The 132905-nt window shown below is 39.4% G+C and overlaps 9 protein-coding genes across 13 annotated transcripts; 2 read left to right on the top strand and 7 right to left on the bottom strand.

Annotated features, from left to right (window-relative positions):
* Positions 1-22450: 22450 nt before the first annotated feature.
* Positions 22451-38935, bottom strand: LOC105041316 (oxysterol-binding protein-related protein 1C). Of its 3 annotated transcripts, none has more exons than XM_010918239.3 (10): positions 38181-38935; positions 37698-38054; positions 35597-35696; positions 32765-33213; positions 30725-30880; positions 27296-27463; positions 27078-27218; positions 23828-24058; positions 23601-23714; positions 22451-22917 (listed from the first exon to the last, which is right to left on the bottom strand). In XM_010918239.3, exons 1-10 carry the CDS (start codon positions 38715-38717, stop codon positions 22750-22752), a joined length of 2421 nt encoding a protein of 806 aa, XP_010916541.1. In that variant the 5' UTR covers positions 38718-38935; the 3' UTR covers positions 22451-22749. The 3 variants fall into 3 exon arrangements, with proteins under 3 accessions (XP_010916541.1, XP_010916540.1, XP_029119298.1); XM_010918238.3 differs by having other exon boundaries at positions 35585-35696; positions 38181-38932; XM_029263465.2 differs by lacking the exon at positions 38181-38935 and having other exon boundaries at positions 35585-35692; positions 37698-37720.
* A 2586-nt stretch (positions 38936-41521) lies between these two features.
* Positions 41522-50936, bottom strand: LOC105041318 (serine/threonine-protein kinase MPS1). Its single transcript, XM_010918242.4, has 6 exons — positions 48871-50936; positions 48154-48597; positions 47150-47934; positions 43559-43759; positions 42237-42398; positions 41522-42151 (listed from the first exon to the last, which is right to left on the bottom strand). The coding sequence occupies exons 1-6, from the start codon at positions 49040-49042 to the stop codon at positions 41645-41647; spliced, it is 2271 nt and encodes a 756-aa protein (XP_010916544.1). The 5' UTR covers positions 49043-50936; the 3' UTR covers positions 41522-41644.
* Positions 50937-51112: 176 nt separating this feature from the next.
* On the bottom strand, positions 51113-52253 carry LOC105041319 (small ribosomal subunit protein uS13c). The gene is made up of 3 exons (XM_010918243.3): positions 52038-52253; positions 51742-51966; positions 51113-51478 (listed from the first exon to the last, which is right to left on the bottom strand). Exons 1-3 carry the CDS (start codon positions 52161-52163, stop codon positions 51314-51316), a joined length of 516 nt encoding a protein of 171 aa, XP_010916545.1. The 5' UTR covers positions 52164-52253; the 3' UTR covers positions 51113-51313.
* A 998-nt stretch (positions 52254-53251) lies between these two features.
* Positions 53252-54298, bottom strand: LOC109505590 (uncharacterized). The gene has a single exon (XM_019849070.3). It carries the CDS (start codon positions 53805-53807, stop codon positions 53367-53369), a length of 441 nt encoding a protein of 146 aa, XP_019704629.1. The 5' UTR covers positions 53808-54298; the 3' UTR covers positions 53252-53366.
* Positions 54299-55033: 735 nt separating this feature from the next.
* LOC105041321 (uncharacterized membrane protein At4g09580) lies at positions 55034-63039 on the bottom strand. The gene is made up of 4 exons (XM_010918247.3): positions 62382-63039; positions 60205-60475; positions 59857-60027; positions 55034-55498 (listed from the first exon to the last, which is right to left on the bottom strand). Exons 1-4 carry the CDS (start codon positions 62702-62704, stop codon positions 55367-55369), a joined length of 897 nt encoding a protein of 298 aa, XP_010916549.1. The 5' UTR covers positions 62705-63039; the 3' UTR covers positions 55034-55366.
* A 2003-nt stretch (positions 63040-65042) lies between these two features.
* Positions 65043-75464, top strand: LOC105041320 (uncharacterized). 2 transcript variants are annotated; one of them, XM_010918246.4, is made up of 7 exons: positions 65043-65700; positions 66871-67014; positions 71531-71603; positions 72152-72257; positions 72338-72434; positions 74676-74771; positions 74863-75464. In XM_010918246.4, the coding sequence occupies exons 1-7, from the start codon at positions 65230-65232 to the stop codon at positions 75106-75108; spliced, it is 1233 nt and encodes a 410-aa protein (XP_010916548.1). In that variant the 5' UTR covers positions 65043-65229; the 3' UTR covers positions 75109-75464. The 2 variants fall into 2 exon arrangements, with proteins under 2 accessions (XP_010916548.1, XP_010916546.1); XM_010918244.4 differs by having other exon boundaries at positions 65044-65796.
* A 1185-nt stretch (positions 75465-76649) lies between these two features.
* On the bottom strand, positions 76650-86392 carry LOC105041322 (uncharacterized). Its single transcript, XM_010918248.4, has 5 exons — positions 86018-86392; positions 83202-84138; positions 82953-83048; positions 77183-77319; positions 76650-77110 (listed from the first exon to the last, which is right to left on the bottom strand). The coding sequence occupies exons 1-5, from the start codon at positions 86236-86238 to the stop codon at positions 76936-76938; spliced, it is 1566 nt and encodes a 521-aa protein (XP_010916550.1). The 5' UTR covers positions 86239-86392; the 3' UTR covers positions 76650-76935.
* A 6149-nt stretch (positions 86393-92541) lies between these two features.
* LOC105041323 (partner of Y14 and mago) lies at positions 92542-102899 on the top strand. Of its 2 annotated transcripts, XR_003800320.2 has the most exons (5): positions 92542-92872; positions 92968-93081; positions 101154-101414; positions 102342-102529; positions 102730-102899. XR_003800320.2 is itself a non-coding variant. In XM_010918249.4 (4 exons), the coding sequence occupies exons 1-4, from the start codon at positions 92690-92692 to the stop codon at positions 102477-102479; spliced, it is 696 nt and encodes a 231-aa protein (XP_010916551.1). In that variant the 5' UTR covers positions 92543-92689; the 3' UTR covers positions 102480-102899. The 2 variants fall into 2 exon arrangements, 1 of the variants encoding a protein (XP_010916551.1); XM_010918249.4 differs by having other exon boundaries at positions 92543-92872; positions 102342-102899.
* Positions 102900-106364: 3465 nt separating this feature from the next.
* Positions 106365-113191, bottom strand: LOC105041324 (uncharacterized). Its single transcript, XM_010918250.4, has 2 exons — positions 112979-113191; positions 106365-107595 (listed from the first exon to the last, which is right to left on the bottom strand). Exon 2 carries the CDS (start codon positions 107581-107583, stop codon positions 106564-106566), a length of 1020 nt encoding a protein of 339 aa, XP_010916552.1. The 5' UTR covers positions 107584-107595; positions 112979-113191; the 3' UTR covers positions 106365-106563.
* Positions 113192-132905: the final 19714 nt, after the last annotated feature.

Below are 132905 nucleotides of genomic sequence, written 5' to 3'. Positions count from 1 at the left end.
TTAGAGTTTGTGTTTATTATTTAGAATTTATGTTTATTATTTAGAGTTTATATTTATTCTCTAATAGTTTGTATTTATTTCTGCAGGATTTGATAATTATCCTCCTTCCTCTCTTGTTGTTTATCGTGGTGGACCAGGACCACTTGATGAATTTGTGTTCATCCTGAAGAGTTTTTGTTTATCGGTACAGAGTTTATATTTATTATTTGAAGTTTGTATTTATTATTCGAAGTTTATGTTTATTATTTAAAGTTTATATTTATTATTTGGAGTTTGTGTTTATCTTTAAGTAGTTTATATTTATTTGGGTAGGACTTAGTGTTTATCATCCTTTCTTGTGTTTTATCTTGGATGGGCCATTGGATCATTCAACTTTTGAACTTCGAATTTGTATTTTTTCTAAAAGGTTTCTGTGTTTATCGGCATGAAATTTGCATTTATTATTCATAGTTTCAGTTTCTACGCAAAGGCCCAAATTATGATCTAGCCGAAAAAGCATGCGTTGTGATCCTAATGAGATTTTTTGTGAGGTCTGTGATGTTTATCTTAGAAAGTTTCTGTTTATCAAAACTTTATTATGTAAACTACTATCATCTATCACCATGACGGATTTCGGATAGCTTTCAAAGTTGTGCATGGGCACCTTTAGCCTTCATAAATATTTTTTTTTATCTCCACAGAACGAAGGACCCGTATCCTCTTCTTCCTCCTTTTTCATTCACGGAACATGATTAATAAATCAACAAAATTTAAATCTAAAATCAGAGAGATTGACAAAAGAAGCTGGAAGGATATATGAAGGCACCTTCAGATGCCTCCTCTCTTCATTGTATGTAGGCACCTACATGTAAATTGTAGGCACCTACAATTCACATGTAGGTACCTAGAATTCATGTAGGTGCCTACATGCGAAGGAGGCCGCCGGTGGGGTGGCGGAGGCCAGCAGTGGTATAGTCAGGTTCGGTAGATGTGCGAGCGCCTCGTTTAGGAGCATGTAGTGCTTACATGTGAATTGTAAGCGCCTACATGTGAATTATAGGCACCTACAATTCACATGTAGGCGTCTACATACGGAGGCCACCGATGAAGCAGTCAAGTCCAATGGACACGTGAGCGCCTCGTCTAGGAGTATGTAGTGCCTATAAGTGAATTGCAGGCGCCTACAATTCATACAATTCATGTAGGCACTTACATGCGGAGACCTCCGTCGGCGGCGGCGTAGCCACGCCCGACAAACGCGCGAGCTCCTCACCTAGGAGCATGTGGGCATCTACATGCGGAAAAGACTGCCGGTGGAATGACGGAGGTCGATGTTGGACCAACAGAGGCCGGCAGCGGTGCAGCCAAGCTCGATGGATGCGCGAGCACCTTGTCTAGGAGTATGTAGTGCCTATATGTGAATTGTAGGTGCCTACAATTCACATGTAGGTGCCTACATGCTCCATATAGGTGAGGCGCGCACGTCCGTCGGGCCTAGTTGCACCTCCATCAGCCCATGGGGCACCACTTGCTTCGGGCTTCTCTCGCACGTTTCTTCACCGTTTGAACTTTGTTTGGGATGTTCTTGGCTCATTGGATCGGAAGGGGTGGGTGCAAAACGGCCGCATCTCTCCAAAGAGGGTGGATGCATGGCGGCCGCATCTATCCGTTGCATTTTTTTTATGGTGAATGAAGGCGCCTACAGCACTGTAGCATAACAGGAGGGGGGAGGGTGTCATCGCATCATAGTCAATGCACACTTTCTCCATCGCATCTCTTTTTTTTTTTTGTTAAACAATGCCGGCTAACGGACGAGAGAAGTCCTCCATTTGCTTTTTAGGAAAATCTTGGAGATGCGTGTCTATCCAATGGCTGGAGAGTCGGCCGGATATAGGCTGAAATCCAATCGACCGGAGCCTAGTCTACTACTATATATATATATATATATATATATATATATATATATATATATATATATATATGCCCCTAATAAATTTTATAATATCTTTTTAGAGAAAATTACAAAGATCCCCTTCATATTTGGATGATTTATATTTAAATCCTAAAATTTTTTAAAAATATCAATTAGCCACAAAAATTTTAAATCTGTTGTAACATGACTTGGCTGTCTATCTCCATTATAAAAAGATATCATGTAAAGATTGTACAGTAAGTAATTTTTTGTAAAATTTTAGAGCCGCCCTTTTCACAACCTAGCAAAAGGCTCTTGTTATAACGAAACTAAAAGAAAGGAAAAAAAGTGGCACTTCGAGATCTATGCCAGCAGGTGAATGACAAAGCATGACATGCTTTAAGATCTATATAAATAGATGGATGATAAATAATAGAGCACTTTAACATTTCTGTACAAAAGGATAAATGATAGAGGATAGAATGCTTCTAGCTTTATGTAAGTAAATGAATGATAAAGGATGGAGTACTTTAAGATCTGTACAGCTAAATGAATGATAATATATAAATGATAGCATATAGAATATTTTGAGATTTGTGCAGATAGATAGATTACAATAGATGGATGGATGATGAATAACAGACCATTTTGAGAATTATGCAAGCATATAAATGATAAAGGATGGAGTACTTCGAAATCCATATAGATGGATGAATAATAGACGATGGAGTGTTTTGAGATCTATGCAGGCGGATGGATGATAGAGGATGAAGTACTTTGAGATTTGTACAAGTGAATGGATGATAGAAGATTAAAAGATGAAATACTTTGAGATTTGTGCAAGTAAATGATAATAGAGGATATAGTACTTTAAGATTTGTGCAGACTAATGGATGACCGAGGATATAACACTTTAATATCTATACCAACAAATAGATGATAAAGGATAGAGCCTTTTAAGATTTGTGTGAATGAATATATAGCAGAGCATAGAGCATTTTAAAACATGTGCATGTGAATAGATTATAGACAAAATGCTTTCAGATCTATGCAAACAAATATATTATAGATGGAGTGCTTTGAGATCTGTATAAATAGATGGATGATAAAAAAATGAAGTCCTTTGAAATTTGTGCATGCAAATGGATGATTAAAGCTGAAATTCTTTAAGATACATGCTAGCAAATGAATAACAAAGGATATAGCTCTTTAAGATCTATGTAGGTTGAGATTTGTGTAGATGGATGAATGATAGATAATGAAATATTTTATGATCTATACAAGTGGATGGATTATAAATAATAATGTGCTTTAAGATTTATACTAGTTAATTAATGATAAAGGATAATCTTTTTGAATTAAGGATATTTTTATTTTTTTGACTCTATTAACGGTATTAAGATCCAGATAAATGGTTGGGCTATATTACAATAAATTTAAAATTTTGATTACTAAATATCATTTTATAAACTTTTGGAATATAAGTGTAAATGATTCAAATTTGAAAAGATATTTTTATAATTTTATTCTATCTTTTTAACGTATCATCCGCGGATGCTGATTATAGAAAAGTAAGTTTCACGCATCCTCTTAATGGGTTTTCATTTTTCAAATGAACTCTTTTATTTTAATCATTTACATGAGACTAGAAGTCTGGTACTAATGATATGTTTAGAGTAGACAGATATAATCATTTTCGTCAAGTAAATGAAACAAAACAAGGTATATTTTTATAGATTAAAATGACTACTATTATACATAGTTTTAAAAGTGCCAACCAGTATCAGCCGGTGTTGGGGAATACCCACCGACCGACTTACGGTCGAAGGGGCCGACTGGCCGACCGACCGACTGGCCGACTCCGACGGCCGACCGACTCCGACTGGCCGACCCCGACGGCCGACCCCGATGGACGACTCCGACTGGCCGACCCCGACGGCCGACCCCGACGGACGACTCCGACTGGCCGACCCCGACGGGCCGACCGACCGACTGGCCGACCCCGACGGACGACTCCGACTGGCCGACCCCGACGGACGACTCCGACTGGCCGACCCCGACGGGCCGACCGACCAACTGGCCGACTCCGACTGGCCGACCCCGACGGACGACTCCGACTGGCCGACCCCGACGGACGACTCCGACTGGCCGACCCCGACGGGCCGACCGACCGACTGGCCGACTCCGACTGGCCGACTCCGACGGGCCGACCGACCGACCGGCCGACTCCGGCCGACCGACCGACTGGCCGACCGACCGAGAAGTCTGATGGCCGACTCACTCGCCGACCAATGGAGGGGCCCGACGCCACTCAGCTGGCCACCGACCTAGGGTCGGTCGACTCCTCTGATCGCCGTACAGCCGCCAGACCTTGTCAGCTCTGACACGGACATCCGGCGCGGTTATCTAGGGGCATTGTCCCGCCGAGGGCATTGTCAACCCTGGTGATTGGACAGCCACACGGCGACATGACATTTTCACGGCGACCCTGACAGTCCACAGTGAGTTGACAGTTCCTCACTTGTCCGCGCCATTAATGACGGCGCCATACCGTGCTCCACTATATAAATCGGGGAAGGCAACAGTGCAAGGGATCGATCCGCTCCGTCTCTCCCAAAAACGCAGGCTCGCTCCTCCCTCTCTCTCTCTCTCTCTCGAGCTCTCCGTCTGTATTTCACTGTTGCCCAGTCACCTCTCTGACTTGACCGTCGGAGGGTCCCCGTCGGAGCCGCCTCCGGTCAGTGCGGACTTCCTTTTGCAGGTGCACGCTTCCCGACGATCGGGCGACGAGGCGATTGGCCGCAACAGATTGGCGCGCCAGGTAGGGGGACAGCATGACAAAGACAAGAGCTCAACGATCGAGAGTCACTGGGTCGGCTAGGCGCTCTTCCCGTCGGGAAGAGGCCTCCCCGCCCTCGCCAGCGGCGGAGCCTAGCCCTCCGCGCCCTGCAGTGACCACGGAGGCCCAGATCGCGGCCATCGTACGGCAGATGACCGTACTGACCGACGCAGTCAAAAGCCTCCAGCAGCAACCTGCGGCCCGACCTATGCCTTCCAGGAGCAGCCGCCGACGGCCGCGCCGATCCCTGTCGCCTCCATGCGAGCACTCCCAACAGCGCTCCCACGGAGAGGAGGAGGGACGACCACGGCGCGACGACCGACGGTCCCAGCGGCCCTCTCCCTCCCCGTTGGAACGGGCAAGGAAGGAGAAGCGGCCGCGCACACCGTCGGCCTCCTTTTCAGAATCTTCCGGAGGCTCCACCCCTGGGGTCTCCCAGCATCGACGAGCGGACGACTACGAGCGACAGTTCGAGGAAATCGACCGCCGACTCGCCCAACTGCAGATGGACGGTCAGAGGTCTTCGAATGACGTCGACTTCCAGACCGCCCAACCTCTCTCCCGACTGGTCCTCGACGAACCGATTCCCAGTCGGTTCAAGATGCCGCACGTGGAGCCATACGACGGCTCCACCGACCCAGTCGACCACCTCGAGAGCTATAAAGCTCTCATGACGATTCAAGGGGCAACCGACGCTCTTTTCTGCATCGGCTTCCCCGCCACGCTCCGCAAGGCTGCCAGGGCTTGGTACTCCGGTCTTCGATCGGGCAGTATCCATTCCTTCGGGCAGCTCGAGCACTCGTTCGTGGCCCATTTCAGCACCAGTCGAAAGCCGCCGCGAACGTCGGACAGTCTTTTCTCCCTCAAGCAGGGGGAAAACGAGACGCTCCGACACTTCGTGGCGCGATTCAACGCGGCCACGCTCGAGGTCCGGGACCTCAACGAAGACATGGCTGTCTCAGCCATGAAGCGGGGCTTGAGGGCGTCCCGATTCACTTACTCCCTGGACAAAACCCTCCCCCGAACATACGTCGAGCTACTGGAGCGCGCATATAAGTATATGCGCGCGGATGAAGGGGCATCCGACCGACGTTTGGCCGAACCCAGAGACCCGAAGGAGAAGCGGAGGAAAGGTCGGGGACCCGCCGAACTAAGCAGGCTCCCGACCGATAGTCGGGTCTCGCCACCCCGACGAATCCAAAAGTCACCCTGACGATGGAGTCCGAGACCGACGCATCGCAGGTATGACTCCTACGCCCCTCTCCCCGCTCCTCGTGCGCAGATCCTGATAGAGATCGAAGGAGCGGAGAATCTACGACGGCCTCGGCCTCTGAAGGCAAAAGGCTTCGACCAACATGGCCGATCGTCGATCGCCGAATCAACGGCTCGATCATCGATCGTCGAAACCGACGGCCTCGGCCTTTGAAGGCAAAAGGCTCCGACCAACATGGTCGATCGTCGATCGCCGAATCAACGGCTCGATCATCGATCGCCGAAACCGACGGCCTCGGCCTTTGAAGGCAAAAGGCTCCGACCAACATGGCCGATCGTCGATCGCCGAATCAACGGCTCGATCATCGATCGCCGAAACCGACGGCCTCGACCTTTGAAGGCAAAAGGCTTCGACCAACATGGCCGATCGTCGATCGCCGAATCAACGGCTCGATCATCGATCGCCGAAACCAACGGCCTCGGCCTTTGAAGGCAAAAGGCTCCGACCAACATGGCCGATCGTCGATCGCCGAATCAACGGCTCGATCATCGATCGCCGAAACCGACGGCCTCGGCCTTTGAAGGCAAAAGGCTTCGACCAACATGGCCGATCGTCGATCGCCGAATCAACGACTCGATCATCGATCGCCGAAACCGACGGCCTCGGCCTTTGAAGGCAAAAGGCTCCGACCAACATGGCCGATCGTCGATCGCCGAATCAACGGCTCGATCATCGATCGCCGAAACCGACGGCCTCGGCCTTTGAAGGCAAAAGGCTCCGACCAACATGGCCGATCGTCGATCGCCGAATCAACGGCTCGATCACCAATCGCCGAAATCGACGGCCTCGGCCTCTGAAGGCAAAGGGCTTCGACTAATGCGGCTGGCTAACTTGCCGACTTAGCTTCAACTAAGAAGGGCAAAACGCCAAGACGACCGCAGTCGCATTCGCGACATACCGATCTGGTCACGACCGATCGAAGGATATTCGGCTTGCCACCGTTTATCATACATCCCGACCAAGGGGTGGACAATGGATATTCGACTTGCCATCGTTATCCTATCCGAATACGTCGGATGCTACTCGACAACAGATTCTGCGGAATGATCGTGTCGACGAGCAACGTTCGAGGTTGGCCGACCTCCGACCCGACGTGCATGCTCGACCTACAGTCGGGACGACCGATATTGGATCGTTCGTTGATGTGATCGCCAGAGTCGGGGCAAGAAAAGATGGAAAACCACTCCTTTCGTCCGAAGCCGTCGCCCACGTGTTCACGCGAGCCAACACGACATCGGGCTCAGGAGTGGAGGGGGGCAACTGTTGGGGAATACCCACCGACCGACTTACGGTCGAAGGGCCGACTGGCCGACCGACCGACTGGCCGACTCCGACGGCCGACCGACTCCGACTGGCCGACCCCGACGGCCGACCCCGATGGACGACTCCGACTGGCCGACCCCGACGGCCGACCCCGACGGACGACTCCGACTGGCCGACCCCGACGGGCCGACCGACCGACTGGCCGACTCCGACTGGCCGACCCCGACGGACGACTCCGACTGGCCGACCCCGACGGACGACTCCGACTGGCCGACTCCGACGGCCGACCCCGACGGACGACTCCGACTGGCCGACCCCGACGGACGACTCCGACTGGCCGACCCCGACGGACGACTCCGACTGGCCGACCGACCGACTGGCCGACTCCGACTGGCCGACCCTGACTGGCCGACTCCGACGGGCCGACCGACCGACCGGCCGACTCCGGCCGATCGACCGACTGGCCGACCGACCGAGAAGTCTGATGGCCGACTCACTCGCCGACCAATGGAGGGGCCCGACGCCACTCAGCTGGCCACCGACCTAGGGTCGGTCGACTCCTCTGATCGCCGTACAGCCGCCAGACCTTGTCAGCTCTGACACGGACATGCGGCGCGGTTATCTAGGGGCATTGTCCCGCCGAGGGCATTGTCAACCCTGGTGATTGGACAGCCACACGGCGACATGACATTTTCACGGCGACCCTGACAGTCCACAGTGAGTTGACAGTTCCTCACTTGTCCGCGCCATTAATGACGGCGCCATACCGTGCTCCACTATATAAATCGGGGAAGGCAACAGTGCAAGGGATCGATCCGCTCCGTCTCTCCCAAAAACGCAGGCTCGCTCCTCCCTCTCTCTCTCTCTCTCGAGCTCTCCGTCTGTATTTCACTGTTGCCCAGTCACCTCTCTGACTTGACCGTCGGAGGGTCCCCGCCGGAGCCGCCTCCGGTCAGTGCGGACTTCCTTTTGCAGGTGCACGCTTCCCGACGATCGGACGATGAGGCGATTGGCCGCAACAGCCGGAATACCTCTTGTCCTTTAAAAAAAAAAAATCTAAAATTGTTTAGCAGCCATTACAGTGGTGTTGGAGTAATGCATATTTGGTATTCACATGGTGGCTATTAGACAGTACAGATAATGCTGTCTATTTTACCATTTCATCACTGACTTCATAGATAATATATTTGAAATTCAAATTTCTTTACGTCAGTTGAGCACATATTTATTTTGCTGCTATCTACTGTCACTTCCTATTATGAGGGACTATGATGGCCATGAAAGCAGCCAGTGCTTCATGCCAAAAACATACCTGACCGGCTAAAAGATGGCCATTATTTCTATTGCCTGATGTATGTACATGTGTATCTTCTAAATCTCACCTTCCTTGAAATGTCTGTACACCATTGTATCACATGGCTAAGGCTATCAGTACTTTTAGGCTTTCCAACGACATATAATCACAGCCCTTGGTCAGTTTCATGCCATCTCAAAATCCACCATCTCTGGAAACCGATCCTTTTGGCGAGATCAGATCCAGATGTGATGCAATCTAAATGGTGTGGTAGGCCCCATGAATATATACCCGCCCTTCTAATGTCTATTTTTTCTTAGTAAAGCTGTAATTATTGACCATCTGGAAGAAAAGATAGCTCTTGCTAGCTTCCTAACAACTTCAACACATTACAAAAGGTCCAATCATTAGTCCAAAAGCTACAATTATTAACATATTAAGCTCCAATTACTCATTAGAACGTACAGAAGAAAGGAAAAGAAAGGAGGAAAACTACAATACATCAACGTGAAGTCTTGGGAAGTGAAGGTTTCTGCATGCGCGTGAGGAGGCCTTTTCTTCCCATCTTTTTGGCAGACCCTCCGTGATTTGGTTAGCTCACTTGGAGATCTCCTCAGTCTCTACGCTGGTAGCCACCCACCTAGCCTTAGCATGCCTTAGCTAGCTATGCTACCCTCATTGGGCCTCGTAGTAGTAGGTCAAAGGCTTTCTCTGAGCGTTGGTACGTAGTATGGAAGAGGCCACGAGAGCTAGGGGGTCGTCGCGGTTTTGAAGCTAAATGATCTGAAGCATTGGTGCCGCAGCTGCAGTAGCTGTTTTTGTTCTTGAATCCTTTGCTCTTTTTAGACCACTGTTCTCAGAGCCACCGCTCTTAGCCTCGAGACTATCAGGGCTCAGAAGAGGTTGCAAGGGAGGGGACCGCTTTGGTGAGACCCATTCAATTGTCAATACAGCAATCAAAAGCTAGATTTGAATGAACGAATTAATAGAACAAGACTGGCTTTGAAAGAAATAATCAATACAGGAAGGCTAGCTTTGAAAGAAATAATGCGATTTAAAAAGTAACAGGAAACCACCGTAATTAATGGGCAAGCACTTGCTCAGGTGTCAACTCTTACAATAAATTTAGGCGAAACTCTCTTTCATTCTTTATTAAATATAAGTTTGTCAACGAATAGATACCAAGAAAATCTTTGATTGGATAAGGATTTATGCCAACATCGGACGTAGTCTGTTCACACGTAAGCTTACTAAGAGACAGAATGCCTCCCCATCAACCAATCAGGAGGGCGCACTCCTTTTTTCCAAGAAAAAAAGCCCCGAAGAATGGAAAAGAGACACCATGCTTCCGGCTTCCCAAGGGGAAGGGGTACTGCGACCAGCGGAGAAGAAGGATGGGAGTGAAGCGTGGCATTGGCCGTCAATGGAGGTCATCTCCTTTCCAGAAACTCAGCGGTGAAGCGTGGGCCATGTCTCCAATATTATTTCCGTTGTTGCCTTCGTTATTAGAAATTAATTCTTTGATTTCTTGGGTCCCATAGAAATTAAGGTCTTGTCTCCATCATTAACCGTGGCAGTGTAAGATAACGGAGGACTGCGAAGAATCCCGTTGGGCACCCACCTTGGACCTCTGGACAATATGAGCCAAAGTTGCTCGAGCAATCTGACAGTGAACAAGTACATGTCCAGCATCTTCTAGGTGGTCAAAACACAGATCGCAAAAGGCGGAGAGAGCATCATTAATTCCTCTTCTACGCATTAAAGATTTACAACGTAACCTGCCCCATTTCTTTACCATCCACCGGAATGGTTTTACCCTGGAAATACTTTGCAGTTTCCAAATTCAAATCTGTTTTTCCTGATGGTAATCATAACTAAGGATCGATTTGGTTCGAATTAATCTGATATAAAAAAAATAAATTTTATATCTAATTATTATATTTGATATAAAAAATTAAAAAAAAAGATCATAAAAAAATTGATAGATTCTAAAATTATTTTTTGAAAAAATAAAATAAAATAAATATCATGAGATATTGATATTTAATAAATTTTTAAAATGGTGATAATCTATATTTGACAAAAATATTCTGATAAATGTAATAAAAAGAGATACGGAATGGTACATTGATGACAATAAAAATTTCGAAAAAGATAAAACTCAAAAAATAGAATATATATATAGTTATTAAATTTATTTTGATGTGTTATCACATTTATTTAATAAGAAGCTACTATAAAAAAAATTAGGATACAGATGGCATCATGTAAAGAGTTATATGATTATAATCATTATATAAAAATTGATAAGAGATGACAGTACTATCTTAGTATTAAAAAAATTATTTTATGTTGATGAACATATTTATAAATTTGATCAAATTCCTAGATAGTATTACTTTCGATCAAAGATAATAATTTTTTTAATACCATTTTTTTGAAGTAATTTTACTAACAATCAAATATAGTAAAAATTATTTTCTTCTACAATCATTTTTTTAGATATATGATTTTTAAAAATCATAAAATTATCCTGTGATCGGCTCAATAAAACAGACTCTAAAAATATTTTATAATTTTCAAACTCAAACATATTTTTCAAGATCGTCAACGTAGTTTCCAAACTCAAATATCTTGATACCATTTGCAACAACATAAATCTTATCTACAAAAAAAGCTAGTTGGAGAATATTATTTATGTACCTCAATCCTATATAAGTAGTATCCAAAATCTTCCTAATGCATAGGATATGCAACTAAATATATCTCATTTGGATCCTTATAACTATGTTTTTCTTATATTTTATTTATTTTTTGGCCTTGCGGGGGCATAACCTAGATGCTGCGTGTCATGCGCCGAGTGATGGGTTTGGAGCGTGAGATCCAAGTATCTAATTCAATATTTGAGTATTCCAGGTCCTGTGAAATGAGGCGGTAAACAAGACGGGATTAATGGACAGAGGCTTCGATTAAAACGAGATTACCACACCGAGAATCATTAAGAAAATTCATATTGATCTCGCTACCAATCTGCCAGCAAAATTTCTTGTCAATAATTTTAGCTGCATCACAAATTAATCTCGCCAAATTGCAAAAGTTCTGTGCCCCCCAACATACAAATGCCATGGAAGTTACATTTTTCGGATACTGCATGTGCCAAGAGAGACTCAGGTTGAAGAACAAGCTAACCTGCAGATTTGGCCATAAAAGGCGGCCAACCTCCTTGTTCTAAGGTCATGCAATGCCAGCTCTCCATTACTCTTCCACTAACAAATCAGATCCAAGAAATGAGATGCAGCTTCCCTTGAGATGAATCATGGCCTCACAGAAAATTTATAAAGATCCTTCCAATCTATCAGTAGCACTGATGGGCACCTCAGAACTAGTGAGCAAGTAGACAGGAATAAATAAAAGGACCCAATGGAGAAGCACAGCTCTGCCCATCTGAGATCGGTTAGTCCACTTCCAGTTAGCGAGCCTACCATTGACCCCTTTTTTAAAAAAAAAAAAATTTAAAAGAAAATCATTAAAATCAGCTAATCGAAGATGAACAGTAGACAAAGGAGTGCCCAAATGTTGCCAAAGTCCCCGTTTGCTTTGAATTCCAAGAGTTCTACACACCTCTTTGGATAGAAGAGGCGTCTGTGGACTAGAAAAGGTGCATGAGATTTAGATATATTGACATTGGCCCGACTCACGACAGTAGAGATTTGTGAGTTGCTTAATTTTAATAGCTTCGCGTTTGGTTGCTCTAGCCACCAACAGAGGAAATTATGAAAAGGGCAGGTGAAAGTGTATGATAGTCCAATACTGGGAGTAAACCATGTAGGAGCTCCATTCATAAGAAAAGAGAATGATGGGTTTCTAATGCGTCCTCTATCCATCTAATAAACTTGGTATTGAAACCAAAATGATCCAGCACCGCAATTAAGTAATTCTACTTAACCCTATCATAAGCACCGTCCATATCGAACCTAGTTACCATTATAGATTTTCTCTTCGAAGCAAACTTAGCTGAATGCATAATCTCCAGGGCTTATTTTACACTCTTCGTTGCCTTTATGCTTGAACAAACACCTGAGTTTAACCATGAATTGGCATCATAGCCCAGTCAAGCTGCATTGAATAATAACCACAAATATAATTATAGGAAACCAAAACACTTCAACTTAAGCAATCATGACAGATTTCTGTTGGTGTTTGCAAAACTTAGTTTTGATTTTTGTGTCTATTTTTTAATTTGGCCTGAGAGAGTGCGGCGACCAAAGGGCCAGAAGATTACTACAAGAAAGTGATTGATACAAACTCTGTTGGACAAATGCACATAAGTGCTGTTCCATGAGTTAGATGTCGAACACTGATTAGAGATTTTCCCATCATGCAGGCACGTTTAGTCAAAGCTTTGCATGTTTGCATCTATCTCCAAAATAAGCCGCATTGCTGTATCTGACCTTTGTCTCAAGTTCGTTCTGTAGCATTACTGTGTAGACTTTACTCTCCTTACCGTGGTCCCTAAGCTACAGTGGCCCGCAGACTAGTCAACCGATTAGATAGGGCCACCCACCAAGGAAACAGAACTCAAATGGCATTGTTAATTTTGAGTAGCTGTTATGAGAAATTTTTTGCACACCGTAGACAGCGCGGAAAATCCATCATAGAGTACATTATCTGGTTTGATTAATTCATATAGTTATTATTTTTTAATATATATTAAATATTTATATATTAATTTTTTTATTTAAAAATTATATATAATAAAAATATTTTTATCTTTCAAAAAAATTATAACATTCTATATCGATATTATGATATCCTGTTTGCATAATATGTACAGAATACTATAATTTTTTTTTAAAAAAAATATTTTTATCATTCAAAATTTTTAAATAAAAAAATCGACCTGCAAGCATTAAATACGTATTGAAAAATAATTGAACAAAAATATCTCTCTCATATTATAATGTCTTAGGTCATATTATGATATCCTGTTTATATTGCGTTACATGATGTCATAATTTTTTTTAAAAAAATAAAAATATTTTTATTTTTTAAAAATATTTTTTTAAAAAAATTATTTTTTAAATATATTTTTATTTATTTATTTTTATTTTTTAATTAAAAATTATCTGAGAAAGAAGAAAGAGAAACAAGTCAGATAAAAATTTAATAAAAAACATGCTATATATCTGGGCTGGGAAACAGAAAGGTGACAGATGTTGGCAGCATGCATGAATAGGAGCTCATATGCCGACATTCAAATTAATGGGAGAGTCCGTTAATTTGAGCACCTATGAGAGAGAGAGAGAGGGGTTAAAAATTATTAGTCAATAGTCATCCATCATAAATCTCTCTTTGGAAGGCTGGTGACAGACTAGTATACGTCATTCTCCAATATCTCTTCAAGGAGGTGATCATATGTTGGTAGCGTAGAGGGCCGGCATGAAAAAATGATATCTTTAATGAAGTGTCTTCGTATGTTATGCTGTATATTTTGCTTGGAGATCTTCCCAACCCCCGTTGTCACCTTTTTGCCCGGTTGCTGCCGCTTAACAACCGACAGAGCCCGGCCATCCGATGGCCGGATCGTCCTCTGTTTTAACTGTTATTAACTTGGGCTTGCTGGCAGCACGCGACATCCCAGGAGTTTCTTTTCTCATTACCATCCATTCCTCTTCTCTAAGTACAACCAGAAGCATGCACCAGCCTCTTTTTTTTTTTTTTTTTTTTTAATATATATATATATATATATATATTTGATAAAATAGAATATTCAAATCATACATTACGAATATAAATACAATAAAAAAAATAAAAAATAAAAAATATCATGAAATATCCATGGCATCTCAGCTAACTCAGTTCATATAATTTTTTTGGAGTGCTCAGCCACAAAAAGGGCACCTTGTTTTTCTTTTCTTGTGCAATAGGCACCACTTGCTTGTGGAAACAGTAAAGCCAAAATCAAAGGGTTGGCCTTTAAATGGTCAATTCCAATTGTAGTATTATTTTTAGATAATCATATACTATTATCATTCTATAAATTATATGTTCTTCACCACCACAATATATGATTAGATTGGCTAATGTCACCGTTATTGATTTTTCTTTTTTGAAAAACTTGATTTAAGAGTAAAGATCTTCCCTACTTTTAAATGGAGATTGAATTTGAGAGCATATACTGCACATCTATTATTATAGAAATTTTTTTATAATTAAAATAATAAAAAAATATTTTTCATTATGTGATGTAGATCTGCATCCAATACAGTAGGTTGATTGGCTTAAATGAGAAAAATTTTATCTAAATCTTTGTTTGGCCTATTTGAAAGCCAACATTCATTATTTATTGGATAATTTTGGTGAGATGAGAAGAAAGGACCGAAAAGAGACTAGGCATGGTCAAAAGACTTACAAGACCTGCATCTATTATCTACAATTTTACCCGTCAAGATTCACGTGATCTATATTTAATGCTGTATTGATTATCCGATAAAAAAATTTCAAATATTTATATAAAATTAATAAATTTGAATAATATTTGAAGACTATTTTTTTTTGGTGATGAGTTTGATTGCTATAATTTATATTTTTTAATAATTATTTTTGATAAAATTTTGAATTATTATAAAAATAAAAATAATTTTAAAATTGGTTGGTTCCATTTGCTCCCACATCGCAGTCCCCTTAACGTCCCCCAACTTTTTGCCAGAGAAGAGATATCCTACGGACATTATGTGCGGACATCCTGGCAAGCCTCTTCTGACTTGTATTAATTCCATGTACCGCCCCTTTTGCACCCCTCAAATAGTAAGCAAAATAGTCGCATGAACTTCTGAAATGAATCTGATTTATCTAAAAATTTTTTTACAATAAAAAAAAAAAGAGATGAAGGGAGAAAGGCTTTGTGCCGAGATGCACCTCTACCGTCCATATATCGCCCTAACTTTGAACTACATAGGGATGAGATGGATGAGCAGTCGGACAGTCTGGTCCGACAGTGATAATAATAATAGAAGTATTGAGAAGTTGGTGATCAGAAAATTCACATTAAAAGAAGTGCCAAAATATGTAGATTTTGCGTCGCTTCCATTATGATGGGATGGTATTGGTAAAGTGGGCATTATAGAAGCAGCACGGGGGGACATAAACAAGAGCAGAGGTGGGGTAGGAAGATCCCAGGTGGGGCAGGAAGGGGGGGAGATCGTGGCCTGAGTTGTTTGTCGGGACTTGATCATTGCGTAGCTGACCACCGAGGCCAACGTCCCTGTCACTCTCTCTGTCTCTTTGTCCCGTCCATTTTGTTGCTGAGGGGAGAGATGTGAGGACCGAGGAGAGCGTTGTTGCTGCGGCAGCTAGTTTCAATCGCTGGTTGGTTGGCTTGTTTCAGAGTATTCTTCTGCGAATCCATGCGGCTGTTGCTGCTGCGAAACTCCCGATGCATCACGAATGGACTTTAAAATCCAACTAACCTCCCACCCGCCAACTCCATCCCCACCCTTCATTATCGTCATCGTCCCCTGTGATGGCCCGGCCCGAGTAAACAATCCCAGCCCAGGATCAGCCAAAGCTCAAAATAAAAAAAAAAAAAAAATAGAGAAGAAGAATTTTCAAAAGAAATCTTCTTCCTCCTCTCGTCGGCTCCCAATCAGAGTCGGAAAGAGCCCCCTCCGGTCCTATTTAAGGAAGAGAACCCTCCTCTCTCTCTCATCAAGAAATCCCGGGGCAAAACGGCAGAGATCGCCGAAAAATTCTTACGGAGATCCATCCTTGTGCCCATCCAATTGCTCGCCGGAAAAGCCTCGCCGGCGTCGGAAGTAAGCCTCCTCCCCTTCCTCTCTTCTCTCCTTTCCTTCCCATACCTGTGTGCACGCTCGCCGGTGATCGGAGTCGTCGGATTTTGTTGCGGAAGAAACCTTTATTTTTGCCGTTTTTCCGACGCTGGTGGTCACCGCCGACCATCAGTTTGGCCCTCCTCTTGTCGTTGGATCACCCTCCTCCTGCCGACGGCCATCCCACACCGGTTGCACCGTCGGTCGGCCAGCCAACAGGAGATTGTGAGATCCCCTGTTTCGGCCCAAAGGAACCCACGGGAAGAAGGAAGGAAAAGAAAAAGAAAAAGAAAAGAAGAAGAAGAAAAAAAAAAGAAAAAAAAAGAAAAAAAAAAAATAATATAATAATAATATAATAATAATAAATAAGATTTTCTCTCCTCTTTCTTTCGTGAAGAAAAAAAAAGAAAGAGTGAAAGAAAGAAAAGAAGAAAAAAAATAAATTAATTAGTAAATAATGATATAAATAATAAAATATGAGAAAGAGAGTTTCTCTCTCTTTTCTCTCTCCCTTCAGCTTGAACTAGTATTTTCTCTCTCTAGAATTGAACTTTCTCTCTTTACTTTCTCTCTCTAAAATTCTCCCTCTAGATTATTTCTCTCTCATAAGATTTTCTAGAATTTTGAGAAGAATGATGATGAATTTAAATGATTCTCGTGATGGATTTTTGATCTATAATCACCGGACGGTACACCGATATCCACTTTGATCAAATTAAATATTTTTAGATTTTAATTTCTATGATTTTATTGAATTATCCACATAATAATCTTAGCATGATTTGATATGATCGATCGGATTTGTTGAATCATATCGTCTGAGGAGTCCAAGATAAATTTTCTCTTTTTAAAATATTCTCTCTCTTGATTGATTCTCTCTCTAAAAAGATTAGTGAATAAAGAAATTTCTTTTAATAGTTCTGATTTGATTCTAATGAAGAACCCTGATCCATGGTTGTCTGACAGCGTACTGACACCCACCTTAATCAGACCATAAATCTTTAGATTTGATCATCCATGATTTCGATCTAGCCATGACTTGATTTAATCATGTTGATTTTACCAATTGAGATATTGGATCAATCATAATGTTGGATTATGTCATCTGATCAATTCGAATTGTACCTCATAAATTCTCTCTCCTCTGATTTTCTCTCTCTACTTGATTTTATGAAATCGATGAAGAAACTTCGGTCCCATCACTTCGAATCCGATTTGATCTGATAGTCAAACTTTGGATCGTTTAGGTCCTAATTAGATTTTGATTAGATGAAATTAGATGATCGGACCCAATCTAAACCATTGAAATATGGTATTCGTATTCTTTCTAATTATTGAAATTGATTCTGTATAGGATTGTGGATGTTTGATCATGGGATATCGCGATATGATCTACGAACAGAATTTTTGAAAGAAAATTTATAGAATTATGTGGATTTATTGAAATGCGTTTGAGGTAAGTAATGTTTCACTTTTTTTAGATTTATCGGTAAATTATAATATATTTTTCTGACATGATTTGTGAAACGATGCATGAATTGGATGAATGATATTTTGTTATGAAAATATCTTATTTGAAATGTTATGATGAAGCATGATTGAACATATTGATTTCATGATGCATTATATTGATTAATTTCGATACTACATGATTATATATTTTATTATCGAAATTAGAATATGAAACATGATTTATGAAGAATTATGATATAAGAAACAATATGAATTAACAATCTGACTATGTAAAGGACCCTGTCAATGGGGGCATATACGTTGGCAATTGATTTATCCTGAGGGTTTACATCGCCAGAGAGACCAGCGACAAACCGTCAGAGAGACCAGCGATTCCGAAGGACTTTGCTGCCAGATGATTCGCAGCTCACCGTAAGAAGATACGCGGTGTTATGACCCTGCCACAGAAAAAATATGGTCATAGCTCATGGTTGACAAAAAGAATTGAAGAACAAAAAAAATTAAAATCTCGAAAGAAACTTGAATTTTCGAAAAAAAAATGAATTTGGTATGAATTATGTTGCATAATTGAAATTGATTTCGAATTGATGAACTCTATATGCTTATTTTCTATAAATAATTATTTACTTAAATACCTGATAAAATCTGTTGAGAAGTGATCATTGCTTACTGGGCTGTCTAGCTCATTACCTCCTATTTTACTGTTTTTACAGATGTTGAGAAATTAAGATGATACAAGATATGAATGGAAGAGTGATCAGAAGCAGAATCTCCATACTTTTATTTTAAATTGAAAGTCTTATTGAATTTGATGTAAGGTCTATAAATCATTGTTGAATTTATTGAGATATTAAAGAAGAAATTTAGATCGTTATATTTTAGATTTAAATTATTATCTAATTATTCTGCTGTTGTTTTAGGATAGCATGATAAGATGTCTTGCATGCTTATGGGAAAAATTTTCTATGAGTATGCGGCGGTTGCCATGACCCTCGATTCACAATCTCGGATCGGGGACGTGACATCGCCAACAACAACAAAAATAATATATTTCAAAATAAAAAATTTATTTTTATTTTTTTATTTAATGAAAATGATGATAATAATAATAACAATAACATTGATAATATGATTAAGATAATAATAACAATGATGATGATACAGTAGAAGTAATTACAATAATAATGGTATCTTGAGTGTCAGTTATATGATAGATAAGATAATACCGATCGTAATCTATTTTGATTCTAATTTGTTTATATTTGACTTGATACGTGAAGATCCATCGGTCAGATCACGTTAAAAATCAGATTTGGATTAAATTTTGAATGAGACCCGGGTCTTTCAATGCAATCTAGTTTGCATATTATCCTGGTCTAATTTTGTAAGCAAAAATAGGACTGGCCTAATCTACTCATTAACCTAAAAATCTAAATCATATAAATCTCATTCTCCACTTTAAATATCTTTTCAGTTCGTTAAATAAAATCTTGTTTAAAATAATCCTTTCTTTTCATCTCGACAACTAGATCTTCTCTTATCTATTGTCATTTAAATTATATTAAACATTCATGTTTTATTATTTCTTTTGATGGATTTTTATTCATGATACTTTCAAGTATTTTACTAGTATATATTTTAAAAATTATAGTTTGTATATTTAAGAATGATTCGTTATTTGGATGAAATTAAAAATTTTTGAATAAAAATTTAAGTTTAAGTTGACTTTTTTTAATTTTCTTTAAATTTTTTTATAAAATTATTTAAATTTTAATAATTTTATATTTAATTATATATTATTATATTTTAACGATAAAAGAATAATCGGATGCTCGACTCGAACTGCAAATCTGATATAATTCAATTCCAACCTGAAACTAAAAACTTGTATCTAATTATACTTGACCCCTATCTGATCTGAATGGTCTGTCAAGTCTAAATTTCTATAGATCTGAATTGACTCAACTTGATTAACTAATGGATTGGGTTTGGCTCCAAAACCATGAGTTGGATCAGAGTCAAGCATGCTCCTCTCCGACCTAATTTGTTTGCAATTCTAAATAGGAGCAAAGATATTGATGATGCTATAAAAGACAGTGATGATGGTTACGATGACGGGGCTAACGATAGTAGTAGGAATAACAAAGATAAGAACTGTGGTAGCGGCAGATGTGACAACAATAATGATGAATATGATGGAGATCGTGATACAAAAGTATAAATTTTTTGATTTTAAAAATAATTTATTATTTTTATTTTTAAAAATAATATTTTTTAAAAAATAATAATAATAATAATAGTATGGAATATATTCTTTTATGTTGATTTCCACAATTTTATTTTTAAAATAAAAATAAGGAATGAAAATGATGCCAAAACAAGTTTTAAATACTTTAGGGGTTGAGGGGGTGCAGGTCACATGTCTTGTCCGGTGCAAAATAAATGAGCTCGATGTGCTGTTTTGTCTAGCTTGCATAAAATTTTGGGCGGACAAGGCAGAGCAGCTGGGTGTGACATGGAGTGCTCTTGAATAATTAGGTATTCGATTTCTGGAACAAAAAAAGGCCGGCTACTCCCGCAATATTTTTTATACACTTTCAAACTCTAAAGGTTGCTAGGGCTGCAAGGGGATTGGGTTGATCTCCGAAATTAGCCCAGTCCAACCTAAAATGAAGTTATTTGAATTAGCCCAGATTTGAAAATATAATCTATTTTTGATATGGACTGAATTTGGATTCTTAAGTTCCAATTAGAATCTGAACTGACTTGAATCGCTTCAAACTTGTATTATATATTTCAAAACCCTTCTTGAATATAAAAAATTAATCTTATTTTCATGACATACAATAATTTGTAATTATATTTTTGGCTTGATTTAGTCAGAAAAATATGATGAATGGACAAAGTTAATATTAAATCCGGTTCTTTCCCATCTGAATGGAATTGGATTAGACTTCGATATATATATATATATATATATATATATATATATATATAGACCTGTTTCAACATCGATTGGGTTTCAACGGATGCCATTCCCCATCGAATGAGAGCTGCTTACAACCCTAAATGTAACCATCATTCTTTGGTATAACAAATGCATTTTCACTTTTAAAATACATAATTTCTTATATTTTTACCTAGAATAAGAATTTGATTAGATGCCATATAATTATCAAAGATGAGCACAATTGTAGCACAGCTACGAGATATATTTTACTTATTTTTTATAAAAAATTGATCAATTTTTTTATTGATCAACTTATCCATATTTTCATATTTTTTAAAATGGATAACTTATTTTACATGGATAGCATTTATCCATAAAATAGGAAGAAAATCTTATTCATCTAAGAGATGGTTAAATCATTTTTCCATCAGTTAGTAAAATAGATATTTAATTTTATTTTTAAAATATTCCATCCTCATTTTCAATACCTCTATCATTCGATACTCAATAACTCAGTCATTCACTTTCTTCGAACCTAAAAAGTATAAAGAGTATTATGAAAAATATGGATAATATTTTTTAGTAATTTATTCAAAAAAGTGGTAATATAGAAGAACATAAATAACAGATTTTGAAACTACTTTTTCACACGTAAAAGAATATGAATAAATTATTTTTTTATCTAATTATTATCTGAAAAAAATTTATATAGAAAAATATAAATTTTTAGATAAATTTTTTATCCACAAAAGAATGAATCCTTGGAGTAAGAACTGAAATAAATGAACCTGTAATTTAAGATAGGTGGATAGCTACGATGGCATAACTTTTTAAGCCATGCTTACGATGAACCTCATCATAGCTTCAAATTGATCACCCATCCTCACAGGAAAAAGATCTATCTATTCTTTTGCAAATCCATCTATCATCAGAGTGCAGTATATGGTCTTACTAAACTCGCATGAAGGCGACAAATCAAAGAATCAACTTTGGCATTTCATGATGGACGCTACCGCGTTTACCCAAAAACATCCCGGAAACAGGTAGAAACCCCGTTTGTTTGGTACCAAACACGGTGGGAAGGTGATTAATGAGGGCAGACATGCCAACTTTGCCACAAGGTTCAGAAAAAAAAAAACCATGAGTTGGGTAGTAGGTCTTCAAGAAGGTTCTGGCGGAGACGAGCATCCTTCCTTTCATTATAGGCAAGTTCCGGCTCACGTGTAGATGAAGGTAAGAAGAGTACCAGGACCATGACTTTTATCAGGCAAAAGAAAATTACTGCCTGAATTCAACAGGAATCTTTACCATGATAAGAACAGGTGTCATGGTACGATGAGATAAAAAATGGAGACACTATCATGCGGTGAAAGAAATAGTTCACTGCATGGCCTCGATGACGTTTGACCGGAAATGATTCAATTCAGCACAAGGAGGAGTGCTGGCAAAATCGGACACAAAAAGAATCCGTCGCCAATTAAACACCCACAGGTAACGTTCGACTCGACTCTGAAAGGCCACCCAGGGAACAAAATGAAATCTTTCTTATCAGACGTGTATGGTAAATTCCAGCATGCAAGACATCAATAGGATATATGTTGATTCTCTATCAAACATAGAAAGCAAGAAGCGGCCGCGTGGAAAAAGCAACACCGGTATATTTCTTGGCTCTTTCAGCGGCCATTTTTTATCTCAATATTTCCCAAATCATTTTGCTGCAAGAGCTGGGGAACAATACAGTTCTTTTATTCTATTCTATATATAAACAATATTGGAAATACCATCTCCCTTGTTTACAAGCCACATGGCACCTTGACTGCTCGAGAATGGCGAGCATGTAGACTGGAATCACGGGATACCACCACAGGGAAAGAGAAGGGGGAAGTGGAGGTGAAGAACGGTAAGAGAGAGAGCCTGCCCCTATTCCAAACCGGCGGTCAGTCAATTATTTGATCACCAGGGATTTGGCCGAAGATATCAGGACACCCATCCCAATTGCCCTTTTCCTTGGCCTCCCAGTAACCGCCGATATAGCGGTATGTGTCGCTTCCTCTATCTTTTGCAAACCACCGAGGCTTCCAGCCCCTTTCCTGCATCTTCCGTGCCTGCATCAAACACGGCATCTTAAGATTTTTGAAAACAGATCGTGCATCGAAAGGAAAAAAGCAGGACATGCTGATGCTAGGCAGTGGAAGGTAGCCACACACAAACCCAACATCAGCCCCTCGAGTTTATGTGCTGATGGACAAGTGCATGCCCAAGCAGGCATGACAGTAAGGACACCAGCCTATCAACTTGCAATACACTGGTATATCTCCTATAAGGTTAGGAGGAAAGAACTCGAGAGGAAAAGCCAGCAAATATCAGGTACTATTTACCTAGTTTGATGAATTGAAGAAACACTAAATGCCATTGATCATCTAACTTTCTTGATCTGGATAGTGTTGCAAGAACCAAATGCATCATATGAGCAACAAACCAATCCAATTACCCTAGATGTGCAATGAATTTAGAAAATTGATCCGGTAAAAGCTGCATGTGGTCGTGCACAAACCACTCATCTTTCATTTTCTTATTTCAATTGCTGCAGAAGACTCATTCATGAGCTAGCAGCACTGATGACACGGGGGACTGTGCCAGCCCTATTGCTGACAATCCTAAAATAGAATTATACAAAGATTAAAGGGCTCGCAGGTTGAGGACTTGTGATGGGCTCCAATTCTACTAGCACTCTGGCTAAGCTCGCCAGGAAAAACAAAGTTTGGTAATGAATTGATATGAAATTAACCTGCCGCTGCCGCTGCTCTAGTCTCAATTTCTCTGCATTTGCCATTTCATACTCCCCATTCTCCAGGCACCTTTGATCAGGTCTTAGCCTTGAATCTGTGGGTGGCAGCTTTTCCTGCTCATCATTTGAGACAACAGCAGATATTGCAACAAGAAAGTTTTTAGTTATAGCTGACACTAGTGAACTTGCAAAAGAGAGATGGGTGGGCAGAAGTTAAAGCTTTTCACCTTTAGTCCAGGGGTGAGTTCATTCACTGTAATTGCAAAGCGTGTGAGGTTGTATCTGGTGGGGTTCTTAGGTGGTTTGCCACATTTCCATAATATGCAGGCCTCAGACAATGGTTCAGATCCCTTGCCCTTACCTGAGCAATCTCCATGTACAAAATGCATGCTCTCATCCCATTTTCCAAAGAGTGTTGCCGCTATTTTCCCATTCCGATCTTGAATTATGCCATGCACCTGAAAATGCAATTGTAGGTTATGTAACAACAGTATGTTTCATTTGTCAAGTGAACACGCTGGATCCACTGGGTCCCAATCAACAACAATCAACAGAAATGTTATAAACACCAGAGTAATTTAGTTAGAAAAATCTTAAAAAATCACATGTACCCCAAGTCTCCAACTGCTTTATTTATTTTTGAGATGCTCCCCAAATATAACAAAAAAGGGAAGTTATTAGAAGAATCAATTTACTACCACAATTAAGTCATAATCACAATCATCTAACCTTTTCCCAACTGATAAAATTATTACAATAAGTCAGAATTAGACCATTGATTGAGAGTCAACTCCTACCAATTAGATTGGCAACAACCAGGCAACAAGAAAAAATTAGTACCTTAACTGGTTCATAATCATGGTAACTCCACAATCTCACAAAAAATAGTTAACATGCCTCTTAGCATTGTTTGGTCATATGATAGAGTTCGACCAAAGGTGAAGAAAACCAAACTTAGGATAGCAAATGCTGCATGTGTATGAAAGTTTAAATACTTTTTTTCAAGTAACTCCGACTGATAAGTAGCAGTCTGCATGATGAAAGTAAAGAGGTCAAACACAGTTTGAAGATTATCTGATGATGCAGTGATAGCATTTACTGATGAAGTTAGCTGACAGGAGTGCTTCATTGTGCTATTGTCGAATGTGTATATGGGTTGATTTCACTGTTGAATAAAATAGTCACTTATGCTCAACCTCGAGCACTCAAACATCAAAACCAAATGACATTATCATCTGAGTTGTCCTTAAACACTTGCCGCTACTGCCTCTCAACCATAAACATCACATGCTGCATACAACTGTGCTCTTAGGTCATGTATTGACAACAAGGTGACACTACAGAATTTATCAGCAATAACTACTAGATTGACTTCATTGTCAGTGATTAGACTTTAGACTTATAAACACCGGGAACATGCGATCAGCAACACTAATGAGAATATAATATGATGATAGATGGAAAACCTTATTATTTTAATCAGAGGACAAAAGGAAACCAGAGGAGGAAAAAAGTTCATAATTTTTGGGTCAAATTTGTTTTCACATTGGAAGTATGTTCATATCTGAATAAAACAAATTTTGCGGAAGAACAAGAGCAAAAAAAAAAAAAGGGAAAAATGAGGGAGAAGAAGATGAGGCAGCAAGAAAGGAGCAAAGGTGAGGGATGAGAAGTAGAATAAAAATAATAAAAATCTGCTATAGGATATGAATATATTTGAGTTTGAAATAAAATAGTGAGAATGTGAGAGTATTTGTGGGAGTGGGAACAGTGTCCTTGCAATCCAAAGCCCTAAACGCATTTTCATTCACAAAATTACCAAATAACACCCAATGTTCACATTCCTCCCTTCAATCGAGTACGGGAAAATCAAACCATCTTAGAGCACCCAAAATACCCCTGAAAGTAACTTGATTAAGTGAGGGTTTGGATTGGATATGAATTACAGTTTTATTGATTTTATTATACATCAGCCATTACTTTTGTGCTGAATTTAGAACGTGTTAATAAAGCTCAAATAGGACTGCTTAAATCATTATAGTTTAAATAATAACTAACAAAAGTTGCTCAAATGATAAGTCATTAAGGATAGATTCTGTGAGAGTTTGTTTGTTTTATTAAGGATAGATTCTGAAGAGAAGGACAAAAGTTTTTGGTTGGGAAAAACCATCCACTTTCTCCTGCCCCCTTTCTTTATTCCTTTTATCTTCTTCCTAGTTCCCCTTTTCAAACTATCTGATGACAAAACTAAACTCTTCTTCTTCTCGTCCTTCTCTTTCCACCTCTCCTAGCGATACTCAAAGCTGAATCCATCTTATGTAAGGTAAGGCCTATACAATCACATACAGAACATACTTCATAGTATGCTATCCACTTCAAACATCTTTTAACAATCACAGAATGATTATTATTAAAATGAAGCCTTCATTGTTTGAATGTCTGAATTCATGTATGTCCTAAGAATGCAACTACTGGTTATATGCACACAGCACCCCTTATATTCAAAGCACATCTTCCTTGTATGCTTCCTATTTACTATTCATGTAAATGAAGTCTTCCAGCTTCGTACCCCAAAAAATGAAAGTCTTCCAGCTATATACTACATTTTTCTTCATTCTCTCTCATGAAAAGTTCCTAAGTAACCTGTAGTTATATTCTTGTCCCAAAACCTGTGCGAGGCTTTATTAATAGATCCTCAACTACAATTCCTAGGAAGAGCAACTTGTAATGTCAGTGCAAGATTTCCATATACTCGATATTATTCCACATATCCATATGGGAAAAGTATAATGCAAGTGATGTGACCAAATTACATTTTCCTTGGCTTACCATTATATGACAGCAACAGACATGCACAACCGATCCGCGCAATATGTTGTCGGTTATGGAAAATAACTCATTCCATATTGTTCTGCAACAAGATTGAGCAGATTGCTGCAACCATCAGTTAGCTTGACGTTCACACATCCATGACTTGTACAAACATCCTGGGTTAAATCTTCTTCGCGAGGAGGTTATTTAAGTGCTACTTGAGTTCCAACAAAACAACCTCAATATCATTCTACCTGACTCTAATTTATGAGATATGCTGGCAAACAACCTAGTCTAAGTATGACTGGTAAAGAAAAAGGGCATCCTAAGCTCCCGTCACTAGAGGTCTAGGGAGGGTTAGATGTACATAGCCTTATCCTTGCATGCATAGAGTCTGTTTACACGTTTTGAACCCATGATACCCACATCCCAATAACGCAATCTTATCATTGCGCCAAGTCCCTCCCTCTTATGATTGGTATAAATGGTTAACAGATGTTGTCTGTACCAAAAAAAGAGTCTAATAAAAGTTATAGACATCGAATTATTAGACCAAATGATATTCAAATAACATAGGTACTGAACAAGGGATGAGACTATATGATGCTTTCATCAATGTAGTTTAATTTCAAGAAGAGTTAAGGCAACGAAAAAGGAGAAAATCACCTGATGGGGGTTGCGGTCTATTATTGACTGCTCCTTGAACTTCAGTTTACAAGAGTATTCACGATTTCCTTGTATGCGCATAGTACCATAATGATCACAATAAAGTTTTCCCAATATAAGGTTGTAGATGGAAGTGGTCACCTGATATAGCACTTCTCAGATTTCAAGGGGAAAAAAAACCAAAAGCAGAGTATAAATCTCATGCATAGATCCAATACCTTGCTCCATTGAAAAATTTCACCATCGTCAAACTCAAGTGTTAGAACACCAACAGGATCAAGCTGTATTGAACGACCCCAAAACTTGCTTTTTAAATTACTATCTCCCCAAAATTTCCATCCATTACCCTCACAGTGACATGCGACAATCATAGGGTGATGACTGACCTGAACAAGTAGCGAAACAAACTACTAACCACCTTGCTGTCTTGCAGCCATTCTCCAGACATGAAAAGGTTCATATAATATGAATACAGTAACAATGCATCAAACTAAAGTGAAAAAAGATAAAGTGGAGAAGGGAAAAGAGTAAACAAAAGAAATGATGATAGAAATTAAAAAGAAGAGAAATGAAAAAAAATAAAAAAAGCAAGTAGAAAATATGATGAATATGCACCCCAGTAAATAAAGATGAATTCACTGCATTAAACTACAGCAAAGAAGGGAAAAAGAAAACAGGAAATGATAATGGTGAATTGGTGATATACGAAGAAGCGGAGAAGTGCAAAAAGCAAACAAAAGAAATTGTGAACATGCACCCCAGTAATTATAGATAAATAGAATAGAGGGTGAAAATACGAGCCTAGCACTGGACCAATTAAGAAACATAACAAATGTGGCATGCTTTATGATGACATAGTAAAACCAGTGCACTAAATAGTGTGAAGTTATGCATCTTGTTGGCATGTAGACTAGAAGGTGAAGCAGTCACACTACCAATAACTTTTAAGTTATAGTACGCAACACCCTTTCTTTGCTATGTAGTTAATTTCAAACATTGGATTTTCTGCCTCATCAGACTACAAATGCAAAAAATCAAAACTAGGATTGACCTGTTGTCGAGGAATAATTTGATGCTTTTCATACTAGTCTGCAACAATCTGGTCAGATCTAATTTCAAGTACCATGTACATCAGATGGTGGGGTTTTTTGCATGCATACTTTCCAAAGCATGCTTACCACATATAAAGCCATTAAAATCTATTTGAACACCAACCCTGTAAAACTGTTGGACTATTTGCATATAGGCCTGATTGTCTTCCATAAACCTAACCACCTTCATGTTGTGAGCTCATCAAAAGGAGCAAATGATCTACACAATTTGAATCAACCATATCTAGGAACACTATCTTCTTGTCCACCAACTATTCTGTGGAATGGTCCCTCTGGACATGTGCTCCTTACCGCCGGGGCTGGACTTGCACCAACCCTGGTTAACACCAAATGATATTCACACATGCAAAATGCATTTATAAGTAAACATAATAGGTTTTAGATGTATATATGCAAAAAAAATATGCTAAGCCCATTCCACAATTTAAGGGTTTTTGTTTGGCATATATCGTAAGTCTTATATTCCTTGTCCACCACCAAGTGGGATAGTCCCTACGACATGTGTTCCTCAACACTATGGGTGGATTTGCACCAACTCTAGTTAATGATATGAAAGTATGTAAAAAGCATTTATAAATAAAAAGCAATGGATTTTAGAGGTGTATATGCAAAAGTATTAACAGATAAACTATATGATGCTAAGCCCATCCAATAACACTATCTTCCTTGCCGCCATCTACTTTGAGGGATGGTCCCTCCTAGCATTTCCTTAACATAGAAGTGGATTTGCACCAACCCTTGCTAACACTGAATGATATGCATATATGCAAAAGGCATTTGCAAGCAGATATAATGGATTTTAGAGGTGTATATGCAAAAATATTAACAGATGATCTATGCAATGCTAAGTTCATTCAATAATTAAAGAGTAATTGTAGGTGCAAGCCACTTCTAGCCTCAAGTCAAGGGGACTTCAAGTAGTGAGCTACTATTAAACTCCCAATAAGTATGCTTTTTTCATCATTCCATCTCCGCTACTTCTTGACAGATAAAATACTAGCTGATAAAATAGTAATTGACATATATGCAAAAATACTAACAAACGATATATGTGATGCAAGTTCATTCAATAACCAAAGGGTATTGCATGTTAGGAGTAAGACACTTCTAGCTGCAATCCCAGGAGCATTTCCAGTTGTAAGCTACTACTACACTATTAGTAAGTATGTTTTTCTCCTCGTTCCATGAATGCGACAACTTGACACATAAAATTTTGTTGATATTGGCTTTTGTTGAAAAAACATTGTCAAAGGTGGTCAGGTGCATGGGCAGTCCATTTGCTCAAGGGACTGCTGCTTTTGGGATCCCAAGCAATGCGGCTGACTAGACAAGCCCAGGGCCACGTTGTAGTCACAAGGCTGTTTTGGCTGTCTAGCTTGGAAATTTTTAAAATATTTTCCTGTACATACATCTTAAAAGATATAAGCAATTCCTCTCCTTGATAGTTGCACTATATTCTAAAGAAAGAGAGATAAGAGTAGTGCAGAAATATATGATGGGAATATATATCAGTGATTCTATGAACACACTCTTCTTTGTAAATTCATCCGTCAAATGCCCTCTATAAGATTTTAAATTGAGAAGCAAGAAAAGAACACAATCTAAAGGTGTGCATACATTTATCTGTATGCTTTACCAGTCAATGAGATACAAACCATCTATCACTTGTCCCCTCTTAAATTGAGTCCAACTACCATTCATCAAATACCCTTTCGGTATCCAGATGTTTGATAAGGAACGGGCAACCAAAAGCACCTTACCATCAGATAATCATGCAACTTTTAGTCATTTTTTTTATTATTCCTCTAAATGTTACTAGTGAAAGTTTCATAATATGTTATTAGAAAACTATTGGATCTATACATGGAACTATCAATTGTCACATCCATAAGAGTCTCATGGATGGTTATTTACAATCTGGAAACCCAAAGGATGTTAAAAGAGAGGCCAGGCCCTACGGGAGCATTCATGGAGGTTACGAGAAAGGATGTGAAAACTTGAAGTGGACTTTGGATGCAGCCATTTCTAGGAATGACTAGTGAAAAATTCATAAAGCAAACCAAAAAGGTATGGATAATACTTCGTGTTTATGGTCATAAAAAAGTAATCATCTTCTTCAATTAATGTAACTAATTGTGGAATTTCAACTGTAGCACTTGAACTAAGATACTGCTTCAATTAATGAGAGCATGGAAAGTAAAACAATAGAAAACTTGCAAAAGGATGCCAGTGAGCTGTGACAACAATATTTGTAAGAAAAAACTGTTATTTATTTAAATCTTATGATAAATATGGTGATAGTGCCACTATCCAAGATGAACTTAGGATCTCTCCACTGAGGATGGGGGGTGCCAACATGCAGAGATAAGTCTGATTGGTTAACTCTCAGTTTTTAAGATTTAAGTTAAAAATTTTAAATATACTGAAAAAAGGAGGATTCCAGATAATAACAACAAAAGTAGGATCACAGAATCCGGATTCCAGGAATAAATAAAAAATTGATATCAACAATGGAAATGCATTAGTTAACCAAACCTTTTCTGAGAAAAACCGGAGGCCTTTGTCTGGATAATGAGCCTCATATGTTTCACCCAAAAGTGGATTGAAAGGCTTGCAATGCCTGCCCTCAGTTGAAGAATATCCAGAAACAGCAAATGCAGCAACATTAAGAATCCTCATAAGACCATTTCCCTAGAAATTACATCAAGATTCAAATATCAAATGAATATGTAAAAGAATCCTGCCAACAACATGAACAGGACACCATCGCATATGACAGTAGACTGTGTGATTCCAAAGCAAAAGTTCGCATGCCATTGACTATGATGGTAATCATTCTAATGATTATTTTTATGCAAAATGGGGTACTCCAAAAAGTTCAAAAGTACCTTGCAATATAATAAGACTAGTAACATTAATTCTACAACATGGAATGCACTCAAAAGTCCAAACTACTATTTACAGAAAGCCCTTTTACATATTCTTGTCAAATCAAAAACATTTAACTTAAAAAAGTTTACATCCATATACAAGCACCCTGTACTGATAATATCTAGCAGACATTGTATTTGCATTAAAAAGTATATCTTACAAGGAAAACTCTTAATAAAACATATTGGCACTTGTGGTCAGAAAGTAGAGAACAATATGAATATTTCTCAATGAAAGCATTCTAGAATATGTTGGAATGGCAACTTTGAGTCAGCACATGGGCACAAACTTCCCACAGTCACGGGAGTTGTGGCTATTTACAACCACAAAATGGATAAATCTGATTCCAACCTACATATCGAATCGTGGATAATCAGGGAAGGTGCATTCATGAAAGTTAGTAACATAAATTTCTTCAAGCATATTCAAATAGATCTTGAATCAAGTTTCTCTTTGAGGTCAACCAAAAAAACATTCTTATGCACTGAATCCAAGTAATTAACTGCAGAAGCACACATATTGCCATAATCCAAGGTAAATAATAATAAATCCAGCCTATTTAAATACAGCATCTACCACAAAATTATTTAACAATGAAATGCCAAAGATTATGGTCCTGTTCCTTCCTCTTTGACCTTGAAACTTCCATGAAAGTTGTCAATAAAAAATTACAAATATTTCTATGTTAGCTTGCCTCTTTAATTAGACTTTGTGACTCCAAAAACTTGAAAATATATGCCCAATGAAAACATAATCCTAAGACCCAAATCAACTGTTAAATCAGACACCATACGTAAAAATTCATGCTCATCATTCTGTTTAGATAATTTAACACGTGATGATATGAAGTTGCTCAGAATAACATAAAAGATTAAGGAACATTGAGACATGAAAATTTCATGTGTTAATATGGAATACAAATTATTGTCGAGAGCAACTATACATGAACAATAGGCAGAAGTGATTAGTTTGAGAGAAATTTCAAAATGGCAAGTCAAGTCAAATGGATACAAGAGCTTCATTCTTATGGAGATCTTCAAAAAATGATGCACGGTAACAAACAATATACTCAATGCATTATGACGTTGTGCAAAACAATCACAATTGCATTTTCAAATATAATCAACAGACCATATCCCATCACAAATCACCACATTCTGCACCATTATTTGGATGCTAATGTTGGAAAAACTAGTACTTAATAGTGAATACAGAAATCCACATGCACGTATAAAGTGAATGTTTGTAAATTATGAAAATGTAGAACAGACAGGACAACTGCACAACAACAATAACACTCATATTTGGGAATCCATAAGCTAAATTGCTTACCCATACCTTGTAACACATATGGCAAGCATACTTGTACGCCATATGCTATGCTAACTTTAATTCCCAAATATCTAGGCAACAGAAACTTTTACGCAAAATCGAATCATTATTTCTGTTTTTTTTTTTTAATCATGAAGGATTTTCATTGCCAGTGTCAGCATTAGAAGAAATAATAAAAAACAAAAATAGGGACAGAAATAACAAAAAAAAAAAGAAAGATTTTTCACTATTTGTGATACCTAAAATTGAATTATCATTCATACATGAATCATGAAAATAAGAAAAAGATTTTCCGTGCATATAAGAACCTACCTTTCTGCCCCACTCATATGCACGGTCAAGAAGGTAAGAGTACTCCAGATCTTCAAAACATTTCTGTAATGATGACAGTGGTTCATTAAAATACACAGGAAGACAAACTTTGGTGAGATCTTTTCCAATGTTATCCTTAATCATCGACCAGAGGCTCACTCCTTTCTCTTTTTCAATTGGATCAGGCAACTTTTTACGTCTCCTAACATATGAGTAGTTAGTTCCCATGGTCCTCATCAACGAGCCAACACCATCAACCTGACCAACTCCGTAAAGTTCCTCATCATCAGAATCAATTTCAGATTTATGAAATTCAGATTCACTGCTTTTAAAAGAACTTGATGAGAGAAAATCTCGTGTATCAAAAAATGCATTTTCTTCATCATCAGTCTCCTCTTCAGCAGCATCATGCCTTTCGTTCTCATCCTCAGTTTCACTGGCACTTCCTTCTGAACAAAGCATGTCCCACAAATAAGTACAATTGAAAAACCAGATGATCAGCTATGGAAAACAAAAACACGCACATATTACATATTCAAGATGGAAGACCAATCTTAATAGGGTGAAAGGCCAAGAAAAGAATCATACACCAATTTTCATAGTACAATAAATTTTCCAGGAAGAGAACCATCCAAGGTCTGCAGTACCGAGTTCACTTAAATATTTCAAAAATGGGGCCTCTGCGTCGAGTGAATTTGGATGTGGGAGTGTGGCAGCATCTAGGAAGTGAGTGAGGGTGTTAGACTTTGAAGAGCACCCTAGCTACAAGATTTTGGCTACTAAATTGAAGACACCACACTCAAATATGGTATTAAAAAATAACACGTAAGAATAATATATGCAGACCCATAAAACAACCACAATTAAACCATATATGGTCCACACTGAACTGCTTTACCTTTTTTCTGGAATTATTATCAATTTCAACTTATAAATGGATCAGTGATTGAGATCCCACTCAGTTTGTTAGGAAGCTTCAGTATATGGGATGAAAGCATGAAAAAGTAATTGTGGATCTTATTTTCTTTATTGCCTCATGAAAAAATGGATTATTTGCTGTCCAAATAACACTGTAATTATCACAGTAAAAGAGCATCCGAGTACTAATCATGATACCCAATTCAGAGATAATGTGATAAAGCCATAGGAACTACACTACAATGTGAAGCACTACATGTCACTTGGCTACACTAGGATCAGAGAGAATGTCTAGCTTCTTAATCTTCTGAATAATGCCAAAGGTCTTGGGGAAACCAATAGTATAATCATAAAGTTAAATGGTTCAATAGGAACATGCATGAACATAAAGCTTTAGCAAGGACAATAAAAGAAAGATAAATTGTATGACCAATACTAAGGAGGGTTTTACATCTTGGCGAGACGGGAGGGCGTCCTGGCGGCTTGGGACTCTGAAACCCACTCTTGTGGGAAGAGAAGAAGAAAGAGGAAAGAAAAAAAGGAACATGAAAAGTAAAAAGTGAAAGGAAAGAAGAAGAAAAATGAAAAAAAGGAAGGGAGAAAAAAAGGAAAGGAAGGAAAGAAAGAAGAAAGAAGAAAGAAGAAGAAAGAGGACAGAAAAAAGAAAGAAAAAGATGAAAACAAGAAAGAAAAGGAAAAGAAAAGGAAGAAAGTTAGAAGAAAAAAAAAGAAAAGAATGAAAGAAAGCAAAAAGAAAAGAAAGGAGAGAGACGGAGGATATCTATTGGGATACATGATCGAGACAATTGCCGTGATAGGATGGCACAAAAGGACATCCCGTTCCATAGAGATACCAGGGCACCTCTATCCCATGGGCTTTAAAATCTTGATACTAAGTATGTAAACAAGGAAAATATCTTGGATACAATACAATATTCAAGATTCAAACAAGTCAAACAAACCAGACAAACCAAATAACTACATGAGGAATTAAGAGGATTCTCTCCATTGATTATTTTGCAATGATTTAGTATTTATTTCATGTATATTTTCTCGGTGATATTGGAATTTTGCACCAGCAATACACATGATTTCTCACTTTTAGAGGGGCACATAACCGAATGAGACATTTTGAAGAGTACTTGTGTAAAAAATTTTTAAGGACTAAATTCTTAAAATATTATGGTATTTTAACTTTTGTTTATAGGATGTCATTCCTCATCAAACCATATGAAAATAAAAAGTTTCAAATCTTTGTAGGAGCATATGCAAGAGCTTCTGATTTTTTGAGGGCACACATGAAAATTTCAATATTTTTGAACAAATATATTTACAATTTTACTTTTTGAGGCACAAATAGGCAAAAAGGCACTTTCTGAATGGTATATATCCCTTTTTAAACCTTTTTTTTTTTTGCAGAAAATGATGTGGGTAAGACCCCTCCAACCACCCAATTTCTTCCCTATTGATGTGAATCAACAAAATAATCCTTTGACTATTTTGCTTCTGCTGTTTCTTGATGTGTAGAAGAATGAAGGTACAAAAACACAAAATAATTGACTCTGTCATTAATTTTATATATGAAAAAAAAAAGAATTGCATGATCCATCCACCAAACATGCCAAGGCTTTTGTCTACACATAGTTAAGTAGATATTAATGGCCCTTCGCATTTCCCATTGAGTATATTCCATTTTAAGTAAAGCATGAGGCAGATTACAGTCAAGAATCAAAGCTTATATTCCAACTAATAGATCACAAAAAAAAAAAAAAAAAAAAAAAAAACTATAACCATTGATGTCTCTCACCCAAAAAAAAAAATCATATGATGAAATCATCAGGCAGGTTACTATACAATTATCACACAAGCAAATAAGCAGTGGGGTATGACAAACCATTCTACCATTCATCATACCACTAGATTTCTCATGTCTTGATCTAGAAGCAGATCCATACTCTTTTGACTGCCTTTGGCTCTCATCGACAAGGGTATTCTCCAAATCAACCTTTTCTGTCTACATAACAAGGCATCAAAGAGTAGTTTTTAAGTAGACAAATATGACATATAAAATAAGATTATCTTGCTAAGCAAAATAAAAATTTCCATATAAATAAGCAGAGACAACATACTTGTCACCACTATATGGAGTATATAAGCATAAGAATAGAAGGGAAATGCTAGTTGCACAGAATGCAGCATAAAAATAGAGGGCAATGCTAATGTATAGAATGCAGTAGTGGACACCATAAAAGAAATCAAATGCTAATAGGTAGCAAATAGTATAAATGAGTACAAATGTTTTAAGTGGTAAGATGGAGAATAATGTCATTTTCTTCATAGCATTTAATCAGTTCATGATATAGCTTCAACAATATTCCTCAAACTTAATGAATAACTAAGCCTTATCAAAAAAAAAAAAAAAAAAAAGTACATCACATATTTAATTTTATAGAAGAAGCCCATAGTCTAACTAGGTACAATTTCAATAAATGAGTTACCTGTTCAGCCTATGCTTTTGTTCTCCTTTTTTTTTCAATGCAAAGCTAAACATAAGTTTTAAGTTGGAACCCATGCACAAGGAGTAACAAGATATATGGAGAACATAAAAAGTTATTTTTCTAAAAATAACAAATTCAACTGAACCCATATCAGTATGTATTATACCAGTATTATATATAATTCTTAACTAATTAGAGGATCAAAATTAAGCTACCACACTCACCCGTTTATGCATGGCTGAAATTCCTCTCTCTCTCCCTCTTGGTTCAGATTGGGGTGGTGGGTGGGGGGTGGGGAGGGGGGAGGGACAATTTCCCAATTTCTCTCATGGACTGTCCACGAATAAATCAACTTTCATCCTCAGCAAATTTCAGCAGATTTTGACCTTTCCAACTTCCTCAAAACAGATGGTACCTTAAACTTAGAACAAAAAAAAAAACTTAAAACACACATTGATTGGTTTCTCCATGAATTCCTTACCTGCACTTGTCCAACATGATCCTAATTGTAATAAAGAAGGTGTAGGAAAGATGATCATGGGATAAGGAGAAAAAAGAGAGTCTTGGATGCAGACAGGTCACTTACATTTTATTAACAGAATTGTGGAGAGAAAAAAAGAGTAGCACCTCCTTAACATGTGTCTTGAACTCTGTGCCATTTTCCTAGAGTCTAGACTAGGGGCACCATATCTTCCTCCAATTTTCAGTTGTTTCCTGACTAAATCACTGAATGCAAAATGAGGTCTGTCATGGGGCGGTCTTTGATGAGGATAGGTTGAACTTGTCGAGAGAAGTCCCAACAAGGTTATGTTGAATATCTAACTGGGTTATGCTGCAACATCTGATGCCACCCAGATCTTTGAACATTATGATAGAATGGATTTGCAAATGTCAAACAAATAAGTAGACTTTCGGTTTGGATTCCTCCATACTCAAAAGTTAGGAAGTATTCAGACTCAGAGAATTTTGTACATACTGAAGTTAGCCTTAAAATTTTCATTCGTTTCAGAGCATTCATTATGCAAAAGCTTGAATTTCGAAAAGAGAATTTACATGAAAACAATAATTAATATAAAATTTGCTGTATACACATCTGGATAAAGCATTCTTGGCATCAAACAGTATCTAGTGGAAAGGAGGTTGGTTTGCACAATCTCGAACAAGTGTGACTGATACTAAACTAATACTGAAATGAATGGCAAATAACCGCATTAGAAGTTTGGTGGGAAATCTAGACGAGTTCACACATTATCACAGAGTACTCATGAAATCAATATGATAATCAATAAATTGAAAACCCATGATTTAAAGAACTTCCTAGATTTTAACATCTTGTCTGGGTTTCTTGATATAATACTTGCTTTCTACAAAATGCATTCAATTAATTCTCTGCAACAACTTACATAAGGCAAGATTAGATACAAAGAATGATCAAGAAAAGATTGCAAATTTCTGTAAAGATCCAATATTGGAGAATGGGAAGAAGCATTGACGAAAAAGAAAGATCCTTTTTATACCTCTAATTGGCGGAGGGTGTCGAGGAGGAGGGACTGCTTCTGTTTAAGGACTACGAGCTGGTTCTGCAGCACAGCAAACTCGGTCCTCATGATATGCTCGCTGTCATGGATGGCGGCCTCGCTGACCCCCTCCTCTTGCAGCCTCTGCCTCAGCTTCTCCGTCGACACTGACACGTTCTCCAACGGCGCCATCAGCTCGCTATTCGACATCCTCGGGAACATCTCCTTCACCGCCTGCAGCGCCTCCATCCATGCCGCCCTGTCCTCCGTCGTCTCCGCCCTCAGGTGCAGCCTCTTCGTTCCCGTAAAGATCGAGAATCTCCTGTCGTCTGATTTGCTCTCTCTAATCGATGAAACCTAAACAAACAAAGATCCATGTAAATTAAGAAAAAAAATCACGAAGAAGAACAAGAAAAGGAACCAAGATGGGATTGGATCCGAAGGGTGGGTAGGGAGAGGAGAAGGGATTGGTTTCTTGCTTGCCTTGAGGTGGACTTCGCCGAAGGGTTTACGGGGGTGATGGGATTGGCCGTTCTTGCTGCGGTACAAGCGGCGCATCGACTCTTCCCCGATGACCTTGGATCCCTTCTCGGTCTCACAGTTGACCTCGATCCGATCCGGCCCGTGGATCTTGTAATAGGAGAGGACGCCATCCTGGAGGACGAACCACCGGGGCCGCCAACCCTTGCCGTAATTGACCCATTTATGGAGGATCCCGGCGATCCCACTGCCGACGATATCATTAATCTTCACCTCTCGGTGGTCCCCGCCGCAAAGGAGGCCTGCCTCGCGTGGCGACGTGGATCGCTGGGGGCCGGCGTCGAAGTCCAACGTCGCCAGCCGGTGGCCGCTACAGCCGGCATGGGCGGGCCAGCGGAACCCGTTGTGGTGATGGTGGGGGGAGGCGGAGTTGGAGCGGACAGGGTGAGGGGGCATGGAAGGTGGGAAGGGGTGCGAGGTAGCGGCCGCGGCGGCAGCGGGGGAGACGGGGACCGTCGGGGCGCAGCAGAAGGGATGCATCCAAAGACGAAGGGGAGGAAAGGAGAGGAAGGAAGGGGGTTCGTGGATCGCGGGGGCGATGGAGGCGGTGATGAGGGCGAGGACGGATCGCCCCCACGTATGGCGACGACGGAGGAGGCGGGGGGCGGGCGATGGTCGCTCGACGTGGCCGCGCAAATCTGCTGCTGTTTTGATTTTGTTTCGGGCGACAGGTCCACCCAACAAACCACCACCGCCCCTCTAAACCAAACCTATATATACTAGCTTATAAATAAAACGAGAGTTATTAATTTATTATTTTTAATCATTTACCCGGTCACTGTTGCTTAATAATAATAATAATAATAACCCATTACCAATGGTGAACTAGAAGCATATTTTCTTTTAGGGGAAAAAATATCGATTGGGGTGAGAGAGGCTAATCCAGAGTTCTATTGTTTATTGTAATATGCTAGGGGCAGGAAAAGATGATTCGAAGGCTGCGAAGCTTCAATTCTTTAGATTGGGTTAGTTAGGATGGAAGCTTCATTTCATGGTTGGACTGCCTTTTCTCTATTTTTTTTTTCTTAAATTTTTACACGTTAATTTTATTAATTAAATGTAAAGTAAACAGTAAGAAGAAAAGTTGTTAATTGTCGGACAAGTTTTTGACGATGGAGGGTTGGTTTGGACTTTCCAACTCCAGGGCCATACCAAGAAGAAACATCGCGGTGCACGATCACATGCCGCGTGGGGAGAGGAGAGTTGGACCACCGGACCCCTTCTCCATCGCTGGCAGAGAGTTCGCTGCCGGCGCTCCGTATCCACACGACAGTTGGGTCAAATACACAACGCGATAGAACACCCCGGATTGGCCGGCCCACCCGATTTTTACTGTACGCCTTCAATTTTTTTTTTTTTTTTTTTTTGATACATTGCGCCTTCCAATTTTGAAATAGTTGTTGCCCCGCTATATATATATATATATATATATATTTTTTTTTTAATTATACCCTAATGCCATCGAGAATGTACTATTATATAGCAATAAATATGGATCGGATAATATCTATCTCAATTTATTTTCATATCAATATAGATAAAAATTTATGTAATCGGCTAATATTTGAATTGCATATCTATCAAATAAAATAGAGATAATTATCAGTTCATATCAAAATATTTAATTATATTTATAATTATATCATTTAATTTTTTTTAAAAATATAAAATTATATTAATATAATATTAAATTGATTTATCGTTTATTTAACTATAAAATTTAATTATCTGATTTATATTTATATTTTCAATATTTGATTTATATATATCTTTATTTAAAATAAATATGAATATAAATTTTATATTTAATTATTATTTATATTTATATTTTTAAATAATATAAATATAAATATAGATCCATGTTAGATCCGACTTCATGCCAACATGGATGCTGTGCGGCTAGTCGCCTAATCTAGCCCCAACAGGAGCGTCACATTGCACCATGAGGACCTTTATAATTATGATCCACCTGTATTAATTATTATAATTATAAAGCCAGTCTGTTGGGAAAATCAAAAAGGGTTTCGAGATGTGATTCGTGATTTCATCAGCACGGACTCGATACCGCGTAGTCTTTTTTTTCCATCCCACTTTAGACCTATATGCATCTACTACAATTGGCAGGTTAGCTTAGCGTAACCATCTCTAAAAGTCCTAGATATTTCGCTGTTAAACTTTGATCAATATGAGCCGTCGCCATTAAACAGCAGACACAGAAATCACATGAACGCCTGGGTGGTAGGCCCCAGATGGTATAAGTTACTGACGCTCATTTTGACGTGGCCCTCATCTGGTCCACTTATCACCGATCGAATGGACTGTTGACGCCTGATTCGGTGTACCTAACTCTAAATATCTTAGATGGCGGGCGGGCGAGCGAGCCTCCTCGTATGCTCCTAAAGATAATGAGGAGCAGGTATTTATATCATAAATCAAGGGAAGGGATCAGCGAAGGGAGATTCGGTCGGGATGCCTTGCTCTGCTTTGACCCGGTTGGCCAACCGTCACGTGGCGGGCGGGACCCGTCCGGGACGGGGTCGCTCTGTCACCTGGTACTTCGGAGTTTGGCCGGCGCGCACCCGCGCGCGAGCCCTTCGCTGTCGGCGGTCTGGCAGTGCACCAGACCGGCCGGGGCCCATGGTCCGGCCGCGTGGGGAGCCACTGGAGCGTTTCGGACCGGAGGAGCGCGAGTTGCTTTGGCACTTGGCAGATGGGCAGGCCAGCTGTGGCGCGTCCAGAGGGGTGGCCACACGGTTCAAGGGCCGTGTTGTGACAACGAAGACACAGATGAGGAGAAAGTTTAAGAAAAGGAAAGAAGAGGCCGATGGCTCTGACGTAGGGTCATCCATCCAATCGATGTCGTCAGGGAGGGCTCGCAGGCAGAGGTCCCCCATAAGTGGGCTACTCAACAAGCCACACGTAGCCCTTTGCAAGTGGGGCCAGACAATATTGGTGGGATGTAAAAGCTCCTACCATGCTGGAGTTACAGTGATGGCCTGGATTATAACAACTTAAGTCCTGTTCTGAATCACATCCATGGGCCTATCTCTTCTCTATTCGAATAGCAGCAGAAAGATTAGGACAGCCTTCAGATCGACAATTTAGCAAGACATCTGTACCATTTTGTCTGTATGTACTGTGGGGACCGCAATGGCACTCTCTGAGAAGCATTAACATATGATCTCTTGCTAAATTCAATTAGTCTAGAGAGTTAAACCAGTTAATAGAAAAAAAAAAAAAAGAGAGTTAAGCCTGCACCATTTTGCCTGCCATTAGGATTCATCTTTCTGCCCAGGATAATACAAGCATTTATGACATTATAAAAAATCGCACACCAATTGATCAAAAATTGTAAACAAGCAGGCTGCGGCTCAAGATAACATTTTCTTATGCAAGTATTATACACGTCAAGAGACATTTGACTCTACATGGGTACTTCGATCCTTCTGTCCTTTCTCCAGCTTAGCTAAAACTTCATGCAGCTCGGACCGTAGCTTAGACACTTCAGGATCATTCCAGTAAGCTTCAAGCCGATCCATAAGCAATTTTGAGGGGTGATCATGGAATGGAGGAAGCTCCGGTGGAATTGGAGGAACAAGAAATGGGTGTCGAAGAAGCTGTGGTATTCTCCACCTCTCATTGCGATCCCAAGCAAGGCATCTCCGCATAAGATCAATAAGCCATGGATTGGAGACTGGTTCATATATGATCTCATGGTTTCTATCTGTAACAACTTTGAACTTGGCCCAAAAGGTCTTGTAATCCGCAAATGGTGTCTTGCCATATACCATCTGGTAAAGAATGCAGCCAAGAGACCAGATGTCTGATGGGCGGCCACACTTAATAGTATTCCCATTTGCATCATGCTCATTGCACATGAATGCTTCTGGAGACATGTAGTTTAGGGTTCCCACCTGCGTTAGAATAGCCAACACTGCATTTTAACCTCTATTGATATAATTTAACTAGGAAAACAATTTGGTTAGTAAAAATATAGACCTGTGCATCACGCTGGATGTTAGTCGTGTCGCTCAGTATCACTTTTGCAATGCCAAAGTCAATAAGCTTCAATAAGCCTCTGACTAACAGAAAGTTGGCAGGCTTCAAATCAGAGTGCACGATACGCTCCTCATGTATCGTATTTACAGCTTCAAGCATTTGCTGCAGAGGCAAAAGAATTTACTCTCTAAGCAAGGTAAAATTTAAAGGGCTGTAGAATGATGAAATTTGTTCAGAATTGACAAAAAAATGGACACATAACTCATGCCACATGATGAACTATCGTGCAGCTATCACTAATGTAACCAACAAAGTTGACACAAACTGCAAATCAGTGGACACCAATAATGATGCAACTTTTTATTCGAAAACAGCACAGGGTTAGGAGAGAAACTAAAAATATGTGGAAATCATTTATTGCACACCAATGCTAATCAGATACTACTTGACTGGAGTCCTGCCTCAATTTTACATAAATGAATCCGTTGTTTATATTGGGGATTGCATTGCATTTATTCTTGCGTATGTTCTGAACTAATATCAGTGCGTGCCAAAGTAGGCAAAATTTCATGCATAATTTATATGAATACCTTACAAAATTTGAAGGATTTGTCACAGAAGATGGTGAACAGCAAAAGAATATTCCTATATAAACTTCGCCTCCTCTTATCCCTATTCTGTTGTCCATTTAAAACATCCATAACCAAGCACTGTCACTATCTTATAACTTTATCAGAATTATCTTATATATTAGTTTTATAACATAATTTTTAGATTTATTTGGATGATGAAGAAAAAATCCACTACCTCCCCTTGTATGTGAGAAGAGATATCTACTACTAAAAGATGACAGATAAAGCGAACCTGACGATAAATGTGTGAACTCCAAAAAATATTTCTAGCATGATTATTCCACATAAATAAATTTTAAAAAGTCAAAATTACCATCCAGTTTGAAAATAATGGTGAATCCAAATTTCTCCAGTCTGCACTTTGTTTCCGTAAAAAGTGATATAGAGATGTCAGTTGAAAAGTGGATGACATTGAAAAATAAGCTCCTAGAATATGTTGAAAATAAAGCCACCAAAGAACCAATGTGGCTTTACAATATCTGAGGATTATACAAGTTCAATTTATTTTTAGAGTTTGCATTTATTTGATGAAAGTGGGTTAGTTTAGCAATTAACTTCTATAGCTCAACAATAAACAGAACTACAATGTCTTGGTACCACTTATGACAGTAACAAGCCCATCTTTGTAGACCCTCAATTCACTTAAATGCTGGAAATACATGAGACAACTCATTAAAAAATGATGAATACCTGCCAATAAAACCTTAGCCAGTTCTCATCCAGTTTCCAACCTGACTTATTCATCTCCTTCCACTTCTGTGAAAGCATGTGAGCCAAATCAATCTCTCCATACTCAAGCACCATGTATATATATTCATCATCTTTGATCCTTCCATCCTTTATGATCGGCGAGCCATTCACGACTTCCTGGAGCAAAGTTTTATCTGTCACCTAGGAAATGAAAGCAAGCATCAGTGCAATAAACTACATCTCATGAGAGCACACAGTCCAAAACTCAAGCGGACGATAATGTTTGTTCTTCCTTTTGCAGATTATTTTTCCAGAAAGTCAGGATGGATTCATAAAGACCAAGAAATGATAATATAACATAAGAATATACACAATTTTTTTCACCTCCTGCATTCTGGCAATACAGGAAAGAATGACTAACTGAGAGGAGATGTGCAAAAAGTCTTAAACAACAAAGTACTTCAGACAAGTGCAATAAGAAAGAGTTGGCAACATATTTTTGCCAGTAATACAATATTTACTAGGAATTTGTGCTGATTGTAACTCGTATGTCAAAGTCACATTAATTTGCTACAAACAAAGTCTACTTCTAGATTCTACTGTCCGGAAATGTGAAACATTTTGTAGTAGAAAAGTTGGTCTTTTCAGCATTTTCACCTGAAAATTTTCTTCAGCAACTTAACCAACAGAATAAAAAACTTGCTTATCTTGTTCGTGGTTTTCAAAAGAAGGCTTCTGTATGCAGGCAGCTGGGGCATGGAACAGTTCATATGCAAAATATGTATGGTATCCATGTGTGCAGACAACACAAGCAGTTGGGATTTTAGAATCTCAAAAAATAAATATGCCATTAAAATAAACAAAAATAAGCAGAAAATTAGCCATAAAAAGTAAAACATTTTCACTCTAATTTAAGGCCCATTTTAGTATTGCAGGACATTCTAACCTAGAAAGGTATCAAAATCTTCCTATGTATTATGCTCAAATTTTTACATCAAAATGCAACAAATAAATCCACAAATGATAAAATGGAGAGAAGAGATAAAATAGAAGAACCATATAAGTCTCTAGCATAGGGTCCAGCCACATGTGTGACCCACTTGCCTATTTCAGCTATCTAACACTACACTATGCAGCCTAGCGGAATATGGAGACAACATTGGACCAATGCGGTGCACACATCTGCATATCCAGCTAAAAAGTTATCTCATTGGGTCGAGGCAAAAATATCTTTAACCAATTAAAAAATCTCAATTAATTAATCCAAATCATCTAATATACCAACCTAGTATTGCAACTTACATCATGACTGCTATCATGCAGACTTGCACCCCAGGTAACAAATAGAAACAGCAAGCATTCTTCAAAACAATCTCAGCATATGAAGAAAGAAGAATTGGTATGTCACCCTCCTAAATTCAATAAGGGCATATATAGTGCATAATACAACACATTTTCTAGGCGGTCATTTAGTGATGATAACAGTTGCTGTCAGCGACACTTCACTAGCATGCACAGAACTTAAGCAATGCCAGTCATCCATAGGAGAAGTTGTGCTGCTTTCTTAATGTATTTATATTATCTATACTACAACATGGTAAATGAAAATGGGCGCACGTATATCAGGGCACATGCAAGTACATGCGGAACAAGTACGATTTAATAACCTCAGATGGACCTTCTGTCCCTTTCTCTCTCTCAAAAAAAGGAAAGAGAGATGTAGATACACAAACAACCAGTATAATTTAATCGGACATAAGGAGAAAGCAATATATTTACTTTCATAAGGCATTGAATACTATTTATTTTCATCGATATTCAGTCCAATGTAGAACACAATAATAGGTTCTTCTGTATATTGTTCGAACACCGAGCACAATCATTTTCAGGTTTTGCAGAAAACAAATCTAATTTGTAACTAGGAATGCAATTTGAAGGAAGTGGGTTAGGCTCAGCAGGACTGTTATTGACTCGATAACTCCCTCTCACTTTCTACTCCCTCTCACTTTCTACTTCCTAATTGTTCTTAATTCACAGTGCCTCATAAAGTCACCAGAAATGTATTCCATTGTTCAGCAAAAAGAAATATTAGAAAAGAAAATTTATGTTATTATGTGAGTTATTTGGTTATCGTTCAACTTAGGAGATAGAGTATTGTGATCCTGTGATGAGACTGAGTTTCTTCCAGCACATGTCACCTTTGAATGTTTCAAATTTTATCCAATGCTGATCATCATTCTCTAAGCTGTAGCTATATCAGGTGCAATGTTCTCATCTTAATTCTTATCGACGATGGAGAAAAGAGAGTATCCTCATCCTAGTTCTTACTTTAACTGTAATAAAGAATGATCTGTGCTCATAATCCTTATTCTTTCGAACATTAAGGAGAGTGATGAGTCATTAATCATAAGTCTAATGAGTTTCATGAGAGATATTGGATTTAAAAGTTTGCCCTAAGAAGAAAAAATAGATAAAGTTTCAGCGATGGTTTCTACTGCCCCATCTAACATACTTCTTTCTCTCATCTTCTCAATCTACAATTAACATAAGTTACCTATTACTGTCTCAAAGAGTAGAAACAGAGATATTTTCTGTCCTACCGACAGATACTATTTCTTTTGTGGTTATTTTTTTGTCATAACCATCAAAGCATTCTCTAGCTCTTCCCAGTCATCTATTTTCATTATGATGCAACTTTCATTGAGGCTAAACTTTATAAACTTAAGAAGGTCATCTGTGGCAGATATACAATAGTCACAGCATGGTCTGGAAGATTTACTGAGGTCATTTGGAAGACTAGATGTAGGCAATATTGAACTTATAAGTATAGCAAGGCCAACATTATCATCCTAATATAAGTGAACAAAACTTGTGGTTATGTAGAACAACTACAAAAGTCAACAGCAAGAAGAATTCTTGCTACAAGAATGAAGAATCATGAACCTTGAGATACTATTTTTGAAAATTATAAGATCCACAATATTTAATCCTGGATAAAAGTTAGTTTTAAACTTGGGATAAGAACTCATTAGTATAGGGTGCAATCAAGGAATGGAGCCTTTTTATAATTTTAGCAGTTTCAGCATCTAGTGGGGAAATTGATAAACTATCATCCCACCGGTCTGTACTTGAGAGGTACTAGACATCTTATGCTTGTAACCAGTTCAACCCATTTTGTGGCAGTTTTTGATTAAACCTCAAGTTGTTTCATTGGCCAAGTCATCTGTTCAGAAGGTTCAAAAATAGAAAAGAAGCCAATCATAGCTCAAAATAGGAAGAGAATTTTGCAAACAACATCAGCTCTAATCCGAGCATCTAACATTGAGAAAATAATGTTCACATATATGATGTGTTCATGCAAAAAAATTGCAGGGGTATTGTGTAGATTCTACTAATCAGCGCACTTGGTCATTATCATATGATATTGGAAGTTAAGTTACATAATGACACTAGATGAATTTATTTCTATATAAGAAAATTTTTGATGCAATTTTGAAGTTCTAATGAATAAGTGTAAAAAGGAAATCCCATTCAACAAAAAGGAACGAAAAAAAATCACACAGCAATCTGATTGGCTTTGCAAGATAGTACCTCGTAATCAATAAGTTGAATAATGTTGTTCTTCCCTTTCAGCCTGTTCAAATACTCAATCTCTTGACAAAATCCATAGGCAGTTGGATAGTCACGGCCTTTGAGTTTGATCTTTTTCAGAGCATATATCGTACAGTCTGATGATATGACTTTGTGAACCTCACTACTTCCTCCACTACCTATTTTACCAAGCTTTTGATAGAGCTTTCCATTAACTTTGAAAAATACATCAGGGTCATACTTCTTTTTGCGAGGAGCCTTCTCTACTTTGCTAGATTGAGAGGGCCCCAAATCCACATTTGATGATGGGTTATTTGTTGCTGGAACATGAGATTGCAAACAGTTGGCATCACCAGACGGCCCAATCTGCTTTAAATTTTCACCCAAATTAAGACCCTGCTTATGGTTCTGAAGCCCATCAGCTTCCTTCCCGGCATTTCCTCGCCCCTCTGGAAGGGCATGGTCCGGAACACCTGACAAGTTCTCTATAGCAGATGATGACGTTTGTGTTGGAAAGGCAGTCTGCCCAGCCAAAGGGGCACGTGTGACAGGAAAGGTCGGACCAGAATGGACTGACATTGTAGTGGCACACGAAGAGCCCATAACTGAAGATCGAGTCATTGGCTCCACATAACACCGATTATTACTCTGTTCAATCCTCTTCTCTAACAAAGTACTCCCACCAAACTTCGCACTGCTCGCAGACACTTCCATGTTCTGAAGAACCTGCTGCTTTGGATCATGATCATTTGTGGCTGCCTGAGTGTCCAAATAGCTTTCCCCATCTGCCAATGCAAAAGAGCACAAATAAGATGAAATGTCATCCATTCAAGTATTACTGTCCATTCGTGTATCAGCTCCTGCATAAGAAGAACCTAAGAGAAACAAAGAGATACAGAACTATACACAGCAGGAAAAAATGATGTCATAACAACAACAACCCCTTTACACACACTCTCAACTCATGACAGCAAACAGTAAGCAATTCCAAAAAATTCGCTTACTCTGAAAAGATGCGTGGGAATTGCCAGCTGAAGCAAACTGGTTCTTTTTCAAATGATCGTTCGCCGACGCATGCAGGGATCCCAAGTGAAAGGAAGAAACTGATAAAGATGACTCTTTTTGGTTGACCTGGAGTTCAGAATTGTCCTTCGGCAAGCCAAATGGGTTCATGTGCTCATCATGCAACGTAGTTATGGATCCGGTAATTGATGGGGGAGTAAGCGATGAATCCCCTTGAGGAGTCGTCACCATTTCAGCCGCACTGTCCTTCCTCTGATCAGATGCCACATTCGGCGTCCTCGTAGCTCCTACAACTGCTCCAGTTTGTGATAGAGTCTTACCGAAACGGTTTCCGCTTATGGAAGAGGCAGAAGCAGTGCTCCTCGAAGGCTCTGTTTGTGAAACCAAGACACGGCTCGCACGGGAGACGTTAGACTGCATTGAACCTGAAAATCCTCTCAAGCAAAACACAAATCGCTCAATCCAGAAACTAACCATGCCACATGGGCTCACTCTTCAGTGTCCAAAACCCTATTTTTTAGTAAATCCACAGATCTAGAGAAAACGAGAACGGAAAAGACAACAAATTTCACAATGCGCCATAAAAAATCGATTTTGGACGAACTAGAACGGAAAAACCTAGATTCCGTTCCAAAGGAGAGGCACGGCGACCTGGTATCGAACAAATGTTCGGGAAAAGAAGAAGAATTGGAGCATACCGAGAGGTCTGTGGCGCTTGAAGACGGCATGAACATGGCGGAGGAAATCCGAGTGGGAGAGAGAGGAGGAGGAGGATGAGGAGGAGGAAGAGTTGAGGTTGGCCTCTCCGGCGATCGGACGGATTTGGCTGCTCGACCCCGAAGGAGGCGGAAGGTCAGCCTTCCTTTCCATTGGCGGCGGAACCCAACGGCATCTCGTCGGAGGTAGGGTGGAGGGCGGCGTCGGAGGAGGAGTGGATCACGGGAGGGTCCACGGTGGCGGAGGCGTCGGGGTGCCGTCCATCGGCGGGGTGCCGAAAGGAACGCCGGCCTCTCCTCTCCTACAAGTCGGTTCTTATTGAGCTCCTAAGAGAGGGGAAGATGAAGAAAGGGGAAGCGGGTGGGGGGGTTGGATTCTTTTCGCCGTCGCCGTGGAAGGGTAAAGGCCGAAGGAAATTTAAATGGCGCTTATTGCCGCTCTGCTGCTGGCCCATAGATCAATCTGACTCTCGTGAGGTTGGGAAGGGTTTTGGGCCGGGGTCCGTCAGAGGCTGCTAGAAGGTTCAAACCTTCTTCTAGGGTTGGGCTTTAGAGGAGCAAATTGACTTTGATTAGGAGATGCGGATTTTTCTTTTTCCTTTTTTTTTTTTGATAGAACTGAACAACCATACAAACCTCAAATGAATACAATTAAACAAAAAAATTAAAAATAAAACATCACGAATAGATAGATAAATATGTCGGATGTCCAAGAAGGAGCACCCCCTTATTGATGTCCAAATGTCCTGCAACAGCGGGCGCACATGATACGTGTTAATTAATGGTTGACCCTGGCTGGTTTGAGATCTTGCTATCGATCACCCACTTAGTTCACAAATCCAATCTAGCAATCAAAGATTGGTGCGATACATTAGAGCAATCTAATTCTGACCCCTTAGGTCCTATCTCTCTCTCTCTCTGCGCATGTGTGGCAACATAAACTCTTCTTACTCCTTCCAAATAATGTGGTACGTGGGGCGCTTACTGTTCAGGCTTTTTGGACACATGTGTTCATTTTGCATGGACCAGGCATTTGCAACATCATCCAAGAGGGACCAATGGATAGATTATCTAAATTATCTCTAATAGACACCAACACATGCAAAGCAGTAACTTGCTCATTCTTGGCGACTACTAGCACCTTCAAAATTGTAATTTGCACATGCAAAACAGTCAGTTTCCCATGTCACATTTGTAGCCTGAATGAGTCAAAAGGGTGACCAACCGAAAATAGTTTGCCCAGAACGCAAGAACCTGTAATATACCATATTTTTGCATTTGACATGATTTTCCATGGTTTTATGTGTTCTCAATAATGCCATTATATTTTCTTATATGTTTTCACAGCATGACTCATTTTATGTGATTTCATTCTCTCTGTCCCTCTTCGAGCGAGACACATTGGTGCCAAAATCCACATATACCAATTAGAAGTTAATGCCCAAGGACATGCTGGTAAGCTACAAGAAGTATTGTCTGCGGAGTTCAATTCTCATATCATCATAAACAAGCAACAACAACAACGATAAGAACAACAAAGGGAAATGAGAAAAATATTAGAAAGTAACTGCAAGCTAAAATGAGCACGCACCATCATGATTGATAGAACCTGCTTCTTGTGATACACAGAAAGAAAGTGACATAACGAACAATAATGCTAAATCATTAATCACACCCCATAGATCGGTCAGGGTATAACTCTTTCCCACATCCTAGTAACTGAAGCACAGCACATCTGAAACTCCCCCAAAAAAGGCATACATAATCTCCTTTGAAGGTCCAAACTAGCATCACTGAATCACTGTTACATTACTCAATTTGCAATTTAAAGCAGTAATAAATCAAAAGTCGTGTTTACCAAGAAAAATGATCAAAGGGTGTCGAACCAACATGCAACTCTATGAAAATGGTATTACTTGCTGGGTACAAACTTAAGGAGAATGAAACAAGAAACAAAACCTCAACCATAAAGCATACATCAAACTTTCTCATATCAGCAAGTCGGTCGAATTTTCGAAGCATAATAATTGCAATTGCCATAGCGCATAAGCGGTAATGAGGTGATAGTGGCCAAAAACCAACCACCATTACCAATTCTCTGGAAACCACCGAGTGCTTGCTGCACACATAGAATTGAAACACCAATTCCACTCAAACTTCATGCCATATTAGCCTAATAACATACAGATGACCTTCAAGCACCACCTTTAAGCATGCTATATAGTTTGCCTCCAATTCAGATCAAGCATCAATTTAACAAGTCCTTTGTAACCATTGTGCAAGTCCAGAAATGCATCAATTTGTCTAGCTACAACCAAATTATGTAGCGAACAGAAACTTAAACTAAACCCATGTCAAAAATGTACAGTAACCTACCAGACATAATGCCAATTCTGAAAACATTGGGGGAAAAAATAGCAGGGAATCACTTGGCCTTCTTCTTGCCAGCAACAGCGACTCTCTTGCCCTTGAGCGTGCGGCAGTTGTTCTTGGTCCTCTGGCCTCTGCAGGGAAGCCCCATCTCGTGCCGAATGCCCCGGTAGCACCTAATCTCCTTCAACCTCTCAATAGCCAGCCTGTTGAAACGTCTCTTTTTCCCAAAACCCAGAAAGAAAACAGGATCAAAAATAAGTCTTGGAAGACAGAATCTAATCAGAATGCCAAGACCCAGAAAGAAAACAACATCAAAAAGAAAAAGAGAATCCAGTATCAATTAAAAATACCTAAACCCCAAAAGAAACATCATCAAAAAGAAAAATTGATACCAAGATCCAATAAGAATCCCAAAATCAAGAAAGAAAACGTCATCAAAATGAATATGAATACGAATCAAGGGAAGGGGAGAAGGCTTACGAGGTCTCCTTCGATCATATACTTGGAGACCTCATCACGGAGAGAGATGAGCTCCTCGTCGGTGAGGTCCTTGGTGATCTTGTTGTCCATTCCGAGGTCGCAGAGGATCTGGCGGGACCTCGAGCGGCCGATGCCATGGATGTACTGGAGGGAGAACTCCACCCTCTTGTTGTTGGGGACCTCCACGCCCCCAACTCGAACGCAACGGATGGTGAGGCCTCCGTGCTGCAGCAGATTGAAGGATTGAGAGAATTGGGGTAGAGAAAGGGGAGTAGAGAAGAGGAGAGGGTTGTTACCTTGGGAGGGGTTGAGGGATTGGGGAAGGATAGAGAGGTAGGGAGAGACGCGGAAGGGTTTCCTCCTCGGCTGACGATGGAGAGGGATGAGGAGAGGGGGAGTGCCGCCATGGATAAGGCCGCCATGTCTCAGAGCTGCCTTCTATTTGATTCTGGAGCTCTGTGGGCTAGCTCGGTTTGGGACTTGGGCGTGAGATAAGGTTTCAGTAACGCCGTTCTGCTATTTAACGGCCTTCCTCCCAAACCGTTGCTGACTGTTTTAACGAAGTTAACGGCTGTTTGTTTTTTCTTTTTTATTTTTTCATAACATGATAATGGTTTTTATTGCAATAAATATTGGTCAATTTAAGGTAGATAGAGGACATTGGTTATTTAGTGTTATTCACAGAGTCAAAATGCTTTTGAATTTCAGGGGAAAAAAAAAAAAGTGAATTTTGGGGGAAAAAATTTACTTATTATTTATCTGGCAAGAAAAATTGACATTAGTCCAGCCGGCGGCCACAAGAATTTTTATTGGGTTGGTGCATGACTACGGAAACATTGGGTTGGGAACCTGTTGCCTGGGATGGCACAGGGTCAACAAAAGCTGCCAACTAGCTTGCTGATGAAGGTAGAATCCACGGATTTATTCTAGAGCTCTAGTATTGCTTTTCGCATTGTACCAGCAAGTGACCAGACTTAAAATTTGAAACCCCGCCGGATCCGACGAGATCGGCCGGGGAAGGGGAGCTGGAGAAGAAGAGACACCGCCCCTATCCTCTCGGTTCTAAGTTGTTCTCTTTTTTAATGCGTGAGACAGAATCTTGAGTGAACTTGGTTTGCCAACAAAATAACAACAATCAGATACATTTGCCTCGAAGCTTAAACTCTGGGCTGGAGTCCGAAACATGCAGGTACAATGAATATGATACCGAAATTTTCCTAGAATATTTCAATAAACATAAAGAAACAACAGAGACCAAATAATTTTGTCCAACCGTATTATGGAAAGAGGGAAAACAAAAAACTTCATTTTATTACATGGTTAAGGACTTCAGTATCAGATTTGATGACGGTGGTGGAGGAATTCATCAGAATACATTCAGCAAAACTAATGGTCAGACTATAGAGTGAAGCAAGACCATACTAGACAAGCACATGATAACACTTCAAGATTATCGAATAAAAACATTAACACAACAGAAAAAAAAAACAGAGAGAGAGAGAGGAGCTAATTGTTTGTATAAAGATCCCTTTATTATAAATATACGTTCCACTTATTTATTATCATACATAACAACATACATAACCATCATCGTGGATCCGTCTCCTTTTCAAATTTCCCTCTCGTTACGCTCCGCCGCCGCCGCGGGGCGGTGGCGGCGGCGGATTGGGGAAGACCGCTCCGCCACCGCGACCCCCAAATCCATACGCCTCGCCGTTCCAACCACCACCTCCGCCTCCTCCACCGCCTCTGCCGAAAGCAAACCCAAAGCCCCCATTTCCGCCTCCGCCGCCACCCCCACCACCACCACCGCGGCCGTTAACGGAGTTAGCGCTCCAGCCGAATCCGTAGGCGCCGTTCCCGGATCGTCCGGCGGAGCCGGCTCCGAAGCCAAAACCAGCGTCGCCCCGGGGTGCGGAGCCGAAGCCCCAGCAGTAGTCCCATCCCCCTCCTCCTCGGCCGCCGCCACCGCCTCCAACATGGCCCGATCCCCATCGGAAGTCCCATCCGCCGGGGTTCTGGCCTGGACCCCAGCCTCCTCCGCCGCCGCTGGCTCTACCCGCCATCTCTGCAGACTTCAAGTCCGTCACCTGTAGTGGTGATGTTGGTGGCTTTGACGAAGAGTGGCTTTGCAAGAAAATGAGAAAAGAAGGGCCCTTTCCATGGTCTTCTTTATTTATTTATGATTTGTAAGGCAAGCCAGGCCAGGGGTTGTATCTTTCGAGCGAAAGAAGATTCACCTTCCTTCGCACGAATCCACCGTGGGATATCGCAATAGCCGCTTCACAATGTGTGCGGCAAGTTTAAGATTGATTTGAGATCTGTGCGTGACCCGATCCAACAGTTGATGTTGTGAAAGAAGATCCCTCACTCTTTCGCACGAAAGATACAACCCGAACCCGGCAGTAGGCTAGAAAGTGGTTGGTGTGGTTGGAGCCGGATGGTGAGTGCAGCTGGATTTCTAAAGCCTAGACCGGGTTGAAGCCTTCGCTGCTAGGAGAATATTGGAAAAGTGGGGAGCAAGGAATCCTGTCCATCTTCTCCTAATATCCGTCAATTTTTTTTTTCAAAATTTTACAAAAATAATCAACACATTAGAATTATTCAATAATTTGAATATAAATTAAATACCTTTCTATTTAAAAACTAAATAAAACAAATATTATGATAATAAGTATATCATGTTATCATGATTTCATGATTAAACTATTCAAAAATCAATCCCCTGAATCTTGTCAACTTCCTGTACTTGATATACACAGTTATAATAATTATCTTATACAATTTTAGTTCAGAAGTTTCCCATTTGAAACCCAAGAAAATTTAAAAACTTTAATAGCGCTCAAGAGCTTCCCTGATATAAGAATATGAAAATGATATTTCTTATCAAGACTTCAACACATCAAAAATTTATGTTCGGGCGTCTAGAACAAAGCAGTCCTGAAGCTGATAGGAGTTGGTATCTACTTGTAGTCAGCTGCAAATCAAGATTTAATATCACCAATCGCAACCACAAAAAAAATATGCGGTCTACAGCCTGGGGCACAGCCACCCCAACTACAGGACTGACAGATGATCCAGACAAGGGACAATCTATACAGATGTGTTCATTAAGAATCAAAATTGTACATAGTTAATGATGATGATGACGATAATAATGATAATCATGACCGAGGCGATACTACTGGTTTGCAATAAGCTCACCAACTAGATTCCTGTATGTTTACTTGCATACAAGACACTACATTTATAGCCAACAAAGTTTATCCATTACAGGAGTGCACCAAAAAAAGAAAAAAATGTTGATTCCTTCATTTATCAGTCAAAATATTGCATTTCAGTTCTAAGCCAACAAAGTTTATCCATTACAGGAGTGCACCAAAAAAAGAAAAAAAGATTGATTCCTTCATTTAACAGTCAAAATATTGCATTTCAGTTCTTGAATATTGCATCCTTTTCTGTTGAAAAATAAATTTCGAGTTCTAATTAAACAAATTATGATGTGTGAACATATGCCAATGCCTGTCAATCCAAGGATATAACCTAAGAAAAGCAAAGAGCTATCACTTTGTGCTCCTTCCTTTCGTGAGAGTACTCATGACTGAGCAACTTGTTCATAGAAGCCTCATTCATATGTCCGCTTCCTCTTGAGGATCGTTGGTAATATGGAGATTGATCCAATTAAAAACAAAACTACCAATGTCTTAAAGTCATAGAGATCTCTGACTGATTTTAAATCCCCAAGAGCAAGGCCAGCCTGCAAGTTGACAGTAGTTGTGCATGGTTAGACTAGGAAATGTTTAAAAGTAACATTCATGTGATTCATGCTGAGGTGACTAAAGGCCAAGAGTCCAATACAAAAAATATTACAACAAGCGGAAAATGCAGTCTGGCCTTCAAAGAACTATTAAAGAAAATCACTAACAAGACCCTTTGTTTATTGGTTAAGGATCTTGGGTCTTTACTGAAACCCAACCTCCCCATAGATTATAATAAAATAAAATATGCAAGATTGCAAGTAATTAAAAAAAACTGACTCCATAATTCCATACAGCAAGCATACGAAGACAGTCAGTCCTGAAATGTTTTTTGGTACATGAACACATCTTCTATGTAGCAGCGTAGCATTGTCAGCATGTCATTACTGAGAGTGCATAATCTCAATTAATGGAGCAATAGAGGCTTACCAAAAATAATAAGAAATCAAACCTAAAACAGTCAAATTTGTATGACCATGGCATTTGGGTAAAGTTTTAAGAGCTCATGAGGGGATTAAACTAACAAAAGGCCTAAATCATGTGAAAGATGCAGTTCCCAGCTCATGTCGTTTGGAATTTCCCCTAAAATTAGCAGTGTAAGAAGAAACTCAAGAATAGGGTTTCACCAATTTCAAAAAGATTGCAATGTAGTTCCAAAAATAGAGGATCTACATGGCTACCTTGACTGTTTATGCCAGGGTGCCCAATCAGTCAAATTAGGCCCTAGCCAAAGCCTAACAAATCTCTCCAAGGTATTTGAAGCTTCCAACATTTTCCAAGATTTTGCGCAAAAAAGAACAATTACAAACCAATAAGCATATAACCAATGCTATTGAGAACGGGATTGAGTTGTAATTTGAAGAGGGGCCTAGATTAGATCAGATTGTAGATTATATGATTTTTTCTAGTTTCTTTTAGAACCAGTTAAATATAAAAGAAATATGAAAATTGACATATGAGTCAACTACAAAGTAAATGAATGGGGCATAGAAAGCCATATATACAACTCTATTTTTCACCAATATAAACCCATACATAGAATGTCCAAATGAAACAAAAGTTTTGTTTGGTTACTCACGAAATTCTTATATTATCTACCAACTTGTTTATGCTTTTCAATAGAATGCTTTAAGAAAGAACATGGACAAATCTCTAACATGTAGCTCTAAAAACACAAATATTTGCAACTTTGTTTGTAACTCTATGACCTCCAAGAATATACTTGCGAACTTCATTTTTCGACACTTACCTGGTGATGGGTAATTTAAAATCCATAATCACATGAATTATAGAAAATAAATCTACCCATGCTTTAATATGTAATTAGCATAATCAAGAAGGATATACGATCCAAACGAATGTATAGTCTAATATATGGACCTAAATCCTGGGATCCGGATCATTCAGGACCAAGATTTTGAATACCAGTTCTGATGGCCATTCCAGCCGGCTAGTGGTACAGTTTGGCACGATCTCGTACCAGACCAGATCAGACCAGCACAAACCGACGAAGGAAGGGACAAACCGGAGAGGAGAAAATGAGAGAAAGAGAGAAAAAGAGAGGAAGAGAAAGAAAGAGGAGGGGAAGGAAGGAGGTTGAGGCGGCACCGATGGCCACCTGAGGGCCCTCAGAGGGCCGCGGTGGCCACCGCGGCTCCACGTTGTCCGCAGGAGAAAAGAGAGAAGAGAGGGGGGAAGAACCTGACTGAGGGGTCCGGTGGAGAGGCCATCAAAGGGCTTCCGACTGGCCGTCGTGGCCGTCGGACGGCGTAAACGGCACCTCCAACTCCGCGACCGTGAAATAGTGAAGCCGTCAAACTGATTGCCGACTTCACTGTTCATCTCTCTTTTTAAAAAAGAGCCGATGCATGAACAGGAGCAGTCGCCCTTGTTCCGCAGCTACTAACTCCATCCGTGCCGCTTTTGCTGCCCGATGGCCACGACGACCGCCCAAAGACCTCCGACAGCTCCTTCGCCGTCCCGTCCTCCCATCTCCAATGGCCTTCCCCTCTCTCTCTATTTGTCACTCGTTGCGGCAATCTTATTGGGTGAATCGAGCCGTGGAGGCTTCCACGGCCCTCCGACGGCCACAGAGGGCCACCACCGGCCTCCGGTAGTTTTTTCCTCTCCTCCTCTCTCTCTATTCCTCTGTTTCCCTCTCTTTCTTCCTCGACACCGGCGTGTACCATTTTTCTTGCCGAAACCATCCCGATTTCCTGTCGGGTCAGGTTCATCATGCCCCATACCGTCCGATTCGGGACGATTTTGAAAACCATGTTCAGAATCATTTTCATCCAGATCGTAAGTTCCAGACCATGAATCTTAAGATTTTAACAACAATGAATATTACAAATAATTTACACATACAACATATTTGTTCATTTTAAATATATAACTAAAACAGAATAAGCATATTGTCTAGAAGATGGCCTTGATACAATACTAAGGTTGCTCCGCTATAACTTAGGAGCCATAGGTTCGAAATATGGAAATAACCTCTCCGCATATGGGGATAAGGCTGCACACATCTGACCCTCCCTGGACCTTGCAATGGTAGGAGCCTCATGCACTAAGACATTGCTTTTAGAATAAGCATATTCTTTAATAATTAGTATATGATTATGATAAAGTTTGATCAAAATACACATCATTTGTATAGTTTCAAAAGACCTCAGACTAAGAAATGACTAATATGAAAGGCACTCTCCTATCTATCCTCTAACCTCCATTTCATGACAAGACCACAATCATAGATCCAAGTAGTCATTGTTTAAAAGGTAAGTCCTAGTTAACTCTATGTAAATCATCATATAGATGCTATTGTGGTCAATATCAACAAGGTAATTGCACAAACAACACACATCTAGTTTGAGATTTTCTTCTGATTTTAATAAGGCAGCTCATTACCTAGTGATCCCCATGAGATTTGAATTACTAATACATCAGAGAAAGAAGAAAGGTGTTTGCTTAGCCTATAATTACTTCAAAAACTTCTCATCACTCCTTCATATATACCTCCACAATTTTTCAATAATATTTTAGCACATTGCCCTTCCCACTTTCCACAGAATTACTTGCCATTGCAATTGATCAAATGCATTAATTTTTATCAAAGAAGACCATATGTAGAGTCATTAGATAATCTCCTCTCTAGACGTTTTCATTAATTTGCCTAAACTAGAAAACAACCTCCATGTTGATAATCTAGCATAAATACATGGTGCTCCTTAAAAATAATTGTTGGCATACCTAAAATACCAGCAAAAGAATTTCCCTACACAATCCATTACCAGAAGAATAAGCACCATAATAATGTCAAAAAATGGCATATTTTCACTTATTACCCCAGTCAAAATGCCTCTAAAACTATTTAATTGTATAACATAACACAGACTGAAATACTGGCTAGTAATGACTAAGCAAGCTATATGTATATTCAAAGAATGTCAAGATTTATGACTAATCTTTGTTGTGTGTAAAAATGAGTCAAAAAAAAAAATCATTAGACCAGACATACATTAGCAGAGATAATAAGCTACTCACTGAAAACAAACAAATGATGCTAATCATTTCTTTTATTTTTCATGATATATAAATGCCAATGCTCTATTGTAGTAAATTCACAATTTCACAAGCTATTTCTCCTTTTATAAGAAGTATGTAGGGTATTACATTTAAATGTGCAACATTAATTAGCCTTAACCAACAAGCTTTATCTTTAAAGCATGCACGATCTGCATGCCTTAGATTAAGAAAGAAACACAAGCGAGTGCACACATGCATGCACAAACATAAGCATGTGCATGAACATTCTTACATGTATACATAAAAAGGATAAAAACACAAAATATTTATGATTAGTTTGAATAGATAATTGCTTTTTGTCATCCTTGACACCAAAGAAAACCATAATCAGCCAAACAATTTGAACAAGGTTTCAGTTGGTCAAGGAAGCAACAAGACAAGCCTCTTGTTCTGGAAATGGATACATTATATAGGAATAACTAAATCCAAATATGAGAAGTCACAAGATCTTGTTTCAGGTTCCCAGGAATTAGCATGATATGGAAGTATTAATATTCCAATTTTAATAACTGGTAGGCAAAACACCAAAAATGAAGCATTGCAACCAGGGCAGACTGCAGCAAATAATTTTTAAAAAGAAAAAAAAAAAGAATTGTGATGCAAAGTGGTATAAAGAATAGAAGCATTCTGAATTTTAATCCAATATTTTGCCATTAAAACTAACAAATCACTATGTAAGGTTTAAAAAAAAAAAAAATCAATGCTATCAAGAAGGATATATAACATAGTGACAGCTGCAAGGATGAGAACATAGTACTTAGAAGAAACTCACTCTGACAGTGATGTAAGATGCTGGAATAAGACCAACCAACGTCGCAAGAAAAAAAACATGGAAAGGTATGTCAACAATTGGGGATGCCATGTTGATAAATGTGTTGGGCAATGATGGAGTAATCCTCAAAAAAAGCATGTAATTTAACAGCTTGTCTCTGCGCTTTGCTATCTGCATTTAAATGAGAAAATATTCTTAGACATAAACTGATGATTAATAGATCGTGGGAATCATAAACCAGGTTTAATAAAATAAAATTCCTTTAAGGAGGTTTCACAGCGATGCCAACATAGACCACATTACGGATAAGTAAATGGTTGCTTAAGGAAAAAAGATTATTATTCATACCTCTGCCTGAAAAAACCTCAACTTTTCAGGCCACAACCAGCTAGCTAGAGGTCTTCCAATCAACTTGGAAAGAAAATAGCAAGAAGATGCACCAGAAGTGGCAGTAAAAACAACCAACAAGACACCCTTGACTACTCCAAAAAGAGCTCCAGCCAGCAATGACATGAATATGGTGCCTGGAATCATAAATGTCTGCATGAAGATGTATGTTGCGCAGTACCCTAGCATAAACTTCGCTTGGTAATCTCTTGCATACACAGCAATATTATCTCTGAAAAATAGATTCACCAAAAAATCAAAGAAGGATCTCATCATTAAATATGTGCTAGTGGAGAACATTACAGAAAGAATCACTGTAGTAGATGATGTAGTGAAAGCGTCTCATGTTCTCATAACAATCTGAAGCAGAGAGATAAATATGAAGAATAATTCAAGAGCGGATCAAGGTACGGATCACTTGTCATGCTTAGCTTCTTAAAAAGAAAAAAAAATGGTATGCCCATTATTTTCATAGTAATTTGGCTTTCAGAGCCTCTGTTATAAACAGAGTGAAGCACAGAGAGGATGAACATAAAGAGTTGCCCAGACTGCAAATTGAACTGTTGCTGCACACATCAGGGCACTTTGCATGACATCTACATAAAATGCCGTTTAGACATGCACCATCAGCTAAGAAGACAAGTACATGTGAGAAACACAGGCAGGTCCTAAATCTAACACTGGTGTCAACTTGTGGTGCATATGATAATAGGAAGCTCAGATCTCTAAGCACAAGATATTTTATGTCAGCAAGCCAATCTCTTGTCACCTTTTACTCTGCTTTCTTTGAAGAATCTTTTGTAAAAATAAAAACTAAAAATAATCCATAAATGGAGGGTTGAAAATAAGTTACTCTTGAAAACATATAATGGTGTAAATACATGGTTTGTCATCATAAACTATCTCACACTTGACAAATCATGCAATAGATCCCTACAGATATCCAAATTCAAAAGACACATCTGCATGCACTAAGAATTAGCCTAATATGATCTCTCCTAATCCGAAAAGACCTCAACACGATAAACATGATACATGCTAAGAAAAAAAAACAAATATGAACAAACTAGCCACAAACTCATAAACTATGTCTAAAATAAACTTCCCATAGTCTCGCACATAAAGACTCAGTATGTTAAATGTGTTCTATGTAGATGATATAGAACCTAATTTATCATACAATTATGGAGGGATCATAGGACTGAATGTGAAAGCACCTATAATTACATAACACATGGAAATTGCTAACTAAATATTATTGGTCATGAAGTGATCTCCCTAAAATGTGCTCCATTGTCTAATGGAACTGGGTTCTATCACTGAAACTCCTTATGGCTGGAAGATAGTTAGTAATTTCATCATAGAGCCTTGACCAGTTGCCCTGTCCTTCAATAAATTTTGCACTACACTCCAAGTAGGCTTCCTATTTTGAAAATTTCCATGATTGTGAAAGGGCAGGTGGAAAACTGCCTCCAATCTCTGATCTGCACAATGGCAGAAATGTTAAAAAAGCATCCGTGTATCCAAGGATAGCACAAAAAGACATCAGGTTTTAACTGTAAATACCAGGCACAAGGTATGCACCCCGGAAGAGTAGACAAAGAAGTCTTGCAAACACCAAACCTTTCGCAGGTCACAAGATATCTGTGCACTAAGATTACCGCAGTCACCTTTGATCGTGACTTTGGAATTTCATGCGTCGATAAGGTTAGAGAAGCTCCCCAGCGAGCTAGTTTCAGGGCAAGCCGGATGCTCCAACTGTATCCTTGTACGAAATGCCACGCACCTAAGCATTTCGTAAGCCCCTAAATTCTGTTAACCAAGCTTGGGGGAAAAAAATCCTTTTTTTTTCTCCACGATAGCTATTTTTAATGTAAATAAAACAAACAATGAATTGTTATAAATCTGAATAGAATGAATCTAGTGACATTTCTGCTGGCAAGGCAACCCATTAACATCCTCAGACATAGGTCGGTTGGTAGAGATTGTGATCCACCATCCGACGACCCAACAGCACCCTGATTTCACTTTTACACAATTATATATTCCGATAGGGGAGGTAAATTTCCAATTAAAGCGAATAAAAACAAACCCACCGACCTACATTCAGCTGAAAAGGGGGGAAAAAGGGAACTCACTTGAGGACGCGAAGCTCCGCCAGGTTGCGCGGAAGCCGGAGGATCTTATCGTAGTCGGCCTCCGGCATGGTGAGGTAGATGCAGAAGAGGCCGACGACGAAGATGGCGAAGACGGAGGAGGCGGCGGCGGCCTCCCATCTGGTGAGGGGGGACCGGGCGTCGCGGGCGCCGGCGGGCTTCTTAGTGGTGGGGGAATCCTCGGAGAGGGCGCTCTCCACGTCCCGGACGGCGGAGAACCGGAGGGGGGCCATGGAGACGAGGGCAGCGGCGCGGACGGCGGAGCAGCAGAAGGCGGCAATGAAGGGGAGAGATCTCAGCCTCATTCTAGGGAGCTAGCGGCATGGGGAACGACGAGATGCCCCCAGGGGATCCCGCGACAGAACAGCGTTCGATCGGGGCGGGGAAGTGGGGTTTCGCATCGGCGGGCGAAGCCCAAAAAAGAGAACGAGAGGGGAAAGGGGCGGATTTGGGGGAGATCGGGAGAGGAGGGAGGCAGTAGGTGAGAGCGGAAAAGGGGAGGAATATGGGGGGCGGCGAGGAAAGGGTCAATATGTGAAGGGGTGGGCGTATGCAGGTGAGTTAAGGAAGACAGCCTGCGCTTGGTTTATTTTCTTGTCCTTAGGAGGGTGGAAAGTGGAGACGGAAGGGGCCGCCTACAGTTCTTGCTCTTGCTTGTCAGTTTATGGTCGCTGAAATTGATGGAGCGTAGTAAATACTGCCACTAATATCCAATCAGGACTTGAGCGACTTCAGGTATACATGGGTCATCACTGATGATTGTTAAATGCTTACAAGGTCAGCTTATTTGATGCTAGATATGTAATTTATAATAAATAACTTTTTTTTAAGTAAAAATAAAATGATGAATTTTGTTTCATTTTACTTTATTTTATTTTGATAGTGATAATGAAAATGTTCTGTTATAAAAGTTATTTTTTGAATTTGATAAAATAATTTCAATCATATGCTGGATGTATGTTAAGTGTAGAAGTCAAATTTGCTTTATTAGTAACGTATATATATATTTTTTTAATTATCTATATATCTCTAGATTGATCTGAATTTATTTTTAAGTTCATGAACTTCTCAAATAGAATAAAATTTCTTTGAACTACTTAAGGAGTTATTTTTAGATCTTCACCGTCCACAGATTTATGTTCAAATTACACAGATTATACAATTTTTTAGTTACCTAATTTCAATAATTGGTTATGAAGATTTATATTCAGATTACGCAGATATATACCTTGGTTACACCGTTATTTTATCTGGTTATATAGTTTTATTATTCGGTTATAACACCTTAAGCAGTTCAAAGAGATTTTATTCCACCTGAGAAGTCCAGAGATTTCAAAGTGAGTCCAGACCGATCTAGAAGCCTATAAATAATTTTTTAAATTTTTTTTATAGATAGAAAGGATTGTATGAGAGCTTTAAAAAAATAAATAAATTTAATTCATATATCTAGTCTATTAGGATAAGGATTGGTGGACTTGAATAATATTTTTTTTTTCTAATATTTAACATATAGACTTGATGGATATAGTCAAAGATAATTGAAAAAAAAAATAATCTTGAATAAACTCTAATTCCTAGAGCCATTTCTCACTTTCTAAGTAGATCATCCAATAAAAGTTAAATGGAAGGAAATATACAATCTCAAAATTACAAAGTATAATTGGAGACAATTGAAACAAGCTCTCGTGCTAACTCTAAATCTCAAACAATTTTTTATTTTTTAATTTGGTCATCCAACGAAAATTAATTAGATGAAATACTCATGCATATGCATATCACATGTGCCTGCATACACACACATTTATTATGTATATAGCATTTAAAAAGTGTAGAAGTTTTAGTTTTATTCTATTAAAATTTATAAATACTAATTCCAAACCAAACTTGAGTAGTTCCATGCTAGTCTTGAAACTAACTAAGATAAACTAATGTGATCAAGGACCCCCCCAATCTCTTTTTTTGGTACAAAGAAGGAGATTATGCTCAAAAGCAAAAGATATTTAGTAAAGTATAGATCATAATCATATGCTTGAAATATAGATCCTAGAGCTGATGGAAGGGATCTTGATTTCTAATAACAAAATCATATTGCCTACCTTTTGATGTTGCCTAGTTCGGCACTTGATTACCTTCACGTGGATTTGCGTGATTCTAAAAGCAAATAACATCCTCTTTCATATTATATTCTTCAAAATTGGAGTTACGAGATCAAGGATTAAATGCATAAGTATATAAGTATCTATGTTGGTATTACCATATAAAATGAATCGTTGCATTTATCTATCATTTGATAAAAATTAACCTACATATACAAGCGGGGCGACAAGAATGCATATGAATATTGACAACCTCTAAAAAGATAGACACTTATTTCCAAACTTTTTAAACTACAACGAATCGTACTCTGGAGCTACATACAGCCTTGTTACGGAGGAGAATAATTCACCCAAGTCAACGCATAAACCCAATAATCGGCATATCAAATCTTAAATATTTATTAATTTTAATTGTAATCGCACGTGAGAAGGGCACATCCATGAAACCGTACCACGACACACTGGTGCATGGTTCTGGTCAGATCGACAAATTTTCCTTCCAGATGTTCGCAAACTGCCAACAGCCCTTTTCTTTTTTTTTTTTCCTCGAAGCCCCCCCTTCGAAAGAAAGAGACGCAAGAAACCACCGTCCCAATCCCTCGTGCTGAGGGCCGGTCACCCCACTCTTTTTCGCTTTCTCGATCCCTGCATACATCGAGTACAGGAACCGGCGCGACGATTCCTCTTTGTATCTAACTTCATTGTTATCGTAACGTTATAAATAAGCGCGGACGATGCTTCCAAAGCGGGTTGCCTCTCCCCGTTCCCTCATGGCGTCGCTCGGCTCCCTCCCCTTCCTCCGTCCCAAACCCCTCTCCTTCTCCTCCCCCTCCCCCTCCACCGGCCCCAACCCCAACCCCAACCATCGCTTCCTTCCCGTCCGCGCTATATTCCGCACCAGGGCCGACGGGGAAAGCAGCCGCAAGTGGCCGCCGCGGCGGTCGCCGGCGGGCGAGAAGAAGTCTCTCGCCGTTGCCACCGGCGAGCTTTTCCTCGGCCTCGCCTCCTTGCTCCTCCGCAGCAGGAGCTCCGCCGCCCCCGTGATGGCGCCGCCGGGCGACCCGGAGGTGTTGCCGGATCGGGAGAAGGCGTGCCTCTCGGGAGAAGGGGAATCGATTGCGTCGGTGGTGAAGGATCCGGTGGACCAGGAGGTGCTCTGGGAACAGAGGTTGAAGGATGTGGAGGCCGAGAAGGAGAGGAAGAAGGTAACCAGTCCTGGGTTCAGCTTCTCGGCCGCTGGCCTTCTTTTTCCTTACCATCTTGGGGTCGCTCAGTTCCTTCTCGAGAAAGGCTACATTAAGGCAATTCTTCGAGCCTCTGTCGGATATTCGAGTTTTTCTTGTGACTGAATTGCATTCTGGGAATGGGAAAATAGATAATCTAAAATCTAGTCTGGTAAATGATATAGGTTAAGGGGAAACAATTTTCAGCAATATAAGCTATGGAAATTAATGATCTCGCGGCCATGAAAATGTTTTGTAGGAAGGACTTTGAGTTGGACTGCTCTGCATATTCTGTCGGGTGCTTTTGTTTAAAGTTTAATGAATCTTTTTTTTCTTGAAAAATGGAAATTAGGCTCCTATGCTGCATAAATTCTTTGAGTTGCAGTACCTCAGGATGCTTATTTACCGGTTCTTTTGTTTGACCTTTCTGATTTTTCCCCCTTTTTGGTTCTTTCCTAGTTTCATCTTTGTCATGTTTATTCAAGAAAAGAAAAAAAGAGGTAGTCGCCCAAGAATTCCACATATCATATGTGGGTGCAAATACTATCATCACCAGTTTAACTTAAGATGCAAAGTTTCTCTTTAAGAAATTATGTAATGGTTATGGATATTGCCTGCAAATTTTAGTGATAATTATTGCAAAAAAGACTGTTCTAGTCTATCTGGAGTACTTTCATATGCCTTTCATTCTTATTGTGCGTATGATGTAGGAAGTAAGGAATACTTTCACTCAGATGCCAGCACATTTTTAATATCTTGAGTATAATATTGAGCTTATCTTACACGTCAAGAAACCTAAAACACCTCTAATGACTAGATTTGCTCCAAGTTTCTGGAATGTAGTTTAGGATTTGTTGCATAACACTCTTTTGACCAAACATCTCATGCGTGTTGCATTTTTTGTTTCATGCAATAATTTCCCTAAGAAATGCTTCAGCAAATGAACTTGGCTTGTTGACATCCTGACATAGGCCTGTATGCTGTACAGGTGTGGCTGTGGTATGACAGGGCAGATTTGTTTCTGATATTCCAATGATCCAATTTATGTTATCCTGTGATTGTATTTAATTTATCAATAGCGATTGATTATGTTGCATCATATATCACTATCTATTCAATCTCATTATTAACTGAATCATTTCACTGATTTAGGAAACGACACCATTAGCTGGCTCATCAGCTGGTGCAATAGTCTGTGTGGTAATTGCTTCTGGAAATAGCATGCAAGATGCCTTACAAGCAACCAAGCTTCTGGCTGAAGATTGCCGGGTTAAGGGCACTGCATTTCGGCTTGGGGTATTATTAATTAGCAGTGCTTTTCATTGAATTACTCTTTGTATACTTGCCCAGCACATCTGCTATTTATTAAAATATACTTGGTATTCTCTTTAATATGCTGTATGCATTTTCTTAACTAGTAACTCGTAATGTTAGCACATCAGGGCATAATTTGAAGTCATATGTTTTATCTAATGGTTCCCGTACATATTCTTAATATGTCAAATATTTCTATGTTGATGCTTTTTTGCTTGCTCTTATCATTTATTTTCATAAACATGCTTTGCAATGGATGTGTCATCTAACAGGATCAAGGAACCGGTGGTACCAACCCATCCTAATGGTACTGTACCAATTCCACAGAGAATGGCATGGGGAACAAGTATAGGACACTAGTTCCGGCATGAACCAGGATGTCCTGCCCATCCTGCTTGAAACCAGTCAAGACAAACCAGTTGCTTGATACCACTTGGCACTAATGGAGTCCCTTTGCTTTGATAAAAAAGGGTTGTGGCCCCCCTGTTGCTCTCTTTCTCTTCTCTGTAGTCACGAGTGGTTCTCAAACTTAGAGAGGAAGAGAGAAGAAAAAGCGGAGAAGAGAAAGAAAAGAGGGGAAGGGGGAGACTCAGTTCAGATGCAGCCTACCCTTGCTGAAATCCAACCTCCTTGAAGGATGTCGTTGCCTATGTAGGCACTATACGCCTCCTGATTAACTTATGTTTAAGTATCTTAAAATATTAAAAATTTATTAAAAATTCATTAAGGACCGAAAAGTTAAAAGATAAAAAACGAAAAACACATCCCGATACGGTACTGGATGCTAAACTGTCCCATGAATCAGGACAGTAGCATCTGGGTACCATATCTATTCTGGACTGGACTGCTATGATGGTCTTGCAAGATTTAGATCCTTATTTGGACTACATCAGAGTCCAGTCAAAGGAAAGAACTCGTCAAGTCATCTTGCTAACAAGCGATATCAATATGATAGCTAGATGTTTGAACACTTAAATTATCAGTTAAGGATCGGAAACAATGAGCGTATTGCAGATACTTTGAATGAGAAGTCAAGGTGATAATATCCTAGATGCAGCTTTTATAAACCTCTTTTACCTTCATTGTCCATGCTAGACTGATAAAGGTTTTATATATTGGTTTAGAAGAAGTATAGCCAAATTTTAACAGGAATTTATTGGCTGAAATGGAACATTTTGATTCTTGAACTGAAACTTTATCAAAACTGGAATAGTCTAGAATAAATAAATTGAATCCGGAAGAAGGGAAAACCTTTAAATCGAAAGATATAAGGAAAATTTGCAATCCATAAAAATAAGAAAATAATGAAGAGACAAGAAAAACACTCTTAGGCATGTTAGAGCTTGGTGGAACATTTAATGGCATGTTATCAAGGTTATCATAGTTTTAAAGCACAAATATGCCAAGCTTTTGGATCAAAACATTCTCCATTTGGTCCAACATTTTATGAAGTCCCTCCCCTCCACTGCACCCCCACCCCCTCCTGAAAGAAAGATGCATCTATATCTATATCGCTGAGTATGCACATGTCTGCTTGCGCATGTGTATGCATGCATGTGTATTGTGTGTGCCTGCTTGTATATGTGCATGTGTGTCTACATGTGCTTGGGTGTTGCCTTTGTGTGCATTTGTGCATGCAGATATGTGCAGGTAGATGTGCATGCACACATCCACCTGTTTATTTGAGAGTGTTCGGTGGGTGTGTGTGTGTGTGTGTGTGCATGAATGTGGCATGTATTTGTGCATATATGCATTCATTTGTTTGTGTTTATGCAAACTGTATAGTGGAAAGATGTTTCAATCAAATGTCATTGCCTAGTGCCACAGAGTCTTCAAGATGAGTGTATTGGCTTGAATGACTGTTTTACACAAAGAAAATGAGGTAGGAAATTATGTGGCTAGGTTTAGATGAATTTCCAAAATTTTACTAAGAGTATGAATGGAGAATTTCATGATTCTTTGAATAAATTAAGTGTTTTGACGTGCCACTAATTTTGCTGCCAGACCATGGTTAAAAATAATTGATTTCATGGCAGGTTTCTGCTCAATCTTATTGAAAAAAGCATTGATGCTATTTTTTTAGATGATTTTCCTTGTTTCAACTAAGCTCAGAAACGCAACTTATTTATTGTGAATACTTTCAAGAAATTAATATCTAAATTTCCAAACTTTATGTGTATTTTGGTTCTTTTGAGATTAAATCCTGTTTTCCTTGTATTTGAAGGTAAATTTTTCCTGGCTTTTGTTTTTTACATGCTTATGAACTTTTATATTGTATATCACTAGTGAGGTAGGATAGTTTGGAAATGGATTTTACGAGGAGGTCAGGAAAGAAGATTTATTAGTAATTGGGAAAAAGTTGTCCACATAATGTTTTTATGTGCATCATTTTCTATTATCTTTGCTTCTCTTGTTCGAATAAGAAAAATGAGCTTATTGGAGGGACTTATGAAGTGTATCATTAGGATATATAATGGGAACTTTTAGCAATCATTGTTTGCAAATTGCTCAGGTACTTTGTACTATCTCATACAACTTGACTTTGAGATTTTTGGTTCTTTTTTATTAGAGAGAGGGAGAGCTCTGTGGTTCATGGTATGCTCTAGAACTTGGGTATTAGTGATTTGGTCGTTTTTTGTAAAGAGGCAAAGGCAATGACTATATGACAAGGTTTGTCATCTCGGTACTAGGCCATGTACCGATACCATCATATTATAGTTTCGGTATGCGGTATGGTATGAGATTGTGAGACGTATCGAGTATTGTATGAGACTGCATACCGGTTCAATACTAGTATAGTCTAGTATGGTATATCTAGTGTGGTACAGCACTAACCAGTATAGCAAATCTTGATGCATGCATCATGTACAATTTCACTTGGATGTTTATGTACACATTTTGATTTGGTTTTATTTTATCGAGTTTATGATGTGGAGAGCTATTTACACTTGAAATCCTATAGGGTGTTTATTGTTTCAAGAATAGCTTTCAAAATGCATATAAGTATCCTTATATATGTGCATGCTTGATGCACTGGATTATTGTGAACAAATTTTTACTAATAAATACTTGACTAGATAGACCATGTGGTGAATCTTGAGTTGGGACAACTGAGAGCCTTATTTGGGAGAATAGTTGCAAAGAGCTTTTAATGCTTTGCTATGGTGCTTTCTCTAGTGTACTTGTATATATTCTTCATTCATAATCGTGTCCACCACTTCTTCCTCTTTTTTTCCTCCTTTTTTTTTTTTTTTGAGGACTATTGTTACCTTTAGGGATATTGACTTAAATTATTTAGCTACTTCATCATTCAAGCCTTTTTGTCCGTGTCTGCATTGCATGTCATGCAAGTGATAGGGAAGACAAAATGTACGGATCTATGATTTGTGATTCATTCATCAAACAGTATGGTTAGGACTTCACATCATGGTTTTTGAACTTCAAATCTAGGCTTTAAATGAAACTATTCTAGTTGATGAAATTAAAAGGATGTTGTATGGAAACATTTTAAGTTAATGACATTGAATAAAGAAGAAAAAGTCATGGTTGCCTACAGGTTGAGTAAGCATTGTAAAGAGGAATGCCCCCTCTACTGCCTTTTCACAAATTTTCTGTGGCAATTTGCCATGCTTATCAGGCCACAAAAAAGGCTAAAAAGGAAGGGAAAAAAAAAAGAAAGAAAGAAAAAAAAGAACAAGGCAGAAGGGGGAGAGGTGAACATGCATGGAGGGAAAAGAAATGAGAGGAGGGAAATATAGATCAATAGAGGAAACAGAAAGGAACTTTCCAGATTCAGAAAATGTGTTTAAGCTGATAGATGTCTTCACTGAGGAATAAGAGGGTTTGCTGAATGAAAACAGAAGGCCGCTCCGCTGCCACTACACCCATCAGCGCCCCCAAATCCAAATGCCTTGCCATTCCAACCACCATGTTGGCCTCCTCTACTGCTGCCGAAAGCAAACCCAAAGCCTCCATTTTCACCACCAGCAACATCCCCACCATCGCTGCAGCTGTTAATGGAGTTGGTGCTCCAGCTGAACCTGTAGGTGCTGTTCCAGAATTGTCCAGCGGAGCCGGCTCTGAAGCCAAAACTGGTGTTGCTCCTGGGTGCCACTGATATCATTAGTTCTTTCATTCTTTTCTGTGGGGTCTATGGAATTGACTTTTATCAGTCTGTGACTGTTTGCTTCTTCAGTTCTTTGGGTGTTTGAGTATTCCTTTGGAGTCTTTGCTGCTTTTAAAAGCTGCAATGGTTTTCTTGGTAATTTTCTTTTGGAATTGCAGGCAAGGCCTATGTTCCCTTCTGTTTGTTGCCATCTAGTTCTAAATTAATTAAATATGCATGATATACTTTTGGTTTTCCTGTAAGTAATTCTTTTTTTTTTAAAAATAAATTACCATAACAATTAGTTCTGAATGCTTCTTTGGTTTCTATAATCTTGCTTATTTATAAAAAGGAATGTGATTCTATTAGATTCCTCTATGTTATGATGTGCAGGCAGTACTTAGAGATGTTCTTATCAAATTTCTGCCAGAGGATGTGCACATTAGGTCAAATGGAAGGGTTCGTGGTAAGCTCACTTGTTCATGGCCAGAGAAGGCCTGAGTGAGTTATTCATTTTTAATTGGTGATATGTGCTTTCTTGATCCTAACTTTTTTAATTCTTGTGCCTACAGATGCATATGTTTGTCTCAGTATTCATCTCTCTTTAAATACAACTCTTTTTTTGCATTGTTATGTTTCTGTTGTACTCTTTTTAGGACTTGTTTTGTTTTTCCCACTACATCCGTACCTTAGAGCACCATTACTTACACTGATTTGTTAATTTTGCTCAGCTATCCTTTGGAAGATACAGGATTTTGTTATCTGATTCATGTCGCTTAATTTATCCATGTGTAGTACAATATCCAGTTAGATTCTTAATTTTGGACACTGTTTGCTGGCTGTAAGTTTGACCCAACCAAGTTGAAAAGTTTTATGGAGCCTCAAGGAATTTAATTCAAAATTTTGAAATGTTTTGAAAGTAACTTTAAATATCAGTACTTCTACAACTACTATTATCAGTGTCATCCAAGACAACCTAGATTTGTTGCGCTTCCTGATCTTCTTTTTGCACAGTTGCTGTCACTCAATTATTTTGGAGGCCAAAGGGTTTACTTGTGGATCAATTTGACTCTAAAGAAGACCTCATTAATGCTGTCTTCACCTCTTCCTTTATTCCAGGGTATGTTGATTCTGGATTTTGCTTTTATGCTTTTCAACTCTCATCTTGTGATTTTGGAGTGGTTTTTTGCACTTGTCCAGCTATGTGGCTCCGAGGCCTGCAACTATATTCCGTAACCGCTTGTGCATTGATGGCGGTTTGACATTGTTTATGCCACCAACTTTTGCTTCAGAAACAGTAAGTTCTCAGATATTCTTGCATATTTTTCTTGACTATTGCCTTCGTGAAAGCCTATTCGGTTTTACTCCTGCAGCCAATAGTGATGTGTCATTTCAGTAATGACATACTGTTCTGGTTTTTATATTTTAGCATGGTTCTAGAAAATGTCATGTCAATTTCAAAAGCACGTGCGAGTTCTTATGGAATCTAACATGTTTACAAATAGTAGCATTGACGTGAATGTAGAAACACACATTTGCTCATGCATGCTTATGTGTATCCTGACGATGTGTTTTCATCCAAGCGTGGGCCAAATGGGTGTATAATGATGGATCTAATGAAGTCTATTTTAAGCAACTGAGAAGGGGAGCCAGCATCTTAAATTCGTCACATGTGGTTGGTTGCCACATGAATAAGTTACCCAAATCCATCCCTAGCTATGACTTTTTTGTAACACAAAGAACTGGAACCCTTGTCCTCCTATGGTTCAGGCAACAATCTAGTTTTGCACAACATTCTCATCCCATGTATTTATCTTGTATGAAGACATATCTTATGCTAACATTGTTGCATAAACAATAACAATATGCATTTACGGGAAAAATGCAATGTCATGAATGCTTTACATTTACTAGGGCATATTGTTTTCCTGTAAATGCATATTGTTATTTTTTCCAAGAATCTTTTCCTTAATAGAATGGGGTTACACATTGTCTTTCTGAAATGAATTAAATAGCACAGTTCGTGATGAGTGTCAAATGACTTCCTATTCTTCATTGAAGCGCAATGTTGATCCGTTTTTCATAGATCTATCTATTTGAGACATTACGACCCTTATCCCGTTAGTTGACTTAATTGTGATGCTTATTACTATAGTAATGTGTAAGTGTGTGGATAGGTGGGTTCATGTGTGTGCAACAGTGCTTTATCAAAATAACATTGTTCTTTTTCAATTTTGACAATGCTGCATGGGAGTTCAAACCATGATTAAGCTTGTCAGAAGTGGGAAAAAAAAGTAGTTGCTATTATGAGGACACCACTTTGACACGGTGTCATATATGACTATAATTAAAATAAGATATATATGAGACAGTGGAAAGGCAATAACAACCATTATCTCATTAGAATAGGACCATGTATGAAGCACACTAGGCTCCGTGAAGAAGTCTGAGACTTGTGATTGGGTCATAACCTGATGTTTACCTCCTTTGCTTTGTGCCAACAGCTCTAGTTTAGGCCAGTTGGCAAGTAGGGGAACAACTCTAGATTTGTGATGCAGAGGCACAGCCTGTCAAAAGGCATGTGTTATTGACAGGTTGCTCCTCTTGGTTTGATATCTCAATAACACACTTATACGCTTTCTTTCCTGGTCACTTGTTAAATATGCAATTTACATATTTTCTCTTTGTTTCTCATGGAGCATTATTCTACACGCATGGTTTTGGCCTCTAATAATATATGCTTGACTTGAATCTAATTGTACCCACTGAATGGTTAAAATTGCCTGACCTGTACCCATCCTGTGGATCAGAATGGGTTAGGTCTCAGTTGCCGCACCGAAGAATGTCAGGGTGGACCAATCTCCACTATCAAGAGCAATAGGCTTGCACCAAATAACTAGCATCTAGACTTGACTAACCCATAGCCAGCCAATGGAACTAGGCAAGTTCAAATTGGGCTGATCAAAAGTGAATCAAGTTGGTGATGTCCCAAATTGGCTGACATTAGTCTGATTTTCAGACTTTTGTAGCTGCATAACTCCAAAGTAATTGCTAAGTCTCAATTGCTTTGATTGGTTTATCAAATGAAACAATAGGCTGCAGATGCTGCTTCTTTTCTTCTTTTCTTTTTTTTTCTTGTTTTGTTGGGGTGGGGGGGGGGGGTTCTTACATAAGATTTCCTCTTGAATTTTATTGTTAGACCACCTTGCTGCATGAACATATATAAGCTCAGGTTGGATCCTTGATCCGTGAGTCACTACAAATCCATAACTTACATCATAATGTTTTGTTGCATTCTAATGCCTTTGCTTGTCAAATTAATACAAAATCTGGGAGACACCCTCAGAGGCCACCAGATAACCTCACCTTGTACCAACCACAAGTTTTCTGGAGGCCATTTAGATACAAGCAGTGCTTCTTAAAAAACATATTTATAGAGTATTATATTAAAGGAATTCTCTATATATGTCTTTTTGTTATAGGTGATTTTAGTCAAAATGAAAAACTTGGTGTGACTGCTTATGAGTGTTAATTGCAGGTTCGTGTCTGTGCTTTCCCTGCCAACCGATTGGGATTGAATGGGATCGGAATCAGCCCACATTGCAATCCAGAGAACAGAGCTACTACTCGACAGGTGCTTTTAGTTTTTCAAAGCCAGACTGTCAACACATCCTGCATTTGCAAATTCGTACCTATTAGTAACTGTTTGCTTCTGCCAATTTCAGCTCTTCAACTGGGCACTGGAACCTGCAGAAGACTATATCCTTGACAAACTGTATGAGCTCGGATATTTGGATGCAGCCGTCTGGGCTGAGCAGAATCCTGTGGAGTCAACTGTGAAAGAAGGCAGCATTAGCAGTCGAATTGTCATAGATGCAGGCAGCACTAACGGTAGTCAAATTGTGAAAGATGCAGGCAGCACTAATGGTAGTCACATTGTGGAAGATGAAGGCAGCAGTAACAGTATGTAATTGAAATCAATCCTATGAATAATTATGATGCCAAGAAACCTTTTTGTGATCACATGAGGAAATCCAACTCAAAGAGAACCAAGATATGAGGCAGTCTGGTCATAGATAACAATATAATAATTGATTTGGATGGAGAAGCCGAGGAGTGAAGGCTTGCATGGGACAAACCAAAATAAAAGAGCTTACAGAAGATGTCAGGATTTTCTTTTAAAGTTCTTTTTTTCAATTCATACCAATCGTAACTTGTAAATCTGTAGCTGCAAAATAAATATTCGATTATTCTCAATTTAAATTGTGGTATGTAAATCTTTTTTAGTTTTAGCTTCAACAATTGAAATGTGGGTTCAATTTCCTTTTGGAGAGGAGTCATTTAGTGATGGCTTTATTTTAGAATCCAAATCAGTGTGAAATCAATCATTGCACAAGTAATGATGAGTAATCTAGATTTAAGATTCAAATTGTTGGTTCTGATTTATAACATTTAGCATACCTAAACGCTTGCTTTGAGGTACCTTAGGTATGCATCCAGTTGTTACAAAATGATGGCACCAAGCTTTGCTAAAACTAAGGTTGATGTTATGGATGGAGATTATCTTAGCGGATCATGATAGACACATCTTAAACATATGGACCAAAAGTGGATGTCCTCGGTACTTTAATACCCCAACTCAAATCAAAACACGGTCTGCCGTTAAAACAGCTTACGTTGCATGAAGATACTGCATGGTCAAACAATTCTTAAATGGCAACTTCTGTACTTCTAGGAATGATGCTCCAATCTAGTGGAATACAAAGCAACAATTCTTTTTTGTTTGCGAACTTTTATTTTTAATTACTCGACGACTCTTCTACTCCATAGTGTGTTTCAAGGCCTGCTGAGCCAGCTTGTCTCTTGTTTGCTGCAACCACCTCGGATTTGGAGCCCTGCCCTGCACTGCCCCTGGTTTTCCCCTGGCCGCTTTTGTATCTGTTGATTCTTCTTGTTCATATATTATCCATGAATTAGCTGCTGTATTCTGTATCCAGAAAGAGTTTTATAAGGGAACCCATCAGGCATCCTCCACCACTGCAAAGCTAGGTTTTGCTGTCTGAACGGCGACCCAGAACAGCATCAGCAATGGTCAGACCAGGTTTTGCGCTCTGAACGGCAACATAGAACACCAGTAGCAATGGGTCAAAGACTTGTTTCAGATCCACCAAGTAATGTGCTGGTTGTAGCATGAGAACCTAGACCAGAAGCGAGTTCAGCTCAAATCTGGGGCCACCTGACAGAGATTTAGCCTAACCCACTTTCGGCCCTACTCGAGGTTTGCATTTCAGATATAAAAGATTCCACCTTTGGGATGCGAGTAAAAATACATTGCGTGCTTGAGTCCCGTCTCTAAAAGGCCCCAGAAGCAGCCGCCTGCCTTCATCATCTGAATTTATTTCATCCTTAGCTTCTTTATCAGCTTTCAGTTGGATCAGCATCGGATGCAGTTCAGATCCTAGAAGGCTCGGAAGGGCATTTTAATATCCAAACCAGCCAGGCAAATCATGACTCACTAAATATATGTTTTTCATCACCGCATCATGTACATACAGTGCAGTTACAGACAAATGGACCAAATAGCCTGCTATCCAAGCCCGCTACATATGATACACATCCTGTACCAACTAGTACTAGAAAACCGATGAGAGAAGGCAAAAATACAAAAGTTAAAATGGTACAAAGAATAGTAATAAGGAGACCGCTACCCAAGCACTGCAAGATCTCAGCAGGTGATCGTTGGCTCCCCAGCTTGAGCAAATCTCTTTAACAATTAGTGTTTTAAGTTCAATGAGCAATCATTCTCGCTTGTCCTCCTCAACCTCATCTTCAAGACTAAAGGCATCAGTGTGACCTGCACTCCTTTCTTTCTTATCAAGCTTCACCATTCCTAGGTCACCATCGGATGTCCCTTTGGTTAGAGACTGAGCTTCTTCATCATCATCTTCTCCAGTTTCACCAGAATAGGCATATCTGTTGTAAAAGGAAGAAAGTTAAAAGCAAAAACCAAGGCCTTCTTCGAAGGGTGCAGTGCAATAATTTTACCTTTGAGAGCTTTGAGATGGTGCCCACAGATAGCACACAACACAGAGCAAGGCAAAGGAAAGAATGTCCCAGAAGGCAGTGATGATCCATGCACTCTGCCACCGTTCACTATAAGGGTCTGTTGCCTTGAAGTAAACCTACAGAACGGAGAATTTTGTTTAGACGCTAGGCATTTTCTTTACTGCAGCAAGAAGTTTTGCGATTTCACATGTATGTAAAATGTCAAATTTTGTTTTTGCAGCAGCACGTGTGAAATCACGGTTTACAGAACCTTTCCACCACGTGCATTTATATCCCGTATTATCATGTGATAATTTTTACAACCAAAATCCTAAATCTAAGACATCCCTGTGGTACACATTATAAGGGAGAAAGATTGGTAAACACTCACATGCTTTTTCAGATTCGAATTCCTTTTAGTTCTCTCTCTCTCTCTCTCTACCCCCCCCCCCCCAACAACTCACACACAATCATAAGAATAATGGAAAATTAAACTACAAATGAATCAGGAGCATAACCATCCATAACAAATTATTGCAGAAAAACAAACATTCAACAATAAAAAGGTTCACACCCATCCATCAAACATTAGTTATTTTAAAGATCAATTTGTGCTAGGTTAGTTTAGTAAACACTAAACATAACACGTTGATAGATATTAACTCATTATGTAGTAAATCTTGTATTCCTATACAGAAATCCTCCAGCTTCTTAAAACAATGTTAACTCCATGTTCTGGAGGTCACATGAAGTTTGTTCTTTGTTTTTCATTTTTCATGATAAATAATCAGTTTGCATGAAAATGTGGTATTATCATCAGCATTCAAGTCATTCTTTTGTTCAACTTAATGCTTTATTGGTTCTTCAAAAAAACTTAAGAGCGTGTTCACTTCCAGGAAACTGGAAAAGTTTTCCTTGTTTGAACACGTAAGGTCGTTTCCCAAATTCTAGTGGAAAACCCTGTTTTCTAGTTCTCCAAAATTATAACAGAAAACTAGAAAATGACTTGACCCATGTTTTCCTACTTCTCCCGTTTAAATTGGGGCAAGGCTTTTCCACATTTTCTCAATTGGAAAACACGGGAGCTTCCCACGTTTCCAAGCCCAGAGATAAAAAAAAAGTAGGCCCCATCTTCTTTTTTCCATTTCAGCCTCCCTTCTTAATAAAATAAACAAAAAAACAGTAGAAAACATTCTCAATAAAATAAACAAAAATAATAGTAGAAAACATTCTCAATGTGAACACGTTTTCCAGTTCTTGGAAAACAGGTATCAGCCGAACATGTTTTTCTAACTAGGAAACAGGTATCATTTGAACACATTTTCCCGGATTTTTCACTGTTCTCTGTGGAGAATGAAAACTGAGAAAACATTGGAAAATTGGAGTTAGAAAACTGAAAAAATAATCTGCCAAATGAATACAACCTAAATGTTTTATTGGGCAACTAGCACAATTCCATGCTATGCAAATCCATATTACACCATATACAAGCACTCATCCACATGCAAAGACATAGAACCATGTTAATTCACACTGTAAAACAACATTAAGATTTAAAAAGAACATTTTCTTTTGCAAATGAAATTACTTCAGGTTGCTCTGAAAAGATGAATGTATCATGTATGTGTTTGGAACACTATAGTTATGTCTGATACTTAACGCAACAATAATGAATCCTCTTATAAATGCATCATTATTTCTAATATAACCTATGAAAAAGGCACATCAAATTCAATATTAACTAAAATAAGTATGTAATGGTGATGAATTGGTTGCCATGGGAAACAACAATTACAAAGATTTGATTTTAAAATTGTTTCATCTTATAAGTATAAGATCTATTGATTTTAATCAGTACATAAACGATATATTGCTTGACACCATGGTTAGCTAAATCAAGCTCAACTGCTCGGTTCACCCTGTACCAAGCTGAACCAGTGCAGGGCCCGGGTCGGTTTAGCCTTCTTTCTCGAAACCTCCCCCGAACCGCCTCTACCGAGGTGTATCGCCCCATACCGAAGCATACCGCCTCCATACCATACCGAACTAAAGCGTATAGACCTATACTGAGATAAAAATTTAAAAAAAATAGTTTGACTCTGCTGAACCAGACCAAACCATCTAGTTCACCCTATATGGAGCCGAACCAACTGTCGACCGATATGGGTCCCGGTTCTAGTTCTACGGACTTTGGTTGACACATATATAGATTTATACTTATTGATAGTAGGTTAGATATATCATAACTCTAGATCAATACCTAACACCCAAAGCTATGCAGGTTCACATTTTCTTTACAAATCTCGTATGTTTTGCATGGCATGCCATGATACAAAGACAGCTGAAACTATGTTTTGGACCAGAATTGGATATAGCATATGTTTTACAATTGGATATAACATGGTATGAGATCCATTAAATCTCTATTATATATATATATAGATAGATAGATAGATATATAACAAACCGAAAATATAACATATGTTTCACAAATGGATACAGCAGCAGACGATAACAAGAAGAAATGTTAACCACATTTAAACCAAATTCATGAATGGGCAGTAAAGGACTAGCACAAAGCTTTGAAGGAAAAACAGCTATTCATATTTTAAAATTCTGCAAAGCAACATAACAACATTTTATAAAGTAAGAAGGAAAATGCTGAAGCTGATACTTCAGAGAGTGCAATATAGAATACCGAACACTGAACAGAACATGCTTGAAATCAAAATAGTATTAATTGAAAGGAAAATATTGTTTTATTAATTGAAAGGAAAATATTGTTAACAGTAAACATTCGAGTGTAACAAGCATAAAATGCTACGATCAGATATTCTTCTTCCAGTATCAAATTTATGGATTTTAACACAAAATTCTGCAACTTTCTGTACAATATCTCAACCATCATTATGGAGTTCAGCTATGGAGCACAACTCTAAGAGGCTTCACAGGTAAATGAATTATTTATGACTGCTCATCAATCATTAATCCTCCAATTAGTGGAGCAAGATGCCTGGCCAAGAAAATTTTAAGCAGAACAGTGGCCTTGCATAAATCTGAAAAGTCAATTGGTGCAAAGGGAGGTCTACCTAATTATAATAGAAATTCTGGCGCACGTATCTAGAAGCAGACAAAAGTTAGAATGAGTAGAGAAGAGGGAAAATGACAAGGTTTGGTGCAAGGAATTTTGTTCCTCTCAGGGCCATTTCTTTATATCCTCATGGAATACAGGATTTTACAGAGCTTGGTTTTATTAGGTTGTGTTAATCAATATGTCCATAAATATGCCAAGCCGAGTTTAAGGTAATACAGGCATCCACAAATCCAACCTTTTACCCTCTAAGGCCCACCTTCATAAAAACCAAATAATCCACACCATGATCACATCCACCCAACCAAAATGCTAACCCCTCAGCTCTTTCAGCATCCAACTCTCTCTTCCATCTCTCCTTCATCTACGCTCATCACTGGCACTCTTCTTCCTGCAGCCATTCCTTCCGTTTCCTCTCCTCCATCCACCACCACCACCGCTTCCAAATCTTGCATTTTCCTCTCCAATTTTGTTTATCATCTTTGGTTCCCCAAACTACAATACGAAAAAATTTCCCAAAACCCACGGGAAGAAAACAGCAGTCTAAATGAGCAGATGACATAACTTTTAGCAATGCCACTCTAATGACCCAATTAATAAAAACAAGGTTTTGCAAAAAGAAACCAGTAACTAATAACCCCTTGGGCATAAATTACAAGGTAAGAAACAAACTAGAACATCATCTCAAAATTGTGATCGGACTATTGATAATTTCAAGAATGAAGAAGTCTCCTCCTTGGATAGCATTTGAGTACAACAGGTTCCATCGTGGCATATGAAGAATGTCATACTTTAATTTCAGTACAATGCACACATGTAACCCAAATAAGAGAGAGAAGATTTAAAGTGCCTGCTCTCAAGTTGTTCATTCCATGAGAAGTTACATACTGAAACTTAATTCAGTCAATGTTACTTTGATAGTTATAATGGGTCAGTGTGGAACATGTCAATGGCATTTCTCCAAACACCAAAATAGATACAAAAAATGCACATACATGTACTTGGATGAAAAACCACTACATGTACATGCATACCATCCAAGGATTCTGAAACCATCCCGAATTATCCAGTTCTTGGCATACCGAGCCATGCTAGCAGTGAACTAAGATAGTTCTAACATTGGAAATAACAAATCGGCGAAGGATGGGGGAGGGAGAAGGAAAGAGAGGAAGAGAGAGAGGGGTGCGGAATGAAAGGGAGAGGGAGAGAGAGCTGTCGTAGGCTGCCAAAGGTTGCAGAACGCGCCAGAGGGCCAAAGGAGGGGCTCCGCCCTCATCTTAGTCGAAAAGGGGGTCGTTGCCCTTGTTTTAATTAGGAGGAGAGCAAAGCCCCTCCGATAGCCTTCCGACCGCCTTTGGTGGCAATCCGATAGCTCTCCCTCCCTCTCCCTCTTTCTTTTCCTCTCTCATGATCTTCCTATCCTCTGCCCTCGCCATCATGTTGAGCCGTGCTCCATCACCTCCACCATCCTTCACCATCTCTCTCTCTCTCCCTCCCCCCCTCCGCCACCCCCCCTCTCCCACCTTCTCTGCTATGTTGATTCGGGCCTGGCACTGAATGGTATGGGTGCATACCAAACCATGCCACTGGCCGACTGGTCCAGGATCTAATACCAACATAGCGAACCTTACCGCTATCAAATATAATATCTATATGTTCCTCACGAAATAAAAATACTATAGAAATAAGTTGCAAACAATCTACAAACAACAACGCCAACTATGAAAAGGATTCTCATAAAAATGTTCGGGGACAAAATGCTCCATCAAACTTTGCAACCATAAGTCATGCCCCTCTCTCTCCCTAACATGCCGCTTTCAATTTTTAAATATGTTTTTTTCTTTTTCTTAAATATGTTCCAGTACTGTAGTAGGCTAAAGGTATTGATAACCGGTTAGCTAGATTGTATGATTTTTTGCTATATACTTAGGATTTGTCTAGAACAATCCCAAATATCTACACAAGCATTGATACCCATACAAATCCAAACACCATATTTGAGGGATAAGAACCATAGTAACACAACGTTCAGTCTATAAGAAAGACATACAAGACTGCATGATCCAATAATGAGTCAAATCATCAGCAATCAGAGAAACTAAATGAAAGTTACAGTAATCTCTATGAAATGCTGCAATTAATTATATGTTTCCAATGATCAAAGTGAGTAGCTGCTAATCATCATGATGCTCTTTCATAAACCTAGTAATACTATATAATTATTTTATAGTTCCCTTATGCATATACATATGTGAAACATACATACCACTCCTCACATTTTGAGTAAGCTTTCATATTGCTTTATTTTTAGTAAAATATCTATTTTATGCATGGTAGGTGAAGAGATACTTTTAGTAAAATATCTATTTTTGCAGACAAGGTATTGCAAAAGGAAATACTAAAAAGGCATAACAATTTCAAGTAAAGCAAATTTCATGATGAAAGAAAAGAGAAAAACATATTATCTTGCTTTTTGCAGACATGAGGAATGAATGTTTCCTTTCTTTCTTTTTCTTGTTTCCACATGCATATTTAGTTCCTAGGTTAAAGGGTAAAGCAACATACTGAGTTAATAGACAGATGAAGAAAGCTTGATAATGATGCAAGAAGACTTGCAGTATGAATCTATGATCTACAAATAATACTGTTACTGAAGCTAACTAGAAGTTGCTTTTCTACCTCATATCCAATCCAAGCAACGGAAGCGATCACAGCAATTGCCAATGCATTAGTAAACTTCCTGTATATGTCCAACTTCACAGAACTTCTCCTTGCCTAAAAGGTTTCACACTTAAACCATGTTAGAACATAGTGCCCTTGGCATAAGAAACTGACAAAAGAGTAAGTTAACAGAATTTTCAAAATCATACTAATGTAGTCTAGCACTGCAACTGATGAAACTCTATATTCAGGTTTAGTTTTATATACCTGTAGCTTTTCCAGCGTCCGAGAAAGAGAGGTAAAAATCCAGAGTATTATGAAAGCATCCAAGAATGCATCAGGAAGGACGAGGAAAAGCCTAGCTTTGCCTGAAATGTCATTAATGGTTCCAACATTTTCTGCAATATCCAGTAACTCTGATGCCAAAAAATAGGTTATTCCGAGAAGAAGCACCTTTGAGGTAAGACCTCCAAGAGTTGGCCGGACAACACCATATCCCATTGAAACAGAAAGTATAAGTAGACGCGAAACTGTTTTTCTAACAGCTCCAACAGTCACCACCCAAGTTGTTATTCCAACAGGCCTCATGCCAGTGTTATTAAAATTCAAATATTCAAAGTACCATAGAGTCATTTCAAACAAGCCAAGAGCAATAACTAGGGTGATACAGTTCTGTAATGGCAGTATATCCTTCCAAAACCTTACATACTGAGCAAACCAAATGATACTTAGCAGCAAATATGCCATTGACATGAATATGTAGAATCTCATTGAGGGAGCCATCCTCCCCGGCAAGTAACCACCAGGGTTTTTCCAGATTGTTTTTCCACTCACTGAGAGTCCTCTCAACTTTGGGTCACAAGAGATAAAGAACAAGTTATACATTCCAGTCTTTGTTATATTTATATCCTTGGCTTTCAATACTGTTGATAGATAATTTGCACTAAAGTGTACACTTATTACAACAGGCCAGTTCAAATCTACAGATGATGGTCTCTTTATGACTTCGCCTTGCTTGCAATCCTCAAGCTTAGCAAGATCAGGGGTACAACATATAGATCTTTGTCCACCATAAGCAGATCCACCAATATTATCCCGATCAGATGCTTCAAATATAATAACTTGGATCAACCCAGTACTATGCTCCATGCTTGAATGCTGCTCAGCTGCATACTTTGTCCTCCAGAATGTGATGTTCTCAAACCTGAGACCATTAACCAATTAGATGTGCAAAACAGTGGATTCTAACAGAAAAGATTATGTACTTCATAATAAACAAAAAAAAAGTTATAAGCATATGGCTTGTTGAGTGCGTTAGGGACAAGTGTTTGAAGCAAGCATAGAGTGTCAGCTAAATGCATGCATACATATACACAGATATAGAGGCCAAGAGGAGTCACCAAAAAGTTAGTAATGTGACACCAAGGACTAAAATATTGCATCTAGTGCACATGACAGCCAAAATTTGAGCAGTACACAGCTACACATCATATCATATCAGACCAGCCAAAATTTGAGCAGCACACGTCCACCCCTAGTGACACCAATGAAAGCATGGTGCCAAACCTTAAAGATGTGTCTTGCATGTGATTTATTAGGAAAACATATAGATAATGGAAATGATATTGATGTTGCAACCTGAAACAAGATCTATTAAATCAAATAAATTCCAATGAGCTTCAAAAATGCAAAGCATGGATCTCCTATTATTGAGGGGAATTGGATCAGCTTTATGGATCCTCATTTACCAACATTCCTATTCATGGCTATCTCTAATGTTATTTCAAGCTTTCCATATCTTTTTCCACAACTCCTATCTATGTTACCTTAGGTCCTCCATTCTCTTCATGAATCTATCAAAAACATGTTTCTCCTTCCCCAAAATCCCTTCATGTCAAGGTTTTTATGCCAATAGCATTTCATTTGGTTCTCCATCACTTCATTCTTGTTTGTTGCAAACTCAATTGTCACTTTATCCTTTCCAGTTTTGCAACATACTCAAATGTATGGCACATTTTGACATCGGCCAGAAAATGGCCCATCAAATTCTTATGACTATCTGACATTGTTTGTTGATATTGATGAGAAATGATGACATTATTAACCAAAGACTTGTTCACTTGCACGCCCATTTCTATTTTCTGTTCTTAAAAACAAAGCCGAAAAGAACAAGGAAGAGAAACAAAAAGACGTCTTCTTGAGTTTTTCTCTTTTTGCATTGTTCAAAGCAGATTTTATATTAAAAAAAAAAGAAAAAAAAAACTTATGCTAACAAGACTCTTATGAAATTGTATAGTCTTTAAGTATTCAAACTCTAGTAATATGAAATGGTGGTTTTCATGCAAATGAACTGTTCTCCTTCAAGAACTCACTCTATCATAATCATTTCCAGTTTTTTATGCACACTTTAAGTGGTATCCACCTTGAGATTATCATATCTGCTCCACTCACCTTACCAACATCCTAACTAATGCAGCATAGCTGATCTTACATATTCTAGGGCACCAGCTGAGTTAATCCTAGACCACACCAAATCATTCTAGTAGAATTTTATCCACGGTTCTATATCCTGGCCGGACGAGGGGCATCTAGATCATCCCATCCCGTTCCTGTAAGAGATCGAGAACGGGAACAGGATTGCGACTCCAAAAACCATCCACGCGGGCAAACAAAAAGAAAGAGAAAAGAAAGAAAGGAGGGAAAGAAAAAGAAAGGAAGGAAAGAAGAAGAAAAAAATGAAAGAAAGAAGGGAACCTATCGGAGAAGAACATGAATGAAAGAAGGAAGAAATGAAAGATCATTTGCTTTTCCATACAAGGAGCTCTTCCATTCTCCACGACAGCCGTCAACCGCTCCTTTTCAGTGTAAAATCTCACTCCCATTACCCAAAATTCAGTCCAAAAACGCTTTTCAAAGAAATTCTTTAGCTCCATAACTTACAATAAGATGGATTAGAAACAGATCGAACTGATCTCAGTACAACAACACCTCATCAAAACTACTCCTTTGGTAACCTAAAATCAACCGAATGGCTCCAGTTATCACAAAAATCAAATCAATGAGTTGTGGAACTGTTCCATTACCTGATATAGGAGCGGCCATCATCGATCCCGGGGGAAATTTTGGCGGCAGCGGGATCGGAGGCAACGATCCCCTCGCTGCCGCCGGAGAGGAGGAAGGCATTGCCGACCTCCTTGAAGGGCTCGTGATCGTAGGTGTGGATCGAGCCGTCGACCCTCCGGAGATCGGTGAGAGCGGTGGCCAAGAGGAGGAGGAGGAAGGAGAGAATGGCGGAGATCTCCATGGAAGGGAGGCAGAGATGAGAGGAGACAGAGATCAGAGATCTCAGCGGAGGGGCGGACGGGCTCAGAACCGCCTCGGCGTGGTGCGGTGGGGACGGCCCCAGAAATAGAGAAGGACCGAGGCGGGGCCCTCTGGACGGAGTTGGTGCGAGCTGTGACGCGAGAATGAGCGACTGCTATTTAAGTATTATTACGCGGAGCCGACGAGCACCGACGGGAGGGGGAGAGGGTGAAATTTATGTGCGGGCGCACGCATAAGAAACATCAAAGCACACAATGCACGTTTGGATGGCGATGACCTGGGAGCACCCTGCCATGTGGCTGGGTTTGGAGGTGATGCTCCGAGGTTGTCGGTGCATGCTCGCATGATTCTGTTTATACATGCACCCGCACACGACTTCCTAGTCTCGGCAGTTTTTAGGTGGTGATAAGAAGGTGCCTCAATTTGATTTTACCGTAGCCAATGCGGAGGAGTCCATGATCTTTCATTATAATTAATTATTTTTATAATTTATATTATTTTAAAAATATTTAAATTTTAAAAAATATTTTAAAAATAAATTTATTTATTTATTTAAAAAAAATAACTATAGTATCACAAGATAGTTTAAGATAGAATCTATATAATAATAATAAAGTAATACACAGATATTAGAAGTGGTATTCCGTATTGACACGTAAGATTATAGAATAATCTCTCATAATGCCACGTGTCAAATTTTATTTTTTTATTTTTTCATATTGACACGTAAGATTATAGAATAATCTCTCACAATATCACATATTAAGTTTTATTTTTTTATTTTATATTTTTTAAATAAAAATAAGAAATAAAAATGTAAATAGTATGATAAAAAAAATTATCTATCTATATCTATATAATAATAGTAAAGCAATACACGGATATTAAGGTTGATATTCCATGTTGACACATAAGATTATAGGATAATCTCTCACAATGTCATGTGTCAAATTTTATTTTTTTATTTTTTATATTTTTAAATAAAAATAAAAATATAAATGGTATGATAAAAAAATAATATTAAATACATATTTGGGAGGTCATCTTTGGAAAGAAAAATTTTCAGAGACCCTTTTTTGATCTCATCAAGAAATTAATTGAGGAGAATAATTTTTAATAAAAAATATTATCATTATTAATTAAATTCATGCAATGTAGGAGTTGAGTGCTAGTTTTGAGTATGACAATAACTGTGCCTCTATATGGTTGGATGTATTCCAAACTATAATCTATATATCTAATATACATATTATAAAGCAGAAACTGAGAGAAAGTTTCTTAGCATTTAAGATTGTCTACGTAAGCAATTTTTTTCTATGCCATATCTCTTTCTACCTAACAATCTTTCAAGCATTAAATTCAAATCTTGGATTAATAAAAATCTATATTAAATTATCTTTATATGAATTAAATTATGTTATTAATGTATGGTATTATTGCATTAATTTTTATAATTAAAGTCTATTTATATAGATAGTTGAGAATATAAAATGGCACTAAAAATTTGAATGAATATTATTTTATTATTTATATATAATTTTTTTTTCAACATGATTATATTTAGAATCCGTGCGCAATGCACAGGCTCAAAACTAATATATATTAAAATGGAGGCATCAGTGATCGTTCACCACATGTCCACTATACTCGTCAGACTATCTGCCATGCATCCACTCTACTCATAGCGCTTCTCACTTATCAAATAAGTCTACAGGTAATGCAAAAAGTAAAAACATAGAAGGTGAAAAAAAATATAATTAAAAATATTTAAAAATTATTTTATGTCAAGAACAACTCTTAGTGCTCAACCAATTATAAAAGGCTTATTGTAAAATAAAGAAGCAGTTGAAAGGTATGATCTTGCAATGGCAAAATGGATGATAGTTGCAATAGTGCCATTTAATGCTGTCGGCTCTAAGTATTATCAGTGCATGATAGATATCATAGCTAGTATGGGACCTAGTTATAAAGCTCCAAATTTTTATTCTGTTCGTGGTTATTTGTTAACCAAGAATATTGATGAGGTGAAAAATTATGTTGAAAGCTTTTGTGCTACATGGAAGAAAACAGGATGCACAATTATGGCTGATGGATGGACAGATCAATGTAGGAGAATTTTGATTAATTTTTTAGTTTATTGTCATAGAGAGATCATATTTTTGAAGAGTGTAGATGCTTCAGATACTTCAAAGATAGCTGATATGTTATACAAGTTGTTCAAAAAAATTATTATATCCGTTGGTTCTGAAAATGTGGTTCATATAGTGACTGATAATGCTGCAAATTATGTTGCTGTCGGTAAAAAGTTGGAACAAGACTTTCCTATTCTTTTTTGATCACCTTGTACTGTTCATTATCTTAATCTCATTATGCAAGACATTGGTAAGTTAGTTACAGTTAAGAACACAGTAGCCCATACTATAGGTATCACAAAATATATTTATAATCATTGTTATCCTTTGTATTTGATGAGAAAATTTACTAGTAGAAAGGAGATAATTCGTTCGGCACCCACATGTTTTGGTACCAATTTTATTGCTTTACAAAGTATTTTGGGCCACAAAGATGCATTAAGAGCAATGGTGACTTCTAGAGAGTGGACAATTTTAGCTTATGCTAAGGATAGTAAAGGAAAAAGGCTCACCAATGATGTGCTTAATTTTTTTTTTTGAAATGAATGTGCAACCATTGTTAAACTAACGGAGCCTTTAATTCGAGTTTTGAGGATTGCTGATAGTGATGATAGACCTTCAAAGGGCTACTTGTATCATGCTATGCATCAAGCTAGAGATAAAATGATCAAGAGATTTAGAAGGAGAAAGGCTGTAGTTGAACCTTATTTGAGGATAATTGATTCTCAGTGGGATTTGCAATTACATCAAAATCTTTATGCAGTTGGATTTTGGTGGAATCTTTATTTTCAATATGACTCAGAACTTATGGATAAACATTCTCGTAGTGTTTCTAGACTCTTAGATGTCACAGAGAGGTATTCATTTAGTAATCCAACCTTGCAGGATAACTTAACTAATGAGATGGGATTATTTAAAAATGCAAAGGCTGACTTTGGACGCTCATCGACTATAAATGATCAAAGTCGCTTGGCTTCAGGTAAGCTTGTTCCTTAGTTGTCCTTATACTTTCATTGATATAAAGTTTTTTCAATTGCATTCTATTTTAACAAATATAATATTTTATATCTAGATGAATGGTGGGTCACATATGGAAGTTGTGTATCTAATTTGCAAAAGTTAGCTATTCGTGTTTTAAGTCAAACTTGTAGTGTGTCCGGATGCGAGAGAAATTGGAGCATCTTTGAACATATTCATTCTAAAAAGAAAAATAAGTTAGAGCACCAAAGGCTTAATGATCTAGTATTTGTGCACTACAATTTGAGACTACAACAAAGGTAATTTTATTATGAAAGATACCCAATTTTTTTATTTATATTTTATTATTTAATTTTTAAACTAATAAATATTAAATATAGATTTTATTTCAAGGGTCGCAACTATGATCCTATTGACTTTGAATTGTTTGGTGATAATCATGCGTAGGTATTAGTTGATGAGCCATCAGAGTTAACTAGTGAGGAATTGAAAATTTTGCACCGTGAACTGGCATCATGTTTTATTCAAAAAAATGATAATAATGATGAGCAAATTATTTTATTATATAATTTATGAATAAAATATCATTATAATTTTATGAGATATGATTTTTTTTTTTAACTTTTTGTTAAATTTATGACTTTGTAGATATATTGAACTTAGAAGATTTGGATGGTGATGATGGTGAAAATAATGAAAATGATGTCAATAGGAGAGAAGATGGAGGAGATGAAAATATTGTAAGTCAAGAAGATGTTTTTACAAATATTGATATAAATTTCAGTCCATTAACTTGAATTTTTATGTTGTGTACTTGTTTATCACTTTTAACTTTTTTTTAAAAGATATTGAAGTGAAATATCGTATATTATTGTGTACTTGTTTGTTAAAACTGTTCATCTTGCTAGCAGATGTGGATGGTTATGTTTTAAAATTGGATTATATGTTTGAGCTTGTATCAAATTTTGGTGTTTCTGGATATAAGGTTAGCAGTTGGTTGGGTTCATATATCTTTACCAGCTTCGTTTGTGTGGTTGAATAATACATGCTTGCTAACTGCTAAAATTTATAAATTCATGGCTTGTTATCTGATGAAGCTTTTTATGATTTATGTTATTATGGGTATAATATACGAGGTACCATGGATTATGTGATGGAATATCAAACAAGTTTAAACTATTAGTTAAGTAGTTATTATAAATTTATAACTTTATGCATTAAATCTTTATATTCATGAATATTTTAATCTAGTTATTTATATTTATGAGATTATAGTTGTATTTCATTTGTATTTTGATATTTACAGTATTGGAATATATATTATCAGAACTATTATTGTATTTCTGGATATAAATAGATTATTAAATTTTATATTTTATGCTTTATGCCTTAATATGTCGGTTCAATCATGGATGTGATGGTTGGATCGCTGATCCACTGATCTGATGTCTTGTTTGGATCGAAGTATGGATTGAGTTTAATAACTTTATATCCCTCTATTAGATGATATTTTTTTATTGCATGGGTCAATTAGTATTAGCTTAGAACTCATTAAGTATCTGCATAGAAAATCACAAACCAGTAGGCATAGTATAGCATTGAAGTAGTCGATTCACATCATTTATTATGCTATACATATTATAAAACACGGAATAGCAACAATTTACTATGCTTTTGGTAAGTTTCTTCATGCGTGCGTGCACATAACAATAAAAATGTTTTGGAAATCTTTCACTCAGCAATTAGTGCATGTTGTAATTATATCCAACAATTGTTCCACTTAAAAAAAAGAATTGACATACTTCTAATCTTCCGCATGCTTTCAAAATAAAATCAAATACAAGTCATTCTTGTTTGATGATTTATTTAGGGTACATTTGGTTACACTTTTTGATTTTTAATTTTTAATTTTCAAAAAATATTTTTTATTTTTTTTATTTTTACTATTGAGTAAAAATAAAAAAAACAAAAAGTATGGTCGGTAACTATGTTGCTATAAAGCAAAAAATAATATTTGGAGATGGCAGGTGAAGAGCTCGATGAAAAAGAAGAATTCGAGAAGAGAGGAAAAAGGGTTCAGGAAGGTGAAGAACTCGACAAGAGAGAAAGATTCGGATTCTTTACTTTTTGATTTGGCATTTTAGATGTGAGGAAGTAAAAAAATAAATTTTGTAAAGCAAAAAATTTTTACTTTACATATAAAGTAATTATTTTGATTTTTTAAATTTTAAATTTTTATTTTTTCATGATATTATCAAATATTTTTTTTGATTTTTATTTTTTAAAAATAAAAAAAATAAAAAAATATTTTTTTAATGACTAACCAAACGCATCCTTAGTCAAACCAATTTGTGGAAGCCAATCATATACTGAATTGTGCATAATCACTTCCTAGAAACTTCTCTTACTCTCATAATTCACTCTTTTTAGATAGGTTTTAATTTTAGCCAGGTAATCACATGTTAGACTATTTTTTCTCCAATAATCCTTGACCATGAGCCATGCTCACAACGGGATGATACTGGCGCGTAATTTCCAGATTATCCATTAACATTTTTAGATTTCTTGTTCAAATTGATAGGTGGACGATTCAAGGGAAGGCGGCATGAGATATAAGCCTAATGTTCGCTGCCCCATTTTCTAATCACAATCAGGAACAGCGCAAGATACTAGAGATGTTACATCTTGTCTTGCGAAATCCCACCGTCTATTCTTCAATATATCACAATCATAATGTATCGTGATCTAAACATTTTCCCTTGCTTCATCGTTAGGAGGATAATCTTCTTCCAATAACCCTTCACCCCGAGCCATGCAACTGGATCATACTTGTATGTGGTTTTGGATTATCTATTAACATTTATAGATTTTGTGTTCCATCGCGGATCGAAGGAGGGTTGGATGAGATAAGAAACTTCTTGTTTATTGCATCAATTGTTAATCACACTCTGGAATACTGCAAAAACACCGTACATCGGTTCATAAATATACTGCAATCACAAAATATTGCAATCTAAATCTTTTTTCCAAATAATCTACCCAATGAGTCAGAATTATGTCACCAATAAACCCTCCCTGGATTCGATCCAATTTGACCCCACATCGGTCCACGATGGACGCACCCAAACCCAACCCATGCGAACCGACGGCTTCCCCACGCTTTCCTTCTTCGGCGGTTTTCGGCAGTGTAAAAAGCGGCAGTGACCTCAAGACGGGTCACCGGATACACCGAACGCCCGCAGGCAAGGCCGCAGCTATTCCTCCCCTTTCTCCTCTCCCTTCCTCGAGCTACTCCTCCTCCCTTCCGTCTCCGGCAAGGCGATGGGCAGCGCCGGCGGCGGCGAGAAGTCGCCCATAACCCGCATCCTCAGCATCCCCAAGGAGGGCGAGCGGATCCTCGCGCCCACGCGGCGGCCCGACGGCACCCTCCGGAAGCCCATCCGCATCCGTGCCGGGTACGTCCCCCAGGACGAAGTTGCCATCTACCAGTCCAAGGGCGCCCTCGTGAGCTATCCACTCTCTCTCTCGCGCCTAATTTTTTTCGTCTTTCTTTGATTCTTGGGCTAAAGTTGTCTTCTTTTTCTCTGCCCATAATGCAGTTGAGGAAAGGGCTTCAGCCTGATGTTCCACCGGGCTACGATCTGGCGCTGGATGCCAAGCCGAAGACCAAGTCGGCGAAGAGGAACGAGAGGAAGAAGGAAAAGCGGCATCAGGTCGTTTCTTTTTCGCTGCCTTCGTGTAATAGTGGCTTATGATTGGAGATTGATGTCGGAACGATAGTATTAAAGCATGGGTTGAGTGTTTGATACTGATTGACATTGCCCTAGATATTGGTGCTGTTAAAAGACTCATAAATTATTCAGCATCCATTGACACGCTGATAAATCAAAATAGGACTATCAAAGTGGAGTAGATAAGCACAATTTTTTTGATTTTTTTTAAAAAAATTAGTACTGTTAGCGGTGTAGATTTTTTGGTGATACTGAAGATTATTACTGGTAAATATAACTCTAGGCTCGTGCTTATGCATTAAGTATAGATAAAGGTACCTGGAGGCAACTCCAAAAGTCTCTTTCTTTTGTTGGATGTGGTTTCAGGCGCCTTCTCAACTGCCCTGTCAATGACCTTGCCAAAGTCAAAATTTGTGAATTTGTTAGCTTTCTAACCAGCCCCTCATTCTTTATTATTATTGTTGTTGTTGCTGCTGTTGTTGTTATTATTATTATTATTACTACTACATTATCTCATCATTCCTCAGTGGTAGAATCACCTTCTCTCCAGTTTCCAGTACCGAACTTTTACCTGAAGTTATCCTTTGAAAAAGTCACCCAGGTCTGAATACTTGTGACTGCTCCATTCAAGGCTGGAGCGCAGAAGATCCTCCAAGTCGATAAAGGGTGTGATTACGGGGGCATTTCCCAATTCAGATGAATAACATAATGATTTTAACCTTCTTGAATTTGTTTTTGGGTTGGATAAATGTATTGCTTTGCCTTTTTGTGCACACACGCACAATCTGTTCAAACTTTTGTTCTCTCCATTTTATTTCATGCTTACTTAGTTCTGTACATTATTATGTCTCTTCACTAGCGAAAGAGATGCTTTCACAAGCTTGATGCTACAAACTTGGACTTTTCAAGATGACCTCAGAAGTTGGTAAATGGATGCTCTCTATCCGTTGTGGTGCCATTAACTTCTTTCCAACTTATCCCTCCAACTATAGCTTTCAAACCATGCAGGGAAAGAAGTTTTTCATGTTAACATGCTTTTGGATTTAATAGATGTTTTCCTTTGCAATTGTAATCAATTAAACATTATAATTTTCTTTTCTGTGGTCCATCACATATCTCTCCTCCAGCTGAAACATATCTCTTCCATATTGTGATGCAGTTAATCATTAGAGAAACAGTGGTTTGCTCTTGGACTATCAAAGAGACTCAAATTGTGCCTTCTAACCCATTAAAAAAACACACATAATCAGCTTGTATTGAACTTCCCCTTCATATGTTAATTATTTTATCTTGGAGGATATCAAGAGATATATGAGCATTGCTTTAAAATTACATTTTGGTTTAACTTTTGGTCTCTGTGATAAATTTTCAGTTTCAGCAATTTTGAAGGTTTTGCCCAGTTTTCAGAGTTTTGACAAAAATATTTAAAAATTCAAAAATAAAATGATAAATCAAAGGAAGTTATTAAACCATTTTATTGTGTTTTAAGTCATCAGTTATAAGTTATGTAGTTTGGCAGTTTCATGTTGAAATAAATTGTTTTGAAAGTTAATGCATCAGCCATCAAATATGTCATATGAACGTAGTAATATATTGAGAAAAAGATCAAATATCATACAGTCAAACATAAATCAGTAAGTGCACAAGATTATGCAATCAATTACATATATCACTCTCTAAAACTATAAAAGATCCCAAACGTGGATATGCATCTTTAGTTCTATGTTTTCTAATTTGTTTATAGATTAAACGAAAAAAGTTGCTACTTTTCAACCATAATATGAACATAAATTTAAATAACATATTGAATCATTAAGGCTTAGATATGTGTAGTTGAATCACAATGATATATTTTAGAAAACATTAAATGTAATTATTTGCTAAAAACAATGGTCTGTTTTGGCCAAAACCAACAATTTTGGTCAGTTTTGGATGGGTCTTAGTTGGAATGGATCCATTTAGATTGAAACAAATTGGTTTCGGCCAAAACTATAGATCATGTATATGAGGGCGCTATTCCAAGAAAAGAGAATATTAGAGGATAGAGATTTTGTTTCCCCCTCTTTATATATTCATCATCTTCTTTTCCTCCCATCAAGTTAATTGACTAATGCACCTATCTTTAAAACCTACTCTCTTTTCTTTGGTTGGAGATGGAAACTCATCTTGGAATAATTGATTTTTGCTTTTATTCATCAGGTAAGCATTCAAGTGATTGTACTTCAGGACATTCATGAATTCCCTTTTAATTTCTTATTTTAGTCATCTCTACTTGTAAATATAAATCATACTCAAATAATTCTAATTTTATCTTATAATTTTCTTTAAAGGTAGCATTTGGATGTTGGATAGCTAACCAAGGGGAAGATATTTTTAGCTCCAAGTGACCACCCATTAATCACTTGTCCTTGGATTAGTAATATTCCCTACTTGGTTGAAGTTTAAGGGCCTGTAGGATAATGTCTGGAAGAAAGTGCAAAAAATAGGAGGGAGAGGAGAGAGTTATGTGAGTTAAACTTATTTTGTTGTGCTAATTGGGCAGACTTAACATCCCTTTTCTGGATAATGTTTCGTTGGTTAAGTGAATATACCTTCACCAACACCCACTTAATATGCAACCAAAGAAGGCCTAAGTAACTTTTCTGTCACCAGGTTTCAGAGTTCGTTTGAACTTGAGCTGATTCATTATAGCTTCATTTTCGACTTATATCTATAACTCATTTTCTTCTTTGCTCTTAACTTGTTTTTGAAATATGATTTGCTGGTTCTTTTGCATCTCTTTATTTTTCTTCTATATTATCAATCTCCTCATGGGAATACTATTTTGTTTTATGGTCATCTTTGGGACATCCTTGGGGGACATTAAGATAGGGTTCCATCTCAAGTGTTGGGACAGGACCATCCCGCCATTGTCCTAATGTCCTAATCAGCACATCTTGGGACATCACCTACTCCGAATGTTAGGATTGTGCGGGATGGTGATGCATCCCATTCTATAGAAAATTCGGGACAACCCCATGTCATAAGATTTAAAACCTATGTTTACTTTTATTGGATATTGGATACATATTGCCTCATTTCTAGCCATTTTAAGGGGAGCTTCTTTTGGACTTGAAGGAATTACATAACATTTCCTGTTTATATTTTTTAGGAGGTGCATTTAAATAAATAAAAAAAAAAATAAAGTAGGTGTTAGGGATAGAACCACCAAATTTCGGTCATGTTCAAATGAGAATCTTGATATTCTACATCAATGGCGGTTGTTGGCTCGGGAATTGATGTTGATAAACTTTAGAGTTGCACATATGGGTTGGTAGAGCTTGGCCAAAAGTTGTCTTGGGCTATGTGTACACTTGGCCAAGCCCAGCCTAGTTTGAGTACCCACATTCTTTACCCAAGAGTCAAATTTTCATAATAAAAAGAAAAGGAGCGAAGCTAGGGGTAGTGGCCCTGGGGGCCTGCCACCACCACCACCAAAGTTTGAGATTTTGCTTCAAGGCATCTGTACAATACTAGCACTGACCCCTCCTAAAATTTTGGCATTGCCTGTTCCTTTAGATCTTGCCAATTTTTTAGGTAATTGCTTGACCTCATTTGTAATTTCCTCTCAATAACTTGCTTTTCTTGGTTTTCACCCTTATATGGAAAAGTTTTGAGTGCTATCTTTCTCTAATAAATAAGAAATCTTGGATTTGAATGCCACGGAAACTACTGCTGATATGTTTTACTCAATAGTTTTGTTTCTACCATAGTAATCTTTACTCACTTGTATCAGAGAACCGACCTTGAAGTTTCCATATTGCTATAGTTTGAATGAACATTATGTATTGTTTTATGTTTATTGTTGTTTCCATCATTCATTCATACTTTCCAAATTCTAATTCATGTATCAATCTAGTCCTCTGCATCACACCAATCCAACAATGGGTGTGTAAACGGATGAAATATAAATTGGATGGTCCCAGTATTTATTTACTTTTGTAATAACCAATTTTGATTGGTGAGACCCATCTAATGATCTAAGTAACCAATGGATGATTTACTTTGTAGAAATAGGTAGATACAAAATGTTGAACCAAGGTTCGCCATCTGCACCCCGTACCAGTGCTATATTGGTGCAATGTTGGTACACCTGGTACAGGGGTTGCTGTATGCCCTCTATATCGAGTCTTGGTTCGGTACTCTTGGTACGGGATGGTACATACAGGTATAGTGAATCTTGATAGGAACTCAGCTTCCTTGATCACTAGTACATGTTTGTTGCTCATTGCCCATCGCAATGGAAAATTTGTTGCGGTAGTGTGAAGGTTTTAAATACTGATATCAAACTTCTTACAAATTTTTCATTAGAACAGTATGATATTAGTACGGTACCAATACCAATAGTATGTATCTAAATCGACAGCATCGAAAAGAATGAAAACAATCAACACCAGCATACTGTCAACATAGTACTATCAATATGTATCGGTACACTAGTATGGCCAATACATACTGATATGGATCATTTCGGTGTCTCGGCACTCGTACTGGTGTGGGTTTCACATCAGAATAGTATGATACTGATGTTACTGTCCTGTTCTGGCAGTTTCTAAATCTATTGTAGATACCTGCTTGTATGAGTTTGTGGTGCACTTCTCATGAAAAATGAAAAGGAACGTCCATAAAACATATACTCTTAGAGTTTTTCGATCTTTTACCCCTTTAAATTTTTATGGTCTTTTTTTCTTTCCATCTTTTGTTTGTTTTTAAAGCAAGGTCCTCGTAGATCAGCAGAATAAAACATGATGAAAAAGTTGGTGTTTTGTTGCCTTTTTCCCTCCAAATATTACTGAAACTGATTTTTTGTTAGGTGTAATTATTTTTTGGTGCCCTATATAATCAAAAGACGAAGAATTCAATTCAAAAGTATAGGCTCTTAAACTAATTTTGTACATATAAGCTAAAATTTAACAAAAGAATTAAAAACCCTGAAGATTTAAAAAACCTGGAACAATATGAATTAGTCTTTTGACAAAAGAATGCCACTAATTACTATTTGTTTTGTGGTCCTGGATCATTCTTGGGTGGCTTCTGATTTTGAAGAACACAGGCTAGCCTGTTATTTGATTTGGGTAGGCAAGAATCATGGTTGCCATAAGCATAATCTCTTTGACCTTCTGGTGTTTAGTTATCTACTACATAACACATCTATATCAGTGTATGCATAATATGGTAACTATATATTATATTTATTTGGACTGGGTTGTCATGTTCATGAAAGGCTGGCCCTGGGTTCTTATATTGATGTTTGGCCATGAGTTTCAAGCTCACAACAAACCAAGCCATGGTTATTCAAACCCAGTTCCCTTGAAACATAGGTTATGTTTATGCGCTTTGTACTAGGTTATTTTAAAACCATTATAAATTTTTAATTTAAGTTGGACTATCAAACAATATGCTTATGTAATAATGAAATACCTGTGCTTTTGATGTTGAGGCTTTGATACCACTATTGAAGATGCAGGTTCATAAGTTGTAGTTGTAGTATGATTCATGTGATATAATTTAGGAAAAATAATGTTTAAATGGTTTAGGTCTAATACTGCAATCAAGTTATGTGACATTGTTCCAGGTGAAACAATGATGGAACAAGATTGACTTGGAGGCACCTGTCAAAACAAAAAGAGAATGAATTGGAGGAATTACAAAAGTTGATTAATGGGAAGGTGGAGAGTCTGGAGATGTGTAAGCTAATGTTCTATATTAAGCTTCACTTGGGCATGGGAAATTTTCTTTAAACATTGTTAGATAGCAAGTTATAATGAATAAATGTTTTAAATAGTTGCTTATCTTATAGAAGTGAATATTTGCTAACTCTGGTCAATGAACCTTGAATGTATTTTAAGATCTGTAGCCAATCTTGCTATTCCGAGAACTCCCATAGGTCTGATTTAGTCTACAAGTAGATGTTAATGTGTTACGCAAGGAGAGGAAAATTAAGGAAAGTAAAGTGGAGCATCTAAATGGAAAAAGGAGACTTACCATTTATAAGTAGAGCTCTGTGTTGATCTTGGCCAGACATGGCCACAACTCTCTACTTTCTTTAGTCAACATTATTCCAGCACTTTTTCCATATGAGATAGTTTGCCATATAGCCTTCACTTTGCTTAATTAAATATAATTTTTTTGACCATACAAATTGGCTTGAAAAATTCTTTGTTATTTAAATCAGGTTTCTAAGTTCGCTAGCAAGGTTCCATCCTTACTAGTGTCAAAAGCCTGGTCTGTTATCATTACATTAGGCTATTTGTATTTTGGTTTCATCTGGTTTGCTTAGTCCAATTGGAATTAGAAATGTAACGTGAGTGTATTTCCTCAAATTTAACTTGTGCAGTATTGTCTAGGGGATCTTAAATGATGTATCATCATTGACATTTGAATAAACAACTTGAATTTGGTGACCCTTATGTCAAGCTTTGCCCCAAAAAAGTCAGCAACTCATTTCAAATAACTAAAAAGAAAGTTCCCATATTAAGTAAATGGAACAGGAGTTATGCGTGCTAGCCTTTCAGGAAACTGCTTTCGGTAAATTTAATGAGAAAAAAAACCTTTTATTAAAATGTTGAATAACAAAGTCAATTCTAAACCATAAAATAAAAACTTACAGTAAAGTCTCGATTGAAAACAATATTTATGCCAAAACCTGGATGACTGCCAAAAAAGATATGAAAGAATTGTAATAGAAACAACAATTTATCATCTTATGAACAAAGAGCTGAAGGAAATTCAAGGTTGAAACTTAAAAGCATATTGCAAATGAGTGCAATTGGTTGAATTGAAAGACAAATGCTTGTGGAACAGAAACAGGAAATTCTATTCAAGGCATTGAACTTGAATTGACTTACCTGAGTACAAAGTTGGAGAAATTTATACTACAAATTTCGAGGGGGCGATGGATAGATGCTTTAGAGAGTTGCATACTTGTGTATCTTTAAAATAGTATGTCTAGGCTTGATGTATGGTTTCAGTCTGCTTGTAGGGGAAGTTGAACAAGTGCTACTCATTCATATGTGTTGTTGAACCTTCTAGAATCTATTCATCAATCATTTGTCACGTATATCACAATTTTCTGTTCATCATCAAATGGATCATCTGAAGTTGGGTTTATGAATTTTGCTTCACTTGATATTTCCAATCTATCCATGTCATATATAAGCTTGAGTTTCTCAATTTTTTTCTTCAACCAAATTCCCTTTTATTTCCTGGTTGTGTCTCTATACATCAATTAAATTTGCAACTACATCTGGCTTTTCATTGACCTGCATTGATAAACTTCCGAATAGCCTATTCAAGCATCACCCTACCCTCTTTTTCCTTCAATGGAACTACCATCCATTTATCCTAGGATAGGCAAGTCTGACCTAAGATGAACTTGTGATGTTTGATTGAAAAGAGGGATGAAACCACTAACCTTTATAGTGATTGCATTGCTTGTCTCACTCCAAGTGCTTGGATCTTAAATGCAGCTCTTTTGTTAATTTTGTTGCTTTATTTAAGGGAGCGAAACATGAAAATCACCAGTCAAAAGTGAGTATATTCATCAATTTATATAAAATTGCAAAGAGCTATATCAAATACAGCACACTTGCCCAATGCTAGAGCTTTGTTTCTCTCCTTTCTGCCATCTTATATCTCTCATTTCTGCCATCTTATATATTCTCTTCGCCAGTATGCGCCCTATGCTGGTTATTTCACTTTGAAAACTGATGCCCAGCGTAGCATGCCAGTGCATGCAAACACCCCTTGTTGATATTGTTCTGGGTAATTCCATAGCTTTGAGCTGGCACTTGTAACATTGTTGTACAAATACTGCTGGAAATGTCTTAATATGATGCATCACCTATAATCTGATATGTCTATCCCAGCTGTGGTAAAAGACATCATTTCTTGGGCAGCTAAAATGTGTTGTTATGCATGATGTCTTCTTGATTTGTTGGTTAATTTTGATGGTTGTTTATGATAATCGATTGGGGCCATTATCATCGAGAATGTGACCAACTGTCTGATGGCAGGCTGCACTTGCTTCATCAACTGAGAAGGGCAAGAACTTGGATTCAGAGCAAGCCGAGATGGTAAAATCTGAAGAGGTTCCTTCTGCTGAACTCATGCCCCAGAGATTGGAGTCCATGGAATCAGTGACTGACCAGATGGGTAGGATCTCTCTTTCCACGGCATCTGTGGTGGTTAGCCCTTCGACAAATTTAAAGGAAGATCCAAAACCAGAAGCTTCTGGTCCTGATATAGATAGAAGGATTCGAGCACTGAAAAAGAAGGTGACTTTCTCATGCATGGTGCATGCCATTTATTTTGATGACCTTTGTTTGGATAGCATTTTGTAGGCAGCCTGGCAATATCTAGTTTTTATTGAAGATGTCTTTAAGTTTTACTTTCTTCCTGAAGTTAGAGTTAAAATTTATGGAACAAGATTAGATCCTTAATTCTGTATGTTGATTTGTTTTTGTGGTTTTTGTTGCTGAGTTTCTGAAGATTTTTAAAAAGATCATGTAATTTTTGGATTTTTACATAGTATGTTCAGTTTTTTTTTTCCCACTTGTTATAGCACTTTTTTAATCTTCAGACAGGTCGCCATTTTTGTTATACAAGATAAGTGGACGTGTAGACACATGCAAGCACAGAAGTGAGTTCATATTTGAGTGGCTGATGCCATGTTGAGCAGCCATCCATCATATTTTTCTGGTTCAATTTAAATAAAAAATTATCCATTTATGTGAGATGCTAAAACTTTATGTTAGAAATGTATGAAAAGATATCCAGTTTTCTTCATTATTTTTGGGCAGTTAGGAGGATCCTCCTATCTATTTCATGCCCTGGGAATTTGAAGTAAGCCTGACTTGCACTTTGTTTCTCCTAACATGTGGTTTTAAGCAAAATACACAGAATTGAAGTAAAGGGAGAATGAGGAATACCATGAGCGATTGGTGGATGAGAGAAGAGAAGGGGGGAGAGAAGGGTCTTATAAACCAAGGGGTTAGCGATGGGTTTTATTTATATGTGGGTTTAAGCAATTGTTTGAGGTTTTTCTTTCGAAAATGGAGGTGAACATACCTTCCAGCTGTCTTTTAATGTTGTTTGGAATGATGAAATGGGTCTAGCATGTCTGACCCAAAAAAATTGCAAAACACCATGCCTAAATCTGAGCTTGAATATTTTAAATTTATGTCTTGTATCATGTGTTGCAGATTCGGCTTGCGGAAGCACAGTTACAGGGAAACCAACAAAATTTGAAACCTGAGCAGTTAGAGAAGATGGCAAAGATGGAAGGATGGCGCGAAGAACTGAAACTTCTGGAGGACAGAAAGGCCAATCTGGTTTCATGAGTTGCACTGGTTCAATGAACTAGTTATCAAAATCCTAATTTCAACTGGTTGTGAGTGCTCTTTTTTGTGAAATCCAGCTCTGTGGGCTATATGCTCAGTTTACTTGTGGGTGTTCTTAGCCAACACCAGTATCAGATAAATTGATTTTAGGACCTGTGACTGTGCGGGTGGTGTACTTTAGTATAGTTAATGTGCGGGTGAATTGTGCACTTTAATTATTTATCTTAATTAGGTACTTATGCCCACACAGTTCATGCTCGCAGATGTACATGTCCTCAAACTGGTGACGGATATTTACCATTTCAACTGTTCTGTTCTCTCAGGTCAGTCACCCTTGTTGCCAGTTATATTGGTAATTTGCATTGCTGTATTTTCTGCCTTCGGAAACAACTGGTAAAAGATTATTTTGCCCTTATATTAGTGGAATAGAATGTGTAACAGCTGCATGACTGCATGCTATATAGGTGTTTACTCTGTTTATATTCATATTGAGGTACTTGGACGGCCTTGTTTTGAGTACTCTAATGAAAATTACCCCAGCAAATAATTTCTCACAGTCGCATAATAAAATTGCTGAATCGGAGAAGTCTGAATGATATTAGATATTGCACCACGTAGGTAATCTAGTAAAGTTCCACTGTCACAGTAATCTCTTGATCTGAAACACAACTGGAGCTTATACTAATGCAAAGTTGTTGTGGGGGTTATCATATCTGTCGATTTCTATTACAGGATCTCTAACTCTGAAATGTTATGGCAGGAATTTTATATCTCTACTTATTTCTATTCTACTGCATAACTGATACTCCGAGATGGTTGGTGAAGCACCATAGGACTCCTCAACTTCCCATCATATATAATTTTGTGGCATCACATCACAAGCATCACACATGCCATATGTAGCATTCCATATTAGACACTTGTGGAAGCAAATTGGAACCAAAAAACACAGAAATATTGCTACATACATGATGCAATTTTTTTGATGCCATGAATGAAGGTACCTAAGCATTCTCATTGGTATTTCCCACCTAGGTGCAAGGATGGCGGTTCGCAAGATAAACAGATCATTTGTTCAGTATTTCCAATAAAATAGCACAACTAAACCTATTTAATCAATCGATTAAAATAGGAGTATGAGAATGCCGTTCTTAATTAAACGACAGGAACATATGTAAGATTATGTACCCAAAAAATAATAAACGTACACAAGATCAACAGCCTAATGCAAATCCTTTAAACAGGTGAACGGAGCTTCTCTTAATGTCCTCTCACGTGAATAAAATTTAAGTAAAAGAGAAAAAAAGATAAACAGATCATTTGTTCAGTGTTTCCAATAAAACACCATGGCTAAACATATTTCATCAATTGATTAAAATGATAAGAAAGAATACTGTTCTTAATTAAACAACAGAAACATACATAAGATCATGTACCAAAAAAATGAGGAACATTGATAAGATCAGCAGCCTAATGCAGATCATTTAAACCGGTAAGCATAGCTGCTTTTAGTGTCCTCTTATGTTCATAAAATTGAATTAAAATAGAAACAGTAAACTGTTCAGCACATGAACGGTGCTTGCATGCAGAGAGCTTTCAAAATGCGAACATGCAAAATTTCAGACGCCACAACCACACTGGCAAACCCATGAAATCCGGCTCAGCACACGCCTCCACCGCCTCTGAATCCGCCACAAAGCCGAGCACATATTAGCGCAAAAATTGCTAGAAAAAAAAAAAAAAAAAAATCAAAGCAGTTGCAAAACAAAACTGGTATTGTTTCACCTACACGGTCGCAACATGTACGAGAGCTTTTATCCTCTGGTATGATTAGCTCGCAATCCCGTTGCGTTCTTCTAACGGAACCCAAAACTCTCCGAATCCACAACCGAAACTTCCGTCGTAGGCCATTCCTCATCTAAGACATGCCAACGAACTCAAGATTAAAACTAACTAGTCCTTGATGCTACCACTCACTCTTCGCACTAGGATCTCTCATTTGGTAAACAAGGAATTGGTGTGACGAGTTCCAAGTCGGCTAGCTTACACTGAGATCAGTGAAAGTGAAGGCCGCCTTCCATTTCTTCCAATCAGGTCTTGGTATCTTCTTATCGGTTTGGCTCTGCTCTGCATGGAACTGCCTCAGCTCTTGAGAGTAAGCGAGAAGCAGCCCCCTGCGGTCGTAGCCAAGCGACGGTGGACGAGGTCTCCAATGCTCGGTCGAAGGACGAGCTTTGGGTCTCAGCACTGGTTCTTCGTAGACTCTGATGATGACTTCCTTTCTATCTGGGTGCTCTGCCTGGTGCTGCCTGCTATCTTTGCCTTCCATTTTATATGCTGATCGTTTTTCTGGTCTGGTAGGGAGCTGAATTCTTCTTTGGGATGAGTTGGGAAGCCAAGAATTTAAGCTGGAGATCCCTCATAAAGGTGGCGGGTTCAGACGGCAACATCACGTCGAAAGGTCGATGAGGTCCCATAATACAAGGGGTTTGATAGTTATTGGAGTATGACATTTGTTTATTTGACCGCTTCTTTCTCCCAGTTTTGGCTTTGAAAAGGCCTGCGTGGTTTGCGTGCCATCTGGGAGACGGTCCATGCGCAAGTTCCTGTGTGGTTTGCGTGCTATCTGCGAGTTTCTGTAAGCATTTAATGTGGTGCGCTCAAACTTCAATAGTCGTTCTGGTGTTCGAGTTACACCACAACATGATATAAAATGCCTCCAATCGCAACTGGATCCCACATCGTCTTAGTTTGATTTTCAGAAAATGCTCAACTGACAATCACCCCATGTGGACGGCTCTGAAGAATCATGTACAAGGGATACCAATGCTCAGGCTGGCTTAAAATCTGAATGAGAGCTTTAAAGACTTTTGAAGTGTGTTGGTGAAATTTTTGCACTCCCGTATGATCATATTAAGCACAGCTTATGGGCATCACTTCTTCAAGAAACTTTCTCTTATTTGCTCTATTGTACATAAGCTTCCGGGACTTGCAATGCGTTCCTCCAATAGCTGCAGCTGTTACAAAATTTTCCTAGACATTTTTACTCGACCGAGCTTCATTTGCCAGCGACAACCTATAGTTTAGCTAAGAAGATGTTTATGATCTAACGGACAGGATTTAGCAATGTTTTAAATTTTGATGAGATGGGAGCGAAACTTCGAAATGCATCCAGACAAAATAACAAGAAGGAAGAGAAAAGAAAGGAAGAGAAGAAGAAAAAAAATTAAAAAAATAAAAATAAAAATAAAAAACATATATAAATAAAAAAAAGAGAATAAAAAGAAAATAAAAAAGGAAGAAAAAAAAGATAAAAAAATAAATAAATAAAAAATACAAGAATGGGCAAAAGGAGGGTGCCTACTAGGATTAGCTGATGGGATTGGGCGGGATAGCAGAATATCCGAAAAATTAGACCTTCATCACATAAAATTTAAAACATCGGACAGTACGAGACCCTTTTATTTTATGCAAGCATATTCTGGAAAAAGGTTTGTGAAAAGACATGCATTTTCCCATCATTTAGGGAAGAATGACCGCACGCTATTCACTCAATAAAATACCATATTTTTATATTCAGATTTTATAAATAATCCAATAACAGTGAAGAGTCCAGGCAATTTCATGCCCAAGTTCCATCGTTACCCTTCCAATACGCGATGAACAATCGCTGCTTTGAATGATCTAGCAAGAAGAGAACCATGTATGTCAAACAAATAAGGTGCAGAACGAACCACCATATTCGAGACATTTAAAGGAAAGAACCAGACAGTAACTCCAAATTGAACAAAACCAGAAACGGGAGATGTATGCGGATTCAGCCATGGATTCTTACCGGAATATGCAACATGCCAAGCAACCATAATTATCAGGGCTCATCAATGCTTTCTGGGCTGCCACCACCAGCCAGGTAAATAATTGACATAAAATACTGAATACTGGATGACACCTTAAGTAAATGAACATTAATTTTTTTTTTAAAAAAAGATAATTCAAATATATCTGGTAACTAAACATCATAAATGTGGCCTTCCTCCACTTTAACTAGCCAATAATGAACCCTCCAAGCCATCTTGATTCTTCATCAGTTCACACTTCTCCCCCGTCTCCTACCACGACGCTGCTGCAGCAGCCTCTGTTGTCTGTCAGATCTGATTACACGTGCTGCAGCACTTTCATCATATTCCTCCGAGGAGCGAACAACAGTTAAATCAGCAGCAGCAGCACCACCACCACCACCACCAGCCGCCGCCGCCATGACAGGAACAAGACCATCATCCTCTTCCCTAACCTCAGATACACCATTGCTTATGTTTCGCCGTGCACGGCGAGCAGCCTCCTGAAAGATCAAATAAAAAATACTCCTATTTCCTTCAAAGATTCCATCCCCATCATCATCAGTATCAAGTTCACTATCATCCATGTCGATCACATAATCACCAAACACCACTGCCCTTGGCATCGATGACCTTATCGTACTAAGCACATCTGCCCGCTCGCTCTGGTACTCCAATGCTCTCCATTTCTGTTCATGTGCAGGGTCCACAGCATGAGGCTTTGCAAATGGATGCTCAGCCTTCACATGCTTCCAGAGCTCTTTGTATGACCCCATGAATGAGCAATTGTCCTGCATGCAGCTTCTCTTTTTTCTATTGAGATGTTCTCGTGCTGGTTCCACCACTGTCCATCCCTTCACCTGCCCACGACATAGAGGGCATGTTAGCTCCATTACCTCAGATTTCTTCCATGCAGGCCAACCATGGCTCAAGTTTTCTGCCAGAGTCTCATTATGAGAGGATGCCTCTTTAGCATATGCCTTCTGGAATTGATCAAGGCAGTTAGAGAAGTGGTAGCTCGTCGCACACATGTAGGGACGGCAGCCCTTGTCATGAGACGAGCAGAGGAGGAGGACAGCATCGTGTGGGAACTCCAAGCACACAGGGCACGTTGCATCTTCCCAATCCTTCTTTTCCCAGGCCAATAATGCTTTCCTTGGATTTTCTTCTTTTCTGGGAACTTTCCTTTGGTATGAAGGTAAAGGATATGGAGTTGACCTGATCCTATGAGATGAACGGCGACGATGGCTTCTGGTACTTCTTTCCATCTTTGGCAAAATCTGGAAATCAAAAACACTCTAGAATTTCAAAACCAACAAAATTAAATATATGATAAAGGAAACTAGGAAAGGAAATAAGCTGACTTCCACAACCTAAGGAAATAACAATAAGGTCTGAAACAATCATTTATTTCATCTGAAGTGAATCAACCCATGTAGAGTCTACACAATTTACTTGATCCTATTATAATCAGAATGAAATTAGAAAGCAAATGCTGGGAGAAGAATTTGATAGGGAGATTGTCATTAAGTTATCAAATGCATCTAATTACAAAAAGTCCTGTGAAACAAGGGCTTCCCACACCAAACTTAAACTGATTACAGAAATTAATCAAAGGGCTGTGATTTATTATGAATGTGATCAACAATGGAACAATATACAAGCCATCTGCTGTATCACTAAAATCCAATTCATGCACTAGCAGTTATATAAAACATTAACAATTATATATCAAATTGCGAATGAGTACATTGGACAATTAGGCACTTAATTTATCACTTGCAAGTTGCAACGTTCCATCTTATTAGAAGCATCATGTTTCAGCCAAATCATTTTATCTTTTAGCTTTGGCAAACTTAAATGAGTTGTAGGGTGGAACTGATACTCCACAATTATGTATACATTTGATATTTTGGCACAAAAGAACCGTACAAAAATAAAAAATAGGTCCTGGTCAGGTCTAGGGTAAATTAGATGAACAGACATATAAAGAATAAGAAGCAATCATGTTTAAGTTGTTCTTTGGGGAATCACGAATCACAATTTGACCTATGCATGATGAATAGGATATATTGAAACAATTATAAGATGGTTTTGAAATAAGATTGATGATTGATTGTGATCATGCATATTAGTGCTAATCAAGATTTTAAATCACATGGCATAGGGCTTTCCCGACACTTGTGACAAGGGATGTTCCAAGATGTGCCGATTAGAACGCTAAGATGATGGCAGGACAATCATGTCTTGACACATGGGATGGCACCGCGTCCTAGTGTCCTGCGGGATGTTCATTGGGACTTGAATCCTTAGTGCTAGTTAAGAGAGCACGATAAGCTATTCATGCTATATAAATAATCCGACCCATAAAATACTGCCAAACAAGTTGGATATCCTCCTTTTATTAAAACAAGAATGTGGCATGTGTGATGCATATGATTTTTAATTTTATAAATAAAATAAACGACGACAACAACAACAACAACAATTTCCTGTAATGCATTCGAAAAGCCATCAAAGAGTATACCCCACAAGGGGGGGTGCGGCAAGGGGAAGAAGAATTGAGCCTCCTATGAATTTCATAGATGATTAACCCTATCATTAGGATCACTCAGCATAGTCAAGTCAATTTCAAGAATAGCAAATCAAAATTCTATTTTTGGCTAGCCTTATGAAGAATTTGACTTCAGAGCATCTGTCATAACTTGAATGACACACCAAATCCAAAAACCTCATCCAAGTCACGCAACACTTTCTAAAATGATGATTCTAATTTGGCCAAATTATTACTATCCTTTCTTCACTTAAACAGGTCCATGAGTTCAAAATTCACCAAATTAAGCATATATCGTGGTAGCTTGACATCATAGGTCATAACCTATAAGCTGTATAGGATTGATCATGAGTACAAGTATGCTATGGGTATCAAGATTATATATATATTGAAATCCATTTCATGTACTAGAAGTTATATAAAACATTAACAATTATTTACAAAACTCCAAAACTTCATGAGATCAGCCACATAACTCTAATCCATAACAAGAATAACATGCATACATAGGAAACATCTAATTGTCAAAACTCAAGTGGTCGAGCAGTTGGAGTATATTAGGCTGAATTTATAACTACTCTAGCTACAATTGTTCAGTTTGATTGGATGCGAGTGCAGATGCAAATACCAATGGGAGAGGTGCAGGCAGGTAATGTAAGGAACTGGGAGAAAACTGCCAAGGGGTGACCATTATTGGAGCCAAAAAAACAAGTGGCTTTTGAGCCAGGGGAATGGAGAAGGGAAGGGGAGGGGTGCATGTTTGATTCAAAGAAAAGTGAGTCCATCTTTGCCCCCTTGTAATTAAAATGGCAGCGCAGCATTATATGCTACAACTTTCCCTATGCTTTTCTTTTTTGCTCAAAAAGAAATTCCTTATGCTTTCTATTATTGTTACAACTTACAAAGCCCAAGACCACTTATAGTCAATCACCATTTGCATCCCTATAGTCAACCAAATATGCCCATATGAAATACTTGACAAGAATTTTGAGAGATGCAAGGGCTTGTGACCAAGGATATATACCAAACTGCATTTCAATGCTTCAGTTTTATAGATCTTATCTAGAAGATAAAACCTACAACAGGAGGAGATCTGAAATAGATTTTGGACATGAAGGCAAACACAAAATCCAACTATTTTCAAATTTCTGTGCAGAAATTCTGCACGGGAATAAATCTACGTTACAAAGGCAAATGTTTCTATAATCCCCGGTGAAAGCTCAAGCACAAATAGGGAATAGAAGGATTAAAGATATAAAAAAGAGACTGGAAGAAAGAAGCAACTATCTGTTATTCATCATAGAACTGATTTGACACCATTTCTCCTTCATTTCTGTTTAAATTCTTAATGGGACAGACACAACTTTTTAATTGACCAGAACACTTCAATACTTCTTGCAAAAGAAATAAGAAGATAAAGAAAAATATTTTTCCCTATTTAAAAATAGCAAAACCTAGATCTATGGAACCCCAGATAAAACCCATCAGAAATATTTCAGAACACTTCTTTGAAAGGTGAAAAGAGAAGGCCATGAAAACAAAATCTAAATAAAATCCATAACTACTAATTTCTTATGCAATGACAATGAATTTTAAATAAATATGCAAATGATATTAAGATCATGGTGATCATCTCTCTAAACTACTAGAAGAAACAATCCTATAACCATTCGAACATTCAATTGTTAAAATTATGAAAACCTGTGCCATTGGCCTTATTTATGTCTAGGAGATAAAATACAGACTTTCTTTCAAAAACTGCTTAGCATTAATAATCACTAAAATTTCCCTAATACCTTTGGAAACCATAAAATAATAATAATAATTGGACGAAAAAACTCATTAAAGCAGTATTAAAGGGTTCATGTAGAAGGGGGCCACAACATTGTTGTTAAAATCTTACGATTCATGATCCGGATCTTGCCATCAGGATCAAAGTGACCCTAAACAATCCAGATCCCATCCTGAATCAAAATCAATGGAGGATCACAAGATGTAGATCTATATAATGGATTATGCATTCCTTTGGATCATAAATCCAGCTTGATTAAACTAACTGCACATTAAATCATGGGCAGGTCCAATGTCTTAACTTTGTGGATTTTAAATTAATTATCACCAATAAGCATTTAGTAGTAAAATTAGCAGGTCTACTGTATGAGGTTATAGGGTTAAAAACAAGATGCAAATATTTATATTTTTAATTCATATGTTAAATACTATCTAAATGGATAACTAAATTGATAGATAATATATAAATTTCTTGAATAACCAAACAAAACATTTGTTTCACTAGACATGCTATATATGGGTCTATATTGGTGAAAACTAAAGCGGCATGTATGACTTTTTATTCTCCATTCATTTACTTTATAGTTGACTTATACTTCAATTTTCACATTGCTTTTATATCTAAAAAGTCCTAAATAATCAGAAGAAATCTTAAGATCTACAATCAACTCCAATCTGGCCCCCTCTACGATTTACTCGATCCCGATCTTAACAACATTGGGCCATGCCCCACAAAAAATAAAGCCTTCTGCCGACAGAAGACAAATTCCATGTTTGTGTCAGTTCTCAATCTAGGTATTTTAACCTCTCATCCACTCATCCTTGCTTTTCTCCTCTCAACCAATAAAATGTTCCTTATTAATTATTTTCTTGGCACATGTAAGCAAAGCAAAACACCACAAAAAATGCATGAGAACATCAGTAGAAAGAGGCTATGTTCTCTAAAATGCTTGTTCAACGTGAGGGTTAAGATAACTTTTCCTTTTTATTCCATAACCTTAGTCTAAAACATTGCCATACACCATCCTTTAACTTTGATATTATAATAGTTTAATTCTATCCTAAAGCCTGGAAATGAGATTCTAAAATCCAGGTCTGAAATCAACTCATTTTGTTCAAATGCATGAATACTGGCACATAGGTACAATGAAAACTTTATTGATAGGCCAGACTTTTTGATTGACATGTTCTCACAAAAGGTAACTTAAAAACTCGATCAACATCCCTAGATGTAGCAACTGATACGTATATGAACAAGTCATGCCACATTTAGAAAACGAAGTCATAGGGAAAAAATTGGAGGAAGAATTTACACAAGTACACTTAAGAAACCACCAAAGAAAAGGCCTTGAAAAGATTTGTATGATCGTTCTCTCAAACATAACTGCCATTCCTACCAACTCAAGATTCACCAGTCTATCCACTTAAGCATCTGCAACTTTATATTTTCCTCCATGATCCAATGCATCAAACATGCACCTATTATGTGCAAGGATCTCTATAGGCATGTACCATGATGTATGCCTGGCAGTTTAACTTAACGATAATGACTCAATAGCGTTGCAGAGTATCCATTGCTTTCCACACCATAAGACAGTGATGGTGGATCACATCAAAGCACATATGTAAACCTTGATCCGAAAGTCCACAAGTTGACCCATTCCAATCATTGCCTCGGAATGATTAGATACATAACAAGTACATGGTCGGTATCTAAACCTCAGAGCATCTTGTGAACCATATAAAGCATCCATATTTTTCTTCTTTTTCTGAAGGAAAGCTGATCCCTAGAACACATTGTCTAGTGCCCGAATAACCCGTATCAGGTGATTGACAAAAGTTCCCTTCGATAACTTCTCCAAATACTTCACTTCATAACTCCATTGTCAGCAAAGAGAATAGACTAATAGTAAATAGCCCGATGAGGCCATCGATAAACAGTCCCAAGTACGAACCAAATTAACATTTCACAAAAAAAAAAAAAAAAATCCAAATTGGATATTAAAGTTTCTTCTAGGAACAGGAAGCATAATCTATTTCCAAGAAAAACCTACCCCACTAAATATAAAACAAACCGAGAAGTGGATGAGCATATAAAATAATAAAACCCAACAATACATCGCCTTCAAACAAGCGCATAGGATTGGCGCACACGACCTAAATAAACACCAGATGAATTCCGAAAGAAGTAAGAAAAACGTTCGCATCATTCGCGAGACCGACGTGCACTCGACCCGAATTGGGTGGAATACATGAGAGCAATCAAGCCCTAGAAAATGCTAGAAATGGAAGGAGGAGATGGGGGAGAGCTCGAGTACCTTGGAGGGCGACCGCGATATAGGGGAAAATGGCGAGGAGGGGGTGCGGTGCAGATCAAAGGGCGCGGAGGAGGGCCGGGCGCTGTCGCTCTTCCGACGGGGGAGGGGATTCTCAAGACGTGGGGATTTGGGGAAGATGAGGTGGTGGCCACACTTAATACCGTCTCGTGTTCGAGAAGTCTAGAGAGAGAAAGAGAGAGAAGAAAGAGGGGGAGGGGAGGTGGTTAGGTACGGACGCTTGCTTCTTACGCCATTCTGTCGAGATACGGCGTTTTCTTTGAAGAGTTTAGATCAACCAAAGAACATGACCCTCCATGACCCCCCTCCAACGAGGCAGAAACTATGTCGCCATCGTGGGCCCACTTATAATACATGGCGGGCAGGGGTTCTCTTGAAAAATTTAAAAGCACACCCTGATAAACGCACACCTCTCAAAGTTTGGGTGTCCCACAGGCACGATTTGGTTGCGATCAATTTTGAATGTGGGATAGATTTAAATCGAACTTCTAAACATAAATACAACAAATTTAGCTGGAAGGTAGTGGCATTAAACTCTACCAAGGCTACAACATGATGATACACAGTAGAATGGGTTACCACACCGAGGCATAATAGATGCATATTAGAGAACACAAAGATGATTGTGATCTCTTATATAATTATTTTTTAAAAAATTATTATATTATATTTTAAAATATTATATATTTTTTTAGAAGTTTTATTTATAGAGAAATTAATAGTACAATTGATTTTAATTATGATTTTATATGCAACCTGATTTCAATTGAGATTTTATATATTTATAGAGAAGTTAACGGTGCAATTGATTGAATAGCATCTTATGTACCAAATTATGTGGGATATATATTATGAGTTTTCTTATAGATTTTTTTGTTTAATTTTTTGATATTTAATTTTTTGATTTTCTACGAATATATCTATATCTAATTAATTTAAACCATTCAATTTACTAAAGAAAGTTGCACTTCTTTTATCTCTCTTTTGAAATAAAAAAATATTTATAAAAAATATATATCTTTGATAAATTTTAACCAATGATGGACTTGTGATAAATTGACATAAATCAGTAAAATATTTTATAATATCCTTGAATGGTCAAAGATGAGGCCATTTAGTTGTATGCTATGGTAGACTATATTTGTAATGCATTCCAAAAGAAGTCTTGGCCACTATAGCTCTGTCGGTATGTCGCCCTAATTTACTAGAAATGTTTCATATCTGTAGCTAAAGCGATGAGCCAAGTAAACACAGAGACGGCACCATATTTAATTAAAAAGGAGCAAAGAACTAACTAATTATACCGTATGTAATTAAGAGGGAGCAAAAAACACAAGGAAACTCCAACCATATAATTTGTTGGACTGTTATGATCCTATTAACGTGGTTAAATTATTTATAAATTTATATTGAGGATTTATTTTTTCATATTTTACTGTTTAACTCCTCGCATGGTTCCTGTCAAGTCTAGCTAAATTCATAACGAATACATGAGAAATAGCAAAAAGTGTTGGCAACGTAAAACACGTATAAGAGAAAGCATAGGTGTCTGTTATACCTTCAACCTTTTTCTGTTAGCTGTACTGTTGATGTATACCATCCACTTTATCCATGCGCTCCGTTTTTTTATCCCCTTTAATAATTAAATTAAAATGGATATTTTAATCGAAATAAGAAAAATGTGCAAACATACACAATTGCCCCAAGGTTTTTGATTTAAGATCTCACGAGCTTCTGGACGGGTAGCCCAACCCATTTGGATTAGAAACTAAAATAGTGGGATGGAGAAGTAGGTAGCAGCTGGTGGAGATTTTTGGAGGCAAATAAATTAAGTATATAGATACATAAAAATAAAAATATAGAGAAACTTACGTGAGTTAGCCGATGCTTACATCCACGGATGATAAAATAGAGATGCATTATTTTAAGATTAAAATATAAAGAAAAAAAATTTCAAATCCTAATCTCTTTACATCCTTTTCTCACAATCTCTCGTGCATACCATGCGCACCATGTACACATAAATCCATAGCCTTACCTTTCTATTTATAGAGGTATAAGATCTCTAACTAAATAGGAAATACTGTAACTTTTATTTAGTTAGAAAATACAAGGTATAAAATCTTTAACTAAATAGAAAATATGATAATCCTTATTTAGTTAGGAAATATATGGTATAAAATTTCTACCTTGACAAAAAAAAGGCTTGGACATTTGAATTATAGTCAATAACTCAATAATCTCTACCTTGACTTCAATTTGAAGCATGCAGAGCTCCACAATTTCCAAAACCGTTGAATGGCTATACAAAAATACTGGTGGAATCAATCATAATGTGATGCGGATCATTTTTTTCTTTGAGATATACAATCCTACCTCCACCATGTTTATTCCTCCGAGCTGTGGCTCCTTGCAGATTGTATAGGTTAGAGTCAAGTGACAGCTTCGCTTTCCAAACTTCACAAGATCCCTTTCAAATGTGCATGATTTTATCTCGCACATATACTCCATACCCCTTCGACAACAGGTAGTCCAGTGAAATCAAAATATCCTCTATCCTGATTTGTTAGAAATTAAAGTTATCAGATCTATCAAATTTCTCGATTTCAAACTTTTCAGATATCTTGAAATTAAAATAAAAGTGTCTTAGAGTCTGAATTTTGCAAAAATAATCTCAAAAATGGATTCAGCATGTCCAAAAATCTTAGAAACCAGTATTAAAATTTAAAAAATTGACCTAAAAATGTGTGAATCGATGGGTCAAATTTTGGTCAAAGAGTTGATGATGCGGCGCTGATGTGACAGTAGAGACCGACTACATATTGATATGGTCAATGCTGATTGACGGCTGATGTGGCAGATATGTGGCAGTGATGTAGCTGACAAGTGGCCACTAAGGTGTGCACTATCCTGGTAAAGATCTGCTATGATATGTGGCAGGTTCTGATAAGATAGACTGATAACGTGGTCGAAAATGTTGACTGAAATTGTAAAACTCTGACCAATATATTAGAGGGCTTATCAACTTTTGATTGACATAAAATTTCACCTCTCACCTTTTTTGATGCTGAGAATGCAACCGTCTGATCAATTTTTTGATTTAAGACCTTGAGATGCATGAAACAATACTGATAGCCCTTATATGCATCCAGAAATCGCCCACTATGAGCATGAACTTCGATCAATCTTGTCCTAAAAGAAGAGAAAAAAAAATCCAACGATGCCCTGATACTAGTTGTTGGAGATTTTTGAAACAAGTAAATCAAGCAAATAGCACATAAAAATAAAAACAAAAAGAGAACATAGAAAGTTACATGATTCGATCGAAGCCTACATATACAGGCGATGGAACGAAGATGCCCTATTTCAAGATTAAAATACAAAGAGAAAAACTCTCAAATCTTAATCTCTTTCCGTCCTTTTCTTACAATCTCCTATACATACGATACGTATCATGCACACATAATCCAAAGCCTTATCCTCCTATTTATAGAAGTATAAGATCTCCAATTAAATAAAAAATATGGTAATTCTTATTTAATTGAAAAATATAAGATCTAAAATCTTTAACTAAATAGAAAATACCGTAACCCTTATTTAGTTAGAAAATATATGGTACAAAATATCTACGATCTGGAGTCAATAACTCAATAGTAACAATGGTTGGGCCATGCTACATTAGACAATAAAATAATTCAAAACATGCTGAACCACTTTGCACTTAATCCCTTCTTAGTTCTTCTCTCCTAAAACCCATTTTGAAAATTCATGATTTATGTATCTAAATATTCATAAGTCATAATTATTATAACAGAGCAGTTAGTGTTCTAAAACTTCCATAAATGGAATGCATTAACCTTTTGATGGCATTTACGGATTTCTGGCTTGTTCTGGTCCCAAACTCTGTACATACACATGAGACAAATATTTATTTAAAAAAAAAAAAATCATATTGTTGATCATGATTATGATGCCTCCTAATAATCCTACTTTAAGACAATACGCTTGATGATGAAATTTCTTATCTTAGTTCATGCTAGCTCTAACAAGTGTTGGATTATTCTGATTAAGTAATGCAAAACTTTTGTTGCAATATACAGTTTCTAGGATCATGTACATTGTTAGCACAGAAAACTATCCAATTGCAGAGAGAACTTCCAAATATTCAGTGAGAAGAAAATAAACATCAGAATGCAGTCCAATAACTATCTCGAGCAAGCCCACCAGATCAAGTCATGCAATTCTGAGTATAGATAATGAGATCAATATGTGCGTGTGTGTCTAATAACTAAATACTCTTTTCTAGGAGGTATTATCCAGTTGGAAACACATCAAACTAAAGAACAAACCCTCAATCTGGCTAACACATCCCCAGGCCCATCGACAATCCAGACTTCTGTAATCCTATAAATTTTATAATTTTTGAAAAAAAGAAAAAAGTAATAGTTATAAAATTGGTATATTGGTTGAGATACTTCTGATCGTTTCCAAGTATCATATTATAGGACTAAAAAGTAGAATTAATACTTGCGATGATAGCTAGTCTCATTTTCAGTCCACTTGGATATTTTGTTTTCTTGATCATAATTACAAGTAAGCTGACGGAGGTCGCCAGGAACCCCCGTCTCTTTTGATATTTCCTCAGCTTTCCACCTTAATTTAATCAAGCGGTTACCTTGATTCATGGGCATTGGTTGATGGTGAGATATGTAGGTGAGATTTTCTCTCTTTTAAATCCATTTTATGTGTTTGGAATTGCTCAGAGATGACAAGAATAACACATATATAGCACCTAGCTAAAACCGATCCCTTCTGTGACATGGAACATCTAGCGATTTATTTTCTACGAGTATTGTTGTGTCAATGTGCTAATGTTTATATGCGAAAATTCGTCATGGCAACATTGGATTGACCCTTGCATGGGACATGTCGGGCGAACTACATTAGGCTGCATGCCGCTCCCTATGGACATATTTTCTTCTCATTTTTCATCCAAAAAGTCTGCAGCTTTATTATGGTTTGGACTTACCAAATAGATGACATTGACTAGAAAACTAAGTGACGTAGGTATCAAAATGCTGTGATCTTTTGGCATCTAATCATCCAACATCATGAACAATGAATCAGCTGCATGACTTCGGTGGGGGGGAGAAGTCCACCACCATCAACAGTCTCTTGCTTCTGATAGTGATAGGCCTGGCTGCTTCAAGACAAATCATATGCAGTTACTTGATTCCATAGACGACTGTTCATTTGCCATCCACTGCCGTACCGTGTCCTACTTCGATTTCTTTATGGTCAATCTTATCCTTGAAGTTGTGTGCACTACGTTGGCAGATGGATTTCTACAAATTAACTATGTAGATAACTGAAATAATATAGTTCATGCATTAATGTTGTTGGATTGTTCAATGTTCCAATCTCTGTTGCTATCTAAACTAAAATAATTGAGATGTTCGTCAACGATCATCCATTGAATGTTCAGCCGATTTAATGTACACGAATACGTTTCTAGCTGATGTGAGATTTGGATTGGAACAAACAAATGAACAATACAGTCTCCATTATTATATTGAAGGAGAAAACCTTCTTGGTCATATTTTCGTTTGCGATATATATAATAAATTTTCTTGTGATGATTTCTTGCTAGCAAGTTCCAATATGTGGCATTTTTTTTAGTTACAAAGATGTGGCATTTAATTATCAGAAAGGTTACTCTAGTTGTCTTAATGCTTTCCTTCTTCACGGCCTCACATTATTTTAACAAGAGCAACATTCGTCATTGGTGTGGGAGCTCACCCATACGATATAGTTTTGACTCTTAATTTTCCACGCTTATTTCAAAAAGAGAGCATATGAACACGTGCTAAACTCCAAGTTTGAAGGATTTACATTTTCTCCCTGCAAATCTCTGTAACAAAGAAAACCAAACTGATGAATGTACTACCTATCTACTACTCGATCAACAATTTTTAGTCCATAATTTTGGATTAGCTGATGTCCGGAAGTTTAGTTTATATGTATTACCACATGTAGAATTCTAATGTATGACCATAATATTATTTGACTGTATAGCAGCTATCAGAATGGAATGACTGTGAGGACTGCTGGAGCTGATATCATGGAATGAAATCTTGAAAATATGCGATCATGCAAATAAGAAAACCATGCATATTGTTCCTTCAAAATCTGCGGATGAAGCTTGAGGGGTGCTGTCCAGCAACATCATAATCACTTAGGATCTCATCCGTAGATTAGTTGGAAGAATATTATTTGGATTCTTTGACTCTACTCAAGATCTATCAAGTACATTGCTAATGAAGGACTAAACCTACATGGATCCTTACAAACTCTCTCCATTTAAGTACTGATGTTCTTTCTAGACTAAGGATTCAAATCAATTCAGATTAGATCATAAATCAATCAAAATGCTTATGTTGCAATGACTCTTAATTTATATGGGCCATGAACTGGATTTATTTGATATCATTTATAACAATCTAGAATTTTATGCAAAAAAAAAAAAAAGTAGCCGAAAGATAATACATGGATTACTCGGTAAAAGTAAGAGCAGCAGGAGCAGCTTCATTAATATAAAATAAAAATATACTGAGAGAGCTCCAGCATTACTTAAAACAGATACAACATGAACAAAATGGGGTGCTACCTATAAGAGGAGTCTGACACATAAGATAACATACATAGTAATACAGCAAGATATGACTTTTCTTTAGATTGATCAATATGAGAAGGCCAATTTGGTAGCCAACGTCCTCCAACCCTATCCTTTAAGGCAATCTTTTAGATGTCTGTACATTCATCTCCCAGAGAGAAATTCAAATACGCAATTGGAAGAAAATCCAACCTGAGTACACCCAATAATATCATTAATGATCTGGTCTCCTTTAGAGAGGTCGTCAGAGAGCACTGTTGGAGTAGAGAGGTATATTGGAGCGCAGAGCTACCAACTATCATAACCCAGGTAGAAAGAAAATCCATCTCATAACAAGTAATAGACTACCACGTACCCTCTTGGAATTTGTTGACCAGCAAAATTCCCTGAATAGGATAATGACCCATATAATGAAGGGGTGAATAACAAACTTGTCTTTGTTTATAGAAATATCCTTGATATATATGGGGCAGCAGCAATATATTCCTGCAAAGAGTGATGCGGATAATAACAATAATAAAAATATGATTCATAAGGAGCTTTTTCACATAGATCATATTCTGGGGCTCTCATATAGGAGAGCCAATTCATGAAGAATATTAACAGTGGGACAAAGAGGTTGAACAGCAGTAGAAGTCCTAAGTCTGCGGGTAGCTCACATGAGACTAAATGCCCACGTGGATTCTCACAAGCACTTTCTTGAAGGCTATATTGGCGCATGGCTTCAAGCAAATTAGTCTCGGTGATACAACAAGCGGTAGACTCTTACATGTGCAGTACCCGTTTACCAAGTTTTGCCAAGAAACCCTTTCACACTCTCTTCACGTTCTGCAGCACGGCATACAATTGGGTTCCACTCAAAAACCCTTAAGCTTGCCAAAAGCTTCAAGAAAGTAACTCATGGAGGCTTAAGAGCATCCTACAAGGACTATCGCTCTAAACTTCAGCTTGGATCACGGCCACCACCATGGAAGGTTCAAGTTCCTAAGATGAATTTGGCAGAATTTTGCCAAGATTTTCTAATTTTTTTAGAAACTGTTGGATATAAAATACCCCCAGCCGAAATTCATATCAGGAGTGGTCCTCCCGGGACTCTGCCGACGTTCGACCTTGAGCGACATCTTTTCGAACCTCTCCGGCGGTCGAGCTTCCGCAATATTCCCAAGTTTTCCCGACGGACGAACTCCCACCGCATCTCCCGGGCTTCCCCAGCGATAAGCTTCTTCGGTTGTCCATCGGGCTGCTCCAAGTGCTCTCTGGATTCTACCATCGGTCGATCTCCTGCAAGGGTCAACCGTTCTCCGAACCCCTTTCGGATCTTTTCCGACAGGATTCGATCGACTCCAATCCGAATTTCTTCCAGAACTACGTCAGTTCGTCAGTGGCCGAACTTTCCCAACAGCAGATCTCCACGACGGACGGGCTCCATCCAAGTTTCTACGGCGGTCGACCGCCTTCTGGGTTTCATCCGGGCTCCTACGGGAGCCGGACTCCTTCCCCGAACTCCTACTGCAGGCAGACTTCGTCCGAGCTCCTACGGGAGTCGGACTTCAGTCCTGAGCTCCCATTGCAGATAGACCTCATCCGAATTCTTACAAGGGTCGGACTCCGAGCCTCCACCACAAGCGATCTACACCGAGCTTCTGCTACAAGCGATCTACTCCGAGCTACTACTAAAGCGGTCTACTTCAAATTTTTACTACGAGCGGTCCGCACTGGATTTCTACTGTAAGCCTCCACCCGAGCTTCCCTTGTGAACGAATTCCTTCCGGACTTCTATTGCAGGCAGGCTTCGACCGAGCTTCCTTAACAAATGATCCCCATCCGGACTTCTACGGGAACCAGAAAGTCCCTGGCCAAGCTTCTACAGCAGATGACCTTCGCCTGCAGTACTAGCGCCCAAGGCATCCAACGGTAGAAAGCTCGCCAGCAACATCCGAGCTCCTCTCAGACGGAGAGCTACCCCTCTCCACCAGACACCCCAATCGAGCTTCGGCCGACAGGCCTGAACTCCCTGGTAGGCCACAGTAATGGCCGCGACTCTGCTCCACTTTCTATAACGGATCCCGCGTGGCTCCATCATGCTCTGGCAAGTCACGACAACGGACATCACTCCACTCTCCATAGCAGGCTCCACGTGGTAGGCCACGGCGATGGCCACGACTCCACTCCACTACTCTCCGTAACAAACTCCTCATAGCCCCTAACGGACCACTACCGGGCAGTTACAGACGTCACTGTCAATCTGTTACGCCCTCCGCCTATAAAAAGGGACCTCTAGATATGTTATTCTCTAAGCTCTAATCTCTATCTAAAAACTCTGCTAAAATTTTCGTTCGAGCACTCCATTCTTGTTGAGGCAGAGAACTGACTTGAGCGTCGGAGGGTCTTGCCGGAGCACCCCCACCTCCGGTTTAGACTTTCTTTGCAGGTCCCGATGGCGACCGCGACTCCCTCAACTCCAGCTTCTCCGATGCCGGCAGATTTGCACCAACAGGATTGGCGCTAGAGGAAGGGGCTGTGTCTTCGCAGTACCCTTATTCTTAAAGGAGCGCTCAACGAGACCATCTCCGATCATCTTCTCCGACATCTCCTCCTCTGGTTGCCTGTCTGATCTCCACCTGATGCCTCCCCGAAGGGCATCCACCAAGCGGTCAACGGCCTCCGCGGCCAGATCTCAGTGAGCTCCGCAAGCCCCGACTTCATCTCCGATTTCTCTGGCTCCTCCTCCTCTGGCGACGGCAGTCGGCATGGAACAGTTTGACCTGCTGGTTCAACAGGTCAGAGGCCTCACCGAAGCAGTGCAGGCCATGCAGCAGCAGCCGCGGCATCGGTGCGGCTGGAAAGAGCATCGCCGGAGTTCCAGAATCCGACGACCGAGCGGGCCACATGGGCCAGCCGCCCTGTCTTTTCCAGAAAAGAAAAACAGAAAGCGGAGAGTCCTCCATCCGATCATGATTCAACCCCCGGAGAGTCCCTGCCTCCGCTCCACCAGAAGACCCTCGAGGCCCGCAATCAAGAGGACCTCCTGGATCAGAGATTTCAAGAGATGAACCGATGGATCGAAGAGCTCCGCCGCGCTCTCACTGCTTACGGTGAGGACATCTGCACTGACCCTCCTTTCTCTCAAATGATCATGCAGGAACCAATCCCGCCGAACTTCAAGCTCCCCCAATTCGAGAGCTACGACGGGACCTCGGATCCAGTTGACCACCTGGAGGCCTTTCGGACCATGATGCTGCTCCATGGTGCACCGACGCCATCTTGTGTCAAGCTTTCCCGTCTACCTTGAAGGGAGCAGTCAGGAATTGGTACTCGGTATTGAAGTCGGATACAATCTTCTCCTTTGACCAAATGAGTCACCAGTTCGTGGCTCATTTCGTCAGCAGCCGGCATCCCCGATGAGGTTCGGAGTCTCTCGTCAATATCAAGCAAAAGGAGGGAGAATCCATCCGAGCTTACGTCAACCGCTTCAACGCCGTCGCCCTGGAGGTCCGGAACCTGGACCAATCGATTGCAATGGCCGCCTTAAAGAGCGGCCTTCAAAAGAATGACCTCTTCTTCTCCCTGGAAAAGAAGTATCCCAGAGACTTTGCCGATCTGTTGGCTCGGGCTGAAGGATATGCCCGAGCGGAGGAAGCCTTCAAACTGAAGGACGAGGAAGCCGCGAAGGAGCGACAGGTGGGCGACTCCGGCAAGCCAGCAGTTGAAAGAGGGCCGAGTGAAGCCCGGCCATGTTCTCAGACTCCTCCCGGACACAAGTGCGCCCAGACTTCTCTCCGAGCACGCAGGCAGAGAAGCCCGGATCGCAGGGTTCAACGGGGCTCTCCCCCAGGAAGATTTCGCAGTTATGCCCCTCTCAACGCATCGAAAACCCAGGTGCTGATGGAGGTCAGAGAGCAGCTCCCAAGGCCAGAAAGGATGCGCACACACCCCGGAAAGCGCAATCCTAACAAGTTCTGTTTCTACCATCGTGACCACGGCCACAACACAGAGGAATGCATTCAACTCCGAGACGAGATCGAGGAGCTCATCAGATGAGGTCGGCTCGACAGGTTCATTCGACGCCGACCTGAGGGTAGAGATCATCAGCCAAGGGCCCTGCCACAACCTGAGCCGCCGAGGAGGGAAGAGCAGCCCGGAGATCGGCCTCCAATTGGGATTATCAACTCCATCTCTGGAGGGCCTCAACAGGGAGCAGACCTTCTACGACCATGGGATTTGAAAAATCTGTAAATGTATTACTAACGACTTTGCTTTAAATCAAGATTCCTTTCAGATTTGCATATCTTTTTCTTTTGACATGGACTCGTAACGACAGGGGATAACCCTTTCAGACAACGAAAATAAAGCCCTGTTAGGGACAGGAGGAGAACCTCACCCTAACATGAGCAAAGTTGAAAGTCCGATTATTTTAAGACCGGACGGGGGGAGAGGCCCATATAGCGGCCCTTATGTGCCCCCATAGTCATGTTAGGGACAGGAGGAGAACCTCGCCCTAACATGAGCAAAGTCGAAGGCCCGATTCTCCTTAAATCGAATGGGGGGAGAGGCCCTACAACGTCCTTATGCGCCCCCACAGCCCTGTTAGGGACAGGAGGAGAACCTCGCTCTAACATGAGCAAAGTCGAATGCCCGATTCTCCTTAGACCGGATGGGGGGAGAGGTCCTACAACGCCCTTATGTGCCCCCACAGCCCTGTTAGGGACAGGAGGAGAATCTCACCCTAACATGAGCAAAGTCGAAGGCCCGATTCTCCTTAGATCGGATGGGGGGAGAGGCCCTGCAATGCCTATATGTGCCCCCACAGCCATCTTAGGGACAGGAGGAGAACCTCGTCCTAACATGAGCAAAGTCGAAGGCCCGGTTACTTTTAGATCAGATGGGGGGAGAGGCCCTACAACGCCCATATGTGCCCCCACAGTCCTGTTAGGAATAGGAGGAGAACCTCGTCCTAACCTGAGCTGAACTCGACTACATCAGGAATAGGAGGAGAACCTCGTCCTGACGCCAACTAAGATCCGATCATTCAAGACCAGATAAGAAAAAGAAAATCTTCTCGATGGTCCCTCCGCGCTCCCGCAACCCCGCTAAGAGCAGAGGGAAAACCCTCACTCGAGAAAAGAAAAAGAAAAAGGGGAGAAGTTAAAAAGGAAAGCGACGAACTACACCAGCGACAAATGAAAAACAAATTACGTCAAAGATACAGGGGATCTCATCTCAGTGACGACGGAGATTCTTATCAAAAATCTTCAGTTTCCAAGAGGGCTCTCAACACAGACCGAGGATAAGACGGCTTCCTCAAGGCGACGAGAAGTTCGGACCCTCGAGCTCGAATTCCGAAAGGAAGCCTCAAACTCGAGTGGCCCCGGACAAATCCGTGGTCATAAACAAAAGGGATAGGTCAATGCGACGACGATTGGGTATCTTCGAATGACATCGATATCGAGCAAGGCAAAAATTGAAAGAAATTTCACAAACGGCAACTCAACACATGAGTAGAAGAGGTAATGGAAAATTTTCTTTTCATTTCATTAACTAAGTATGCATTACAAAGCCCTTAAGGCCGGAAAAGAAAGATGACAAGAAAAGCAAGCCAACGCGGTGACGACCAGGAACCTTCAGACAACATCGACATCGAACGAGATAAAAAATAAATAAATAAATAAATAAAGTTCGACGGATGATAATTTGACGTAAAGTGCAGACAAGGTAACAAAAAATCTCTTTTTCATTTTTGATTAACAAGATATATGTTACAAAGCCCTGAAGGCCAAGGAAAGAAGAACAATACTACAAGACCTGAAAAGAATACATTAGAGACCGCTTCAAGCTTTCGACTTCTCCTTCCAGTTTCATCTTTCTCAGCAGTATTTTTCAGTACGCATGATGAACCCGTCGACTCTCACCCTCCGTCTCGTTCCGCCCCATTGCCGAAACCCTAACCCTAAGGAAAAAAGGGGGGATAGAACTCAAGGGGCGGTGGTGGTGATGGCGGCGGCAACGACGACCTGCGTCAAGAAGAACTGGAAGTATCCCGGAGGCCACGGTAACACCAGAGGCATGCACCACCACCATGTTCTCTCCGACAATTACCATCCTAGGTACTTCGACGAGGTCGGCATGCGCTACTTCCACCGCCCCCACAATAAGTTCTACTGTTCTGCCGTCAGCGCCGATCGTCTCTGGTCCCTCGACCCCGACGACGTCAAGAAGCCCGCCACAGTTTATGACGGCAACTCTACCCCCTTGACCGGTGTCACCCCGTTCAACTACTTCAAAATTCTCGGGCGGGACGCACTCACCGGCCAGTTCCGTTATTAAATCCCTGTTGTTAAAGAAATTTTCCCTCGAGTCCCCTTCGAAGCTGTGGGAGCCCTCAGTGGCAGCTCGACGGCCGCTGAACTTGCGGGCTACTGTTTCCCTTCTCCTCCTCCTCTCGATCCACAGCATCCCCTCGAGACGGACCTCCAGGGCAGAAGCCCCAGTAGGAGAACTCCTCGAAAGGGCTCGGAGGACTGAAGGCTCGGCGTTCTAAGGGACGTCGACGGCGAGGGCCGCCCGGGCAACTCCTACGTCCGTGCCTGCAACAAGAGAAAAGAAAGAAGGAAATCCTGAAAGGTCGGGAAAGATTGCGAATAAACCCTCGGAAGTTGAACAAACAAAGCAAGAAGAGGAAGGAACGACAGCAATGACAAGAGAAGTTTCGGACCAACCTAGATTGGCCCGACGTAGGCGGGGAGACGGCAGAGATGGTGGGGATTGACGCAAAGAATGCTTAGGGTCGAAAAGGACGCCGATGGGTGGCAGAACTCTCAGATGGAAGAAAAACGCCGACTGGACTCTCAGGCGAAGTGAAGTCCCTAGAGGGAAGGAGTGGGTTTAAATAGGCAACAGGGCCTGGCACAGTCATGACGGTGGATATCCCTAGGCCGATCGATGCCCGCCACGTGTCCCACTCACCATGGCATACGGTTGACTGCTGGCAGGGCCATTATAGCGTGGCACTTGGGACTGCGCTCCAGCAGAAATTCTGAAAAGTCTCTTCGGATCATCCCGATTTGAAAAGACTCCGGCATACGCGCATTAAATGCTAGGATATCTGAGGGCGGTCGCGCGCAGAATTCAAGGGGACAACTTCGGCTGTAAAAATTTTTCTATACTTTCTTCATTCGAAACTCGAACTCGGAAGTAGGGGGACTGGTGTTGGATATAAAATACCCCCCAGCCGAAGTTCATACCAGGAGTGGCCCTCCCGGGACTCTGCCGGTGTCCGACCTTGGGCGACATCTTTCCGAACCTCTCCGACGGTCGAGCTTCCACAATATTCTCAAGTTCCCCCGACGGATGAACTCCTGTCGCATCTCCCGGGCTTCCCCAGCGATAAGCTCCATGGTGCACCGACGCCATCTTGTGTCAAGCTTTCCCGTCTACCTTGAAGGGAGCAGTCAGGAATTGGTACTCGGTATTGAAGTCGGATACAATCTTCTCCTTTGACCAAATGAGTCACCAGTTCGTGGCTCATTTCGTCAGCAGCCGGCATCCCCGGTGAGGTTCGGAGTCTCTCATCAATATCAAGCAAAAGGAGGGAGAATCCATCCGAGCTTACGTCAACCGCTTCAACGCCGCCGCCCTGGAGGTCCGGAACCTGGACCAATCGATTGCAATGGCCGCCTTAAAGAGCGGCCTTCAAAAGAATGACCTCTTCTTCTCCCTGGAAAAGAAGTATCCCAGAGACTTTGCCGATCTGTTGGCTCGGGCTGAAGGATATGCCCGAGCAGAGGAAGCCTTCAAACTGAAGGACGAGGAAGCCACGAAGGAGCGACAGGTGGGCGACTCCGGCAAGCCAGCAGTTGAAAGAGGGCCGAGTGAAGCCCGGCCATGTTCTCAGACTCCTCCCGGACACAAGTGCGCCCAGACTTCTCTCCGAGCACGCAGGCAGAGAAGCCCGGATCGCAGGGTTCAACGGGGCTCTCCCCCAGGAAGATTTCGCAGTTATGCCCCTCTCAACGCATCGAAAACCCAGGTGCTGATGGAGGTCAGAGAGCAGCTCCCAAGGCCAGAAAGGATGCGCACACACCCCGGAAAGCGCAATCCTAACAAGTTCTGTTTCTACCATCGTGACCACGGCCACAACACAGAGGAATGCATTCAACTCCGAGACGAGATCGAGGAGCTCATCAGATGAGGTCGGCTCGACAGGTTCATTCGACGCCGACCTGAGGGTAGAGATCATCAGCCAAGGGCCCTGCCACAACCTGAGCCGCCGAGGAGGGAAGAGCAGCCCGGAGATCGGCCTCCAATTGGGATTATCAACTCCATCTCTGGAGGGCCTCAACAGGGAGCAGACCTTCTACGACCATGGGATTTGAAAAATCTGTAAATGTATTACTAACGACTTTGCTTTAAATCAAGATTCCTTTCAGATTTGCATATCTTTTTCTTTTGACATGGACTCGTAACGACAGGGGATAACCCTTTCAGACAACGAAAATAAAGCCCTGTTAGGGACAGGAGGAGAACCTCACCCTAACATGAGCAAAGTTGAAAGTCCGATTATTTTAAGACCGGACGGGGGGAGAGGCCCATATAGCGGCCCTTATGTGCCCCCATAGTCATGTTAGGGACAGGAGGAGAACCTCGCCCTAACATGAGCAAAGTCGAAGGCCCGATTCTCCTTAAATCGAATGGGGGGAGAGGCCCTACAACGTCCTTATGCGCCCCCACAGCCCTGTTAGGGACAGGAGGAGAACCTCGCTCTAACATGAGCAAAGTCGAATGCCCGATTCTCCTTAGACCGGATGGGGGGAGAGGTCCTACAACGCCCTTATGTGCCCCCACAGCCCTGTTAGGGACAGGAGGAGAATCTCACCCTAACATGAGCAAAGTCGAAGGCCCGATTCTCCTTAGATCGGATGGGGGGAGAGGCCCTGCAATGCCTATATGTGCCCCCACAGCCATCTTAGGGACAGGAGGAGAACCTCGTCCTAACATGAGCAAAGTCGAAGGCCCGGTTACTTTTAGATCAGATGGGGGGAGAGGCCCTACAACGCCCATATGTGCCCCCACAGTCCTGTTAGGAATAGGAGGAGAACCTCGTCCTAACCTGAGCTGAACTCGACTACATCAGGAATAGGAGGAGAACCTCGTCCTGACGCCAACTAAGATCCGATCATTCAAGACCAGATAAGAAAAAGAAAATCTTCTCGATGGTCCCTCCGCGCTCCCGCAACCCCGCTAAGAGCAGAGGGAAAACCCTCACTCGAGAAAAGAAAAAGAAAAAGGGGAGAAGTTAAAAAGGAAAGCGACGAACTACACCAGCGACAAATGAAAAACAAATTACGTCAAAGATACAGGGGATCTCATCTCAGTGACGACGGAGATTCTTATCAAAAATCTTCAGTTTCCAAGAGGGCTCTCAACACAGACCGAGGATAAGACGGCTTCCTCAAGGCGACGAGAAGTTCGGACCCTCGAGCTCGAATTCCGAAAGGAAGCCTCAAACTCGAGTGGCCCCGGACAAATCCATGGCCATAAACAAAAGGGATAGGTCAATGCGACGACGATTGGGTATCTTCAAATGACATCGATATCGAGCAAGGCAAAAATCGAAAGAAATTCGACAAACGGCAACTCAACACATGAGTAGAAGAGGTAATGGAAAATTTTCTTTTCATTTCATTAACTAAGTATGCATTACAAAGCCCTTAAGGCCGGAAAAGAAAGATGACAAGAAAAGCAAGCCAATGCGGCGACGACCAGGAACCTTCAGACAACATCGACATCGAACGAGATAAAAATAAATAAATAAATAAATAAATAAAGTTCGACGGACGATAATTTGACGCAAAGTGCGGACAAGGTAACAAAAAATCTCTTTTTCATTTTCGATTAACAAGATATATGTTACAAAGCCCTGAAGGCCAAGGAAAGAAGAACAATACTACAAGACCTGAAAAGAATACATTAGAGATCGCTTCAAGCTTTCGACTTCTCCTTTCAGTTTCATCTTTCTCAGCAGTATTTCTCAGTACGCATGATGAACCCGTCGACTCTCACCCTCCACCTCGTTCCGCCCTATTGCCGAAACCCTAACCCTAAGAGAAAAAGGGAGGATAGAACTCAAGGGGCGGCGGCGGCGATGGCGGCGGCAACGACGACCTGCGTCAAGAAGAACTGGAAGTACCCCGGAGGCCGCGGTAATGCCAGAGGCATGCACCACCACCGTGTTCTCTCCGACAATTACCATCCTAGGTACTTCGACGAGGTCGGCATGCGCTACTTCCACTGCCCCCGCAATAAGTTCTACTGTTCTGCCGTCAGCACCGACCGCCTCTGGTCCCTCGACCCCGACGACGTCAAGAAGCCCGCCACAGTTTATGACGGCAACTCTACCCCCTTGACCGGTGTCACCCCGTTCAACTACTTCAAAATTCTCGGGCGGGACGCACTCATCGGCTAGTTCCGTTATTAAATCTCTGTTGTTAAAGAAATTTTTCCTCGAGTCCCCTTCGAAGCTGTGGGAGCCCTCAGTGGCAGCTCGACGGCCGCTGAACTTGCGGGCCACTGTTTCCCTTCTCCTCCTCCTCTCGATCCGCAGCATCCCCTCGAGACGGACCTCCAGGGCAGAAGCCCCAGTGGGAGAACTCCTCGAAAGGGCTCGGAGGACTGAAGGCTCGGCGTTCTAAGGGACGTCGACGGCGAGGGCCGCCCGGGCAACTCCTACGTCCGTGCCTGCAACAAGAGAAAAGAAAGAAGGAAATCCTGAAAGGTCGGGAAAGATTGCGAATAAACCCTCGAAAGCTGAACAAACAAAGCAAGAAGAGGAAGGAACGACAGCAATGACAAGAGAAGTTTCGGACCAACCTAGATTGGCCCGACGTAGGCGGGGAGACGGCGGAGATGGTGGGGATTGACGCAAAGAACGCTTAGGGTCGAAAAGGACGCCGATGGGTGGCAGAACTCTCAGATGGAAGAAAGACGCCGACTGGACTCTCAGGCGAAGTGGAGTCCCTAGAGGGAAGAAGTGGGTTTAAATAGGCAACAGGGCCTGGCACAGTCATGACGGCGGATATCCCTAGGCCGACCGATGCCCACCACATGTCCCACTCACCATGGCATACGGTTGACTGCTGGTAGGGCCATTATAGTGTGGCACTTGGGACTGCGCTCCAGTAGAAATTTTGAAAAGTCTCTTCGGATCACTCCGATTTGAAAAGACTCCGGCATACGCGCATTAAATGCTAGGATATCTGAGGGCGGTCGCGCGCAGAATTCAAGGGGACAACTTCGGCTGTAAAAATTTCTCTATACTTCCTTCATTCGAAACTCGAACTCGGAAGTAGGGGGACTGGTGTTGGGTATAAAATACCCCCCAACCAAAGTTCATACCAGGAGTAGCCCTCCCGGGACTCTGCCGGCGTCCGACCTTGGGCGACATCTTTCCGAACCTCTCCGACGGTCGAGCTTCCACAATATTTCCAAGTTCCCCCGACGGATGAACTCCTGCCGCATCTCCCGGGCTTCCCCAGCGATAAGCTTCTTCGGTTGTCCATCGGGCTGCTCCAAGTGCTCTCTGGATTCTACCATCAGTCGATCTCCTGCAAGGATCAACCGTTCTCCGGACCCCTTTCGGATCTTTTCCGACAGGATTCGATCGACTCCAATCCGAATTTCTTTCAGAACTACGTCAGTTCGCCAGTGGGCGAACTTTCCCAACAGCAGATCTTCACGACGGACGGGCTCCATCCAAGTTTCTACGGCGGTTGACCGCCTTCTGGGTTTCATCTGGGCTCCTACGGGAGCCAGACTCCTTTCCCGAACTCCTACTGCAGGCAGACTTCATCCGAGCTCCTACGGGAGGCGGACTTCAGTCCTGAGCTCCCATTGCAGATAGACCTCATCCGAATTCTTACAAGGGCCGGACTCTGAGCTCCCACCACAAGCGATCTACACCGAGCTTCTGCTACAAGCGATCTACTCCGAGCTACTACTACAAGTGGTCTACTTCAAATTTCTACTACGAGCGGTCCGCACCGAATTTCTACTGTAAGCCTCCACCCGAGCTTCCCTTGTGAACGAATTCCTTCCGGACTTCTATTGCAGGCAGGCTTCGGCCAAGCTTCCTCAACAAATGATCCCCATCCGGACTTCTACGGGAACCAGAAAGCCCCTGGCCGAGCTTCTACAGCAGATGACCTTCGCCTGCAGTACTAGCGTCCAAGGCACCCAACGGTAGAAAGCTCGCCAGCAACATTCGAGCTCCTCTCAGACGGAGAGCTACCTCTCTCCACCAGACACCCCAACCGAGTTTCGGCCGACAGGCCTGGACTCCCTGGCAAGCCACAGTAATGGCCGCGACTCTGCTCCACTTCCTATAACGGATCCCGCGTGGCTCCATCATGCTCTGACAAGTTACGACAACGGACATCACTCCACTCTCCACAGCAGGCTCCACGTGGCAGGCCACGGTGATGGCCACGACTCCACTCCACTACTCTCCGTAACAAACTCCTCATGGCCCCGAATGGCCCACTACCGGGCAGTTACAGACGTCGCTGTCAATCTGTTACGCCCTCCGTCTATAAAAAGGGACCCCCAGATATGTTATTCTCTAAGCTCTATTCTCTATCTAAAAATTCTGCTAAAATTTTCGTTCGAGCACTCCATTCTTGTTGAGATAGAGAACTGACTTGAGCGTCGGAGCGTCTTGTCGGAGCACCTCTATCTCTAGTTTAGACTTTTTTTGCAGGTCTTGATGGCGATCGTGACTTTCTCGACTTCAACTTCTCCAACACCGATGAATTTTTGCACTAACAGAAACAAAACGGGAGAAGAAGAGAATTAGCAGCAAAGTTCTCATTCTTAGAAGAAGATAAACCTCCTCCAAAAGTGAAAGGTGGGAGTGGCTTGTGAGGTGGGAGAGCGGAAGCAAATGAGTTAAACAATTGAGTTTATTCTATGAGCACGTGGCTTTTTGGGTTATACCTTCCGTATAAAAAAAAATGATTGATCTTCTCTTGTAATGTGAATTATTGTATTGCATTCTGCATAGCTTTCAAATCACACTATTCACTTCATTATCTGTACTGTAGATGGAAGGAAGAGATTAAAGTGTTTCAAAAGCTATGCAAAGTACGGTTTAATTATTAATGTCATCTAATCCATGCCACAATACACCAAACGAATTATACAAGTAGACATGATGCAAAAGGACCTAATCTGAAATTAGTCATG

The sequence above is a fragment of the Elaeis guineensis genome, chromosome 3, assembly GCF_000442705.2.
Source record: "Elaeis guineensis isolate ETL-2024a chromosome 3, EG11, whole genome shotgun sequence".
Classification (NCBI taxonomy): Eukaryota; Viridiplantae; Streptophyta; class Magnoliopsida; order Arecales; family Arecaceae; genus Elaeis; species Elaeis guineensis.
This window is presented reverse-complemented; position numbering and strand designations above follow the sequence as displayed.

Bases quoted from the DNA above. Each gene is read 5' to 3' on its own strand.
- LOC105041316 (XM_010918238.3), bottom strand. From the start codon at position 38,717: ATGCATCCCTTCTGCTGCGCCCCGACGGTCCCCGTCTCCCCCGCTGCC. The intron at 35,697-37,697 runs GTATAAAAAGGA...CTTGTTATGTAG, and splicing joins ACACCCTCCGCCAATTAGAG to ACAGAAAAGGTTGATTTGGA. The intron at 27,219-27,295 runs GTATTGGATCTA...GTGCTATATCAG, and splicing joins AAATTTTTCAATGGAGCAAG to GTGACCACTTCCATCTACAA.
- LOC105041318 (XM_010918242.4), bottom strand. From the start codon at position 49,042: ATGGAAAGGAAGGCTGACCTTCCGCCTCCTTCGGGGTCGAGCAGCCAA. The intron at 48,598-48,870 runs GTATGCTCCAAT...GAGGATTTTCAG, and splicing joins CAAGCGCCACAGACCTCTCG to GTTCAATGCAGTCTAACGTC. The intron at 43,760-47,149 runs GTACTATCTTGC...TTCATTTCCTAG, and splicing joins TTCAACTTATTGATTACGAG to GTGACAGATAAAACTTTGCT.
- LOC105041319 (XM_010918243.3), bottom strand. From the start codon at position 52,163: ATGGCGGCCTTATCCATGGCGGCACTCCCCCTCTCCTCATCCCTCTCC. The intron at 51,967-52,037 runs GTAACAACCCTC...AATCTGCTGCAG, and splicing joins ATCCCTCAACCCCTCCCAAG to CACGGAGGCCTCACCATCCG. The intron at 51,479-51,741 runs GTAAGCCTTCTC...TTTGGGAAAAAG, and splicing joins ATATGATCGAAGGAGACCTC to AGACGTTTCAACAGGCTGGC.
- LOC109505590 (XM_019849070.3), bottom strand. From the start codon at position 53,807: ATGGCGGGTAGAGCCAGCGGCGGCGGAGGAGGCTGGGGTCCAGGCCAG.
- LOC105041321 (XM_010918247.3), bottom strand. From the start codon at position 62,704: ATGAGGCTGAGATCTCTCCCCTTCATTGCCGCCTTCTGCTGCTCCGCC. The intron at 60,476-62,381 runs GTGAGTTCCCTT...TCTATTTTTCAG, and splicing joins GCGGAGCTTCGCGTCCTCAA to AGATAATATTGCTGTGTATG. The intron at 60,028-60,204 runs GTATGAATAATA...ATTTAAATGCAG, and splicing joins TGAGGTTTTTTCAGGCAGAG to ATAGCAAAGCGCAGAGACAA.
- LOC105041320 (XM_010918244.4), top strand. From the start codon at position 65,230: ATGCTTCCAAAGCGGGTTGCCTCTCCCCGTTCCCTCATGGCGTCGCTC. The intron at 65,797-66,870 runs GCAATTCTTCGA...TCACTGATTTAG, and splicing joins TCGAGAAAGGCTACATTAAG to GAAACGACACCATTAGCTGG. The intron at 71,604-72,151 runs GTAAGCTCACTT...CTTTTTGCACAG, and splicing joins GTCAAATGGAAGGGTTCGTG to TTGCTGTCACTCAATTATTT.
- LOC105041322 (XM_010918248.4), bottom strand. From the start codon at position 86,238: ATGGAGATCTCCGCCATTCTCTCCTTCCTCCTCCTCCTCTTGGCCACC. The intron at 77,320-82,952 runs GTAGAAAAGCAA...TCCGTTCTGTAG, and splicing joins TTGCTTGGATTGGATATGAG to GTTTACTTCAAGGCAACAGA. The intron at 77,111-77,182 runs GTAAAATTATTG...CTTTTACAACAG, and splicing joins CCATCTCAAAGCTCTCAAAG to ATATGCCTATTCTGGTGAAA.
- LOC105041323 (XM_010918249.4), top strand. From the start codon at position 92,690: ATGGGCAGCGCCGGCGGCGGCGAGAAGTCGCCCATAACCCGCATCCTC. The intron at 92,873-92,967 runs GTGAGCTATCCA...CCCATAATGCAG, and splicing joins ACCAGTCCAAGGGCGCCCTC to TTGAGGAAAGGGCTTCAGCC. The intron at 93,082-101,153 runs GTCGTTTCTTTT...GTCTGATGGCAG, and splicing joins AGAAGGAAAAGCGGCATCAG to GCTGCACTTGCTTCATCAAC.
- LOC105041324 (XM_010918250.4), bottom strand. From the start codon at position 107,583: ATGGAAAGAAGTACCAGAAGCCATCGTCGCCGTTCATCTCATAGGATC.